We start from the raw sequence: 143,841 nt of genomic DNA on the forward strand, positions 1-143,841 counted from the left end.
AAGGTGTAAGCAAGGCTGTGTCCCTTCTAAAAACTCCAAGGGCTCACCTGTTCCCTAACCTTTTCTAACTAACAAAGGTTGACCACAACTCTGGTAGTGTGGCTTGTATGTCTTTCGGCCTTCAAATTCAACAACAGCGCATAAATGGTCTCCACACTGCATCACACTACTATTTTTCTTTATTGTGTGTGAATGTGTGTGTGTGTGTGTGTGTGTGTGTGTGTGTGTGTGTGTGTGCATGTGCACATGTCTTTACTTTTGTGCATGTGTGTGTGGAGGCCAGAGACTGATGCTGAGTATTTTCCACTATCACTCTCTACTTCGTCTTTTGAGACAAGGTCTCTCACTGGACCTGGTGTTCACCCTTTGGCTAGACTGGCTGACTCGTCAGCTCTGTGGATCCTCCTGTCTCTGCCACCTCAGCGGCAGAGTTACAGCCATGTGTGAGCACACCTTTCTTTTACATGCATTCTAGAGATCAGAACTCCGGTCCTCTTGCTGGTGCATCAAGTACTTTACCAACTGAGCCATCTCCCAGGCCCGTCTATGATTTCTATTCTGCTTTCTTCTTTGTTTATTAAGGGTTAATTCAACCCAGACCATCCAGGATAACCTCCCTATTTGAAGACTGGGATATTAATACCCGTAAGTAGATCTCTAACCTTAATTCTCCTTTACTGTGTCATCTCATACACCCCATGTGTAGTGGTGCCAGTTCTGGGGGGGAGCCATAATCGTCCCACCAACTAATACTGGTCCAACTGAATGTCCATTTGGAAAAACGAACCCTGGCCATTACCTTACCCCAGCCACAAAATTACTTTGAAATAGATCATATATTGAAATATAAAAGATGAAAGCATAAGACTTCTAAAAATCTTTATGGCCCAAAAGAAAGGTGAAGATGTCTCAGCACACAGAGGGCAACATCTAAAAAAGAAAAACATGGTAAAGAAGTCTATGTCCCTGTGAAAATCTTTGATCTTTTAAACATGCTATTTTTTTTTTTATGGAGAAGGCAAACCTTAGACTAGGGGAAAATACTCACATTCATATGTCTGATGAGTGCTTTGTATCTAGAACGTATAATGCCTCTAACTCGGTAACAGGAAGGCAAAAACCTTCATTAAAGAAGTAGGCAGATTTGAGCTTGAGCATAGCTCAGTGGGTAGGAGTGCTTACTGAGCAAGCGTTAGGACCTTAGTTCATATCCCCAAAACCTACTTCAAAAGCCAGGCGTGACCGTGAGCACCTGTAATCCCAGCGCTCTGATCAAATGGGGGAGACAGGAGGATTGCTGGGACTTGCTCGTCATCAGCCCAGCTTCAGGTTCAGGTTCAGTGAGAAAGCCGGTTTCAGGGGAACAAGGTAGAGGGTGATAGAGCAGGATGTCTGATACCTCCTCTGGCTTCGAGCATACATGGACAGGCAACCAAATACACCTGTGTACGTGCACCACACGCAGAGAGGGGGCATGTGTGTGTGAGAGAGGGAAGGGGGGAGGGAGGGAGAAAAACTGATGATTCTCCCAAGATGATACATGAATTTAAAAAAAAGACATGAAAGGATGTTTCAACACCAATACTCTCCAGAAAAATGAATATGAAATGGATGGAGATATCCACACCTAGCCAAATGGCTACAGTTAACAAGACTGACAACACCAAGTGCTAACAAGAATATGGAACAACTGAAAGACTCCTCGGTTCCCAGAATGGAGGAGCATAGAACGCTACAGCTGCTTGGAAGACAGTTTGGAGATTTCTTATAATGTTAAGCCTTTTTTTTTTTTAACCTGAAAAGCCAGCAATTCCGCTTGCAGGTGTTTACCTAAGAGATATGAACACATTTGTCCACACAAAAGCTGGTATTTAAATGTTCATAGCAGCTTCATGTGTATTAGCTGTTAACTCAAAACAACCCAGGCATCTGCTTTCAAGAAGATAGCAGTATATTTACATAATGGAATATGATGTAATAGTGAACATAAATGAATATTAAGCACATTAATGTAGATGAATCTCATAAATATACTATTGATTGAAATGACTACGTAGATCAAGTTCATAAACATCTCTATCATTTAAGTGTTCGTGCATGCAGGGAAACTGTCAAGAGCAAGATAATGGGTAACAGGGCGTGCACTACCATGGGGTTCTCTGGAAGAGTTAGGTAGGAATGAGCTTAGAGTGGGACATAGAGAGTCAGAAATACTGCCAACTCCCCATTTTCTACATGTGGGCATTAAGCCTGTATCATTTCTCTATCAATACAGTATTTGTATTTAAAGATTTGAAACCAGGCATTGGAGACCCCTCCACTTGACCTCTGAGACCCTGAGTCTCAGGAGCCTGAGCACAGAGGAAAACACAGACTTAGCCACTGCCTGCAAATGGAGACCCAGTGTACTGGAGACCTCAGTGGCTTTGTAGCTGGCTGGAACACCAGCCCTCTCTCTCCATCCTCCCTGGACACTGTTGACACCATCTGCCTCCTCCCCATGGAACACGTCTTCACGTTAGGACACCAGACTTCAGAACAGATCCTACATGAATTAAGCATGGCCACCATGGAGGAGTTTCTCTCTTCTAGAAACAGAAGCAGATAGGGAGTGCTGGATGCCAGCACCATTCATTGTCTTCTGGGCAGTAGGGACCCCCAGGGTTAAAGACACAGCTGGAGGAGGGGTAAGCCTTGGGGCTCCCTTCCTTAACCACAGCACTTTGGTGAACAGGGAGGGGTCATCAGCTTCTCTGGGATGATTTCTTCTGTGCCACCCATGCTCCTGGCAGCTCCTTTGCCAGGAGTGCATTAAAATGCATCTTCTTTCCTTCCCCAAAGAGCAGACAGTCTGCCATTAACACATCTACACAGAAGAGACCAGCTCTCTTCAGAAACTGTTCCTTATTCACTCATTAGCCCCAGCATTTATGAAGTGCTCACTAATTGCAGGTGCTGTTTTGGTGGGTATGACACAGAGGTATAAAACAGTCTAGGGATTTTTTGCATAAGAAGCTTTGAAAGGGAGGGAAAAAATATATTAACATGTAATTACCACCCATTAACTTTGGTACTGGCTGGGTTCTGTATGGAGGAGAGAGCTGCTGGGCTCATCAGGAGACAACATCTGAGATGGGCCTAGAAAGGGGCAAGACTTGGATGCTCTCAGCAGCTGGAGAAGGAACTGGGGTTCTCTGCTGAAGCAAAGAGGTTTGTGTGGCTGGAGCTTGCATCTGTGTGTGGAGCTGGTGCTTAGGAATAAGGGGATATACAGAGCCAGGTTTGGTGGCGCATGCTTATAATCCCAAGACTTGAGAGGCAGAGGCAGAAGGATCTGTGCAAGTTCGAGGCCAGTTTGCTCTATCTAGTTATTTCCTGCCTATCCAGAGCCACAGAGTGAGACCCTGTCTCAAAACGAAAACAACGCAAGAAGTTCAGAATTTAAATTCCTGGACCATCATGCTTAATCCGAATCCCTGAAGACATGAAGGTATTCAAAAGGAGTCCTTAAATTCTTACATGAAGTAAGTATTGAATTATAAATACCGAATTATAAGCCTATTTTTAAATGTAAATAAACATTGCTATGATTTCTTAAAATTCAGATGCATTTAAAAGCTGTGCTATTTTCCCAGCCTACAGTCACTACGCATAGGCTGCCATCATGGATTCAGGTTAGGGGAGGTGTCCAGACACACTGATAGGTTAAGCGAAGGGATGATAGGCCTCGGCTGAGGCAGTGAGGGAGACAAGGCAGGTTTGCAGTCGTATTTCTGATCTGGAAGGATCACATCAGCACCTAGGGGTCCATATGGGTTACAGAACGAAAGTCTCATTGGAGAAAGAGCGAGCAGTCGGGAGAGTCTGTGAGTGTTGGGAGACCAGGGACAAGCTGAGCTGACAGACAAGCGGTGCTAATGTGCAGAGAGTAGCCTGTCCAAGAGGCGCTGAAAATGGGGAGTTGAGAGGCCGGCCCAGGCGACTGCTCAGTTGGTTAAGTACAGGCATGGGACCTGAATCTGACCCTGTTTTTAAAGCCGAAAACAGTCTGGCATGGTGGTGTGCTTCTATAATCCCAGTTATGGGGAGGCAGAGCCATGAGGACCCCTGGGGCTAGTCAAACCTAGTCTGTGCACTGTCTTACACACACACACACACACACACACACACACACACACACACACACACACGAAGATTTGATGGAACTCTGTGAGCAGGCACAGGTGGAGATGAAGGAGACAGTGGGTCCAGGATGAGTCCAGGTCTCTTGGTCTCACAGTGACTGAGACCATTCACCAAGGTCACCTGCGTCCCCTCCTGTTGCCCTCACTGGTAGCCACCGCTCTGAGTTTACTTAATGTGTGATATTACCATCCCGGTTTAACAGAGGGGGAACGGAGTCCCGTGGAGACGAAACCACGTATCCAAGAGAGCACGCAGGGCGGATGGGGAAGCCGGAACTTAAGCCTGGCACTCTGCCAGCAAAGACCCCCTCTCTTTGGCCATGTCGCAACACCCCAGGACCAGCCACAGAGCCTGCCCAAACTACGCTGCACTGACTTGGTACTAGACAGAGCTCCCATGGAAAGAGAAAAGGGAGCCAGTCCAGGCCAGCGCAAGGAGAGGCCAGCAGAAGTGAGCTGTCTCAGCGAGGGGCGCGTGGTGGGGCTGAGGATCCTGGAGGGCAGGGCTGTGGTGGCTCCAGCCTGGTCAGGTAAGAGACTGAGGGACTACCCATGTCCGTGGGGGCTGAAGCAAAGGAGCTATGCTCCGAGGCCGGCGGGAAGCTCGCTGGGATTCAAGGCGGGGCATTTTACAAGAAAAGTCAGGTTTTCTGGGTCTTGTGAAATTGATTTTATTTTTGCGCCTTAAGTTTGTGCCAGGATGTTATTTCTCAGTTGAATTCCTTTGACTACTTCTGTCTTGAAATTACACTCTCATCTTCTTCCTGTAGCTGCACACGCATTCCCACTTGCAAACAGGGGCACCGCGCAGACAAGCCTTGTTTCCTGTAGGCTAAACATGCTGTCTGCTGTTGGCCATGACCCAGAAAAACGCACGCCTCTGACTCCAGCATCTCACACTAAGCCAGGACTTTTCCCTAACCAGTCAAGGCTGCCTGCCTCTTTTTATTTTTTTTACCTTCACTTGCTTCGGTAAGTCTTCACTCCCAAACCCAAACTTATTTTTTTTTCCTTTTTAACTGCAGAAACTCAGTGGTAGCAAAGACCAAGAGATTGAGGATCGTGCTCCTTCATTGCCTGCCCTGCTCTCGGTACCAGGTGCCCTCCGAACGTCACCGTTCCCTGCCAAGATGCTGCCCTACTGAAGGCTGCTTCGCTTAGGGGTTCCACCTTATAAAGCAGACTCCAGGGCAAGAAGCAGGGCAGTGGATGAGATGCACGTTTACTGAGACCCAACTCTGCACCCCTGAAAATACTGGGCATCTCCAATTTAATGCATTTCCTAGATGTCAAACTCCAGGCTACACAGGTTATACAACAGAGTGGCCTGGATTGCAAAGTATATTTGATTTTTGCAGACAAAGCCTCGCTATGTAGCCTAGGCTGACCTCAAACTCAAGATTTGCCTACCTCTGTCTCCAGAGTGAGTTCTGGATTAAAGGTGTGTGCCACCATGTTCTCAGGGAGTTTTGTGTCTGATTGGGAAGAAGCAAGGGGCGGGGGGGGGGGCGGACGACACTGACCATGTCTTCGGCCTCAAGCATTAGTCATCTGATCCTTGTAACTTTATCCTGATATTTATTCTTCAGACTTCAACTCAAAAGCCACAGCATCTGAGAGTCAGGAGAGCAAAATGGTTTTCTGCATGGCCTTGATGGTTAAATTGGGTTCAGATCCTTACTCTGCATCTGATTGGTCTCATCTGGGCTTGTGCATCAGCCAATCACTAGTCAGGGTGATGGACTGTGCTGCTTGATTTAGCCAACTCCCCATGCTGCCCCCTACAGGTCAGGAAGGAAATCGCATTCTTTTGGAGTTGGTACAGGAAAGGGTGAGTCATTGATCAGAGCAAATCACAGGCCTAGGCAGATGGATGGCTGTAGTCTCTGCCTGCAGTCCTAGCAATGGAGAGGTGGAGACAAGACAAGGGGATTCCACGGACTTCCCAGTCAGCCAGTCTAAGAGACCCAGTTTCAAATCAGTAATTGACGCAATCCTCCACTGTCAACCTCTGACATACACACGGACATATACACACGCCCTCCCAAAGGACACACACACACACACACACACACACACACACACACACACACTAAATAGGTAGAAAAACAAATAAGTGGGATTCAATTCGATCAAGCCAAGCAATGTTGGCCCAAGAAGGGAGCAGGCACACAGTAACAATGGGTGCTTGCTTCCCAATGATGTTATGTTTTCTAGACTTTGATTACAAATCTCCCCTCTGTCATTTTCGATTTGCCTGTGTACCAAGTGCACTATTATTTAATTAGCATGTTTCAGGGCCTCCTTTATGTACTTAGAACTTCATTTTTAAATACATTTGTTTCTAACACAGCTACAAATGAAAAGCCAATATTATTTGCCGTAAATGGGAGGGAATCTTAAATTTTTTTTAGCAATAAAACAAAACCATGTTATTAAATTCATTTCAGAGACAGTGGCCTGCTAAAAACAACCCCAAGACGGTGGCCTTGTTCTCTTTGTTAAAAAGAGAGATTATCAAGTCTTAGAGAGGTGTAAAGACATACTAACACCAACCGGAGCCTCTCTCCCTGATGTAATCAGAAGGCTTCGGGAAGAATTGAAAAGGAAATTACTTTCTCACTGTGTGATTTGATGTGATGTGGTGGCACATCCACGCAGCCTCGGGAAGTCACGTGCGTGCCACTCAAGAGGTGCTGGTGGTGCTCCCGGCTCAACACTCTCCAGGACATTGTATTTGAGCTTGGTCAGCAAAATGCAGGGCGACTGAGGACCAGTTGATTATTGGAGGGGATGAGGCACACAAACAGTTCGTTTCATCACTAGGCTACCCCCTCTTTGTCTCCTTCACCTTCAAAGTGAGTGGAAGCAGATGACAGCAGCTGTGTCTCTCCCATTCCCTCCTGCCCTCCCCATGGGACTATCTTTCCCCTTCAGAGATGCTGTGCTTCTTAGCCGGTGTCTGCAATCTTCCCGGAGACCCTTCCCTCTGCCCAACTAAAAACCTGAACTCCATCCTCGACTCCTCCATTTTACTCATCACTTTAAGCAGGACTATTTCCCTGGTACATTCAGTCTTTCCACTTCCCAAATGAGCTTTCTCCCTCTCCCTCTCCCTCTCCCTCTTTCCTCTCCTGTCCTCTCCTGTCCTCTCCTGTCCTCTCCTCTCCTCTCTCTCTCTCTATCTATCTATCTATCTATCTATCTATCTATCTATCTATCTATCTGTCCCTTTCTGCACAGTCCTCTCTATGACAGTCACGGAGGTTCACACTCCCATGATCTTCCTTCTGGACCACTTCAAACACTCTTAACATAGGTTCATTGTGTGCTCTAGTCTCTCAGTCCACTTCATCTTTCATGCTGAGTGATCCTGTCAGAATGTGTATTAGAAAATTCACTCCCTTGTATTAAGATGTCAGCGGTTCTTTGAGATTAGGATAAAAACCCTAGCAAGCCCTACCTTAGTCTCCCTTCTGACCCCACATCATCACCTGTCTGCTCCATCCCTGGCCAGGAGAGCGCCCTCTCCTGTCTTTTTCCCACACCCCTACTTCTACTGCCCATCCAACTGTTCCTTTGCATCCTTACACCTTCTCTGGCCCCCAATACAAAGCTTATCCATTCATGGGAAGACTTCCATAGATAAATATAGGTTTGTGCACTTACACCTGTGTGATCTCTCTCTCTCTCTCTCTCTCTCTCTCTCTCTCTCTCTCTCTCTCTCTCTCTCTCTCGTTGCTTAATGTCATTCTTCCCAATCCACACAAAGATCCTTGGGAGGAGAGGAAGGATCTGCCTTGTTCATTGGCATTTTCCCAACCATTAGCCCAGAACTGGCTCTCATTGATGTTTGTTTAAAATCACACACACAAAAATGTTTCCCGCAAAGCAAATCATGTCTTTAACGTTTAAACTGACTAAGGGGAAATTGTGCTAACTTAGAAAAGGAGAAACTGTAGGTTAAACATCAAATGTATTTGGTAGGGTTTGGTAGCAGAACAGTTTTAATTGTGTGGCTTAAATATATTTAGGGATAACTGATGTTTTGTGCTTGGTAGAAGTAAAAATCTCTTTGAGTTGGGAAATTTAAGAAAAACAGGAGAGTTCATTAAGAAATAGGGGGAGCACTTCAGCGGTGCTGAGCACTCACCTTCTTCCGCCCACAGGAGGGAGGGGAGCAGTGGGCATGTTTGAAGTCCAAAACAGGGGACTGTGAAAAGGCCACCAAATGACACCTCCCCGCTTGTCTTGCTCCTCCTGAGAATTCGGCCAGGCATGGGAAAAGCCACCTGCTAAGGGTGCGGGGACAAAACGGACCTATGCTTGGTCCACCCCAGAGAGGGACTAGGTAGGAAGACTTGAGATGTGACACTGGCACTGGGCAAATTGCTTGCATGGGACCCTGAGTCTGGATCCCCAGAACCCATGGGAAAGGCTGGCCGAAGTGGTGTGCTCACACCATCACAGTACTAAGTAGGGTGCTCACATCATCACAGTACTAAGTGGGGTGCTCACATCATCACAGTACTAAGTGGGGTGCTCACATCATCACAGTACTAAGAGAGGAAAGACAGAATCAGCAGGATCCACGGAAGTTTACCGGGCCCATTGCCCTCCATAGCAAAGTTCCAGACCCTTGAGAGACCCTGCCCTGAACAAAAAGTGGAGGAGACCTGAAAAAGGACACCAATGTATGGGCACGACATCATTTATCACTCATCACCTACAAGTGAGCAATCGTGCAACACACACACACACACACACACACACACACACACACACACACACATCACACAGAAATGACACTCGGGGAGACCTAATGAGAGAGCTGGTGTGCTTGAGAACTCTGTGAGCAGCGTTCCTCAATGTGTGTCTCCCCTTTGAGCATGTGGCAGCCATTGCTGACCACTCAGGGATTTCTCAGTGCATGCTTCCTCCTCTGTCCTGCCCAGCCCAGCTTCTTGAAGAGAACCCCTCTGTAGCAGGGTAAAGAAATCTTAGATTCCACCAGGTTTTAAAAGTCAAGTATTTCCAGGCAGTGGTGGTGCATGTACCTTTAATCCCAGCACTCGGGAGGCAGAAGCAGGTAGAGCTCTGTGAGTTCGAGGCCAGCCTGTCTACAGAGCAAGTTTCAAGACAGCCAGGGCTACACAGAGAAACCCTATCTTGAACTCTCCCCACCAAAAAAGTCAAGTATCGTCTTCCCATTACATTAATTAGGTCAAGAGAGCTGAGACGCTGACATGTGGACAGGACAAGCTCTCATGTGATTAGTATGAACACGCTCCATGTGCATAGTCAGAGCACAAATCCCACAAGTTCCCAGTGAGCTACCTCTTGGACAGTGGATCTGCTGGAGATCTACTGCAGAGTAGGTTTGACCATCAACACCAGACTCCAACTGGGTAAAGCAGCGGCACACTCATAAACTTGCAGAAGCTGATTGCTAAGATCTCTGCAATTTTCTCAAATGACTGTTGGGCAGTTTATTATCATTTTAAGCTCAATTATCTAAATCTACAAATAACTAAATTTTATTTAAAGCACAGATAGCTGACACTCCCAATCACCTGTAACTCAAGCCCCAGGAGATCTAACACCCTCTTCTGGTCTCTGTAGCAACTATACACATTTAATACACACACACACACACACACACACACACACACACACACACACACACCACAAATTAAAAATAATAACAACAATTAATACTTTTTAAACATACAGACAGTAAGTATCCAGAGCTCATCACATTATAATTAGCTTATTGCTGTCTGTGTTCTTGAGATTATTTACATCGACTGCACATGCATGGTGGAAATACTGCCCTGTGGCACTACCCCTCCATCTCTTCCCCACTGTGTTCAGAGACATCACGCTGGTGGTTTGAAATCAGCCATGGTGGGACTGTTTATACCATGGAAATCAGGAAGGGCTACAAATCAGGGCTTCAGTTATTGTTTTGTTGATTGTCTGGACTTAAAAAACGAACTGGTAAAATGTTAATAGTGCAGATTAACTGGAAAAGCCTGCCGTGTCTGTAAATGTTACACAGAGTGGCACACAAGGAGAGAACCTTCCTCTGGTGTTTGGAGTGTTATCTGGTTGGGCAAAGCAGCCGCTCACAGCGTCGATGAATGGAGGGAGTCCTGGCAAGGCTTCATTACTTCGCGTGTGCCCTACTCTTTAATGCAGAGAAAATATGAGCCACCAGTCAGGTCAGGGATGTGCCTGTTCCCTAGGTGTTTTAATAGGTTCGCTGTGGATACAAGGGTTCAGCAGAAATCAATGAAGGCGTTCTGTTAGCTACAGGGAATCCACAGTCAACTATGGCGTAGTGTGTATTTTTAGATTTGTTATCTGTATGCTATGTATCCCTTCAATTAGTGACATTTTAATGAACTTACGGACCTATATATTACATGTGTTTATATTTTTGAAATGTGGTTGTCAAACGCTGGCTAGCCCACCACTTGGGACCTCCCATACCAAAGCAGGGGACTGTCCCTAAGAGATGGCTGAAGGAAATAATGTCAGCTCGGGGAAGCTGTACTCCATGAAGCCCTAAGAGGACAGAGCAATGGCAATGTTTACCCAGCCATGGTCAGATAAGAGACACACTAGGCTTTGGAGTAATACGCATTAAAGGATTGTTTCTTCTGTTGTTGGAGAGAGCAAAGGCTTTAGTAGGTGTCTCCATATTTATATCACACAGTAGGTGTCTCCATGTTGATATCACACAGTGGTGTCTCCATGTTGATATCACACAGTAGGTGTCTCCATGTTGATATCACACAGTGGTGTCTCCATGTTGGTATCACACAGTAGTGTCTCTATGTTGGTATCACACAGTAGGTGTCTCCATGTTGGTATCATGCAGTGGGTGTCTCCATGTTGGTATCACACAGTGGTGTCTCCATGTTGGTATCATATAGTAGTGTCTCCATGTTTGTATCACACAGTAGTGTCTCCATGTTGGTATCATGCAGTGGGTGTCTCCATGTTGGTATCATGCAGTGGGTGTCTCCATGTTGATGTCACGGTTTCTTAACTTCACTCTCTGGTCTCCACAGTTGGAATTGGGAGGCACTCATTATGAGGTATAGGCTATTGAGCATTATCTCTGGTATTCCCCCGGTTAATGCCCATAGTACCTCCCTATTATGGCAACCCAAAATGTCTGAAGATATTGCCCCAGAGGGACAAATGGCTCCTGTTTAAAAAAAAATCACAGATCCAGATGGCATTTCAATTCTACTCAACCAAAAAGGCCATTTGTGTGGGAGGTACCATTCTGGACACTTAGATACTCAAATCAACAAAAAAAGCAGTGGCCTGCTCTTCCACATGCCTTTGGTCACCCTCTGACTTACTTCTTCCATCAGAGCATGAGCTGTGTGAGCATAAAGTGGTCTGAAGTCCATCAGGGGACATTCCTGACACTGAGGTCCCCATTAACTTTGCTGTACTGACTGGACCTGAGTCTTACACAGAGGCCCGGCATACTGCCCAACTTGGCTGTTGAGAGCCCTCCCTCTTACTTCCCAGTCCACTGCACCTAAGAGGCACTGAATGGTGCACCAGCCTCTTTGAGACCTTTCCTAGCACTGTTCTCCAGGCATGTTCATATTCTACTGATACATGACAAAGCACCCTCAGCTTAGCAACTCAGGGCACATTAATACAATTTCATTATTTATTCAGAGCAGTTCAGGCACCCTATGGGAGTTCTACACTCAGAGTCTCCCAGTCGGAATAGCTGACTTTATTCTCATAGGGAGCTTAGAGGCCATGCCCAAGCTCATGCAATTTGTTGGCAGAATTCTTCTCCTTGCTCTCAATGGGGATCATGCCCAGCACCAAGAGATCACTCTCCTGCCATTGCCACATGGTCAGCTCCGAGTTCCAAGCCAGTGATGGAGAATTTATCAAAGCCCTCACACTTTGAATCTTTCTTTGAACCTCTCTGTGGTTGTTTGAAAGAAAATGGCCCCCAAAGGGAGGGGCACTACTAGGAGGTGTGGCCTTGTTGGAGTAGGTGTGGTCTTGTTAGAGGAAGTGTGTCACTGTGGGGGTGGGCGTTGAGGTCTCAAATATGCTCAAACCACACTCAGTATTTCAGTTCACTTCCTGCTGCCTTTGGATCAAGATGTAAGGGCTCCAGCATCATGTCTGCCTGCATGCTGCCCCACTTCTCACCATGCTTCTTGCCATGATGATAATGGACTAAACCTCTGAGCTGTAAGTGAGTTACCACAATTAAATGTTTTCCTTTATAAGAGTTGCCATGGTCATGTTGTCTCTTCACAGTGATAGAAACTCTAAGACACTCTCTGTCCAAGAAAAGCCTTGTCCTTTTACAGGATTCCTGTCATTGAGTCTTATAATATATCATATAATACAGCCTAGTTATAGTAGTGATGTCTCATAATATCCATACATTCCTCTCCACAGAGAATAGAGGGTGTATGTTCCTGGAGAACTGCTTATTACACTTGGACTCTACTATCCCCATTCAACTTCACTGTCTGAGCTCTCTTGTATTTTACATTCAACTCAGATGTCCCAATTTAATAACAGTAGTAGTTTTCCTTCATTATTCCTGAAAGCCACACTCCATGCTTTACATATAGTATTATCTACTCTCCATAACAACCATATAGAGTTAATGTGACTGTTATTCTTTGCACATAAAGTTTCATCTACATAGCACTCTTCACCCAGGTCATCTCCATGCTCATTCTCTTGGTCCATTCTGATCTGCATTCAAATGTCACCTTCTTGGAGAAGCCCTTCCTGGTGACCTGTGAATGGTTAGTCTTGATTGTTAACTTGACCGAATACAGGATCATCGAGGGGTTAAACCTTCAAGCATGTCCGTGAAGCATTTGCAGAGAGGTTTCACTGGGGTAAGAGAAGCCATGTTGAATGTAGGTGACAACATTCCCTGGAAATGGGGTCTCAGTGCATCATTCATTCTCTCTGCTCCCTGATAGCATATAATGATTAATTGTGAGTGTTAACTCAATGGGATTTGGAATCACCATGGAAACAGGTCTCTGGGTCTGCCTATGAAGGCTTGTTTAGATTAGGTCATTGAAGTGGGAAGGCCCACCCTAAATGTGGGTAGCACCATTCAGTGGGTTACAGTCAAGGACTCATTCAAAAGAAGAAAAGGAACTGAGTGCACCCATTCATTTCTCTGCTTCCTGACTAAAGATGCAGTGTGGCCACCTGCTTCAAGTACCTGTAGCCGTGACTTCCCTGCCATGTTGGGTTGTACCTTGGAACTGTAAGCCAAAGTAAACTCATCCATCATCCTTCTTTCCTTCCTTCCTTCCTTTCTTCCTTCCTTCCTTCCTTCCTTTCTTCCTTCCTTCCTTCCCTCCATACCTCTGTCCCTCCCTCCCTCCTTCCTTCTTCATTTTTCCTTCCCTCCCTCCCTCCTTCCTTTCTTCCTTCTCTCCCTTCTTCCTCCCTCCTTCCTTCATCCTTCCTTCCTTCCCTTCTTCCTTCCTTCCTTCCTTCCTTCCTTCCTTCCTTCCTTCCTTCCTTTCTTCCTCTCATTGCTTTTGTGAGGATATTTTATACCAAAATCAAACCAAGAAAGTGATACATTTGGGGGTATACATGTGACCAGCCGCCTCTAGCTCCTGTTGCCATGCATTCCCCATCATGATGGAATCTACCCTCAAAATATAAGACCAAAATAAGCTCTTGCTTCCTTAAGTTGATTTTATTGGATATTTTATCACTGCATGAGCAAAATATCTAGGCTTCCTATCTCTGTTGGGAAAGCTGCTTTCATCCAGACATTATCTTCTCTGCCCCATGCAGCTCCTAGGACAACTTAAACAAATGGCGTAAAGTCAGTGCTTCCCCACAGAGATTTTGGAATTTTCCTCTTCATTGTGGAGAGACCTATGGAACTGTTCTCACAGCCTGCCCATGGAAACAGAGGGCACCAGTGGAAAGTCACAAGGCACCTAGCAGAAGAGCTGAATTTTTTTTAAGATTGGGGATGGACTGTACCCACAAGCCATGGTCTCAAATAAACCCTTCCTTCTCGAGTTGCTTTTATCCAGATATATCATCACTGCAATGAGAGAAGTAACTGAAACATGGCAATGTCTAAAATATAGCTCCTCAGAGAATGCTGACTAATAAATCCAGAGGGGATGATGGTAGAATGAAAGACTTCACTGCTGGTCAGCTGTCGTATTAGTAGTTGGTTCAGGTGAGGGTCTTCTTGCTGAGGATGATTGCTGAAACTAGTAAGATAAAGTTTGATGAGTAATTGGATAATCGTGTGGGCTCAGAGTATCTCCCCCATGAAATAGTCATTCACTGTGAAAGAAAAAAAGCGTAGTGCCTTTAAGCGGGAAAAGGATGGAAAACATCCTTTACTAAGTGATTCAAGCACTAGTGATGGGACAAAGCCACCAGGTACCTCCTGATGTGATGTACTAGGAAGGACAAGCCACAGCTTGCGGTTCTCCTGTCACATCAAATGTGCCCAAATGGAGAGGTCACTCTACAAAATAACTACCCTGGATTTCAAAAGATTTCATGGTTAAAGTATTTCATTGGGACAACTTAAAATTTTAATGAGATCTATGGAGTAGATAATAGTATTGATGTTAATATCCCTACTCAGGATGTCAGATCATTTTACTAGACTCTGTTAATTGTACAAATAATAGGTTTTGTGTGTGATTGACACCCACAATGTTTAAAGAACTCAAAATATTAAGCATTCAAGGAACAAATAACCTAATCAGTAAATGGGCAAATGAACTGAACAGTTTTCACATGAAGAAACACAAACGGCCAATACATACAGGAAAAAAAATGTTCAACATCTTTAGCCATCAGAGAAAAGCCAATCAACACTACATTGGGATTCTAGCTCACCCCAGTCAGAAGGGCTGTAATCAAAGAAACAAAACAACAACAAATGTTGGCAAAGAGGGGAGTGGGAAAAGCACTTACACGCTCCTGCTGGGAATGTGAACTAATGCAGCTGCTACGGAAATCAGTATGGAAAATCCTCACAACACTGAAAGCAGAATGACCACACGATCCAGCTATGGTGGTTTGAATGAGATGGATCCCATAAATACCAGGCACTTGAATACTTGGTCCCCACTTGGTGGCTGAAGAGAATTAGGAGGCATGGCCTTGTTGGAGGAAGTATGTCCCTAGGGGCAGAAGTTTCAAGAGATTCGCACCATTGCAAGTTAGCTCTCTCGGTTTCCTGTTTGTGGATCAAGATGTGAGCTCTCAGATTCCTGCTCCAGCTGCCATGCCTGTCTGCTGCCATGCTCCCCACTGTGATACTAACAGACTCCTGTTCCTCTGGAAACTTAAGCCCCAAATAAACCCTTCCCTCTATTAAGTTGCCTTGGTCATAGTGTTTTAAAAATCATAGCAAAAGAAATTAACTAATATACCAACTATACCATTCTTATGCACATACTCGAAGGGATCAAAGCCAGCAGACAACAGAGAAGCCTGCATGTCCGTGTTGACTGCAGCATTCTTCACAACAGCCATTATGGAATCAGCTCATCAGTGGGGGAATGGATGAAGAAAATTTGGTACCTATACAGAATATTATTTATCCATTAAGGGGAATGAAAGCATGTCATTTCCAGGAAAATGGATGGCACTGTGGATCATCATGTTAAATGAAATAAGCCAGACTCAGTGGAACAGATATCGCACTCCTCATATTAGAAACCCACAGTTTCCTGATTTTTGTAATTGGTCTGTCACTCTGCAAAAATAAAACAGCCTTTGCTCATGAAAGATACATACTAATGTATTTGAAGCTAAGGGACAGCCTATCCGGAACATGCATTCAAATGGCTCAGAGGGTGACAGTGTTAAAGGAAAATGACAGTGTGAACTCGGCAAGATGAAGAGTTAGAGAAACTGAGTAAAAGGTGTACGGCAATTCTCTCTTGCAGCTCTTCTGTATATTTGCAATTATTTCAAAATCGAGTTTATCAAGAGAAAAGAACAGATAATAAGCTGCCCCATCCCTTACTCCTTCCTCTGCTCCTCTCTGCAGCCTCTGCCATCACTGGGTACGTAACGTATCTAACTTCCCTGCCAGAACTTCCATAGAAAGTAGGCACTGACACTGTTTATTGCCCTTCCAATTCCTCCTCCCAGAATTCCCTCTTCCTCTGGGTATCTATAGGCTGCTCCCTCCCTCATGCCTTTCTGATGCTTACAGCAATGTTCATGTCTTCCTTGACTAGACTGCAAACTCCACGAGCCCAGTAACGTTGTTTACTGCTGGTTACTCTGCCTCTGCCACAGCACCTGGCAAATACTTCACACTCATTAAACACCTCCATTACCAAGAAGAGACTTGGGGAAAGCCGTAGGTGGTGGGACCAGGCATTGAATAAAAGCAAAATGACTCTAGAATCACAAACAACTTTGCTGCATTGGCTCTGCTTTTCCAAGAAGCTCCCCAGCTTACCTCTGCTCACAGGAGGATAGCTGATACAGATACCTCTTGACATGGCTCCCCATATCCTTCAAATCCTGGTACTGGTGTCTTTGGAAGACCTCCCCCGCTTTGAGTGTGAACTGGATCTTGTAATTTACCTCCAACAAATCAAATATGTCAAGAAAGACAGACTACCTCTTCCACAATTGGCCTAGTTATAAAAGACTGTGGCTTCCATCTTACTGGTAGATACTTTCTGGCACTTTCCAGGCCTTCTGTCTGCCTTACCACTGCCTGTGACATTCTCACTGGAGAGGTCCATGGGGCAAGGAATCAAGGGAGACCTCTAGCCAATGGTGTGCAAGGAACTAAATCTTGCCAACAAATATGTGAGTAGTCACTTTGGAGACAAGTCTTCCCCAGCGAAGCTCTCCCACCAGACTTCAGCCCCACCAGACACTTGGATTACAGCCCATGAGAGATCTCAAAGCAAAGGACCCAAGTAAGACAGGTCAGACTTTCTGGCTCACAGAAGGGGGACAATAAATGCTGTCATTTGAGGCCAGTGGGTCTTGGAGTGCATCTAAGAAACACATCTTCCCATGAAGTACGGATATCACCTGAGGGTAAAAGGTTGAAAAAAAAAAAAAGGTATTCTAAGCAAATGGACCCAAGAAGCAATCAGGCAGAGCTATTTTAATATCTGACTTCAAAGCAAAACTAATCAGAAGAGATATGGAAGAACACTACATGCTCATCAAAGGAAAACTCACTAAGAGGATATTGCAATTCTAAACATCTATGCACCAAATGCAAGGACACCCAAGTTCATAAAGGAAACATTCCTACAGCTAAAATCACATATTGGAACAATTTGCTGGAAAATAGTGGCTAGCTAATACTCCATTCGCCTGCATCTGCACTTCTCCGTAATAACCAAGCACTCTGGGTACATAACTGCCTGGTTTTGCCACTCTTCCTGTCACCCACACTGCAAACTCCCTGGGCACTGTGATTGTCTCACCACTTTCTCATAGCACAATTCCTGTCTGATCCTCAGAATTCAGGGAACACTTCCACACTGTTAGTGGCAGCTGCTGTGGAAACAAGTGTGGCTGTGCCATGAGCAATGGAAAGTTAACTAACCTGTGATACAGTTGTATCACTCCTGGGTACATACCCCAAAGCATTAAGGACAACAGAGAGGCTTTTATACCCAGGTTTGCTGTGGCATTGTTAACAATAGACAAGTGATGGAAACACAAGCCAATGGATAAAGAAAACGTAGACTACATACACTATATACTCGCCCACCAAGAAGAAGAAAAAAATCACATTTGTGGGAAAAGGGGAAAAACTGGAAATCATGTTAAGTGAAATAAGCTGGACTCTAAAAGACAAATATTGCACATAGAATTTTTTTAAAGGCATGAAAATAGAAAAGAGGTCATTAGAGAAGAAGAAAGGGGCAAATATGTTCAATTACCTTATATACATGAAAGAAAAGGCCTATTTTGTACAATTAAATATACACTAATAAAAAGAAAGTAATAAAAACATTGCAACATGTATTATGAGAGCATCCATATGAAATTCAAAACTTGATGATTTAAATATGGTGCCAGCTGTCTGATTCGCGATTCCCTCTGAGCAGTGAACAGAGTTAGTGTCTGGGGATACAAAAGGAGGGTTCTGGGGTCTGACACTTAGTTCCTATGCTGAGTAGTGCTGACATGAGTTCTTGGTTATAATGGTTATAATGGTTTATAATGGTTTATAATGGTTATAATGGTTTATAATGGTTTCACTAGTCTGAAACTTGTATTTTGGGGGGCTTTTTTCTATTTGCTTATAATACTTGATTATTAAGGCCTTTTAAATAAAACAACATTAGTGAGAAGTCCCTCATTAGAAGTAAATTTGGGGATCCAAGCATGGAACACAGTTCTTTGATTACAGCACTAGGAAGATCATGAGTTCAAGGTCAACATGAGCTACATAGAAAGATGCTGTCTTAAAATGACTATCTAAATAAGGGATGAGCTTATGCACTAACCTATGCATGTAGACAGTTATTTGGACCTAATAAAATTCTTAATTTTGCACATTTCTGGAGCAGAATCTGAATTGTGGGTACTTGGTCATGGCTTGGCTCCTTATGTGGTCTCAGCTGGATGGCCATCTGGCCCCCTGGACAATATTTCTATGTGTCTTCAGCATACAATTCTTTTTTTGGAAATTATTCTTGTGTGTGTGCTAGGGGGAGGGTTCACATACCATGGCATGTATTGGTGAAATTATTAAGGCCACTCCACATAGTTAAAAGGATATTTATTTAATGGCATAACTCACAAATTAAGGGATAGGTAGGTCGCAGGGTCTGGGGAAGGTGTATCACAATCCAACCGTGTTCTCTGGAGCTCTGCTTGGTCCACCTCCAACATTCAGGGTCCCGGCACAGAAAACGTGCTGGCCCATCCAGATCTCGGGTCTCCAGGCGCCTCTCCTGGCCCCGCCTTGTAGGCGTGACAGTTGCCAGAGTCTCAGTGGGGGTTGGAACTTCCAGATCCAAGCTGGAATGGCTACTCACTACAAGCATGTGTATGGAGATCAGAGGACAACTTTCAGAAGTCAGTTTTCTCCTTCCACCTTTCTGTACCCTCTGAGAATTGAACTCAGGTCATCAGGCTTGCATCACTGGGTGGCAAGTACCTTTATCCATCAAACTATCTTGCCAGGCCCCCATGCAATTTTTGAAAATAGTATTTCTAACATTAAACTACATGAGAGGACAGAATGACCTGTCCATTTACCTGTTCTAATTGATGTACTTTTAAACCTTTCAAGGAAAAATATTTCTCCTCCTTCTTCTTCACCACACAAAGAGGTAGCCATAAAATTCTGGCTTGGAGTAATCACACCCTGAATTGTTGGCTTCTTTTTGTGAGTTAAAAAAGTTCCTCCTAACATGTTCATTTTAATTTAAAAAATGCTATTTTAAATGGTAGGGAGCCTTTTAATTCTCCACTCTGGGTTATAAAAAAAATAATAGATAGGCAGAAATGTGTTATTAAAGCTATTTTTCTCAGCGTTCTGGTAATTTAATAAACTGCTGAAGCTCGGCCTTAAGACTTTATGATGCAGCAAGAAGAAGACTTGTGTGTTGATGAATAGCTTCTGATAGTCCCTCCCCCAAGCCCCAGTTCCTGGGATGCCATATCCTGAAGGACAGTGGGCTGCCACTGAAGAGTAAAGAAGGTACAGGAAAACATTGTGTAAATATGCTTTTGCCAAGGCATTTTACTCCAGGATCTCTCTCTCTCTCTCTCTCTCTCTCTCTCTCTCTCTCTCTCTCTCTCTCTCTCTCTGTGTGTGTGTGTGTGTGTGTGTGTTGTCTGTCTGTCTGTCTGTCTGTCTCTGTGTCTCTGTGTGTGTGTATCTGTCTGTCTCTGTGTGTGTGTGTGTGTCTGTATGTCTCTGTCTGTCTGTCTTCTCCCCCCCCCCCTCTCCTCTAAGGCTCAGCAGATAGGTTAGGGTAGCTCTCAGAAAACAAGTCTTGGGGTTGGCAACTTCTGAACATTTCACTAACCCCAGGAAGATTCCACACCAAGGTCATTGAGGGGCCCTTCCTGCTGCTTAGGCTACCATGACAAAAGGCTGTATGTTGGGTGACTTAAACAATAGCAATTTATTTCTCTTAGTTTTGAATGTTGGAAGGACCAAGACAAGATCATGATTGTCATCAAGGTTTGGTTCTAAGACCTCTGCCTGTGACTTGCAGGTGGACACTGTGGCACTGTCTTGCTCTCTTCTCATGTGATCTGTTCTTTAGAAATTGAGCAACCTCTCTAGTATCTCTTGTTGTTAAGAAACTAACACCATAGTACAGTTCCATTCTAAAGACCTCATCCAACCCTAGTTGCTCCCCAAAGTTCATCTCCAAATAGTCCATCTCATCCCAGTGGGATTCAGACTCCCACCTGTTCAGTTTGGGAGGGCATAAGCATTTGTCCTATAACAGAGAATGTACTGGGTATCAGATCTGATCCTTGGCTCCAAACCCTCTCCCAATGGTCCTGGAACTCTACAGACCATTTCTGCTCTACCTGCTACTTCCCACCTCCGCTATGTCCATATGGGGCACTGGATAGAGATCCAAAGCTGGAGGAGGAAGGGCAATTTCCCAAGCATCTTCAGTTCCTCCTCTGGTCAGCATCATCCGACAGTGGCATTTCCCCCAACAGCAGTTGCCATACCAGTTTGTAAAATTCCAGACACTTACAAAAACAGCCTCACTGTAGCTTCTTCCAACACCGATACCAGGAAGGAGGTTCCTCCTCCTCAGAGGTGAAGATCACCACCCACGAGAGACCTCCTTGAGTCCAGAGACACTAATCCCAAGTAGCCCTGCTCCCCAGATGTGGACGTGAATTCCAGCTCTCTGCAGCTTCTTAAGCCTTTTGAATTTTCGTAGTCCCACCCTCTTTTGTTGAGTGGCAGCCGCTTCCTACAGTCGATACTTTGGGAATTATTCTTGGAATTTTTTTTTCATGCCTTTTCAGGTTTTCAATACAAGGCTAACAAGTATTTGTGTTAAATACTTCTGTCTGTTGAAAGAGCTGAAGTCAATTGTCTCTTGCCTTGGCTCTGACTCATAGCTAGAACTTGGCCTCATTTGACAGAAGGATGCCGTCGTGGGATACAGGTGGACCTCTGGATCCCCCAGGACTTCTTCCCTTTTAAAGTAAAGCAAATGGCAAAAGTGTTTCATTTATGAGTTTGACCCCACTAACCCAGTTTTCTGCCTCTCACTTGGGTAAGGTCTGGGTAGTAGGTTGTAGCAAGAAAAATATCCCTGGTTGAAAAGGCTTTCTTCTTTCAGCCAGTTGGGTCTGTTAAGGCAAAAATATAATATTCTGTGTAACTAGCATCTAGCCCTATGTCTGGTGCAAGGGAGGTGTGTCATAAATGACTTGGATGGAACTCACCCCCAAAATGTCTACAAAGCAAGCAAGCAAATAGGAGGGTGGACAGACAGATGGGCGGGTAGATGTTATAGGAATGTATATTTATGCATGTGTGTATATTACCTGACCTCAAGAGCATTTACTAGTGATAAAAATAAATGTCATTACTTCGTTTTGTTAATATGCCCAAACTGGAAATGGCTATATGTGAAAGAAATTCAAAATAGAATTTTATTTTAGTTAGAGTTTGCAGTCTTCTCAGATGAGCAAAGCCCTGGTCACTCTGAGGCCAAAAGAGAGTAAAGAGCTCAGCCCAGCCCCCCCCCCATGCTCTGCCACCCTCACCCTGAGGTATCCCCAACCTCCAGAAATCATGCACACACTCCTGCTTGCTACCCAGCCAGCCAGCCAAAACCAGGTCACACGTGCTAAGCGGTGGTGAAGTGTCTGTCTGCAAGTGGGGTTCTGTGCCTAAGGTAAGTTGGAAATGCATCATCAGTACAAATAGCAAAGAACTGAGAAGTGAGGAGGCCCTAGCATCTGGAAACCTTGGAAGAGGACCTGACGTCCTGGTGGAGGAGCTCAAAGGCTGAGAGTCATCCTTCAGGCTTCAGGCAGCTCCCTTCCTTCCTATGTGAATGGTCTATTGCCAACCTCCTCCAAGCCTCCATCCTTGAACCCCGTGTCTTATCACAGTGGCCTAACACTGGCGAGTCACTTAGACATCTTAGTTCTCCAAAATATGAATAACAATGAAACAGATGATCTAAGTTATAACAGAGCTCATCCACTCAAGGTTGTGCTGCTGGAAACGGGAAAGCAGGTAAAACTACTGTCTTTGAGTGAGTCCCACCAAGTGACCCTGAGTAAGGTATTTGTCCTGTGTCTCTCTAAACTTTACTTCCTGCATGTGCAATAAACAGGAATCTCATGGGATCATCACGATGTTAGGTAACAAAGGCAATGCATGCAGTGTGTGAATGCCGCCATCGAAGGACTTGCCAGTAAGTGGCTGTTCTGATTTCAGGAAGAATTTCTGGAACCCATGAAAACATGCCACTCTTCTACTCTGTGGCAGAACTACACCTGAGCTATCGTTAGTTTTGAGATTTGAAAATAACTGCCTGGAGGAAAGGCCCTGGCCAAGGATGGGGAAGGATGTACGAGGCCGTATGAAGGTCTGGTGCAATGACCGGGTGTTCTGGTTTGGACACGAAGTGTCTTCCAAAAGGCTCGTGTATTGAAGAGTTGTCTGAGAGTCAGTTCTCTAAAGCCTTTGAGACCCTGTGTCCCCTTAAGGAATTCTTGGGAGAGAAATGTAGCTAAGGGAGGAGCTGACACAGATGCCCAACAACTTCCAAATACATCACACTCCCTGGTGCAGCTCACCTCTCTGGGGGCCCCAGAAATAGCCATGGGAAGAGGCATCCTGGGAACTTTTCCTGACTCAGGATTTGGAAGTCTGGGTGGGATTGCAAACAGATAGCACTATTTTGGGATGTTCTGGAAACTTTGAGATGTGGAAACCAGTTAGAAGTAGGTCACTGGGGGCAGTCCTTTGGGGTTCAATCGTCCCTAGCCCCTTCCTGACATGCTCTCTGATTTAAGGTCAACTATGAAGTGAACATTTCCCTCCATGATGGTATTCTCTACCTACAGTCACAGAGCAAATCACAAGTGACTGAATCTTCTGAACCAAAATATGTCCTCCCTTCTTGAAGTTGTCTTTGTCGGGCTCTTTGGTCACAGTGAAGAAAAGCTGACACAATGCCAGGAATGTTTTTAAAAGAGTAGATGTCACTTGTCTAAACACCTAAATGAAGTCAAGGGTCTATGTTCTCACTCATCCTGGGATATCCCTATAATAATTGCATCATCTTCTGGAATAACTACGGCTTAATGGCTGTGTTGAAAAAGTCAAAAGCTGAGGGGATGGCTGGGTAGGTAAAAGTGGTTGTTGAGCAAGTGCAAGGACCTGAGTTTGGATCCCCAAAATATCTGGACCTAGTTGTACATGCCTGTAAGTCTAGTGCTGGAGAAGGGGTGGAGAGAGGGGGCTCACTGGTGTTTGCTGGCCACCAGTGTCACATAAAAAAATGGAGAGTTCTAGGTTCAGTGAGAGACCCTGTCTCAAGGGAATAAAGTAGAGAGTGATTGAAAAAGTTTAATGTTCTCCTCTGGTCTCTGTGTGCACACAGATAGGCATGGGTACATACACACCTGTGTATACAAACACTCACACACACACACATACAGGGGAGAGGGATATAAATGAGGCAGGCACTGTGTTTGTCTTGCTTCCAGTGACTAAAAGGGAGGTCCCTGAATAGGTGATAGTTTCCTTGAATGTTATGCAGTTCTCTGAATCAGGGGAAGTTCTAAGAATGCCTCTTTCTATGATTACACATCTGTTTCTGGGGTCCTCTGGGAGGTGATCAGAGCCACAGAGAGCAATGTGTTGGAAAGATGTCGGGCACTGGTGCCAGGCCCTCCCTTAGCTAAGTTTTCACTCAAGAATTTCTTAAGGAAAACATGATCACAAAGACTTCCAAAAATTTTACTCTCAGTCTGTAATGGAGCCTCAGACACCGGGCCTTGATGGGTCAGAAGAAGCTCAGCACAATTAATTCAATGGGCATTTTTGACACCAACCTGTACTGAGGACCAAATTAGGGCATCTTCCACATGTGCTTTCTCTCTCTCTCTCTCTCTCTCTCTCTCTCTCTCTCTCTCTCTCTCTCTCTCTCTCTCTCTCTCAACATTTGTTTTCCCTAAGGCTTGAGGTAACACACACACACACACACACACACACACACACACACACACACGCGCGCGCACACGGTTTAAATATGGCAAATCTCATTGCTGAGACAGCAATCCCCATCCCCCCATCCTTTGCTAACCCATCTACTTCCCACAGGGGCCCTTCCACTCCCTTGGCTCTTTATCCTGGTGTTCATAGCCAGACTTCTAGATGGTTCTGTGAGTCTCTGGAAGTCTATATCTCAAGTATGACCTCCTGCAGTTCTTTCATGATAAGCAACTCTGCTCTCTTCACTTCCTACAACTGTCTTCCTGCTATAGTTATATCGCCATTTTTTTCCTTAAATCCATATTTGAGCTTTGTATCATTAAGGCCGCGTAGTATCATGCATTGGTGAGTTAACAACTGCTTTGTTTTTGTTGTTGTTATTTGAATTTTTAGCTAAATTTTCCCACTCATGTCATAAAACAACTGCCAATACAATTTTCCAGAGCCACCTCTGATAATTAATCTCCCATGTTCCTATTCTGCAGCCGCTCCCATGCCCCTGTTGACACACCTCCTTTCTAGAGGTTGCCAGGTTTCTTCTCCAATCCAGGCTGGTGGTGGCAGCTCCAGGAGGCACTCTCTGCCTTGCGGTTATTGAGCTAAGCCCTTCCTGTCTTCTCATTCTGGAAATCCCCCAAGCATCCTTCCTGTGCTGAATCTCTGGTTCCTCAATACCATCTCTTCTTCCTGGGTTGGTCCCCTTGTCTTAGAGGACCAATTTTCACCCACCCACCTCCACTTTCCTGGCAGAGATGCAGGGAGATGATAAACTTCTAGGTACTTTGCACGTCTGAAAGCATATTCATTTTTACCTTCATCAGTTAGCATCCAGGTTTGGAATCACAGATTGAAGACCATTTCCAGTCGATGTTATGACTATGCCAATGGATATTCCCGGCTCTGGTGTTACTATTGAGAAAACTCAGGGTGCTATCCAGTTCTTGAACACTGTTGCTCAAGGTCTTTCTGGGATTTTCAGCATCCTACCTTTATCCCTGCTTCTCTGAAATTTCCTAAAGTTATGCCTTGGTGTAAGTCTCTTCCACTCACCTCTTGAAGCAGTGGATTGGGCATTCCGTTGGGGACAGTGCCTCAGGACCCACCTCCCTGCTTTCACTGGAGCCTGAACTCCAGCTGCCTGAACACCCGGGGCCTGGACTCAGCCTCACTTGTCCTCTCTTCTGTCTCTTGGAGGTCACCCCGTTTTCTTGCTTATTTTCCTTTTCATGAGATTGATCTGATATTAACCTTTCAACTCCTTCACAGGAAAAAAAAATCTTGAATAACAAGGAAAAGGGGGGGAAAGACTCCAAGAATTATTTTTTCTTGTTTTTAGTCATTTAAAATATGCTCATAGAAAAAAATTATCCTTTCTAAATATAAGTAAATACAAATATTACTGATTTCTCTCATTGCCTTTAGAAATTTTTTATCTGTCTTTCTTCCTTTCACTTTTTCCAGAAACAGGGTTTTTCTGTATAGCTCTGGCTGTCTTAGAACTCACTCTGTAGACCAGGCTGGCCTCGAATTCAGAGATCCACCTGCCTCTGTCTCCCAAATGCTAGAATTAAAGGTGTGCACCACCACTGCCCAACTTTTTCTTTTTTTTCTTTTTTCTTTTAATTTTTTTTTATGTTTCCTATTGGGGAATATCTATTTCTAATAACTATCAGGTCCTAATGCTGATTAGGAGCTATTTACAAAAGGACATTCCGTATTGGTTGATTTCCAAAGGCCTCTGAGCAACTCTTTAGAGCCTTCAAACTCCTGCTTCTCTGTCACAGCCTGGTTGCGGCCTCGGGGTATGCATGTGTATTCCTCTTAATCCCAGTTTTCCATCTAGGCACTCAACTCCACAACCTTGATGCACAGCCTCTAAGTTTCCCCCGAGACAATGTCTCTGTCTTCCATACAACTGCCTGTGGAGTTTGTGAGGTCAGGACAGAAGCCGCTTACACTGCTGACCCCCTGCTTTCATCAGCTTCCAGTCCATGTTCCAGAGTGCTCAGCACGTGGAACCTCAAGTTCAGTACACTTTGGAACTCTGAGAGAAAGTGCAGCTTGCTTCTTGTCATAGATCCTTCCATCATTCCTGCATGATCTGTCCTTCCAAGACATTTCCCATTCCTCTGTCACACTTTGGCCTTATGGATAGGTTGGATGTGCTGGATACTTTTAAACTGTGGCCTTGACACAACCTACAATCACCTTGGAAGAGAGTCTTCATGAGAAGTTATCAACATCAAGTTGGTCTGTGGGGGACTGTCTTGGTTGTTGAGGTGGGAAGACCCAGACCACTGTGGGCAGTACCATTCCCTACACAGAGAGGGTTCTGACTATATAACTGAAGAAATCTAGAAGCAAGCAGGCAGTGGATACATTCATTTCTCTCTGATCTTGACTGTGCAGTGAGGCTTTAAGTTCCTGCCTTGACTGCCCTACAATGGACTATAACATGGAATTGAATACCAAACAAATTCTTCCTTCCCTAGGTTGTTTTTGGTCAGGGTGTTTTATCACAGCACAAATGAAACTGGGGCAGCAGGGTTATAACTTCCCCTGCTCTTATTAACTATGGAGCTTTTCCTTGTTATTTGGGAAAAAGTTTCAGGAGTAGGGCAGAAATGTCTTTATTACCCCATCTTATACCACAGTCTACACTGAGCAGACATTAAGTCTGTCTTGAGTCTATATCGTCTTTTAATCTGCACAACTCTTGCCATTACCCATAATTGGACTCAGGTCCAGAAGGGGTAAGTTCTCTGCCAATGTCAAAGTTGAGAAGTTTCTAAGAAACTGGATCTGATCAGGGATAAACCCATGTTCTATGTCTCTCTGTCTCTGTCTCTGCCTGTCTCTATCTCTGTCTCTCTCTCTCTCTGCCTCTCAACAGGCTGAGATAAAGGGAGGGTGGTTAACTATAGTCAAGCTATAAGTAACGCAGTCTTAGAGGTTGTGATAGTTACATTGTCAACTTGCCTTGGGAATAACTTTCGGGGCATGTCTTGAAAGAGTTTTCTAGATTAAGGGCACTGGAGAGGGGACCAACATTTCATGAGCCTGGTTTGCAGGCTGCATAAAAAGGAGGAAGCCGGCCGAGCACCAGCATTCATTGCTCTCGACTTCCTGACTGCAAATGCCATGGAACCCGTAGCCTCAGGCTCCTGCCATCAGGCCTTCCCCATTGTGATGAACTGCTTGAGCTGTGCGCAGAAATAAATCCTTCCTTCCTGACATTGTTCTGGTCTGATATTTGGTTTCAGAAACCAGGAAGGTAATTAATATGGGGGGGTGTGTGTGGAGCCTGTTAACCAAGCACAGCAAGAAAAAACAATATGAGAAGTGGAGGCCCAATGAGTAACAGGAACCTCCAATTTAGACCATGGAGAAAGATATCAGTTCTAAGGGAAACTGGAGAAGAAGTTACTTTTCCAGAATCCAAAGGAAAAGGTCAGTGAGTCTAGTGACATCATATTATGAGATCAAGAGAAATATTTCTTGTGGCTTAAGCCCATTCCAAGACACTGATGCCTTTCAGACAGGCAGAGGCCTGTCATTGCATGTAGGACTAGAGTATAGTGTCTAATGTTCTTCAGACCTGGCTCTCATTGTAGAGTTCAGCTCCCAGGTATCCAACACTGTTGATAAAAGAGCAATATGGAGGCAATAGTGGTGGTCCATCTATGTGCATGGACGAACAACCCCTGTTGAATTTCATCTTGATAACAAGCATTAAAAGGATAACTTATGGTTTCACTTCACAGACCAACTCTGGTTGGTAATAGCTGCTAGCAGCACCATCAGGAAAATGATTCTTCAGCTCTCAAGGGCATAAAATCCTACAGCTGATTAGTGATGCCTGCCCATGGATGTAGACCTACAGAACCAATTCACACTGTCTCCTATTTCCACAGTACATTCTCCATAGATGTTACCATGTCTCAGTGTTGTCCTTCAGGTCACTGGTCAGAGTTGGACAAGACAGAGTCAAAAACAGTATCATTAGGTACAGTGTTGAGAATGACCTCTAGGCTGACACCAGTGCATCATCACTGAATAGAGTTTGTCACATTTTAGATTGATTTTTGTTCCATTTATTTGATTATATGAGTGTGTGTGTGTGTGTGTGTGTGTGTGTTTATATGTGTGTATGTATGTGCACACATGCATGAAGATCAGAGGACAACTTCTAGGAGTCAGTTTTCTCCTTCTACTAACTGGGTCCCATGGATCGAACTCAGGTCATCAGGCTTGAAAACAAGTGCCTTGACTAGCTGAGCCATCTTATCAGCCCTTAAGATTCATTTTGAAATCATGTCCTATGCCAATACCATGTTCAAGAGAGACTTCCTATAAAACTTCTATCTGAGACAGGCCATAGGGGAGAGTATTCCTGTATTGACGGGGGAATGTCTTTCTGTATGCTGCAAATATGTGTTGCTCTGATTGGTTGATAAATAAAGCCGTTTGGCCTATGGCAAGGCAGCTTAGAGGCAGGTAGGAAATTCAGAGACAGGAAGAAGGTGGAGAGAGACACCAGTGAGCCACCCAAGGAGCAACATGTAATGGGACGCAAGCAAAGCCACAAAACATGTGGTGATCCATAGATTAATAGTTATGGGCTAATTTAAGATATGAGTTAGCTAGCAAAAGGCTTGAGCCACGGCCATGCATTTATAATACAAGCCTGTGTGTGTTTACTTGGGTCTGAGTGCCTGCAGACCAGGCTGTGGGACAAAGGAAAACTTTCAGCTACAGTGTATAATGCCCAGCTACAGTGTAGAAACGCGGAATTTGGGGTGTTGGGGAGTAACTGAATCACAGGAGAAAAGAGGTAAGTGCTCAAGATTTTGACCCCCGAGGTTCCACATGTAGATAGCAACCTTCCCAAGACCCCAGTCTGTGTCTGATGAAACGCAGAGACTGATGGGAGGAAAATGAGCAGCAAAGCTTTCATGAGTCATAGCAAAATAAATGAATGGGCACAGGCATGTTCAAGCAGCTCTTAGTTTTATCATAAAATATAAACGTTCTAAATTAAGTGTCTTACTTTCTATCTTACCAACAACAACAAAAACAAAAACCAGTCATGTTAGCTAAATACAGGCGCCTGTGTGGTCTTATGAAGAGGAGGGTGTGTCTGTGGTGTGTGCTACATGTGAGGGGGAGCTATGCAGGTGAGTGTTGGTCAGTAGATGAGTCTGGTCTTGCTGTTTTCTGTCGGCCACCTGGTTGGAACCTTGGCTTTCCAAACTTCACACCAAGCTGTTGCAGAATCCAGTATTCCAGAATCTTTAGCCCTGATCCAAGGGCAAAGAGAGGTGGGGAGAGAGAAAGAAGTCTAAAAGCGTATTCCATTCCCACTGGAGGAAAAATAGGGGCTGTTCATCAGGGGGCCGCTGGACGCCGAGTTGAACCTGGAAGAGAGGGGAGATGTATGTAGCAACAAAGTCTCCGCTGTTCTGGAGAGACTGGAAGAAAATAATCTATTGATTTTGTGGCTGTCAAAGGATGGGAAGCTGGAATGAGCTTGGAGGCTAAAAGCTTCAGTATTATACAAGGCTTTGGCTCTGGGCAAGTCAAACACAAATACAGTTAAAGGACAATAAAGAGCTGTATCCTTTACTATGTTGCTACAGGGAGCTACTGGGAGCACATAAGGATGATGTCTAGGGTCCATGCTGTCTCCATGAAGGGGCCACAAAGAATGAAGGTCCCTGGATCTGAGCACCTCACCGATAGGCCTGTGAGCACCTAGCTGCCTTAGAGGGGCAAATGCATTAGGAAAGCCCACAACTTCGCAGAGAACAGAGCCCGTCCCGGCATCTGATCCCAACCAGCACCAGCACAACTTCCCCTTCATAAAGCTTCCCCTCTCAGGCCCTTTACCTCAACACACCTCAGAGAAGCAACCCTGAGATACCACTGTGTGAGTGCCCGCCATGTTACTCGGCCCTCGGGGAAGAAAGAGCAGAGATGATGTGTGCCTCTGCTTCGAGGAGCAGAAGCCCACACACCTCCCTGATTTCTTTACTTAGCACACTTGTATGCATAATTCAAAACAGAGTTCAAAGGTCATCTCCTCCATGGAGCTTCCCCTGACCTCTTCAGATGGGACTTACTGCGATGGCCTCACCCATCTCCTATCATACTTCAAATGGAAATAGAGCTTAACACAAATTGCCTCAGAGCAAACGGCCAGATTTAGTCTAATCCAGGGATTCTCAGTCACTTTTCAGCCAGGCAGATGCATATTACAAAAGAGAGTCACCTTCAAGACATTCTCCCATAAAATGGAGAGACAACAAGTGTGAGCATTAGGGGAGGGAGGGGGCGATGGATGCACACCACGGTGAGTGTGTAACGGCTTCAGCTGCTTACAACATCTGCAGCTCCCTAGTTGCAACGGTCTGCGGACCAGCCACGGTTTTGGTACTGTTTCATTTCCTTTCCTCTGAAATAAGTTCTAGGACAGCAGTGATAGTACCTGGCTGCTCACTACTCCATGCTCAGCACCCAACCCAGGGCCTGCCAGCACATCCCTAATGGGCAAATTGCCTATGGAAAACACATATCTTTTCCTCTCTTCAAAACCATGCTGAAGGGCCTGAAGAGATGGCTCAGCAGTTAAGAGCATTCGGATGCTCTTCCAAAGGATCCAGGTTCCATTCTCAGCACCTACATGATGGCTCACAACCATCTATAACTCCAGTCCCAGGGGATCTGGCACCCTCTTCTTACCTTCTTGGGCACTGTACATACACGGTACACAGACATATATGCAGACAAAACACACACACCCATAAAGTGAAAAACAAAAGTATAGAAAAGCATTCTGGATTATAAATGATTGAAAGCAATGGTAGTATGGTGTGCCTGTTATCCTAGCACTTGGGAGGTGGATACAGGAAGATCATAAATGTGAGGCCCGTTCAGTCTCACTAGACCCTGCCTCACGGAAGCAAGGGCTGAGGTGTGTCTCAGTGGCAGAGTGTCTGCCTAGCATGTGGAAGACCCTGGCCTTAATCCCCAGCACTGGAAGAAAAGAAGTGATGTTATTAAGATGCCCTGGATTTTGATCTGACTTACAAAATAAAAGCTGAAACAGTTACAAAGACTGTCAGTAACAAATTAACCATGTTGTCCCTCATATCTGATCACTGCACCCCTCGTCCCTAGCTTCTCTGGGTAGATCACTTGTAATCAGATCAACGTCCAAGGGTCCAGACAGCATGAACACTGGAGGGCCAGGAGGAGAAGCAGTGTGTACTGACTAAAGCTACCAAAGGATGCTTCCTGCGGGAGAGGGAAGAGGGAGGGGAGGAGGGGGGAGGAGCTACATCAGCTCCTAGCAGTGGCTCCCAACCTTCCTAACGCTGCAACCCTTTAATACAGTTCCTCGTGTTGTGATGACCCCCAACCACAGAGGGACTGAGGGCTTTCCTCCTCCTCTTTTGAGAGCATGGGCTTCTTGCTCCCGTCTACCCCACTTCATCCCCTCTCACCTCTTGCTTCCATAAGATTATTTTCATTTCTACTTTGTAACTGTAATTTTGCTACTGTTATGAGTCATAATGTAAATATCTGTGTTTTCTGATGATCAACCCCCCAAAGGGGTCATGACCCACAGGTTGAGAACCACTGTCCTAGATTGTGGTACACATGCATCCTGATTTACTTAGGGCAGCTGATAGAATACTGTTTCCAGAGCAAGCATTGCTCATGCCCCAGTAAATGCTCCAGCTTATTGTTTTATTGCTTGGAGGACAATTGTATAGTTGTCATTCCTGATGGGGTGTGCAGATCAACTGGGCAGAGGGACTGAAGGTCTTTCCTCCTCCTCTTCTGAGAACGTGGGGCCCTTGCTCCTGTCTGTCTCACTTCATCCCCTCTCACCTCTTGCTTCCTCTGCTTCTGATGACCATACCTGTCTTCCAGACCAAACTCTCCACCAATGGCCATGCATGCATCCTCCCTTGCCTGATCCAGCCTCACCGGGTCTTCTTGTTCAATCCTCAGTTGCATAACTTCAACAGCTCTACTACCCAGAGTTCCCCACGTTGGCTCCCGTAGTACCCCGCTCTCCTTTCCCCGCTCCGATCCTGGGGCCCAAGTGCTCTTCTGAAGAATCACTTTCTACACATGACTTCCATTCTTTTCCTGACTCCCCCATGGTACACACACACACACACACACACACACACACACACACACACACACACACACACCTCACTGGAAGCTGCTTCCGAGATCTTTTCCTGTCCTCTCTTCCCCTTCCAGCCCCTCCACCTGCTGGAGGCTCCAGGGCTGGGTCCTTGGGTCTCCTCTATGCGTGTGCACTCTGTAGTGATTCCTCTTGTTCCAAGCTTTCATCTGTTATATTCTAATGATTCCTAAAATCATTGCCAGCCCCAACCTTGGCCCCAAGCTCCAGGCTCCTGTATCCACCTGTCTACCAATAGTTCTACTCATCTATCTGTGATGATTTGAATGAGAAATGCCTCCACCCATACTCTCAGGCATTTGAACACTCAGTCTCCAGTTGGTGGCACTGTTTGGGGAAGTTTAAAGAACCATCTTACTGAGGGGCGAGGCTTTGGGAGTGTAAGGCTCTCCTGACATCAGGTTTGCTCTCTGATTCCTGCTGTGGTTCAACATGTGAGCTCTCAGTTTCCCATTCCTGCCTCCATGCCTGCTGTTTGTTGCCATGCCTCCCTTCCAAAATGGACCTGTATTCCTCGGGGACCCTAAGTCCAAAGAGTCTCTTCCTTCTCTAAGTTGCTTCTGGCCATGATGTTTTCTCACACTGAGAGAAAGTAACTGACATTGACGAGCAAGTTCAGTGTCCAAGACTGAACCCTTTATAAACAGCCTTGCTCTAGTCATTGAGACCTAAGCATTGGCCACCATTACTCATCTAGTGCACAGAGCAGAAGCCTGGGACTTGTGCTCACCCCCAAACCTGTCTGCCCTCTTCACTCGCACTCATTCCATACACAACCATGGCCAAGTCCCACTGGTTCTGCCAAAAAAATGAACATCCTGGATTGGTTCACATGTCCGTTTCCTTACAGGAACCACCCTCCTCTACATCACCAGCATCTGTTTCATGGGCAGCATTGAAGACCCCAGCATTGACCCCTGTATCAGCCCTCACTCCCATTGCCCATTCTTCAAACCTTGGCCAACATGATCTGCTCTACACAGGAAATGAGAGCATGCTCTTCCACAGTTTAAAGATCTCCATGACATTCTGCTGTTCACAAAACACTTACCATGCTGACCAGTCCTGCATCTCTGATTTCTATTCCACCCACTCTGAGACTCCAGTCACTCAGGGGCCTTCGAATGTCTAATCCTTCTGGGTGGAGTGTTTGTCTCTCATACACATGCTTGACAATGGTTCAGGAAGCCTTCCTTGCCAGGAATGGTGGTTCATGACTTATTCCCAGCACACATAATGCATGTGAGAGACAGGATGAAGGCTATGAATTCAAAGCCAGCTCTAGGTAGCATAGTGAGACCTTGTTTAAGGAAGGAGGAGAAGGGGGAAGGAGGATGGGAAGAAGAAGAAAAAGAAGCAGAAGAACAGAAAAAGAAGCAGAAGCAAGAAGGAGGAGGAGGAGGAGGAGGGAGAAAAAGAAGAAGAAGAAGAAGAGGAGGAGGAGGAGGAGGAGGAGGAGGAGGAGGGGGGGGGCTGGAGAGATGGCTCAGAGGTTAAGAGCACCGACTGCTCTTCCAGAGGTCCTGAGTTCAATTCCCAGCACCCACATGGTGGCTCACAACCATCTGAAATGAGATCTGGCACCCTCTTCTGTGTTCATAATAAATAAATCAATAAATCAATAAATAAATCTTTAAAAAAAGAAGAAGAAGAAGAAGAAGAAGAAGAAGAAGAAGAAGAAGAAGAAGAAGAAGAAGAAGAAGAAGAAGAAGAAGAAAAGCCGAAGCCACCTCATCCTCTCATCCTTTGGGCCTCTGATGACACGTTTGTATCTTATCTCTGCCCTGCCTGCCCCCAGCCCCCGACTGTGAGACTGTGAGAGAAGAAAGTACTTTGTGTGTCTTGTTCTCTCCAGTTCACATTGCCTTGGACAGTGCCAGGCACAGGAATTGCTCTAACCAGTTTATTTTGTTTTGTTTGCGACAGGATCTCACCATGTAGCCCAGGCTGGCCTCAAACTCAGCATCTTCCCAATTCATTTCCTAAGCATTGGTATTACAGGCATGTGTTACAAGCCCAGAAATCAATAAGATTTAAATGTATGCATATGCATGTGTGTTTGTGTGTATGTGAGTGTGTATAAATGCATGTATATGCTGTATATGGAGAGTAGAAGTTAACTTTGGGAGTCTTTCTTCAGAAGCTATCTACCATGGTTTTTGAGATTCTCTTAATGGGACTGTAGATCACCCATCAGACTAAGCTAGCTAGCCAGTGAGCTCCAGGGATCCTCCTGTCTCTGCCTCCACAGCACTGGGATCACAAGTGTGTTGTGCCACCATGCCCAGATTCCTATGCAAATTCTGGGGATCAGCATCAGGTTGCAGAGTGAGCACCTACTGACTGAGCCATCTCTCAGCTCCCTCATTCATTTTTTGTTTGCTTGTTTGTTTTGACAAATGAACAAATCATCCTCTCTAGGGATAGAGGCTGGCGCCTGTTTCTGGCCCCATCCTCCTGGTTTCCCCAGCTCTTGAGGCATCGTCGTCCCCACTCACCGCCTCTCCTGACTCATTGCTCTTCTTTGTCTCCAGTGTCTCCCACTCTTCTCAGTCCGTGCCTACTTCTTGGACTGCCCATTCCTGTCCCTCTTCCCCTTGTCTCCCCAAAGACACATAGACATCAGGCCTCTGCCCTTTGTGCTGACAACTCCCCTGGCTCTCTGGACAGCCAGCATTCCCGTTTGTCCCTGTGAAGAGTCACGGGCGGTAACACTGGGGTGACTGCCAGCTGAAGGATGGTTCTGTGTCCCTCGGGAGCCCCATTCACTCTCACCTCCAGGAAAGTAATAGATAACCTCCTGTTGAGACTTCCAGACTATACCTCCTCTCCTGTTCTCTCTCCTAGGCCTGTGTGTTCCCTCTGATGTGCACAGGCCCTTATTAGATCCCCAGGCCTAGCAGCCAAAAGCCTTTAATAATCCATTCCCAACCTCCCTTTCCAATCCTATTTTCCACCTTTTCCAAGCACAAATCTAACACTTCAAACCATACACGCCTCCATTGCCAGGCCTCCAGTTTGCCTTGCCCCTTCTGGGCTTCAGGGACAGTTCAGCAGTAAGTCACTTGCCTAGACTTAGGTTCAATTCCTGGTACCTCAAAATCAAGAGCTCAAGGGCGCATTTCAATGATTGCTTTGCCCCTTCCCAGTGCAGGGCCTGACTCCCCCTGCCTAGATTGCCTCCTCCAGCCACTCACTCGGATCCCCCTCTGAGCCATCAGAGATCCCACCCCTGGCCTGGGGCCACTTCATTTTCACTTTACCAGGGCATGTGCCGTCCAGTCCTGGCAGTCCTCATTTGTTTCTTAATGTGTATGTACGTGTGTCTGCATCAGTTTATATATGTCCTATGTGTAGGGGTGCCTGGAGAGGCTAGAAGAGGGTATTCGATCCCCTGGAACTAGAGTTACAGGTGATTGGGAGCTGCCGATGGGTGAGTGCTGGGAACCAAACCTGGGTCCTCTGCACCAACAGTAAGCTGGGCCATGTCTCTAGCCCCCAGCCCTCTGCTTTTTGAAGGGAAGAAATACGCCTTATTATCTATGAGTTCCCTATAGACTACGTTCACATTAACTCCACGAATTAACACAGTACTCTCTAGTGTGCATGATGATAGTGGTGGAGGTTCAACGTGCCATGCTGTGTGCTCTACAAAATAAAAGGGAGGGGAGGAGGAGGGCAAGGAGGGGAGAAAGAGAGGAGGAAGTAGAGGAGAAAGGAAAGACATAAAAAGAAGTCATGGGTATCATATTCAAATACTACCATCGATCACCTCTTGAACATTCTCTGAGCACCCCAGGCAATTAAATGATCTGAGAGTTCCAACTGTTAAGAAATCTGCTTGTCTTTGTTTCTCACAGTTTCCCCCCAACAGATCTGACTATCAAAACCTCTTTGAAACATTGATCCTTTTCCACAAGATATTAGGGGAGATGCAAGATTCAAAGGGTGAGAGTCTGGGGTCATGCAGTGGGTCAGGTGGGAAAAAGGTATCTGCTGGACAGCGTGGGGGAGGGCAGGAATCAATGTCACCCTAGAGAGCGTGATCCTCACTTAGAACCTGAGTTTTTCCAAGTGGGACATGCATGACTCATGATTTGCCTAGGATTTTGAGGTCCACAGGGGTGGTATTGTGCCTCCTTCCTTGGGTCACCAATATTAGCTAAGCATTTGGTTTGTTGGACTGAGTAGCTACTTGTTAATTACGTTAAAACAAGCACAACTTTGTAACTCCACACCCTGCACAATCCAAGAGGAATTTTTTTTCTAACGGCCCAGTTTCTGTTGGGAGTTTGCAGCTGAGCCCCTCATACAAACCTAGGAAATACCAGACTTTTCTACTGATGGGGGGTGGGCGTTCAGTGGATAAGCTGTGGAAGACCCTTCACTTAGACCTGTCGGAAGTCTAGAGGGAGATTCTTGAAAGATTAGCCTGGCAAGGACTCCAGATGCATCAGGAAGTGGATAGGAGTCATGTACAGATTAGCTAAACACATTCTTTGCAAATCATCCAATGATAGTGAGAGGGCATCATGAGCCACTGGCGGCACCTGTGCAGTGTGAATAGAGAGCCCCTTGCTTCTGATTGGGCAGCTGCAGTTCTACAACTGGCCTGTAGGTGGCAGTCTGCAAAGTACCTTCAAAAGGCTCCTCCTAGATCCCAGCCCAGGCACACCTCCACAAGCATTCCCTCCAAGTCCTCAGAGACATTGGGCACAGGTACAAAGACATGCCCCACCCCCACCGCCACCACCATGGGACACATATACCAAGAAAGGCTTTATGAAGCCTACCCCATTCACCTGCCCTCTCTGACAGCCATCTAGATGCAGGTCAGCTCCCCATCCCCACCATGGCTAAGGACTCACCCATATCCCTGGGGGAAGAGGTATGGAGGCCCATCTCCTGCCATTGGGGTAGGATCTCGGGGGTTGGCAGGCAGCTTCTGAGGGGTCCTCTGAGGATATGGATAGTTGGGCTGGACAAAGGGGATGTAGCTCATCAGAGGGGTGTAGGAAGAGCGGAAAATTTGCTGTCCCATCTGCTGTGGGTTGTATGGTGTCACCTGCAGGGCAGAGAGAAGAAAGGGACATGATCAATATCCCCCAGCCCTAACCCTAACCCCAGCTGATACCTTATCAACCTGTGTGCCCCTTACCTGCCTTATGTATCTGAGCCTCAAACTCTTAATCTGTAAAATGGACAAGCACTATCTACTCTGTGTGGGGAGGGTCTAGCTGCTGTGATTCACATTACTGGATTCTACCTTCAGACCTCAATAGACTGTGAGCCCTAGACAACCTCACCCAGTGGAAACTCCTGCCAGGGAAGAACAGGTCTGTGCTGTGAGGATGGCTGCAGAACTGCCAGCTATGATTATCAAGCACTTGAAATCCAGCTGGGATGAATGAGGAGCTAAAGTCCGGATGTTATCGAATTGCGATTCCTGTAAATGGCCGCACATGGCTAGTGGCTACAGCACTGGATAATATATAAGAAAGCGCAAAAAGGAGGCAGGGCAACAAAATGCTGAGGGAAAGATGGGAATTCAGTAGGATTTCTGCCAATACCTGGACAAATGCCCACTGAGAACTGGGGCTCCCGCTTTCTTGCCCTCCACAAGCAAGGGCGCCACCAGGTTATTCATTGCTACTGCTCCAGCTCTGAGACAGCAGAGTGAATGCAGTAAGAGAGGTCAGGGAGGAGGCAGGAAGAAGGGGGAGCACTGAGCATCTGCTGACTTGATGGGGAGCACTCATCAGGAACAACAGGCCCCATTACTGACAGCCTATACACTGGAAGGCCTTTCCTCACATTGATTCTCCTGTGCGCTGAGGGGAGTTTCTGTCAGAGCTAGGAAAGTTTCTGGATTTCCACCACAGAAGCCACAATACTCAAGAGCCCCCTTTCTCCCTGCATATTCATGTCTAATATAAACCTACTTATGCCTTTAATCCCAGCACTTGAGAGGCAGAAGCAGGTAGATCTCTGACTTTGAGGCCAGCCTGGTCTCTACAGAGTGAGTTCCAGGACAGCCAGAGCTATGACACAGAGAAATCCTGTCTCAACAAACAAACAAACAAAACAAAACAAAACAAAACAAAACAAAACAAAAAACAAACAAACAAACAAAAACCTGAGCTAGTATGTGTGAAATGTATGAAACCCTTGGGCTGTGGGAGACCCTTCACCTAACCTCTGTCACTACATCTCTAAACCCTGTGAGACAAAGCCCTCTGACCTTATCCTGATTGTCAGTTTCATGGAATTTAGAATCGCCTAGGGTGTGCTGTGAGGGTGTTCCCGAGAAGTTTAACTGAGGCTAGAAGACCCACCCTAAATGTGGGCTGCTTCAGCCCTAGGGGTTGGGGTTTTAGAGCGAATAAAACGGGGAGAGAGAAGACCACTTGAACAGCAGCCTCCACCTCTCTTTGCTTCCTAACTGTGGCTGCAATGTAACCAAGAGCCTCATGTTCCTGAGGCCAGGTCTTCTCACCATGGTGGCCTCACCACTTCTCGAACTGGGCAGAGAAATAAAAACAAAACTTCCTGTAGTTGCTTTCTTCAGTTATTTTATCATGACAATGGGCAAAATAACTAACACAGGCCCCCGTTACTCCCATTTGACAGGTAAAGAAGCTGAGGCTCTGAGAAGTAAAATAACCAGTTTAGCAAGTGTCTCCAGTCCCAAATTGCAGCCAGAACTCCCAGGGAGAGCCCAGAGTTCAGTTCTGTTCCAGCTTTACTATGCTGTGCACTCTTTGAAAGCTGAGTCCCTCCCCCAAACTTTGCCATGCCACTCAAAGAGAGAATGCAGGGTCCAGTGACACTAAATGTGGGTACTGACATAGACAAGACATAAGAGGACAGACACCTCACAGGACACACTCTGTGAGGGACACAGAGTCCCTGGTCTCCACAATGAAAAAATGTTTGGTCCTGGTAGAGACTAGAATAAAAGGGGTGAGTCCCAGAGCTCACACCAGCCTTGTCCAGGGATATGCCCATGATTCCATGGGGATGATCAAAGCCATCACATGCAGCTTCTATGCACCTCTGGAAACCACCGCCAAATACACTCAACTCTAACAAAAGCATAGGACAGTGTGCCCAGAATGATGCACTTGTTCAGAAATGCTTATATAAGTATATGTCCCTAGAAGGATACGAAAGAAACCAATAAACAGCAGTGGCCTCCATCTTTAAAGTCCCTACCATGTTTACACAAATCCTTCAAATATATACACACTCATAATCGACTAAAAAGACTCTTTGAGCCAGGATGAGATGTTACTGTGTGTAGGTGGAGGTAATGTGACTAGGATTCCTGAGACAGGCTCTCTCATCGCAGTTAGGATGGGGAAGGCTCTTATTCCTGATGGAGCATCCTGCCCAAGGTAGTTTTTACCTATGGGCCCATCTCTACCCTCCAGAACACACCAGCTCAGAACACGCCAGCACAGAGAAGAGGTTTTCAGAAACAGGGTGGGACTCCCTGGCAAGGATCAAGGTAGAAGAATCTGGAATTGAGGAATGCAGATCGTCCATGGACGCATGTGTGAAGTGCAAGTCCACATGGGAATATGGAACACTTGCCTTCAGCCCCCTCTATATCCCCAGTCTAAATGATTTTGCTCATATCCCATCTCTGCCCCAAGACCCAGTACCTCTGAGCCTGCTTCCATGTCTGTCAATGAGTATGTGGGAGCATGTATGCCAGCTTAAGCAGCTTGGGAGCATGCAAATAAATACATGTATTTATCGTGTGTGTGTGTGTGTGTGTGTGTGTGTGTGTGTGTGTGTGTGTGTGTGTGTGTACGGGTACATACACCACAGTGCACGCGTGGAGGTCAGAGGACAACCTTGGGTGTCAGTCCTCACCTTTCACCTTGTTTTGAAGCAGTGTCTCTTGTTCACTGCTATAAACGCCAGACTAGCTGATCCATGAGCTTTTGGGGGTTCTCTTGTCTCCATCTCTTGTCTTGCCATAAGCACACTGGGATTACAGATGCATGCTACTGCATCTAGCTTTGCATGGGTTCTAGGGGTCCAAAGTCCATTCCTCATTCTTGGAAAGCAAGCACTTTAGCCACTGGGCTATCTCCCTGCCCACTATCTAGTTTCTCTGCTTCTCTCTACGTAGGTCTGTTGCTACCTCTGCTGCCTTACTGGAATACGTTCATGTATCTACCTACAAGAGGTGTCTGGCATGGTGGCCAAGAACACGAGGCTGCTTCCTAGTTAATATCTAAGAGGCAATTGTATCTGAAGTACCTCTGTAGTTCATACTGCCACATTCAGCAAATAAAACTACAGGACACCAGTTGAATCCAAACTGGACATAAACTGAGAATGTATTTTTAACATAAATATGTCTTGTGCAATATTTAAGATTTACTTATACTAAAACTGTATTCATTATTTATTTGAATTTCAAACCAAACTGAGTGTCTTGTGTGGGAACTAGCCGGCCCACATAGCATAAACATGACTCTTGCCTCACACACGCTGGGCAGAGCTGTAGGGTTTTGGTCATCTGAAAGTGTGTGGACATCACCATGCACAGAGCTGAGGCTTCTGGGGGCACTGTGAGTTTCCTCTTTATCTTTTATGTGCTTCTGTCATCTAATGGGAGAGAAGCAACAGCTCCTGCCTCTTCAGTTCAGACCCCAAAAGAGAAAGGAGAACAGACCTGATGCTGACCCACAACCCAGTCCAGTCAATCCAGAGATTCCCAAATAAGAACTAAAGACTCCTGGAAAGTCTCTGAGTCACTGAAGTACTCGTCACAGCAAACCCAAACCTATGTGTTAATTTTTTGGTCTAATCTCTATATGCCTCAGTTTCCCCATCAATAGCATGCACCATAAAGGTGGTTGAGAAGGTTAAACTAGTGCAGGAGAAGCCTTCGGGAAAGGCTTGGCATTATCATGCAGTCAAGACTCTTAAGTCTTGATGAGTGTGATGAGTCAGTCATGGTCCAGAAAGTAACGGTGATGACCACTAGGCAAGGATGAAGGAGCAGATCGCTTTCTGGTCCAAAGACCTTATGGAGCCAAGGCGTGGAAGGGGAGAACCTACTTACCTGTCTGGGGTAGCACCCCAGCGGGGGGTGCACGGGTTGCTGGTAGGGCATCCTTGTTGACCGCTGTGGGTACAGGCCCTAAGGAGAAAAAGAGAGGTTCCCGATGCTAGGCAAGAGTCCCCAGCCTGGGCGTGGAAGCTGCTCAGCATCTGACCCACAGGCCTAGATCTAGATCCTAGGTTGACTCCCTCCCATCCCCCAGCTGACTGACTCCACGAAGTTGCCTAGAGCTGACTGGACCTGGCTGGGGCCAACACAGCCCAGGCCACACGGGAAGCCCCTCTTCAACAGACTCCAAAGCCTGATTGGGTGTTCAGGAATGTTTAGGAGAGAGTGTCAAAGACGGACCGTCTCTCAGAGGCTGACCTGTGTCCCTGAGACAGCTGCTTCACCTCTCTGGGGGTATTTCCTTTATCTTCACAGGAGTGTGGGGCCAGGCCTGCAAAGCCTGTGGCAATGGTCTCATAGTCATTGTCACTATCTACATACACATGGGTGGAGACCGGAGGAGGACCGCCTGTGCCATTTCTCGGGTGTTGCCCACCTTGTTGGATTTTTTGTTTGTTTGTTTTCATTTTTGTTTTTAACATAAAGTTTCCTATTGGCCTGAGGCTTACCACATAGACTGTGTCATCCGACCCGTTAAGCCCCAAAGATCCCCGTCTCCACCTCCCCAGTACTAGGCTCACAACTGCGCCTCACCAGGCTCAGCTTTTTTACTGGAGCTTGGGTGGATGAAGCCCAGGTCCTCGAGCTTGCCGGGCAAGCACTTAACTGAAGGACTGAGCTGTCTCCTCGGCCATCACCCTTTTCTACCTTTTCCTAAGCCAATTTCTCACCTAAGATGTGAGGTGTCCTATACATCTGGGTACCAGCACTGTTAAATCCCATGTTCAAGTACATCTGCATGTGTAGGGGCCTGGGTCTCGCCAGCTGTGGTTCTGTGTACAGATGTGCAGCTATGGCCCCCTGCGTGCTCATTTGGGTTTCTGCGAGGGGGCCTCTGTGTATCTGTAGCTCATGGTGAGGGTAAGCAGGAGGATAAATAAAGGAATGCCAGCAAAGAGCTGAGAAAGCACCTGGGCACATAGTAAGGACTCTGTAAATGTTACGTCTGTCCATCATCCCCCACTGGCCCCTCCCTCTAGGATCTCTGGCAGCTTAGCCCAAGGGGATGGAAATTTTACTTACAGCTCTGACTAAGGGTGGGGCCTGGGATATCATGTGTTCATAGAGACACAAAACTCACACATCTAGCCGAAATGTTACAAAGGGTGGGCCAACCCATGACCCCTCCAACTGTCCACCCAGTCATTATCTACATCACAAGGGTGCCCCACCCTAGCCCTTTGGGTCCCCACATGGGGACCAGGAAAGCTATGAATGCAGCCTAACATAAAAATGGTAAGCTTACTTAAAACATTATCCTGAGATTGTTTTGCAACTCTTTTGTAATGATAGAATGATTCTAGGGCATGAACGTCTTATCACAATGTCATGTAAAGTAAACACGTTTGCTCCTGCAAACCCATGGGCCGTGGGTTGTGCACCCCTAGCTTTAATGTGTGGCTCTAGGCAACTCTTCTTCATCCAGTGTGGCCAGAGATGCTAAAAAGCTGGACACTCTGCACCCAACATAATGCTCAAAGCCCAATGCACCTCTCAGCCCAGGACATCTTTCCAGAGCATCCTTCATCCCAAAGTGCTGTCTGTGTTCTGGATTTGTGTCAATCACCAAAATGGTGATAGTGAGTGGACACCATGCTTCTGATGATGTCCTTTGCTCTTCATGAAGGGCTCCAGGATCTCTGATGGGGAGTTACCCCAGAAGCCTCTCAGATCTTCCTGTTCCAGCTTCCAAGTCTCTGAGAATCACACATCCCATCAGAGAGCCCTGCGGGTCCTCTGTCACTAAGCACAGACACTTGAGACCTTCCTTCCTGTTTTGGCCCCTCCCACTTCCACCATCCTTGCCTGAAGCCAGTCTATGAACCACCCCACCCACCCCTCGTGCCCTATTGCTTAAAGTTCTGTAACCGGTTCGGCCAACCAGCCCAGTCCCTACCACCCCATCCTGGTATGGACCTGGCCAGAGAAGTCCTGCCAAAGGAATGACCTTGCTCATTCCTGGCCTTCGCTGAGCCACAAGGCCTCTGGGCAGGTTGCTAAGGGACCTTCTGCTGCTGCTTCCTTTCTACTCCATTGACAAGCTTAACTGCCACCTCTCCCAGGACTGCAGACACCAGGCAGCCATCCACCACCACCACCTGTTCTGCACTAGGCCACACTGGGGCCAATGGAGGGCACAGAGCTGGCCAGCCCTGCCCCCTCCCTGTAAGAGATGTTGCCTCGTTCATTAGTATGGGAAAGACTGCCTGACTCTAGGGACCTTTGCAGTTGTTAGAATTTCAGCTTTGGAAAATCGTGAACGAGCAGGGGCGAATAAGCATTCACTCCTCTTCGCTTGAGGCCACGGCCTTTCCCCACATGGCTTCCCTTCTTCATCTGAAGATGCTCATGCTCCGTGTTAGGAACCTTGTCTTCCTATCCCTGAGTCTCTCTACCATGGCGCTCTGAGTAAATTGGATTTGGGGGCCTCATCTTTATTCCTTCGGCCCTGTGTGGAACTGACTGTGATAGACTCGTCCCCTGTTCTCTCTGCCCCCTCAAGGTCTACTGAACTCCCTGACCCCCTTTTCTTGGAGGGCCTTAACTGAATATTAATGCAATGAACATCTGTGTCACACTGGGGATTTTGAGAGTCCTTCCCCGTGCTTGGGCTCAATTAATCCTTATAACCAAATCGGTCTCTGTGGCTGCCGTAATTATGATAAGCCTGGCTCTCCTCCAGACAAACTGGGGAAGTTAAGGAACTTGCCCGAGGCCACACAGTGCAGATTCTGCAGAGCCCCCTCACCCATCTTCTGGTTTCCAGATTTGCCTTCTCGGCTGTATCAGGCTTCCCGACCAGTTCTCTCAAAGCAAGCACTAGGAGATTGTGAGACACTATGAGAAAGCAGAGATGCTGTCTTTGGCCACCATCTGGGAGGGTCAGCTCCTTCATGGCCAATTTCAGTTGGGCCCACTCACTGCCTGAATTGTCTCACAGAATCTAGTAGGTCCTCCCAGCCAGGCCAGGGCATCACTTTTTTGCAGAAGTGGATAAATGGATAGATAGATGGATAGATGGATGAATGGATGGATGGATGAGTGGATGGATGGATGGATGGATGGATGGATGGATGGATGGATGGATGGATGGATGAGTGGATGATGGATGAGTTGATGGATGGATGGATAGATGGATGGATGGATGAGTGGATGATGGATGGATGAGTGGATGGATGGATGGATGGATGGATGGATAGATGTATGTATGTATGTATGTATGGATGGATGGATGGATGGATGGGTAAAGATAAGTAGACAAATGGTAGATGAATGGATGGATAGGAATATGGATGAGTAGTCAAGTGGACAGAGAGATGGATACATAAAGCAGAAAGACCCAAATAAGCAGCAGTCAGAGAATGCTTCAGAATGAGCCTGGGGATCCAGCTGCCTAAGACACTAGACTGAGCTGAACTTCCAATGCATGTTACAGAAAAATCTATCTTTTGATGTACAAGAAAGTACCCTCTGCTTCTAGAAACTTGCCAACCAGAGGTGCTGACTCAGTTTCCCTCCTTCTGTAGGAAAGTCACAGTCAGCCATACAATATGAACACCTGTGTCTCTGAAGACACAGGACAGGCTTTATGCTCAGAAAAATATATCCAAACCTTATTCACTTGAGAAAGCCAAGTTGGTGGAGCATTGCAGTGCAGCCCGACACTGTGATCTTGGGGCATGTGTTCAGCAAGAGTGACTTCCCACCATAGAAAGCATGCAGTTGTGTTTGGTTTTGAGTGTATCCCCCTCATCTTTGATTTGCTCCCGAACTTGCACTGGACTCCAAGCCTCTTCATCACCTTTGAGTGCCCTCACCTAGTGCAATGCTCAGCCTGAAGTAAGCCCATAGCAGAGGTCTTTAAGATTACTTAAGAAACATGAATAAATAAATAAAAATGAGTCGGCCAATGAGTAGGTGAATAAATGAATGGGGATTAGGCAAGCCCCAAATTGCAAGGGGCTAAGAATGCCAGTGAAGGAAGCCATGAATTAATGACCCAGATGCTTCTCTCGAGACTGTGTGAAGAAGTTATTACTAATGTGAAGATGATGCCCTGTGATTTCCACTGGATGATCTCCACCTCATCCTGTGTGGGGTGGGGAAGTGCAGATTCATTCTTTCTGAAAAAGTTGAGAACAAAATAGAGACTGGTCCTTTGCTAAGCTCCTTTAAGATGGAGATGCAGGGGCATCAGCTCAGGGAGTCCTTAGAGTAGAGAGGCTCCCCGCTTACACTAAGCATACACTTCTTGCTCTGTGGTAAACAGAGAAACGGCACTGGCTCCGAGCAGAAGGAACATGGAGGAGGACAAGTGAAGTGTGACACAAATTTCTTCTCCATTTCTCCCTTCCAGACCTGGCTTCCTGGAGGAACTATGGGACATGACAGAGAAGAACCAGGAGTGGGAACTGAAGCTGGGGAAATCTTGGATGCTGAGCACCTCTCCTGAAACCACAGAGCGCTACCTAAGGGGACTGTTAAGTTATTGGATCGGACAAAGGCTTAAACTAGAGTGGACATTTATTTGATTCTTTCTTCCTTCTACCAAGTGGGCCATGGCTCTTAAGGGATATTAAGTTAAGTGGACAAAATGAAGAAACTACATTTTCCCTGCATAAATAAGCTCCGTGAGCAAAATTTCAAACCCTGCTAGAATTCTACCCTATCCCCTTGTATGGTACTTCTAACTCCCTTTCAGATGGGATCCCAAGAGCATGTGTACATGCATGGTATGCATGTGTGTGAGCACATAAGTGTGTGTGTGTGTGTGTGTGTGTACCAAGTGGTGAGTCATTGTGGTTACAAGGAAAATAGCAGCAGAGGTCCACAGGTGGACATTGTACACTCTTGTTCTCAGGTGACCTATGGTTAGGGATGGTGTTCAAGGGGAGCCCCAAGGCTCTTGGCACAGCAGGCTCCACTGGGGAGCCAGAGCCACCAACTTACCTGATACTGAGGGAAGGTAGAGTGGCTGGAGAACACGGGTGGAGGTGGACAGTTCAGATTGAGCCAGAGAGGCTGGTTCAGGGTGGTCGAGGTCAAGGCTGTGGTGAAACGTGGGGCAAAAACATTCCCAGCATACTTAATGTTGTTCTTGTCCGGCACTGTTGTCGGTGGGTTAACTGAAAGGCACAGCATGGGAAAGCAGCTCAGTGCCTGCAGCAGGGAGAGGCTGGATGCCTTCTGTGATATAACCACCCAGGATGCACGCTCTCAGGGTCACATCCTTTAAACTCCAATAGGGTCCTTCCAAGTCCAGGAGGTTTCTAACTCCAGGCAACCATCATTAGTGCACCGCTTGCTCATTTGGAAGGAATGGCTTCTCTCTCCATTACTCACTGGTAAATGAGGCTGGTGCGCAAGGTATGCAAGAAACCACATTGCAAAGGCTGTGTTTCACCTACTTGCAAAGCCGAATTCCAGCTTTATACAAACAAATGCAAAGCTGTTGCCAAGGGTTTCCCTCTAGTGATTAAAACCACCCCGGCCAGGGCTGGATACTGAGCAACACTAGAAACTTTGTGCAGGCTGTTGTCTCTATATAGCAGTGGCTTCCTAATATTTTAAAGATTAATTTTCATCTTCCTTTATGTGTATGTATATGTCCTGTGTGTAAAGAGGACAGGTGTCAGACCCCCTGAAGCTTGTGAGTCACCCAAAGTGGGTGCTGGGGACGGAACTCTGGTCCTTTGGAAGAGCAATAAGCACCCTTAACCACTGAGCCATCTCTCTAGCTCTCAGTGATTTCCTGAGCATTTAAAAGCACGAAATAGTTCAGTGTGGGCTAACTTAATACTGAGTTCTAAAGCATGAGGTTCGGTTTAACTGTTACTGTGCATGAATACTGGATTCTTCTTTTCTACAGAGACATCCATGGACTATGGAATCAGAAATAAGGCCCTCCATGGCATCCTTTTTTGTTAATTTGTTTGTGTTTGGAAAGGGTTTTGCCTTTATGACTGAAGCAGTTGTAGGAGAGAGCAAAGGAGAGGAAGCCAGGCCAGGCTGTGGATAATCTCAATGTGGAAATAATACAAAGCATGGATTTCTCTGTGGCCTGGGCAAACTGAGAAGCTGTAATATATCTCAGGTTGGGGCTATGGACCACATCAGTTGTTGTTTGTGCCTGTGGAATCTCTGAAAACCAATTATATTCCTCTAGCAACTGGATTCCCATAGGGGATGCTGGGAGAAAATCATTTCCTCCATTTTATGGAGTTAAAAATCCTGACGCCCATGGGAAAATAGTGACATGCCCACGGACAGAATGAGGTACCCCTGCCTGGATCTATGATAGTTTCTGGGTACCCACCCAGGGAAGGTTCACTTACATTTCAGATCCAGCCCATCCATATCCACTTTGCTTCGAAGCCTCAGCTGCCCACCAGGGTTCTTAGTGGCCCCAAAAATCTCGTAGAGCAGGTTCTTCTCAGCCGGCCACACAGGCTTCTTGGTTGGCAGAGTCACTGAGATGGTGCCCATTGCATCACTGTGACCCTCCTCACCACAGGTGTCCTTCCGGCTCTGGGGCCACTGGCTGAGAAAGAGGCTCTCTCGACCTTTGGTCAGCTCTTTGGTACCAGGGGTTCGTTCTACAGAAAGAGTAAACTGAGTCAAAGCCTCTGAGAAGCAAAACTTTTTGTGGATTGTTTTCTTGCAGCCCATAGCTCATACTGAGGTCCAGGCCATACGAAGGAATGTGTTTCAGTCAGGTGCATACCCAGGCTCATGCGGAAGTCTCCTCTGATTGCTGCCCGTTCCGACCTCCCTGTCTTATACAGTCATCTCTCCATCCACCTGTCTACTGATCCATCTGCCCATTAATCCATTCACCCACCTAACTCAGCCAGCCAGCCAGCCATCCTTATCCATCCATCTTTCCATTCACTCATCAGTCCATTCATCTGTTCATTGGTTTATCCAGCCAGCCACTTATTCTTTTATTCATCTATCTGTTCATCTACCTATCCATTCATTCATCCACTCATCTGTCTATGCACTCATCCATTCATCTATCTATCCACTCATCCATTCATCTATCCATTTGTTTATCCATTCACCTATCCATCTACCCATGTCTTTTTCTTTTTTTTTTCTTCTTAGACATGGCCTTACTGTGTAGCCCTGGTTGACCCACTATGTAGACCAGGGCCTTAAGGTCACAGGGACCTGCTTGTCTCTGTCTCCTGAGTGCTGAAATTAAAGGTGTGCACCACTATGGCTGGCCATTCATTTTCATTCTTCCTTTCCTCCCTCCCTTCTCTTTTTCTTTCTTCCCCCACTTTTCCCTCCCTCTCTTACGTCTTTCTTTCCATCTGTAGTGCCAGGCTAAGGATATGAGGTAGCTTGAATGTGGTCTGGCCATGAGGGAGCACCTGGCTTAGGGAAGGAAACACATATCCCTACAGAACACACAGTTGAGCCATGCTGCTTAGTCCCTTATCATGAACTTCACCTCTGCTGTGATTCCCACAGGTGATTCAGCTCTCCCATCAGCACCAGGCCTTGCCCTGAGTACTGGGGACAAAGTGATGAGTCAGAGCCAGGCTGCCCTGCAGGAGCTCACACAAAGAAGAGGGAGATGTGCCCAGAAATAGCTCCAGGACAAGGCAGATGGGCACCATGAGGTGACAAAGAGACAGAATGGGAGAAGACACTGGCTGGGATCTTGTCTGTCGGAGAGGATCCTTCAACCAAGAAAGAAAGGTTTAGTAAGACCCTCATTGGGGCTATCAGGAAGGTGTCACAGGCCTGAGCAACTACAGACAAACACCAAAAACATCACAGGGACAAAGTGAGTCATCATAAATGACTGGAATTACAGAAGGGACTCAATGGGTGTCAGACTCTGGTCTGACTGCACATGCACCAAGCATCCATCCCTTGCAGAAGGACATTCTGACACCTGATGACACCCGTGACATCTCCACAGAGCTCTCGCCCACATTTCCCTCAGCTTTGTCATGCTTTCTTCAAAAATGAAGTGTTTGTGTGTGGAGCAGTGAATGGAAAACAGTCTAAGAAAGAATTGCGTTCTTACTGAAAACACATGGAATTTCTTGTCATTATTCCCTAGACCATACACTGTAACCACCATTTACACAGCGTTTACACTGGATCAGGCACCATCAGTATCAATAGATGTTTACAGTATGCAGGAGGGAGTGGGTAGGTGGTATGCCATTGTGCATAAGACTCTTGAGCATCTATGGACTGGGTGTTTGAGGGGTTCCTGGGACCAAGGACTAGAGAGACAGCTTTATAAATGTGTATACACTTAAGTTATATTAGATGTTATATAATATGTATACATATACCCACATGTGTATACACGTAAGTTATATTATATATTATATAATTAATATACATACTCATATGTGTATACACATAAGTTATTATTGTATAATATATACACATACTCACATGTGTATAAACATGTTATACTATATATTATATAATGCATATACTCACATGTGGACATAATTATTATTAAGGCATTTCTCTGTTAAGAGCAGAAAGTGGGCTTTGCCCTCTGCCCTTCACTCCTTCCTCAGACTGGCTGTCTCTGAAAGCCTCTGCAGAGCTTGGCTAAGAAGCCCATGTGCAGGGGGATGGCTCTGAGCTGCTCTGGACAGGCTGCAGGCACCTGGGAGCTCTGGTACTAGCTGGCTCTGAGGCCCTGTGCTTCATTTGTTACCTATGGCAGTGGTCGTGATCCCACCATATCATGGACTCCCTAAAATCCAGCCCAGCAGCCTCGAGAGCCTCCGCATGGACCTGGACCTTACCTTCCTAGCAAAGGAAAGCATTGCTCTAGCCAGGGCCAATTTAGGAGACGGTGACAATTTTAGCAGAACATGTCCCCAGAGTCTCTTCCAGGAGTTCCTCTGGTTGCTGAGTTTAGCCCCCAGCTAGAATGCTGAAATAACATACCCACTAATAATAGTCATTTCCCCAGAGACTGGCATATTTGCAGCCTCTCGCACATCTACACTCAGTCCCTTGAACATCTGCAAGACCCCTGACATCTGGACATCTGGACTCTCTCTCTCTCTCTCTCTCTCTCTCTCTCTCTCTCTCTCTCTCTCTCACACACACACACACACACACACACACGCACACATACATGCCTATCTCACCCCCTGCCTCATAATTATATAGACACACACGACAAGCACACTCACCAATCTACACGCAGGCATTCCTCAGATGTGCTGCCCCTGTGCTTTCCCTGAGGAATGCACTCACCCTACGCAAAGCTCCCTCTGACACACCTTGCCCACAGGTTTGTGCAGGTTTCGGAGTGTGGGGAGGGGAAATGGACAAGACACTGCTAATCTGCAGCCCCTTCAGCAAGGAACATGAAGAGTACCTCTAGAAGGAGAGGGTGAGTATTTCCCTCCATGGGAGGGTAGGGGGGGAGGTCAAGCTCCTCCCACCCACGGCCATCATTCCAAAGCCCTGTGACTCCTCCAGGCCTGCTGGGCAGAGTCCAGCTCGTCATCTCAGCTCTGATTTCCTGGGGTCCCACAAGTGCTCCAGAATGTAGAATGCTCTGGAAAGTCACCTTGTTCTTGTTTCTCAAAGGAGTGGATCTGAGGCCTCCCATGCAGCCACTGTCAGTTAACCCTCACACTTCAGCCTGGGGGGGGGGGGTGACCTTTCTTTCGGTTGGCATGAATAGAATCTATTCTCCTAGTAACTGAGGACTTCGGGCAAATGGCTCTGCCATGGGAGCATACACAATGCAGAAACCCAGGGAGGAGTCTGGAGCACTGGGAGGGGGCTGAGTGTCCTGGGAAGACTGTGGAGTCCTCATTCAATTGTTGGAAATATACTTAGCTAAGCCTCTGGAGTCCCAGAGAACAAATCCCAGGACCAACAGTTTGAACCATGCCTGGATAACTCAAGCCCTAGAGAGAGTGGACCAGTCCTGATGACCAGGGTGGGTGCCTCCATCAGAGGTGAAGTATCCACAGCTGCCAATCAATTTTCTCTTCTAGCCTAGACCCCAGGCTGGGATCTTTCCTTATAAGGTAAATACTTCCTCCAGCATGCTCTGGGTACCTAGTAAAGTCAGAAATTACACCTCTTCCAGGGCCCAGAAAGACGCTAAGCTAGTGAAATGCCTGTCACAGCAGCCTGAGAGCATAGGTTTGGATTCCCAGTTTCTGTATAAAAGGCTGCATGTGGTGATGCCTGTCTGCAGTCCTGGTGCTGAGGAGGCAGTCAAGCTCTCTGGAACCCACTGGCCGGCCAGCTACTCTAGCTGAGTCAGTGGGCTATGTGTTAGGTGAGTAGAAGACCCTATCTCATGAAGTAAGATGGAGAGCCGCAGAAGTCACCTGACACCTCTGGCCTCCAGACATACACGTATGTATGCAACACACACACACACACACACACGCACACGCACACGCACACGCACACGCACACGCACACGCACACACACACACACACACACACACACACACACACCTAGAGACACTGTGTTGTTTTGCTTTGCATCAGGATGCACCATGGCCTTGATCAGCTTTCCTGATCCCCGAAAAGCCCTGTACTTCCTTGCTCCCCGGCCCACTCACCAATCCAATGGTGGCCCTCAAGAGTGGGGTCAGCTTCAGTCTTGGAGCAGATCTTGGCAAACACTGGGAGCTGCCTTTTCGGAGGACAGAACTCAGAGAGCTTGTCAGCGGGTGCGGAAGGAGGTGGTGGTGGCAGCAGCAGGAATGGACCCAGCCCCATGGGCTCCCGGGGTCCGGAGCCATTGAACATGCTATTCTGCAGGAAATCCTTAATGACCTTGGTCTCTTCCAGCACCATCTTGTTGTCGGGGGCCTTGGACATTTCGGTAGACTTCAGCGGGAACTGGGCCAGGAGCTTGCTGATCTCTGAATTAGAGGCACCCAGGTTGTGGCTCTTGTCTTTAGATCCCTTGACGCTCTTGATCTTGGCGGCATGCAGGATGCCTGTGACTGTAGACATGGCCGAATCACAGTCCTGTCTGCTACTGATGATGGGCATGGACAGCTTCTGCTCCTGAAGCTTGTCACCAGCCGTTATAGGGGATCCTGGGTATTCAGTGCTGTCTGTCCCCAGAGGAGGCACAAGAAAGCAAGAAGCTAGCTCTCGGGTCCCCTGGGAAGTGACAATAGGTGTTGCCAGCTCCCCGGAGCTCTCCTGAACCAAGATGAGATGTTCTTTGGTGAGACTCAAGAACTCCTGCTCCACCAGCAGGGAGATCTCATCCTTGCCACTGCTCAGCTCCAGAGCTCTGCAAAAGGTTCAAAGACACGGGGGACTTAGTACAGCAGGAGGCAGGCCTCGGGGAAGGTGGGTTCACAGCCTGTTGAAAACGTGTTTCCTAATGAGAAAAACCTGTTGCTTTCTCCAGAGGGAAAAATGGGCCAGGTGGACACAAAGCCAACATCACCCACTAGGCTATGGTGCTGAAGATGTCTGTCCCCTCCTCCTTAGGCCCCAAGACAACAAACAGCAGAGAGACGGTGCACTGGGGAAATTTGCCCAGCAACAAAGGGGCTGGCTATGACTAAGCTGTTCAATGAATAAAATCCAGAGCCTGAAGAAGTCTCCAGGAATATAATACAGCCAGTCCCCTCTTGGAGGATGGCGGAGTGTACAGTAAGGTTCACACCTGCCTCTGTCACTTTTAATCTGTGTGACCCTGAGCAAGTGGGTCAGCATCTCAGATACTCTGATATCCTAGTGTGATTCCCAGGAATATCACAGAGGGGTGTTTTAACAGTGCAGGCACCCTGTCACAAGGGTCATACACCTGTCAGCTCTTAATGTCTGCATAGCTCAGGCTCAGTCTGACCGGACCCTGAACCCTGCGTTCCACAGTGTGACCATCTGGATATCTGTATCTACCCTTGCTGTCGTGGTCTCTGACAGGGTCATGGCATCTGAACTGGAATATTATTGTGGATGACAGCAGCACTTGGTCGGACCTTGAACAGGTTCATAAGACTCTCCCTGTCGCCTGTCTCCTACCCCCCTGTCCCTGATGACCATTAATGATCTAGACTCCGTCAGCTTGATGGTGCTTGGTGAGCCGATGAAGTCCTAGCTCCTGGTTACTGGTTCTCCTCGGGTGAGGGAGAAAGTGATAAGCCTGCCCTCCCAACTACCCAGCAGCAACCTTGGTGAGGGGGCACCTTCCTCCACTGCATTCCCAGGGGAGCCAGGGTCCCCCAGTTTAGAAGTACCTACTATGCATACGTGAAAGGGTTTCTGGGAGGGGTAGGTAGCATTGCCTGTGCCTGGAACATCCTGGAAACTTGCTCAGCAGCCTCTCGTGGCACACAAAGAAGAAAGATGGTTAAGAGGCAGAGGGAAAACGTAGAAGGGATGCAGGAATGGGGCTCAGCTGCTGCAGCTTCACCGTGGGTAAACCAGAGTCACTTTGAATCTGTGTGACCCTGTCTGTCTGTCTGACAACCCACTACCCACTAAGAGGGCACAAGAATACCCAAAACAGTGTTCAGGGGGTGTCCCTGCTTTCCTGGTAGTGCTGTTGGCTTGTGAACACACACACACATGCTCTCTCTCTCTCTCTCTCTCTCTCTCTCTCTCTCTCTCTCTCTCTCTCTCTCACACACACACACACACACACACACACACACACACACACACACACACACCTCGATGCACACAGACGTGCACAGAAACAGGTGGCCTCACACTTCACTCAGAAGCAGGGGTGGGGGCAGAGCCTGCCTTTGACAGTCCACAGGGGAAGACCCACTTCCTACTCTCAATTTCTCTTTCCTTCACACTCTCCTCTCCCTCTCCCTGGCCCTCTCGAATACCCCCTTCCCTTTGCCTCCTTCCCATGTCTAGACTTAGGGCTATAAATAGGCCCTACTCTCACCGCGTGCCCCTGGAACAATCAGAGTAAAGAGGACGCCCCAAGTTTCCGTTCCTCCTCCTCCTCCTTTCAAGGAATCCGGTGAGTCTCAAGTCCTAGGAACCAGTCACTTGAAGGACCAGTTTTTGCTCTCCCTACCCCACCCCCACCACTGCCTTGCAAAGCCAAATGCCAATAGCTTTTATGAATTAGCCTCACCCCAAGGATGCTTACTTTTTTAACACTGTGAGCATGGCCTTGTGGGCACACTTAAACAACAAAGAAAAGCAGCCCTTGTCTCTCAGATCAGAGCTACATGCTAAATATGTATAGATCAGTTATGTCTGGGGTTTCCTTTAAAACTAACCCAGCTGAAGGAGGAAGAGAGGTGGGAAGAGGGCACAACAGACCAGTTCCTTCTTAGGCTGTACGTGCCAATCACAAGGAAGGCTGGAAGCAGAACCCTGGGGCCATCACTCTTGTCAGTCTGCTGGTGTCTGTATTTGGTTTCTGGGTTACACACACACACATACAGAGTCACCACTGAACCTTCAAAAGTGCCAAGTGGCAGGAAAGCAGCTGCTTTTGTCCCAGTGTCTCTCTCTCTCTCTCTCTCTCTCTCTCTCTCTCTGTGTGTGTGTGTGTGTGTATGTGTGTGTGTGTGTGTGTGTGTGTGTGTGTGTGTGTGTGTGTGTGTGTGTGTGTTTATATGTGGTAAATTAATGTGTGCTAGTATACGTGTTGAAGCCAGAGGTCAACTTCAGTTATCTTCCTCAGGGACATCACTCACAGGGTCTCTCACTGACCTCCAGTTCATCAACCAGTTGGCCAGTAAGCCCCAGCAGTCCTCCAGTCTCGATCTCCCTAGGGATGGGGTTACAAGTACATACCACCATGTCACCACTTTCGTGTGGGTTCTGAGAATTGAATTTCGGCTCCCACACTTCAAGGCGAGTACTTGAATGACTAAGTCATCCCTTAAGTCCTCCACAAAAACACCTTCTAAAAGACCTTGAGGTCTGTGTGTCAAAAGACCCCCATCGTGGTCCCTACTTGACATCCAACTGATACTCCCATCATTCCCAGCCTGGAAGGCAGGCGATGGGAAAGAACCAGTGGGTGCTGAGTGGGAATTCCTGTGCTGACCCTTAGCTCCTGTATAAGCCTTGTTTTCTTGCACCTGTCAAGTTAAGGCCATGCTCTCTTCTCAGGGTTAGACTGTGAAGAGATTGTAAAGTAGGTAAGTTAGGCAAGGGCTTAGTGCAAGCCTGGTACATAGCAAGCCAGACGATCCTGTTTTTTATCAGTGGTTGTATCTGTAAAAAAGGCACCCCAGCCCCCCTTTACACAGTCTGCCATCACCACCAAACTGCTGTGGGCACCAAGAACAATTTAATCCCAGGTCATTCAGCTCATTCCCCTCTGGATACTCTGCCAAGGCCGAAGGGGTTGTTAAAAAGTTAGAAGAAAACACTGTACCTAAAATAGAGTTGCCCACTCTGGCTTGTGAGCTCTCCAGGTACCTGCCACAAAGGCTACTCGAGGCATCATTGATTATGAATCTACCAAAAGCCACAAGGGAGGCCTGGTATCAGCATCCATGCCCACACTTGATCCTTCCACACCCCTGGACACCTGACAGCATCATTCCCACTTCACAGATAGAAATGGTTTCCCTTTGAAATACGGAGGACCTTGTCACCATGTTAGGGAGGAAGCTGATGTGGGGGAACACAGCTGGTCCACTTCCTGTACCCACTCCTCCAGTCTTAGCCAGCCTTCTTTCTGGAGTGTTCCCCCATCAAAGTCCCCCAGCTCCTGCCTGAGCTTTGTCCCCCGGTCTGAATGCAATCAGGATGTTGCCACTTTCATCCTGTAATGCTAACCCTTCGAGGAGCAGCATGGCGAATCTCCAGCCTGTCGTCTGTGGCATTAGCCGTCCCTGACAGCTACATGTCAGCTGCATGTCTGATGAGCATGTCCTCTGAGTCTTCCACCCGTTCACAGTTAGACGTGTCTAACTGGAGAAGAGTCCAGGACAAGGCCATGGGGACAGTGTCAAAGACCCTACTTCCAGCATGACAGTAATCCGGTATCAACATGTGGGGAAAATAAAGCAACCTGATAGCATCCAGTCTCCAAGCCTCCGTGAGAACCTTTATCAAACACCCTGCAGTGATCAAGATTCCTCACATACCTCAAAATCCTTAATCCCATGTCTTCCCAGCCTTCTCAGCCCCCTCTATCCCCAAGAAAATAAGATAGGCTCTTTCTTGTTTGTTTTAGAAAACTCCCTGGTCACAGAGCAGGGACATTCTCAGAACTCAGATCAAGCAATTCCCTTGCTTAAAACCACCTTGTGGATTCTCATTACTCACAGGATAAAATCCAAACCCCTTTATGATCCTGGGGACACTATGCAAATTGGCCCCATCTCCCATTCCTTCCACCACGTTGATCTTTTATCTGTTCCTTGGAATGCCAAGCTCATTCCTGTGACAAGGGGCTCTTGCATTTCCTGTAGAATGAATGATCTGTGCAACCCCCTGGATTGCTCCTTGCCTGGCTCCTCTGCAACATTCAGGCGTCCATTCAGGTGCCATAGTCTCCAAGTAGTCTTTTCTATCTGAATTTCATTTTTTTAAAGAATTTTTAAAAAAGATTTATGTATTTATTATGTGTACAGTGTTTTGCCTGCATGCGTGTCTGTACAACAGAAGAGGGCACCAGATCTCATTATAGATGGTTGTGAGCCACCACGTGGTGCTGAGAATTGAACTCAGGACCTCTGGAAGAGCATCCAGTGCTCTTAACCTCTGAGCCATCTCTCCAGCCCTCTGTCTGATTTTTAAAGAAATGTTCCACCCTCTCTTGGTAGTCATGCTCTATGGGAGTCTCCATCCGTCTGTTTCTTTCATGGCATCTGCCTCTATCTAGTGATTATTATTATTATTACTTTATTATTATTATTAATATTATTAAAAAGGTGATACTGCCCCATCATATGCACTCCATGAATGCAGGGACTCTATCTTGGTCATCACACCAGCCTTGGAGCCTAGAACAGCACCTGGCACAAAGCTCCAGCTAGGCAAGGATTTGTTGACTAAATGTATGAATGAACTCTCTTGTCTCTGTCCCCTGTTGTAATTTCTCTTCCCTTCTCCTGGCCAAGAATTGTGCCAGCTTCTTCTACTTGTTGCAACCTGCCTGGCTTTGCACTCAGTTCTGGTCTGGCTGGCATTCTCTTAGGTTAATTAGAATACCCCACCCCCACCCCCACCCCCCACCACCAACTCCTGCTCCTGCTTAGCCTGATCCCTGGTAGGCACAGGTGAAGGCCTTTCATCAGCTGCCCACACTCCCTGACTGGTATGGAGACTGGGAGGTGCAAACCCTCAGGGAGCCCACACTGACTCTCTGCAGTCAACTGGGGTTTCATGGGAGCATTTTCTAAGCACCACCTAACTTTGCTAAGTCCAAAGATAAGCATATTTCCTGGAATCCACCAGAAAATTGTGTGTGTGTGTGTGTGTGTGTGTGTGTGTGTGTGTGTGTGTGTGTGTGAGAGAGAGAGAGAGAGAGAGAGAGAGAGAGAGAGAGAGAGAGAGAGATGTTCTTTCAGTGCAGATCATCATCAGTGCCACAGGTCTACATTAGATGGTTTCCTTGATCACTTTCCTTTTTTTTTTTTTTTTTTTTGAGACAGGGTCTCTCACTGAACCTGGAGCTCATCAGTTTAGATAGACTAACTGTCCAATGAGCTTGGGGAATCTGCCTGCCCTGCCCCACCCCCCACCCCTAGGATTACAGATGGGCATTGCCATACCTAGCATTTATTTGTTTGAGTGCCAGCAATCTGAACTCAGGTCCTTCTTGCACAGAGCACTTTACCCATGGAACCATCTCACCAGCCCATAGAATTCCCCCTGAGTTTTGCTAGTCCTGCCACCCCTCTCCTGGTGTCCACTCTCTCCTTTGGGTTGATAAAGGCCTTAAAATCTACCAGGCTCTAGCTAGTGAATCCTTCCAGGAAGACAACCTAACTCCTGGGCTCCTGACAAAGGAATCAAGTCGGAAGCCATACCAAGGTTGCTAGCCTCTCAGCTTCACCAGCCTCTGAAAATGACAATTGTGTGCTTGCGGTTCCAGTACTGTGTTATTTCTGCATGTGCAATGTACAGAATTGTGTAAAAATAAAGGCTACTGACGGCCTGGCACCCCTTCCCAGTGTAATGACTAAGCAAGCATGTTGTTAGCTCCCCAGCAGCAGTTCTGTGTGCATGATAACACAGAGCAAACATGAAAACTGCTACTCGGCTGAGCCAAACAACAGAAAAATGCAAGCAGGAGATTGTTAGCGCCGAAGGAGGACAGCAAGACAAATATGTTCTTCCAGCCATGGCATCTTAGACCAATGACAAACACGTCACCTAGGCCAAGTGTCCCGGCCACATGATTGAAGCAAGTCGAAGGCGTTGGAGTCACACACAGACTCAGGCTTGAACTGTGGTTCATCTGCAGACTGACCTCTGACCTCACGGTTCTGTATCTACCTGGTGGGGTACAGCATGGTAGAACACTTAAGAGGTAAGTTCCTGGAGGGAGGCAGAAACTAGACTCCCCACCACTTCCCAGAGGCCAGATCTTTTAGCCTCATATCTAAGCCATGGGTCCTATTTATAAAAATCGACTAAGTGTTAGCATTTATTACAGACACCACTCTGAGCTTTCCCTACCACAGCCTCAGTGGGGTAGTGTGATGATCCTATGAAACATTTCTACTTTATCATGCTTTTATCAAACCCTTTATCAAATCCTTTGATAGCTGCTTCTCTTCAGGATTCAGTTAATAAGCAAAGACTTAAAATGTGCTTGGAGCTGAGTGGTGGTGGCACATGCCTTTAATCCCAGCACTTGGGAGGCAGAGGCAGGCGGATCTCCGAGTTTAAGGCCAGTCTGGTCTACAGAGTGAGTTCCAGGACAATCAGGACTACAGGAGAAACCCTGTGTTGAAAAAACCAAAACCGAAACAACAACAACAACAACAACAAAAAGCTAATTGAGAGCCAATCTCTAAGCCTAGCTTAAGTCACACATCCTGTGCTCCAGTACAGTCTGGTGATTCCATCTGACTCTAGTCCCCTCACACCTTCCCCAGTCTTCAGACCTGTCCTGGGTTGTGCATATATGTTCAGGCTTAGTCTGGTAGGTCTGCCTGTACTGTTCCCAACCTCCAGGCTTGGTCCCAGACACATATCCCAGCCTGATAAGTCTGCCTGAGACCAACATTTCCATACCATACCCAACTTCCAGGACTAGCCTGGGATACACATGTGTGTCCCAGCCCAACCTGGGGTGTCTTGGGAACCTTGCCCACCCACATTATCCCCAACCTTCAAGCCTAGTCTCAGACTCACAGTCACAACCAGTGAAAGAAAGAAATCCACATCCCCAGGTCTTATGACATACACAAACAATGTGAAAGGCCAAGACAGAACATCCCATGAAGTCCACCAGTCGCATATAAATGTTCTCTAATGAGAATTTCCTGGATGAACTCTAAAACACAGAACTTCCAAGAACAATCATAAACTTCATCAAGGAACTCAAATTTAAAGAGGAGAGAACAAACCAGCTCAGTGAATGTCATGAGAACAGCAGTACATGCCTGAATGAGGTCCAAGAAAACAAAAACATATGGCAGAGTGAAATATCTAAGACAACTCAAGACTTGAAAACTGAATTCAGTAGAAAAATATTGAAGAAAACTCAAGCTAAAATGAAGATGAAATAAAAAAATTAAAAAAAAAAAACACCTCAACAACCCAATTAGAAAACTCAGAGCTTGGCCTACAGAAGGCCACGGTGCGCATTTGTTGAAGAAATCAAACAATGAATGAACAGGTGCTGCCCCACAGACACAGCAACGGAGTCAGTGGTAAACCTGAAGCCCCCATTCTGAGGCTGAGGAATTTAAGTGATGTGGCACATGGACGAAAACATAATCCTCTTCAGTAAGTAGCTTGTCACAATCCTCTAAGTCCAAATTTATAATTCATTAAATGACAACTAAACAAGATTCTGGAGTTTGACTCTAGAGAGAATGATTGATTTCTGGCAAAAAAAAAAAAAAAAAAAAAAAAAAAAAAAAGAAAACAAAAAACATTTCTCCCTACTTTTTAAAATGTCTTCATTGTTCAACCAAGAACCCAAACCAAAATTCCAGGTTCTGCCTCCATGTCTCCGACTCGCTCAAAGTGCATAGGGAACCCCACCTGCTCACTCCTTACAAGTAGAATGGATCAAGTAGAAAACAAAATATCAAGATTTGAAGCTAAAGTAGAGGAATTAGACCACACAAGCAAAGAAGAAAGGAGGAGGAAGAGGGAAGAGAAGGACGAAAAAATAGAAGAAGTAGGCAGGAACTGTGGGACACCACAAAAAGACCCAAATATTCAAACTAGGTATAGATGAAGGAGAAGAATGCCAGACCTATTACCTAGACCATATCTTCAACAGGTCCATAAGAGAAAACATCTCCAAATTAAGGAAAGACACAGCCATTCAGATACAAGGAGCACACAGAATATCAAATAGTCAAGACCAGAAAAGAAACTGCCCATGGCATGCCATAGTTAAAACACTAAATATTCAAAACAATGTGTGGGTACAGAAAGATGCAAGAGAAAAAAACACACATCACATAGAAAGGAAAGCCCATTAAAAAAACATAACTCCTTAATGGAAACTTTAAAATCCAGAGGAGCCTGGAGTGATGTACTGCAAGTTCTGAAAGATCACAGATGCCAATCTAGACTACTGTACCCAAGGGCTCCAGGCAAGGAGAGGCCTCCCTGGAGAGATAGGGGCTCTTGCACCTAGCATGAATTTTCCCCAAGGGAGACCCATCCTAGCTAGGGTTGAAGACGGTGATGTTTCTGGCTTTTCTGCTTACATGGAATCAGAGGCCAACATTCTGTTCCCATGACACACATATCATACCATCCATGGTGGCCTCTGACCACTGGAAAGGGAATCAGGGCAGGGAGCTCATCAAAGTTGCCTATCTTCCTCCATCTTCTCCTGCTCAGGCCCAGTACTCACCGAATTACTGGGTCTCCTCTCCCCATACACTATACAGCCATGCCCACACATCAGTTATGCACACACTCATGCACCCATGCACATAGAGGTATGCCCCAGAGACATGTACAGGTGCACAACCATGTACACACACCGTAGTGAAGCCCATACACTACATGTATAACACAGGCATGTACAAATATATCACAACCATATACACAAACTGCAGCCATGCACATACATACATACATACATACATACACCAAAGCCATGTATACATACATGTATCCCAAAGCCACACACACACACACACACACACACACACACACACACATTCACGGTAACCTCTTGCTTACAAACCAAGGTTGAGTCCACCTCTCTGGCCACCAAGAGACCCAGACCACTTCTCTGTTTAGAGGTGGTGTCCAGTAGTCATCTAGGCAGCCTGTGTCCCCAAGGTACCTGGACCCCTGCTGAGCTGCCAGCTATTACTTTTCTGGTAGCGAGTCTGGGGTGTAAGGAGGGTCTTGAAAAAGCTTTGGTCTCCCAGCTCCCCCTCTCCCCACCAATCCTCCGCCCCTCTCCAGGCCTCAGCAGGATTAAGTGAGATGATGAATTCCAAAGCGCTTGGTAAATTGTAAGGAGCACTATGCAAATGTTAGCGCTTCTGACTGAGAGGCAGCAGGGTGAGCCAGAGTCGGACCTGGTGGCAGCCTCTGGAGTCCCGCAGACCAGGTTCATACATAGCCTGGGCCCCCGTGTCACCAGTGCTGCCCAAGGTGTAAAATCACTGAGACCTCATTTCTTCAGCTGCTAAGTGGGGACAGGATGGTGACACCATCCCGGTCAAAGGTAAGCAACACTATAAAATCGCTCTGCTCCCAGCGTGCCAAGCCTGTTTATCACATTTCTCAGCAAAAGTCTTCACACACCGAGGAGTCCATTTCCAAGAACGTCCCAGGAATGCACGGTGGACTCGGTAAATATCAGCCTCCTACTTGCCTGCCGTGCCTTTCTTTGAAACTCCTCCTTCTCATCCCGAGATTTCTCACCCTGTCAACCTGGGATTTCTCACCTTTGACCCCTAGAGTGCTCTGGAAGTGTCCAAGAGCGGTAGAACACTGGTGTCTATTGCAGGTTCCAGGGCATTGGGGTGTGGTCTCAAGTATAAACATTTTCAGTGGGGCTTCCTTCTCAGACACAGTCTGGATGCATGACTTTTCCTCTAGAGTCTTTACCGCAGTCCTGGGACTCTCAGTCATCAGCAAGTGGAAGTGAGACACGCCCCTCCACACCACACCCCTTCCTTGAGTCCTCCTGAGGGGAACAAGTGTTGAGAGGGGCCAAGGCCTGAGAGAGCCGGGTTTGGAGAATGAGGGACTCAGTGAGCTGGGGAATGAGACAGGAAATGCTGGGAATGAATATAGCAGTAAAGGAGCTTCGGCTGGGAGCTACCGAGTGATTCTTATTGTTCAAATTATCTTTAAAACTTTTCATTTGAATCTGTTTAATAAGGGAAGGCTTACCCCAAGGAAGAGGTATTTTTTTAATGTGACTTGGGAGCTGAATTGGAAAGAACGTTGCAACAAAGATATTAAAAAGGGGATTAAACCAAACCACTGGTGGCCCATCTCTGCAGGCTCCCACAACCTGCGACATAGCTCCTGAAACCATAAAATTAAATTACAAAGGGGGACACGGGAAGCGGGAAGCGGGGCGTTAATCATGATCCGTCTTCCTTCCCTGCTCATGGCTCCTGGTGTTAAGCAGGCACAGAAGGCTGTTGGGAAGGGTGTCTGCTGTCCAGTGAGCTCAGGTGCTGAAGGCCCCTCAGGATTCCTATCTTATCTCAGCTCCCTTCCAGCTGGCAAGGTTGCCTAACCTGACCTCCAGCATCATCCCAGTCACAAAATGAGAGTAATAGTGACCACCTACATGGAAAGGTTGCTCGGAGAAAGAAATAAGAGTACACTGACTTCTGAAGCCCTCGCACAGACAAGCTGCTCAAGAACACGCGAGCTCCCTTTTATGCAGCCTAAGGCAGAAGGACAAAACCTGCCGTGTCTTGGCTTGCAGGATATTCTCTCCCTACATGCCTCAATGCTCTCTCTGAAGGCTGTGACCCTTTGCTTGGATCCTAGCCACCTCTAGGCCTCACTCTTCTCAAGGTGGCATTTTAATAGCTCATCCATCATTCACTTCCTCCCTCATTCATACATACTGCATAATCATGAAGTGCCAGGAACTTGGCTGGACACTGAAGAGACAAAGATGAGTAAGACCTAACCCCTGTCCTTAAGGAACCCCACGGTGCGGTGCTGGAGGGGACCACTGCCACAAGGCAGTGTACAGCAGGCGCCAGGTGACCATCACCTCATCAGAACATCAAGACTCCCATACGAGGACGGAGCTGACAGGCATGCTTCTGGCCAACAGGCACTAAGAGCACTGGCTCTAATTTGGTTCTTCAATGCCATCACTGTTATAAAGACTGCACCACCCTGCCCCTGGTGCCAGGGACGCATTTGTCTTTTGTGGTAATCGCTTCTGCTTTCTCTTGTTAGATAATAGAAGTTACAAAGGTCTCTGGCTCCCGAGAATCTCTTTCCCTCGCTTGACTAGTTTCCTGCAGCTTGAGTCATGAGACGTCAAACCTCCTCTCCACCCTGCACTCTTGTGCTGTCATTTCATCTTTGCTAATATCAGCATTGATGGTGAAGGCGATGATGGTGGTGGTGAGGAGGAAGAGGAGGAATGGTAACCGTGGTGGCAACAATGACGGTGGCGTGATGATAATGCTGATAGTGATGATGTCGACAATAATTGGGATAATGGTGGTGATGATGGTGACAGTAGTGACAATGATGATGGTGGTGTGATTAGTGATGATGATGATGATGAGATGATGGTGGTGATTGTGCTGATGATAACAATGGTGATGATGGTAACAGCCACGGCAGTAATGATGATGACAATGATGGTGCTGATGCTGATAGTGGTGATGATATGATACTGGTAAGGATTGCGATGATGATGATGATGATGATGATGATGATGATGATGACAATGATGGCCATCATGATGGATGATGACAGTAACAGCCATGACAATCACAATGACGGCTATGGTAATGATGATGACAGTGGTTATGGCGGTGTTGTGATCATGGTGAGAGCAGTGATAATGATGCCAGTGAGGAACATGGAGCTTTTTATCTTATTCCAGGTGCCATTTGGCATCACATTCATTACTCCATCAACACAACCTTTGAGGGTAGTGACTACAGCCTTTCTCCATTTTTCAGATGAGGGCAAGGGGAGGAAGCTTAGGGATAGTATACTTTCCAGGTCCCCGGTTTAATCCCCAGTATCAGAGAGACAGGGTGAGGAGATAGAGAATGGTATCCTACCTCCCGTTTCTAAGACCAGGTTGGAATTCAACAGATAAACAGGAGAAGAGCATTCCTGATAGTTGAGTAGCCTGAGTAGAGGCAAGGCCATTGCATGCCTGCTGGTGCTCATCTTAGATTACAGAACACTGAAAGAGGACAGCAACATGTATGCCTAGAGATACTACACAGAGTTAGTACACAGACTCCTGACGGCCAAGCCAAAAGATCAGAGGCCAATGCGAGATGTTCAGGCAGGGCTGTTGACAAGCTTCAGGAGGATGAAGCTGGGGGGAAGGGTGGAGGACCTCTTTCAGGGAGAGGAAGCAAATGCATAAGAACAGCAGCGGCAGAAATGACAAAAATGAGGAAGTGGCCGGGCGGTGGTGGCACATGCCTTTAATCCCAGCCTCGGGAGGCAGAGGCAGGCGGATCTCTGTGAGTTCGAGGCCAGCCTGGGCTACAGAGTGAGTTCCAGGAAAGGCTCCAAAGCTACACAGAGAACCCTGTCTCGAAAAACCAAAAAAAAAAAAAAAAAAAAAAAAAAAAAAGGAAGCGATGACTCAAAGGCCAAGATGGAAGGAGCTGGAAGAGAAAGGCTGGGGCTCTGGAGCCTCTGGATCCCCAGTTCACGCAACTACTTAATAACAGAGGTAGAAAGAATTGCCCTGTTGGAAGAGTCGTTCAAACAAGGCAAGCTCCTTGGTTTCCCAGGTCTCTCTGGCTTGCCCTGTGTGAGAGACTGCTGTAAGCAAGGATCTCCTGGAACAAATGAGCTTCAGTGCAAAGCACCAGGCTGCCCTGCCCGGCTCATTCCCAGTTTTGTTTTGTTTGGATGTTGAATGTCACATGCTTAGTTCATGGGACAAGCAAGGGTGGGAGCGGCACAATGTCAGCATTGTGGGGGTGGACAGGCTCTGAGACCTGGAATAGGGGGGCTCAGGAGGGAGGCACACCTGTTTATGGATCCCAGCCTGAAGCCCACAGGGTCCCTGATGTCATCCTCCAACTACTGAGAGACCTGAGAATATGTGTTCCAGCAGCAGAGTGCCCAACTGCCTTCCCCAGACTCTCAAGGAGGTGTTGACTCCTGGAGGGGAAGAAAGCATGACTTTTCACTTTAGATAGCAAAGATGCCCAGAACTGCCTGGAATGGGAGGCATGTGTCAGGATGGGTCTCCATGTGTGGATCTTGTTAGTTTTACTCTCATCTCCAGGCTCCATGCTTTCAAGATAATAGTCAAAGACAATGTGTGTCTGAAGCGATTTCTCTAGCAAAGTAAATCCACTCAATTGCTTAATAACGATAGTAGAAAGAATTGCCCTGTTGGGAGAGTCATTCACACAAGGCAGTGAGTGCCTTGGCTTCTCAAGTCTTTCTGGCTTACCCTGTGTAGATTGGCTTGAGCCAGGGTCCCACTGGAACAAGTGGGAGTCAGCAGCGCAAAGCACCAGGCTGCTGGGCTCCTTCTGATTTTGCCTTTAGTTTTGCTTGCATTTTGAATGCTTAATACAGATTTCTTCCTGCAGACTTATCTTTCTGCTAGACTTTACAAGACACTCAGCAAAGCCTTTGACCTCTGCAAACCAGGTTCAACCCGATTTGACAAGCTCACGTACCCAGGGAGGGTCTGGAAGCAGTCAAGGAGGCTGATCACAGGATCACTTTCCCACTCCCTCTCTCTCTCACAGTACACTCCATCCTTAGGAAGCTCCCATCCTTCCCTAAACTTGCTGAATTCTTTCCACAAGCTCTGCTTCTCCATCCTCAAGACCAGGGACACATTTAATTTGGGAAGTCTTGACAGCGAAGCTACTGTTAATTATGACACTGTCTTCTACCATGGAACTGTACCCACATCATCGGCTGCAGTCACAGTGCAGGGGTGTCCAATCTATCTCAAAAGCCTTCTCTAAGTCTTAATCATGTGCTCCCTCATTAGCATGCTTATTGTCTTACATCACCCATTGTCCTTTACAAGACACTGAAGCTCCATAAAAGATGTCAGGGCCTGTCTCCTCTTTCTGTCACAAAATAATGTTTCACCAACACATTAGATTGGAAATAGTTAAGTGCACACTAAAAGTTTCCTGGATATTGCTGCTGTCTGATGAGTCTGGGTCCCACCCTATTCACTGGACTGGCAACTCTTCAAGGGAAGAGGTTTTTCCCTTCTTAGCCCTGTATCCCTGTGGCTCAGCACTTGGGCCTCATCTACAGAAGGAATCAAAACAGAAATGAAGAACAAGTACTGTTCTGTAGTCAGAGCAATGGAGTCAAGAGAAAACCCAAAGCCCCCATTCTGAGGCTGAGGAATTTTATTAGTGATGCTGTGGCGAATGAATGAATATGTAATCCTGGAATATGAGTCAGTAAGTGGCTTGCCACAATTCTCTAAGCCCAAATTTAAGACTAATTAAAAGATAACTGAGCAGGATTCTGGAGTTTAATTGACTCTAGACAGAACTATTGATTTCTTGCCAAAACCCATTTCTCCCCACTTCTTCCCCCCTCTTTCAATGACACCATTGTCCAACCCCAAGGTAAAAACCCTGCATTCCACCTCTTTGTCTCAGTGTGCTCAAGCCATCATCAGGGTCCCTGGATCCCTCATGCTGCACATGGAACTCTCTACCCCTTCCACCTGTGGTACAGTCACCGTGGTCCAAAGACTATTCCCCTGTGGGCCTCAACTGGTCTACTGCAGCATCTTCCCAGAGGCCTCTGACTTCTCTCACACACCCTAAGCCATCCCTGTGCAGAAACCGAAGGGATCTCTGAAGACCTCCCAGAGTATGCCACCTCATAATATGCACTAGACCTCAGCTCTATGTGGTGATACTTGGGGGTCTCTTCAGACCTCACCAGCCCGACTTGGGTGTCAACTGGCACTATGTCCCCATCTCTCAGGACCTTCCAGCCACACTCTCTTTCCCAGAGCTCATATCATCCTCTCAGGGTCCTTGCGCTTGCTGTATCTCCTGTCCCCCACCTAGATGCTTCCTCCAGGATTGTCAGACTACCAGCTGCTTACTGGCATCGGAGACTCAGCTCCTAGGCGTCTACATTCAGCCGAACGGGTCTCTTGCTGTTCCTTTGTTGGATGTTGCTTCCACTGCTGCACTTGTTGCTATCTGATATCATCTCACCTCTTTTATGTGCTTATCACTGGTCTCCCCCAATGAGAAGACCATCACATTTTGAAGTCATCATAGATCTTTTTTGGTTTAAATTTTACTTACTTTCTGTTATTTTATCTGACTCAAAAGATTTGTCCCCCATCACTTAGCCCTGCACTGGGCATACAGTAGCTACTTGATAAATATTGTTTGGTTGAGAAAAGGAACTCCTATGTGCCTAGAGAGCAAACACAGCATAAAAAGGAATGTGACTGGGGTGCCAATCATCACTAACAGGAATATATAATGCAGCAAGGGGGGATACCACCCACATATCTGCACTTGGTTCTGGGGACCCCATTGCCATGAGCACGAACAGGAAGCCAATATACGAGTCAGTTAAAGAGTAAAAGAAAACTAGGGGTATTCATCTTGCAAAGCCAAAAAGTCCTGGGAGGGGTCTGCTGCTATCTTTTACCATCTAAAGCATTACAGAGACAGGAGAGAGTAATTCAGGAGCCCCAAGGAAAGAATACCGATCACTTAGTTTGTTGGGAACAGATTTCAGCTCTAGGGAAGCGAAGCCCCTTTGAGAGGGTTGACAGCTTCAGACATGGCACTCCTCCATCTGAGGTGTGAACGACTGCTTGGCAAGGACATCACGGAAGTGACTCACTCAGGCAGCTCAGGATGGCCTCCAAGACCTCGAGTCAAGGTTTCTGATACATTTAGGGACAGGGTCAAGAAACTTATTTTGGGATCTAGAGAGATGGCTCGGTGGTGAAGAGCACCGGGTATTCTTCGAGAGGACCCAGCTTCCATCTCCAGTACCCACACGGCAGTTCACAACGGTCTGTAACTCCAGATTGAGGTGACCAATGCCCTCTTCTGGTCTCTTAGGGTACCAGGCACACATGTGGTGCACAGACACACACACAAATAATTTAAAAACTCTTAAAGTTTGTGAATAACAAGATTTAAGAACTTGCTTAGTTATCCTAAAAAGAGATACTACCAAGAACTTGGTTAGCCAATCTGAAAAAGAGACACCACCTAACCAAACTCTACAGATTGGGCAGGGAAAAGATTGATAGGTGGGTGTCTCGTGACCTGAACACCTGGTGTGCTCTCTAGTTTTAAAGTCTACCCATGATCACTCAGAACATGGGGTTCCCAGGTAATGTGACTGTGCAGAGATGCCTCATGTTCTAGGGGAAGATGACCGTGCTGGTCACAGCTGGGCCAAGATGGTCCAGTACTTCATTTCTGAAATTCTACCCTTTCTTAAGAGTAGAACCTCAGACCTCAGGCAAAGAAAGGAACTTCTTCAACCCTCAGCCTACTCCTCTGTGACAAAGTATTTTAACATCTGGGAGGCTGTGAGTTTGAGCTCATCCTGGGATGTATAATGGCTTCCAGGCCAGTTTGGGCTCATATTGAGATCCTGTCTCAAGATAACAAATAAATGAGCATAAATTTTATTTAAAAGTGTGTGGGGGGGGGGGGGGGTAGCAACTGAGACAAGAACGGCATAGTTTGATAATTATAGAGATTTAGAACTATAGACTCTCAATGCCCTAATTTATTTTAGGGGGTTTGCAAATTTGTATGGTGAAAACAAAATGAGTTTGAAAAGGTACCTACTCCTGCAAAAATTGCAAGGTTTAACAGAAATCATAACTCTTGTTCTATTAGAAGGGATTTATCCATCCTAATTCCTAGCAGGACCATTGAACAATTCTGAGTTGTCACCTCCAGGAACTCCTGCCATCACCCCCACTTGGAGATGAGGAAACCAAAGCTCAGATCCATCATAGAGTCACAGGTTCTGTAGCCGGCACAGGGCTGAACCTGGTAGTCTGACTCCAGCAGCATAGCTGCCTTTCATTTCAAGAAGCGTTCATTCACTGTGTTCCGCCTGGTGGACAGCCACACAATCGTGATGTGGTTTCTTCATCTAAGTCGGTGGTTCCTCAGGTCTCCTCTCACTCTCTGAACTCTTTCAAATGTAACCAGACTTAGAACTCCAGTTAGCAAAACCAATAAAAGCCAGAACAGCTCTGGCTGGGGGCCTGTGTGGGGCCCGGCAAACAGCCCACTTGACTCCAGGGTGGCCATCTGAAGGACCCTCAGGTCTTGGAGCACCACATGAGAACTCTAGATGAAAGCCAACAGTGGTAACCCTCCCACGCCCCAAGTTCGATGAATTACATATTAAGGCAGCCTTGTTTGTAAAATGCATCTTTCATTTCTTTGTTTCCCATCACATTCGACCCTCGTTATCAACTCTGAGTTGGACAAGGCAGGACACATCATCCTCAATTTGCAGATGAGGAAATCAAGGCCAAATGGAGTGAATCAGCCGGCCAAAGGTAGGCCAGTTCAATTTCCGGCCAAGTGTGGACTGGACGCAGAGTCTGTCTCCGTGAATTTGGTGTGACCTGGCAGAGAAGGGGCTATCTACTGGAAATTGATGCTGACCTTTGATCCAGAAAGTGGACAATCAGCTCCTTGGCCACTGAGAGAGCTGAGTACAGCCCCAAGGTTTCCTGTGCCAAGGCGCTGCCCCAGAGCAGATGGCAATGAACAGGACAGAGGAGCTCAGTGCCACTCAACAGACTAGCCACAGGATTCTGGCTATAGAAAGGCCATTTCCATCCGAGTCGGGTCCCGCTGAGCACAGGGCAGAGGAGGCAGAAGCAGCCAGCATGCCTCCTACCTTCATCTGCATCGAGCAAAGGAGCTTGCAAAGGAACTGCACGAGCACCGACCTGAGCATCTGCTCTGCTTAGCCTTCCCTCTCAGCTATTGCTTAGAGAGCCCTGAAACCTGAGGCAGCCGATAAATGTCTGAGTGGTTCCCCCAGCTCTGAACCGAGTTGGAGCATGTGTTGGGGGCAGACAACACTTAATTATCACTTAGTCTTTAATTAGCACTTAATTATTAACACTTAATCCATCTGTAAAATGGGGACACTAATACCTGTTTCATAGGGATGCTGGGAGGATTAATTAACGCTCACAGCCCACTTTGAAGATGCAGAGCCTTGAAAGAGTACTCAGCAGCGACATTAATCACTGCAGCGGATGCATTCCTTTTCCTAATGAGATCCCTTCTTCCTCTCTGCCCCTTCCTCGCCTTTCCAACATCCAGCCCCAACAATATCTCCTCAACTTTTCCCTAGTACAGAAACACTTAGCTCTGTGTTTCCCAGACATGGGATTTCCCATCCCGGAAACCGGCTATTTACAGCCATCTTCCCGCACTTTAATTTTCTATTATGTCCTCTGAATATGTCAATGCCTTCCCAGTAAATATTTTGATGTGCGCTCTTGCAGTAGCTCTGTGGATGCTGAATGGGACAGCTGCTTTCTGTATTAGGGGATTCCAGATGTGGTTTCCAAACCACCAGACTCATCTGTGCCAATGCCTGAACTTTTCCTGCGAGAGGGGAAAGATCATCCAGTTGCCTCTGGAGACAGTGATCTAATTCCTAATCTTGGTGAGAATGCTCTTGTAAGGACCCCAGATCTTCATCTTAGTTGCTTTTAGAATGAGAAATGTCTCCTTAGCTGGAAAGAAGCTGCCAGTAAAAGGTCTCTTCCCTCGCGCTGAAACTTCAGGACCTTGGCCAGCTCCCTCCTCCAAACTGCCCCTACTAAGGATTATGGGGAGGGAGAAAATGTATGTAGAGCTTAACACCGGGCCAGATCGTTCAACCCGAAGTCAGACTACAAACCCCCTCCCTTCATTCCTTGATAATCAACCAAACAGGGTACTACTCACTCATCTTGGAAGCTCACAGTCGCAGTCATTGGAGCGGAGAGTTTCTCCAGCGAGGTCCTGGGCTGCAGGGACTCCGGCAAGCCCTGAACTCTCTTCCAGATGTCATGGCAAATCTTGTCTAGGCTATCCTGGGGTGTGTCCTGGTGGATCCAGACATATCTGGGGAATGGCCCCAGGGCGGAGGGACGCTTGGCCACCAGGGCCGAGGATGGAGGGAGCCCATTTCCACTAGCCATCCTCTTTCTCTCTTTCCGGAAGCCCCTTTGTCCACCCAGGGCTGGGAGACAAAGGGACTGTCCACCACCGGCCCTCATTCACCAGAGAAGGAGCTGAGGACTGGGCCTGGGAAGTAGTCAGTTCTGGCTGGCTGTTGCTGCAGCCAAGGGGTGGGTTTCAGAGGCCTTTGGTTTGGGTAGGGATGAGGAGTAGGGGGCGACTTTCTTTTGGGGAGGGGGGGCTTATGTTGACTTGCTTTTATTTGCTCTTTCCTGACTTTTGCCCCCCTCCCCCTCTCCCTTAGAAGAAAATATTTAAAAGTCAACAAAAACCAGTAACTTAGTAACCGTGGAATGCCCCGGAACTCAGGAACCAAGCGCCTGGGCGGGCAGAATGACATCTGGGAACGGCTGGAGGGGAGGACTGGCTCTCCCCACAGAACCCGGCACTCCCCCGTTGCGACGTCCCTGTGACACCTTTCAGGGCCTGGGACTCAGCCCATTCTCGCCTGTCAAGCCACCAAGAGGGTTGAGTAAGGGCTGGGCACTGTATTAGACTGGGTGGGGGCAGGCCATGGGACTGTCACCTCCCACCTTCCGGCGCACACGGAGGGCTAACGGCCCCCGCCCACCGCAGGTCCTGGCTTTAGCTCTCCCGGCTGCCCCCTTTCGTCCCTCTCTCTCTGCTGCTGCTGCTCTGCCTCCCTAGAAAGAAATCTTCAATGCCGTGTTGTGCTGGCAGTCAGCCTAGCCCAGGTCCCCAGCGGACACCTGTGGCGCCTCTGCGCAGAGCGGCGACCCAGCACCGCAGGGGTCCCAACCCTTAAAACGGGCGCCGATTGGGCAGGGCGGGCCCGGGCGGGGGCCAGCAGATTTGCGTGCCGAGTAGCTCCCACACCCCTGCCGTCGAGAGCTGGGATTCTTTCTGTGGGTTCAAGCGCAACGGCTCGGCCGCTGGGTGCGCGGGGGCACGGGCCGGGCGTTCGTACCCAAGGATCTCAGGTGGAGTGGGGGAGGGGTGCAGCTGGGAAGACCCAGGAAGCCTCCCTTTTGAAGTAAGTCAAAGTGAAACAGTGTCTCTACCCCACCAGTGAATTACAAACTTCAGAGCCTGCGAGGGTTGGGGACTTGCCCCTTGGTCCTCTGGCTTTAAGCCTAACTGCCGAAGGCCAAGGGCTGAGCTCAAACCTTATCCTATTCAAGCTAAAGAGTTTAGGACTACTTTTTATTCGGCATACACGGTGGGAGGAAACTGAGTCTCCAAGTCCTAAAAGGTTGTGCCCAGAGTTCAAGAGGGAAGACTGGAATTCAAAAGCTCCGGACTCTAGACCTGATCTAGTGCCCTTGGCTCCCAAGCAGATCCCAGCGCTGGGACATGGAGGCAGGCAGAGGTGGAAAACAAACAAACAAACAAACAAACAAAAAAAAAAAAAACTCCGCTCACTCACTCTTTACTAGGGATCGATAGTCCCCACCCCCACGGTGGCTTCTCCTTACAAACGTGCACAGCACCTGGCCAGGCAGTCCCTGGTCTCCCCCCCCCCCCCACCTCCCACCCACAAAGCAGTGGTTACTCCTCCAAGGGTTCACCCTGGGAAGAACCAGCAGGAGTTGGAGGAAGAAAGAATGGAGGCAGATGGAGACAGCCTGGAGCAGCCAGTCTCAGTGAACTGACACTATACTCCTTAACTGTGTGATCTGAATCCTTCTTCCTTTTCCTCCACTACTCACGGACCTTTCAGTACCAGGTAAGCTGCTGGGCGCTGGAGAAGCAAGATGATGGAGAAAGCAAGATGATGGAGAAAGATCTGCTGACCTCCTTTTGCAGAACCATCTTCTGACCGAGGGAGGTGTATTATCAACTCAAAAAGCCAGAAGCAGTGACCCACAGATAGACCACAGAGCTGCTGCGAAGTAGCTGATTTTGAAAACTGAGTTTCTGAGCTGGGGCGTGGTGGCACACACCTGTAATCCCAGCATTTGGTAGGCTGAGGCAGGAGGATCTCAAGTTCCAGGCTAGCCTGAGCTACACAGTGAGCCAGTCCATCATATTTCTGGTACACAGTAGGTACTTAATAAATTCATGTCGGATAAATTAATGGCATACTGTATATATAAAGTGTCTGGCATACTGTAGGTGCCCACTACGTAGCTTTGCTCTTTACAGAGGGGCTGAATTCCTGGAAATGTTGACTCTGAGTTTTGCAAGCCGAGCTTCATTCCTTTCTGATTTTCATTATGAAATTGAAGATGTGCTCCTTTGGGGAAAATTCTGAGGACCTAGACTGAATAAAATTATAGTTAAGAATGTAGAAAACCTTTTAAGAGTGTATTTAAAGGAAAAGTGATCACTTCTGATGAAATATTAATAGTTCTGAAAATGTCACTCAGTGTTTGTGCCGCTTGGCATTTGGTTGGCTAACACCCATGCTCAGAGCAGTGCCAAGACCTTGCACTGCCCAGGCCACAGGATTCAGAAAGCCAGCCTGGCTCCACCCGCCCCAACCCCTGCATTCTATTCCCCTGCACAGGAAACCAGGCACAGAGGACTGAATCAGAAAGGACAGGAGAAAAAAAAAGGTAAAAGAAGCAGGAGTAGGGAACAAAGGCAGAGGTGGTTTCTTAGAGTACACAGGCTTCGGCGAGATGCTGAAAAATCCTTAAGTGCCGTCTTTAAAACTGCATAAAGCCACATCTGATATGAATGCCACCAGCCTCACAGAGTTATTGAAATTTTAATTGTATTTTAACATAAGTTTAAAATTTCAGTTCTTGAGCTGGAAAGAAAAGGGCTCTGTGGGTAAAGTACTTGCCCTGTAAGCATGAGGCTGCCCTGGCTTCAGGTCCCCGACGACGTCATAAAGAAGCGAGGCAGCAGTACCCTGTAACTCCGGCACTGGGGAGGTAGAGGCAGAAGGATCCCTGGGTGTCCTGGAGAGGTTAGTGTTAGCTCCACACAAGTTAGAGTCATCTGAGAGGAAGGAATCATTAAAAACCTGCCTCCATAAGCCTGGCCTGTAGGCAAGTCTGTGGGGCATTTTCTTAACTAATGGCTGATGTGGGAGGGTCCAGCACACTGTAGGTGGTACAACCCCTGTGCTGGAGGTCCTAGCATGTGTAAAAAACCAAGCTGAGCAAGCCAGGCAGAGTAAGTCAGTAGGCAACACTCCCCTGTGGCCTTCTGCCTCCAGATTCATACCTTGAATTCCTGCCCCAACTTCCTTTGCTGATAGACTGTGATATGGAACTCTAAACTGAAATGAATCCTTTTGTCCCCAAGTTTCTTTTAGTTATGGTGTTTTATCACAGCAATAGAAACCTTAGCTGAGACATTGGGGATGGCTGGCCAGCCAGTCTAGTGGAATCAGTGAACTCCAGGGTCAATGAAAGACCCTGTCTAAAAAAAATAAGAGAGTGGTAGACAATGCAACCCAGTGTATTGACCTTTTGGCATATATATATATCATATAAGCGCGCACGCACGCACGCGCGCGCGCGCGCACACACACACACACACACACCTATTTAAATAAAATAGAAAAATATTGTTCTTCACCTGCACTAGGCACATCTCAAGTGTCTAGGATTATCATGCTGGATAGCATAGAGAACATACCACAAGACATGGACTCTGGGGTAGACTACTTAGGTTTAAATTAAGATTTCATTGGGCTCTGAGTTGTCTGTCGTCACCAGAAACTGAGGGGAGCCCTATGTGCTTTGGCGTACCGATTTGTGAAGGCTACACTACATGCTTGGAATGTAGAAATTTACTTTCTAACAGTTCTAGAGGCTAGAAGTTCAAAATATAGGACTCGAATTTCGTCAGCAATGTTGTCTTCATTCAGAAGTGTGACGATCAATTTTATTGCCAACTTAACTTAATCTAGAACATGGGAAAGGAGTGACAGCGAGTCTTAGGGTGGTAGTTTGAATGTAATTGGCCCCCATAATCTCATAGGGAGTGGCACTATTAGGAGGTGTGGCTTTGTTGGAGTGACTATGGCCTTGTTAGAGGAAGTGTGTCACTGTGGGGGTGGGCTTTGAGGTTTCTTATGCTCAGGATACCTCCCAGTGTTTCAGTTGACTTCCTGTTGTCTGCAAGATGTAGAACTCTCAGCTACTTCTCCAGCACCATGTCTGCCTGCACGCCCAACATGATCCCTGCCATGATGATAATAGACTGAACCTCTGAAACTGTCAGCCACCACCTCAGTGAAATGTTTTCCTTTATAAGAGTTGCCATGGTAATGGTGTCTCTTCACAGCAATAGAAACCCTAAATGAGACAGACAATCGAGATAGATTATGTTGAGGTGAGATGATCTATCCACTGTGGGTGGCACCATTCCCTGTATCCTGAATTGAATAAGCGTGAAGAACATGAACTGAGCTTTAACATGCACCCATGAAGTTGCTGTTCTCCACTCTTGACTGTGGGTATAATGTGACTAGTGCTTCAGGTTTCTGCTGCCTTAGCACATACCCTCAGTGATGGACGATCACCTAGAATTGCGAGCAAAATACATCCTCTCTTTAGTTGCTTTTGTCAGGGTAGTTTATCACTGCAACTGTAAAGTAACTGAGACAGGATCTCTTTTCCCTAAAAGTAGTGGTGTCTTCTCCCTTGTCTGCACAGGTCCATGACCCTGTCTCAATCTCCTTTTCCTTTCTTTCTTTCTTTCTTTTTTTTTTTTAAGATTTATTTATTCATTGTGTATACAGAAGAGGATGCCAGATCACTAGGGGTTGGGGAGATAGTTCCATTGGTAAAGGGCTTGTCACAAAAGCACGAGGACTTGCCTTTGGTCCTCAGCACCCAAGGGAAAGGTGGAAATAGTGGTACTTGCACACAATCTCAGTGTTGGGAAAGCAGAGAGAAGCAGCTCTCTAGGGCTGGGTAGAATGGACCTGGTGCTAGATGCTCCGTTATGCAGGAATTGCTTAGCACATAGTAACTGCTAGAACAACACCTGGCACAGAAGGGGCCCATCAAAGCCCCGTACATTGGTTTGCTTTTTGATTACATTGAAATGTATGCTATTGGAAGCTCAGAGCTGTGGCTTCTGGGCTAAGTGAAGCGATAGAGAATTTTAACTGGGGAAGTCATCAAGTAAGCCTCACCAGGCTGTGATTACTTTTGCATTTGTGCGTGTGTGTGTGTGTGTGTGTGTGTGTGTGTGTGTGTGTGTGTGTGTTGCATGTGTGTAGGCATACCTCTCTCTCTTTCTCTCCCTCATGTGTGTGTGCTTGAGTACATGTATGTGCACATTCGTATGGAGGTCAGACATTGACTTCAGGTGTCTTCCTTGATTTCTCTCTATTTTGTTTACTGGGGCAGGGTCCCTCACCTAACCAAGAGCTCTTCATTTGGGCTAGATTAGCTGGCCAGCTTGCCTAGGGTAAATCTCCCTCAGCCTCCCAGATCCTGGTATTACAAGAGGGTTGCTACACCCACTTGGCTTTTGATGCGAATACTGGGTAGATGAACTCTTGCTCATGCTTGTGCAGCGAGCATTTTGTGTACATATCATCCCTACCTGACCCCCACCCCGCCACTGGCTGCATTTTTGAACACAAGCCATGGGCCCCCATAGTGTAAGGCACAGGGATTAAAGAAGTCCTGTACCCTAGACAGATCACCACTTCATGAAAGAGCAAAGCAACCCACAAATGCTTGGCACAGACTAAGCTAATCCCAGTGTCCAGGGAGTTATATCCCCTTAGCTCCCAAGAATGGTTGAGGCTGAAGATAGAGTACTGAAGACAGGCTTGGCTTCCAGTTGTTGTTATTGTTTTTCTTGAAGCCTGCCATTAATGATCACAGACACCATTTCATTTATGAATTATTTTTAACTTGGAAAAATTCTTAAATTCCCCGTTACTCTGAATATGACCCTGGGCAGCTTCTTTCGCCCTTGGTGCTTCAGTTGGCTTCTCTACAAAGCAGACCTAATAAAAACCCTGACCTCAGAGAGCTGTTTGGTGACAATTGAGACAATATGTGTGAAGAGCTCAGTAGCTTGGTGAATACACTGTCTCCAGTGAACGTTAGCTGTCATTAGAGAGGATTCTTGATTTCTTCCTCTTACCCACTCTTTTCCTACTTTCTTTGTGCTTTTCTTTCCCTTTTCAGAGAAACAATAACATGGTTGTGTGTAGTCCAAGGACAAGCCTGAACTTCTGACCCTGGCCGTACTTCCCAAGGCTATGCTGGGATTCCAGGCACACACTGCCACACCTTGTTCATAGGGGCTGGAAACAGAAAGCAAGGTCTTGTGAATGTTAGGCAGGCACTCTACCAAATGAACTCTTTCTCTCCAGGCCCAATCAGAAAAATCTCAGGGGAAGGCAGCATTCCTATGTGCCCTCCAGCCAAAGGCTACTTCTGCATCTGACAAACAGACTAGGTGGCAAAACTCAGAAAAGGGGGCGTGTCCTGGGCTCTTTTAAAGTCTCAATGGAGCATCTGGTACAACTCAAAGTACTTACCCTAGCATGCATAAAGAAAAAGAAAGCGAAGAGCCAGCTGTCAGGAAGCTGAGGCAGGAGGATCTCTTTAAGTGTGAATCCAACCTAAATGGCATAGTGAGTTCCAGGACAGCCAGAGACATATTTAAACCACGAGTGATTTATTTAATTTATGGTCAACTGTGATTTCTTCCCAATCTTGGTGCCTACTCAGGAAATCTTGTGCATCGAGAAAAACTCTAACCCATAAATCCTTATCAAATGTAATAAAAATTATTATGCCTACCAAATTCGACAGTTAATGAAGTTGCCATAATGTTACACTTTGCATTTGATTAAATATTTACTGATTTCCATGTTGCCATTTTCTTCTTTTTCTTGTGGGGCTAATAAAAATTTCCAGGCCTCAAATTCTTTTGCAAGTCCCTAAAAATATCTATAGACAACCCCACCCCATTCCCATTTCCTTCATATCTAAAGGGTCAAACTGCCCAGAGGTAGGACTGGCATATCCCAGGATCCCAAACTTCTTGAGGAGCAAAGTATCAGGAAAAAGAGGAAGTTGCTGTCATCCTGTCTCAGCAATGGAAGAAGGCTGTAGGCTAGCCAGCTGTTTCCAGGGCTCTGGAAAGGAGCATACAGTGTTCTGGAAGCAAGGCTGTGCCTCCTGTCATCTGTCTCCCGGCAACATCACCAGCAATCCCTCCCTCCTGGCAGTGTGGTGGGGGAGTGTTTGTCCTTTTGGCCCACAGGTGAGGAGGTAGGCAGGAGCTTGGAAGGTAGCAACTGAGGCACTTGAGTGAAAATGTCGGTCCTCCTATTCCCTTACTTGCTCTGTGCCTTTGGGATTGCCATTGCCTTCATATGCAAAGGGACTACAACAAGCAGGTAAGGGGATTTTGAATAGGGAAATGCAGACTGGGAGATATATATATATGTATATATATATATACACACACACACACACACACACACACACACACACACGCATATATACATGTATATACATATATATATATATATATATATATATATATATATATATATACACATAAATTAAATGCTGGAGCTCTTGTCTAGCATGAGTGAGGCCCTAGGCTCAATCCCCAATACTTTAAATAAATAAAATAAATAAATAAGCAAACAAATAAATAAATAGGGCAAGATGCATGTAAGATTCTCAGTATGAAGTCTGGCCCTCGGTACAAGAAAATCAATATTATTATCAGCAATTATTATGAGCAATCTTGTAAAAACGTCAGTTTATGAGATCTGGGGGAAAGAAGGGCCATGGTTTGGTGAACAAACAAACAAACAAATAAAATAAAAAAGGAAAGGACATGACTGTTCCTAGATATGGTAGAGGAGAGAGTTTATTATAGACGTGTCAGAGGCAAGGACATCTGGAAATGTCCAGAGTGAACATGACCCTGAGCCATGTGAGGAGGAAAGGGGAGAGAGGAGAACCAGGTGGAACAGCCCGGAGGCCCAGAGTAGACAAAAAGACCAGGAAACCAAAAATGCTTGGATTATATAGGGAAGGGCAGCCCAGCTCCTGGGCTGGAGAAGTTCAGGGTAGGTAGGGGGCAGGGTATGCCGGCCAGGAGGACCCTATGACAGGAAGGGACTGAAGGATGTTGGGAGAATCTGGCAGCTGTGTCCACTTTGTTATGTTAAATAGGCACCTCTGCCATTTGTCCCAGGGTTGAAACCTAACAGTCTGCAGAAGTGGCTTGCAAGGGTGGCTCAATAAGATGACAATAAAAGCCAGAATCAGGCCGGGCGGTGGTGGAGCACGCCTTTAATCCCAGCACTCGGGAGGCAGAGCCAGGCGGATCTCTGTGAGTTCGAGGCCAGCCTGGGCTACCAAGTGAGCTCCAGGAAAGGCGCAAAGCTACACAGAGAAACCCTGTCTTGAAAAACCAAAAAAAAAAAAAAAAAAAAAAAAAAAAAGCCAGAATCAGGCTGGTTCCCATTTTGGTCCCCCTGCTAGACCGTTATGCTAGCTAGCCACTTGGAGGTTTCTGGAGACATTCTATACAAGATCCCTGCTGAGTTGGTTAATTTATGTCTACCTGATACAAGCTAGGGTAATTCAGGAAGAGGAAATCTCAGGTGAGAAAACGTCCACACCAGATTGGTCTGTGAAGCATTTTCCTGATTGATGATTGATGTGGGACAGCCCAGCTCATTGTGGGTGGTGCCACCCCTGGGTTGCTGGTCCAGGGTGTTCCAAGAAAGGCTGAGCAAGCCATGGGGAGCTTGCCAGTCAGCAACACTCCTCCACGGCCCTCTGCATCAGCTCCCATCCTGCCTGAATTCCCTCAGTTCCCTCAGTTTTAAAGTGTGACCTGAAGTGTCAGATGAAATAAACCCTTTTCTTCCCAAGTAGTTCTTTCATGGTGTTTTATCATAGCACTAGAAACCCTAACTAAGCCACCAACTAGAAGCTTCATGGTTTACCCTGCCTTTCTTGACTTCTGCACTGGGACATTGGTCACTGTACTGATTCGAGGAGGCTTTCAGACTTACAAGCACAAAATTTGGCATTACAGAGTTAAAGCCCAAACTGACTCCATTGGAAGAAGGCTGGAAGAGTTGCTGCTTTCAGGCCCCTGAATTGGTCTGTCTGCACGGAGGTAATGAGGTAATAAAACTAGGTATCCCTACTTGTGAGCTAAAGCAGAAGTGGAAACAAGTCGAGAGGCAGTTTTTATTTCCCGACAGCAGAAAACACACATCTTCATCTGCAGAGACAAAGTGTTTCCTGGAAATAACCCCAAGCATGAATTTATCATGAGTCCTTGCATAAAGGACACTGAGTGACATAGTGGGCAATATATTCCATTCTGCTTTCCTAAAAGACAGCGATGCTGTTAAGGTGGTCAGTTTCTCATATCAGGGCTCTCCCAAGACAGAGAGTGTAACATTAAATCATAACTCAGGGAAGGCATTTCCTTAAGAAATGCAGTCAATGAAGTCCCGGAGACAGTAGTGAGTCCATTTCACAAATACTACTGAGAATCTTCTCAAGGATTTAGCCATCTGTCCATTCATTCATCTAGCCACTCACCTACCCATCCCCATATCTATCCAGCCCTGAATCCATCCACTCATCCAAGTTCACGGAATGTCCACTGACTTAGTTAACTGTCTGTTGCTGTGCTAAAACACCCAAGTAAAAGCAACTTAAAGGAGAAAGAGCTTATCCATGTTCAGGAAGAAGAGCCTGAAGGGGGAGTGGGTCAGACCTCTGGCAAGGATCCACTTCCTAAAGTTTCTACAGCTTTCTCAGTCAGACAAAGTGTTCCAGCATGTGAACCTATGTGAGACATTTCACAGACAGCCTGAGACCGAAGAATGAGTGTTCCAGCATGTGAACCTATGCGAGACATTTCACATTCAAGTTCCAAAATCCACCAAGGCACTGGAGGAAGAACGCTTGAGAACTCTCACATCTGTACTGTTTTGAAGGGCAAATAGGTGAAGGCCAGATGCGGGAGGGGGTGGGAAGCATTCCAGGTAGACACAGCAGCACACAGCAGGACCCTGAAGGAAGGCTCCCAGTAAGAATGTGAGGGCCTCGGTAGGCCTGGAGCAAGGAGGTCAAGATCAAGGAAACGCAAGCTCAGCTGCACAAAGACAGACAATGAAGACAAGACCCTTGTGGGGAGCGCCTGGCAGGAGCTTGGATTTCACCCTGCAGGCTCACAGAAAGTCCGGGGAGGGCAGTGAAATTATGAAGTCAGTATTTTAAAAGATAACATGGTAGAGTGGGATTGGTGAGGGCATGGGCAGAGGCGGGTGCCTGTGGCTTACTTAGTGGTTGGAAGTAAACAGAAGGACAGATAATGGGGTCTCAGTCAGGATCTGGTATTAAGGGGGCTGAATTTAGAAGACTAATTGCTGCGGGCCGCAGGAATATATCATAAGAACTCAGCTGGTTATGGCAAAGTCACTACCTGGAGGAATCAGGGAATTCCTCCAGAGGAAGCCAAATCCCAAGGAGTTTTTGGTGTTACTTGGCTTGTTATATATCAGCTGTCTTCTGTTATGAAAATCATGTGTGCCTTCATAGTTTTCCCAATTGACTTTTCCCTAAGAAGGGCTAACAATGTGGACTGATCACTCTCTAGACATACACATTCCAGGCATTTGGAGAACAGCCTCAGGAAAGGCTTTCTCTGGAATCAGATTATCTCCCTTGGCCACTTTCAAGGACTACAGGAAACACCACCCAGGTGGGCGCCCATTGTTAGTCCCAGGTGGACTAACAATGATAACAGCCCACATGCAAGTCTCCTGACTTACAGTAAATTCCACAAGGAGACACCGCCTAGGAGAGGTGGACTTTAAGTAATAGCTTTACACAATTTAGCTCGGACCCTCCCTTTATATACCGAGACTTCCAGGGCACAGGGGAAGAAGAGAGAAGAGAATGGAAGAACTAGATGGGTAAGAACTTGAGAGGAACGAACTGAGATGGGGAAGAACTAGATTGAAGGACTAGAAGAGAGGACTAGAGGGACGAGATGGAAGATGAGGAAGAGCCAGATGGGGAAGAACAAGATGAGGAAGAGCCAGATGAGAGAGAAGGAGACGGGAGAGGAGCTGATAGGAGAAAGAACTAGATAGATGAGAACCTAGAAGGGACAGAACTAGATGAAGGAATTAAGATAGAACATAGAGGGGATTGCAGACAAGTGTAGAGAGAAATCAGGCTAAAGATGACCTAAATATGAGAGCAGAATATAATAACTGTCACAGAATAATAAAGTATATGGACTAAGGAGTTTCGTGTACATAGATTTATTTCTTCCCATTAAAGATTAATTATCAGCTGGTTGTAGATTCTTCCCGGACCCTGGGAGGGGACTATCGAGGGGCTGCACCCCCATAGTCCTCGATAACTAATGATTATATGGACATGGGGGACCAGGGTGACTATACAGGTGTCAGGTTCTGGAGTCTATGTGGGTATGGACAATGTTCGCTGAACAGGAGGACTGAACAGAAATTAGAAATGAGTTCTGTTCTGAAAAGGCTGGAAGGAAAAGCCTCCTGGGTCATTTCAGAGGAAAGAATTCCAGGCACTGGGAACTCAAGGGACGAGATGAAGTTTTTGCCACCAGGAGCTTCCGGTCAGCCTGGGGGGACAGCAAATGAGAAAACTGGCCAGCAGAGAGCCTGGAGTGGCACAGACAGAGGCCTGTGGTGCCCCATGCCCTTTCTTGGTGCCACAGCCTGGTGCAGCAGCTTCTTATTATCTTACCTCCATGCACTAGCCGCTCTGGGATTTCTTTCTAGAAAATGCTACTTCCCACCTACCTTCCTGTCTCTTGACCGAGCATGGAGGCGCTCTTGTTTCCATCGCATCCCATCACCTAGCACAGTTAACTAGGCTTCGTTGTTTAGCTCTTCTTAGTACACCATCAACCAGGTAAGGGCAGGAGCCTTGGGAGGCGTCTCGTTCTTTCCGAGCGTTTCTTTGAACTCTAGCACAGAGCATACAAGGGAATACTTGTAGCATGAATGAACGAGTGAGTGAGTGAGGGGTTCATGAACGTGGCTGCCTAGGAAAACACAAAGAAAACAAAGCTATGCCAGGGTGTGACTAGCTGCTATAACAGCCCCCAGTCACTCAATGGCTTAGTACTGTTCAAGAATATTAGACACAGAATGGTCCGGGACGGGTATTTCTGGTGGGCAGGCGACTTTCCTTCCCACGGTGACTTAGAGACCCAGGCTTCATTTTCTCTGTGGTTTAGCCATCCCCAAAGGTTCTAAATCTAGTCCACTCTTGCTTATATCCCTTTGGCTAAGACCTGTCTCACACTTGGCAGCCAACTGCAAAGGTGGCTGGGAGATGTAGTCCCGACTGAGCATTCACTTCTCACTGACAGCTCAGCACTACACTGTTGACGTTTGGGTGGTACCATTCTTTGGGGGATGGAAGGAGCCTCTCCAGGAATCACAGGATAGTTAGCAGTAACCTTGGCCTCCGTCTCCTAGACACCAGTAGTACCTGTCAGTGAGACAACGAAAAATGCCTGCACACACGGTCAGATGTCCCCTGGAGGGAAAAATGATCCGCCATTAAGGATCTCTGTTTTGAAAAAGGGAAGGAGGTATTAGTGATGTCCAGCTAGTAGCCTGTGACTAAAGCACCATCCCACCCAACAGGGGGGCAGAGTGGGGAAGACTTACAAAGGGCTGCCTGGGGGAGGTGGCACTTGAGCTGGGTGGTACTCAGGAGAGGAAGTGACGTTGCAGGCAAGGGAAGTGAAGTGTGAAAGGTAAATGGCTATTAAGGGGAGCTTTAAGGAGCTATGATAAGCCTGGGCAGCCCCTTTTCTATGGATTATGACTTGGCACACACACACAGGGAAAAAAACTGAGGTGTCTTGTCCCCTGTGTTAGCCCTGTTCACATCTAGAGATTTTCCTGGAAGAATTCAAGAATGTGGTGGCCCCGACAGTAACACTGGAGGGAACAGCTTGGACTCTGGTCCTGCTCACGTCTCCCTCTGTGTTCTGGAGCTCAGTGTGGCCCCTCCTGGGCTGTTCATCCACGATTGTGTCGCCCATCATGCTAGCTCCAGAGCGCCAGCCTCACCCTTGAGAAATCCTCAGTCCTGTCTAATCATACTCAGGACTAGAACCCCACTCTCAGGCGGACCCCATCCTTCCTTCCCAGGCCAGCCCTGGCTCCAAAGACCCTCTGAAGGCTCACGCCTCATCCCTCAGCACCCACAGCCCAGCCTAGCCCTCACATGGCTGGAGCAGCCAAATGTGCTCCCTCTCTGCACAGTTCTCCTCTCCCCTTTTCCGTCCTCTCTCTCCCAGCTTCAGAAGGCTCTTTGATTTTCTTCTTGGGTCAGAAGGAAAGTTTCAGGGCACCCAGACTACAGTTCTTAGTTGAATCAGCCTGAGTTCTCCAAAGCATCAGGCTTTGTTTTCTTTCTAAAACAAACTACGATCTTATCTGGATATTAGGCTTATCTTGGCAAGTCACTACACTGCACTGGCTTTTTTTTTTTTTCTTTCTTTCTTTCTTCCTGCAATGTGATATTATGAAGAGACCTTGACCCAAGGCTGCTTATCTGGGGGAAGGAAAGGGGTGGCTCTGGGGCTGACAGCCACACTCTCCCAGGCCTGAGGGATGAGGGCCTGGAACGTCTCGATTCCTACTCCTCAGCCTCTCGGACAGGATCAAGCGACCTAGCCCGCTCCGTCTCTTCGGTCCTGCCTTTGCCCATATTCCTCGGGCCATTGCAGTCGCCCCCTGAGCGGTCACTTCTCCTCTGTTCCTCCCCTTCCTTTTCATTCTTCGCAGAGAGGTCAGACAGAGCACACAAAGTGCTGTGCCACTTGGCTCCATGGGCTAGAAAGGGAAATATACCTCTTGAAACGAGCACTGCAGCCACCTTCCATCGTAAGTCTTACTACCTACAATCCCCTGTGATGCCCACAGCCTAGCAAATACCCATCTCTCACACTCCTTTACCCACCTCCAAGCTGGGGCTCAAACTCGGGGCTTCATGCCAGCCAGCCAGCCAGCCAGCCAGCCAGCCACTCTACCACTGAACTGTACCTTCAGCCCTAACAGACACCCCCTTAGATCGGTGTTCTGATTGTCATCTGTCTGCTCCTCCTCCACCCGAAAAGCCCTTCCCACATGTTAGGTTGTGCTCCCACTTCCCAAAAGACATAACTCGATGTCGCCTCCCCCGTTTTTTAGTCTGTGACTTTATTCGGAGATAGTTTTTAGAGAGGCAATTAAGTCAAAATGAGATTGTTAGGGTGGGATCTTAACCCGAAATGATTGATTTCCTCTAAAAGGAGGAACTCTGGATGCAGGTGTGTAGAGAGGGGAGTGCCTGGGGAGATGCAAGAAGTCCCTTATGTCTACCAGCCAAGGAAAGAGGCCTCAGGAGGGGCCAAGCTCAGGGACGCCTGGAGCCTCCATAGCTGTGAGGAAATCGTTGTTGCTTAAGCCACGCAATCTGCAGTTATTTCAGCCCTAGCAAGAAGATATAGCTCTTTCCTATTGCACAGGATAAAGTCCAAATCCTCACCAGCCCTGAGGAGATCTGCATGATCTGCCTCCCGGCCTGAGTCCCCTCCATCTCTGCATCTCTGGACCATCTTTCCTGCTCACCTCAATCCAGCCTTACCCTCTGTCACTTGGAGCCTTCCCACAAGGAAGGTCTTGCCTGATCCCTTGGTACAGAACCCCCTTTGCGACTTGCTTAATTTTAGATCTGTTTTCATGGTCACATCACAGAGGGCTTCCCAGGTGATGCCTGTGAAATTCACCCCATAGTCTTACACCTTTCCTTCATCAGCACCCTTCGATAGGAACCTTAGGCATGCTTGCTTACTTAATGGCTTCATCAGGTTGAGAAGTGTCCACTATCCTGTGTATTTCTTTTCTAACACATTGTGTAAATGGATCTTCATCCTCTTCAAGTCCTTATCCTGGCATCATGGTCCAGCCCTGATCCTCCTGGCCTCCTTAAATTAGCCTTCTTGATACACCAAGTCCAAAGCCACCGTAGTGTTCTGATGAGGATCTGTGTAGCATGCTTCTTCTTCATCTGTGGTGATTATAGCTGTCTGGCTGGATCAGTTACCTGTGGGTTTCCACCTCTGCTTCCTCCCAAACCCGGACCACACACTGAGCATCTCCACAGGGCTCACAGCACAGCCTAGCACGGGGCCCCTGAACACAGGAGGCGCTGGGTAAATTTGTGTGGACCCAAATAGATCAGAGTAAGCCCCAGAGGTGGAGGATATGAGTAAGTGGGTCGTTTACAGGGATTAAAACTGTGCCCCTGCCTTCCACAAGCCCCAGGAAGAGTGGAGAGCCAGTCATTTTCCCAGAGGAATTCAGGGTGAACTTCATCTGTTAGTTCCAGTCAGCCGGCTTCTTGGGTAGGAGAAAGTCCACTGGCTTTGAGCCCCACAATTATGGAACAGGCCAGCTGTAGGCTGCAGGGGCCTGGCCATCACTGCATGCCTCTCCCTGGAAAAGAACCCTGCTCACAAGAGCAAGGGGAAGGGCCAAGAGTCTACCCTAGGCAAGGTCCAGGAAGCAGGAAAACCTCCCCTAAGGCCACACAGCACCATACCCTCCCTCCCTCCGCAGGGCTGGTGGGAAGGCTCAGCCAGCCTAGGCTAGCTGAGCTCTTTGGGGGGCTGGGTCTGGACAATGGGAAGCGAATAACCCCCTCCTCGCTGCCCCAGGCACATAAAGCCGGCCTTTCACTGGGGCTTTCTGGCCGCTTCAGTTGGTTCTTGGCACTCATCTAGGCCGTGTCGGTAGGGGCCAGGGAAGCAAGTGTGATGGGGGTGGGGAATGGGGCCCGCGATTCAGAGAATTCTCCGTGCCCACTCCGGGGGCCACCGGGCTGGCTCCCCAGCTGTGAGATGAGCTCATGCAGGGAAACCGGAACCATCAGGGGTGGGGTGGGGGAGGGAGAAAGACTCATATACCAAGCGCTCTGAGAAAGCGTGGCTCTGCGGAGCAAGTTTTTGGTGGGAATAAGAAACTAGCGTCCACTCCTCCTGCCTGTCCCCCTCCTCTCCAATCCTAGCCCTAATCCCGAAGCCTTCCCGCATGCCTTTCCCGGAACATTCCCAGGCTCGCCCACAGCTGGCCAACTTGGGTTTCACCAACCCCCTCAACCCAAGTCGCCAACCCTGAAGTCCCTCCCTTGGCCCTTCCCAGGAAATGTCCCGGCCTCGCCGCCTGCCATCAGTGGTCCTTGTCTCCTGAGCCTCCAGGATGCCAGAGCGCTGGCTTAGCCAAATCACCCGGTTGCCAGACTCCCTAAACGCAAGATCTGCCTCTCTGGGTGCTTCTGGCAGAGGGGGTGGGGTGTACACAGGCAGGTGCTTCTACGCTGCGCGCGCCAGGCGGGGCCTCCTCCCCCAGCCTTGCCGCTCGTGGTCCTCTCCGGTCTCCCCCACCTCCCTAAGCGTCTCTTCGCCCTAGGCAGGAGTTTGGCGTTGACGACGAAGGAGCCATCGTGACTGGCAGAGCAGCCTAGGGTAGACCAGACTGAGACTGCTGCCGAGGCCGGGTGGGGGATGGGGAGGGGACCTACGTTGAGCCCTTGAGGTCTGAAGGCAGCCGCTACCGGCCTGGGGAAGATAAGGGCTCACTTCCTTGGGAGAAGCTCATCTGGTTTGGGGCCCTGGCTGGGAAGATGTGGGGGACAAGCAGGGCCCATTCGTAATTTGAGGATAAATTGTACAAGTAAGTCTTAACACAGTCCTTCCGCCAACCTCACACCCCCGCCCCAACCGAGTACACATACCTGCGATTTTGTCTTAGGCTAGGGGTAGGACTGTCCTGGACCTAGTGAAAGAGACCCTTCACCCCGTTTCACTCACTCTTCAGTTCTTAACCCTGCCTCCTCCGGTGTCCACTCACCCATCTCCTGGGGTGAGCTATTGCGAATTGAGCCCCCGAGTGTCCTCCCCAGCCCTGAGACTGCAAGTTCAAAGCCAGCCCCCCAAATTATCTCTTAAGAGCCACGACTCGGGGAACTGCGATCTTCTTTGGCTACCTTGCCCCAGACAGCATTCCCATTTTCAAACGCGTGTGTGTGTGCTGAGTGTGTGTCTCTATGCTTGTGTATGTGTGTCTACGGGAGGGGGTGTATTAATGATCTTATAAATGAAAGCTGGAGGACTGAACTTAAAAGAAACTGGTCAATTGTAAAACAAATGGGAATAAACAACCCTTTAGATGTAATTTGTGGTTTATGTGGAGGTGCAGGTGGCGCTGAATTACCCGCCCCCCCCATTTTTTTCCTTAGCTGCGCCTCCACCCCCAGCATTTGGAGCGGCGGAGAAGCGGCTCCGGAGTGATTAATCCGGGGATAATTCACCCCCCCCCGCCCCCCGGCGCGAACCCCGCGAAGCGGGATTGGAGCGAGTCATTTCCGAGAGCACAGCGCGCCTCTCCCCGGCCGGGCGGACACTTGGTTCATTCCAGCCGCAGAAGCTCAGGGCTCCCGCGTACCGGGATTTTTTTTTTTTTTTTTTTTTTCTCCCGGAGCAGGAAGGAAAAAAAAAAAAAAAAGCTTCAGAGCTCTCCTGACCTCCTTTCTCCTCGGCGGCGAGCGGAGCCTCTCCCTCGGGCTGCCGGCCGCGCCATGCCGCGCTCGCGGGCACCGGAGCAGGGATGTTGCGGCTGCACGGCAGGGAGGGCTCGCGGCGAAATCGGGATTTGGGCGCTTGTGCCGGGCACCGGGAGTCGCTGGGGCCGCCCGCCGCCGCCACCACCGCCGCCGCCGCCGCCGCCGCCACCGCCACTACTGCTGCTGCTGGGCTGGGGGCTGCTCAGTGCCTCGGCTGCCGCGGGTGAGTCCGGCCGCGCCGCGCGCCCCACCCGAGCCCACCCAATCTCGACGCGGTCCCCGTCCCTTCCCCCACCCCGGCTTGGCTTCCTCCTCCCGATTACCCACCCTGCTTCTCATCTTCGCCTCTGTCTGCCTAGATCCTCCACTCCATCTTCGACCACGTCCTCACCTCTACCCTCATGGACGTCCCCAACCCCAGCCGCAACTTGGCCGGATCCGGCTGGTGTTTGGGGCCTGGGAGACAGACATCCCCTCCCCGGGTTGCGGGGCACCTGGATTGTGGCTTCAGTTCTTCCAGCCTCCCAGCCCCCCAAGGTGCCAGGCTTTTCCGGTATAAACTTTCCCGGAGCCCTACTCCCCCATCCGCTCCCCCATTATGCCTGGCACGCCCGTCCCGGGGGTTGGAGAGGCTCGGTGCGCCCCCTCCGCGTCTGCAGGGTCTGTCTTTCCCTGCCCCCGCCCATTTTCTCGACCAAAGCCCTTGCCCCCGCCCAAGCAGCCCAGAGACTGCGGTCACCACCCCCCTCCTTACACGCCCTCCGCCCCCTCGGTGCTCGGGCTTGGGGCGGGATGCAGGTAGGCGCGCGCCTAGGTCGGGGGTCCGATGCAATCTTTCTTGAAGGGCTTATGTGGGGGGCTAGAGGGGGCTGAACCACTGGAGGTGGAGGTGGGGGGTCGTGCCAGGGAGGGAGGGAGGGAGGGAGGGGAATGTCGCCGCCAGGGTCCGCGCCGACACATCCCCCTTGCTCGGTTCCCACTCCGCGCCAAAGTGCCCTTTCCCGCGCCCTGCTGCAGCCGAACGCCTGGGCTGCGGCAACCGTGGCGCGGGTGGCAGGACCCGGTCTCGTTTAGCCAGTTGGGACAGACTTGAAGGGTGAGGAGAGCCCCGGGACTTTAGGATGGATGTCTGGTTGTCTCTTATAGTTCGTGGCGGGGGAGGCACGTGGACTTTTTAGTGAACCCAGTCACACTAGAGGTTACTGGTTTCAACTGGTCCTCTCCTACTTTTCCCACGGCACCTTCCGAAGCTTAGCAACAACGTAGAAAGTTCCTGGTGCCTGTGAGGGGACCGGTCCAAACAGGGATGCCTGGGGTTGCATTTTCAGTTCACTGGATGCTGACACCCGCTGGGGAAGAAAACCCCAAGCACCTGATGCCCGGGCCTGGAGCCGGGACCCTCCACCATAGAGTAGCACTTGCTTGTTTGCTTGGTATTTTAAAACCACAGGTTGAGCCTCTCGAGCCTTGGCCTGGGCTATCCCCAAACCCTGCCGCTTCTTGGTAAGTGCGCCTCTCCCATGGTTGTCCAGTGAGTAAAGTGGTTAAAAACTCTCAGGCCCTCTCTGGCCTCCAGTATCTCGTGTCTTCAGACCTTGTCATCCATTCCGTAGTCACTCAGTGTTGGGGTTCCCTACCAGGGAGGGCTCCCCAAGACAGTCAGTCCTGTCTGTCTATCCCTTCTTGACCGGACTTTCTCAGTTCACCGAAGGAGTCATAGCCACTGACACCCAGAGAGGGGCGCCCGTGGTGCGCGTGCCTCTCAGCTTTGGCCTCTCACACACCCACACCCACCAGTAGGCTGCTCACACCAGTGCTTCTAGTCCCCAAGAAGACTTCTCGTGGGCTGTGGGCTCGGTTGGTACTTGCTGTAGGACCCACTGGATAGTTATCCGGGCTTAGGATCCTCTCTGCCTTGGCTAACTGGAACTCGTTGGGGGATTGCCGACTATGTTTTTCATGCTAGGTCTGTCCCTGCCCCCTTGAGCATGCCATGCCCCTGGGGAGAGAAAAAGGCCGACTCACCCGGGCCTGCACAGTGTTCAGGATTGCTGGAAGGCTGCCTTGTTGAGATCCATTTGTCGTTGTCTCTTGGGTAGGTACATAAGTCGGAGTGTGTGTGTGTGTGTGTGTGTGTGTGTGTGTGTGTGTGTGTGTGTGTAGGAGGGGCAGTTGCTCTCTGGCAGGCCCAGCTCTGGCTCGCTTCTTTTGGAAGCTCTCCTGTGCATTTCCACATACTGTCTGGCCTTGCAGTCAGCAGACATTTGGAAATGGAGTTAGTGACAGGTCTGCAGGATGTGATGTGTGAGGCATTGGGGAAGGAAAGGCATTCCTTTTGTGATCTCTTCACACTGTTGACTTTTAAAGATCCCTTGGGCACTGAGGACCTCCCTTGACTAGGGGGGCTAAAAGAATAAATATGAAAATTTGGTGTGTGTGTGTGTGTGTGTGTGTGTGTGTGTGTGTGTGTGTTTTCCTTGTCCATGCCTGTTTCCTTCCACTTCATCCTTCCTGGCCTGTCTCCCATCAGACCCCTGCCCCCACCTGTCTTAGACCCCAGCTTCCCCAGAGGCCTCTCCTTAGTTACCTGCCCCTTCTACTCTCTGCCAGTTACTCTCCCTCTTTGAAACCTGCTGATCCTTGGCCTGTAAGCAAGTGTGTCTTCCACATAAAACGCATCATAAAACACTTGGCCTTCCTGACCTCTTTTAACTACCTTCCCATCCCCCCTAAGCTCTCCTCAAAGGGGATATTCATTCACGTTCCCTGCTCCCAGACACGCCGGTGCAGCCTGGCACTGAAACATTCTAGAAGAGACCGTTTGTGATCATCCTCACAGCCAACCCCATTGCACTTCCTCTGCCTACTCGCCGTGGCCTTGGCCACTCTGAGCCACTTCTTTTGAAGTCTCTCTCTTTCAGGCTTTTGGGATTTTATACTTCATTGCCTCCCAGTCTCTAACACTGACACTCAGCTTCCTCCCTGAAGTGTGGGGTCCTGGAGCAATCACTTGGCTCACTCTGTCCTCATTCTGGTGAGCGCATCCCTGCTCAGTCCTCTAACACTATTCAGAAGCTTCCAGACAGATCTGTCCTATCAGACGTCTCCGGATGTATGTCTGTTGGCTTCCTAGTTCATAGATAAGCTCAGTCCATTCAGCCTGCACAGCCACTTGCCCTCTGGGCACCCTACCTTGGGGCTTCCCTCCTCAGGTAATCGCACTCCTCTTTCCCCTCCAATACTACCCAGTTGCCCAGCCCAGAGTCTTAGGTGGACCCTCATCTCCTTCTGCATCATTGGCCATTGAGGCCTGCGATCTGACCCCCTCAGCTCTTCTAATAGCTGCTTTTCTCTGGGTTGAGAAACTACATTTTGAAAAGGCCCGGGATGGACCTTCGTCCTCAAGGAGTCATTACAAATAGAACAGATATTAAGCCGTGCATGCAAAGAGTTCTGATTTTCTTCTAGGTCTTCACCTTTAGGGTTTAAAAAAAATACATTTTAGTTGCTGTCTTTTGCATTGCTTGTTACTTAAGGACTGACTTTTAGTCTGCCTCTTGCACCGGACGGACCCAGTGTTCTATTATGGTACCCAATAAATGTAAACATGTTTGTCTGCCTCAGCTACTAAGCCGTGAGCTTTCTGGGTGCAGAGACAGTGCTGTATTTCTCTTGGTAGCCCTAGCGCCCAGCTACGGGTGGCCTGCTCAGCACAGAGCTGCTGTCTGATGGGCAGCCGGTCCACCAGCAGAGGCTTTTCGTCTTCTTTTCCTCGGATACTTTTCCAGGGATGGATGAAGCAAAACTGAGTTTCAGGGACTAAGGAAGCCAGCTGGTTTGCAGAGGTAGCGCAGTGACAGACACCAAGTTCAGTTGCTCTACAACTAAATGTGACCGGTTGATAAACCTGTGTCCTAGATTCTAGAAGCAATGCAACAGGTCTCACCTCCCCTAACCCCCAACAGCATTAAACTGCTTGGTCACCAAGATGGGTTTGGGCTTGGAATCTCATTTACAGTTGGTTTGTGGGCTTAGGGCTAATAAAATAAAATAAACTAGGCCCACGACAGTACATCAGGCAATGTTGGCCCTGTCTGGGCTTGGTGACTTGTACACCTTGCATCAAAGGGACTGGAAAACTAGTATACAGGCTCTGATACACTGATGGGCTCTGTCGGTCCAGAAGACTCCAGCAGGTGGCCTTGGCAGCAGAGCTTCCTGTGCCTGGCTTGCCCACGTCATGTCACTGTCACTGACCAGCGGGAGTCAGGAGATTCACACGCTCCTGTTGGAGACCACACCGATCTTCAGAGCTCTCTAAGGACCCAGGGTCCCCACTTCCAAAGGGAGAAGTCCTTCTGGCGTTATGGATCAGATTCTAAAAGATAAGGACAGTTGACCTGGGCTGTATACCTGCCTTGGGATGGTACCGCTTAAAGGGGAAGGTGGGTCCGAGCAGCGAAGTGGGGGACCAAGGAGCCAGCCCAGGGAGGCCGTGTGCCTTTAACATGTGTTCTTCAAGCTAGGGTTCTCAGAAAGTTGTCTGGACAGCCAAGGGAGTGACACCTGTAGCTATTGAGAGCTCACTGCCAACGTCTCAAGCTCTGGCGTGTATTAATTAACTCAGTTTGCACAGCAGTGGTCTGGGCATAGTTTGGACCCAGGTCTACCGGGCCTGAGATCCGTTACACATTCCTCCAGATGTGTAACTCAGGGGACCCAGGAGGTATCAGCCACTTGGAATCCTTCTACCCTGGATCCCAAACTTTTAGTCATCAAAAAAGCAATGGTTCCTCCATTTTCAGTGCAGATGTCTCAGGGATGACTGTGAAGTCACTTCGAGGTTAAGCCTTGGCCACCTGTCTAGGTAGCACCCCCTATGTCGCAGGACCTTTGTCTTCCTCCCCACGACTCCTTGAGCTTCAGTCAGCTTCTTGCCTGGACTGTGAAGTTTCCAGGGTAACAAAGCCCTCATTTGCACCGTCTTCTCCCCTATGGCGTGGCTCCTAAACTGCTGTGGGTTCCCCTCTCCAACTGTAATGAAGCATTCTTCAGGGAGAGTGCTGGGTGGTCACCACCAGGAGCCATATCAGAGAAATAAATGTGTCTGGCTTGAGCCAGGGGTATAAAGGCAACTCATTTGGTCAAGTCCAATACACAGAAAGCCTTTGTGTCTGTTCCTGAGCTATCAGCATCTAAGGCCTGGGTGGGGCAGGAGCACTTGACTCATGACTCTCCTTGTTGGGGAGAGTTTTCCCACTAAAAACCCCATTTTACTTTCCACCTATCTGTTGCTATATCATTGGAAAATTTGAAACTGAACTGATCTCTAAGGGAATGTCAGCCCTCTAAGTAATCATCATCATGAGGTTGTGTGTGTGTGTGTGTGTGTGTGTGTGTGTGTGTGTGTATGTGTGATGCTAAAAATAGCATAGGTAAATTATTGAGAGTGCCAAGTAACTCTTAGAAGTTTAGTTGAGACTTTCTAGGGCTCACATTGCTGCACCAAGAGCCTTTTTCCCAGCCAATGTCTCCTTCAGACTCCCGTAAGTGCACCTATAATCCAGAAACTTCAAAACGGGCATGGAGTCCATCTTCTAGGTTTTCAGATAGAGAAACCGAGTAAGTTCCATTATTAAGTAGCTACATCTCTTTATTGATTGAAAGCAAGCAAGTGTGACGGTTGTAACTTTGAAAGGAGAAAGCGGAGACGGGAATTTAGACCATTGGTGGAGTCTATTATCAGAGGACACGCGGGCATTTTGTGTGGCATGATTGATGGCTTTCTGAGATGAGCCGCCGGTGTGGTAGGGTTGACGCAGGCGCCCGGAGGTTTGTCTTTCCGGTGCTGCCTGTCTCCTTGCCCTTCCCCCACCCCAGCCCGAGTCCCACTGCCAGTCATGCAGCACCACTGGAGGGTGGAGGTCAAAGCTCAGAGGTTTGCAGGATTGGGGAGGAGTGGGTGTGTCTGATCCCTTTCGTCGGGCGATGAAGAGGTGGAAACGGAATGGTTTATTTTCCCCATTAAACTGTCCCCAGCATAAAACAGCCACCTCCACAATAACATCCTGGCTCCCTGGGGACCTGTGTGGTCTTGCCCCCAGGTCTCTGTCATCTGTACAATCCTAGAAGGTTGGCTCACAGCGCAGTGACCAGGAGAAAGGCATTGTGCAGCCCAGGAGTCAGCAAGCTCGTCTAGCGTCCATCTGGCCTCTCACAACCTGTGTGGCCTTGAGATAATGAGGATAATTTCCTTTCTTTAACTGGTCTCTCTGTTTCCTTACCTGCCAATTGGGAGCAGCAGTAAGACCCACCCCGTCTATGCCAGGATGGACTTAGAAGCTCTTAGAATCCACAAAATAGAAGGAAGCCAGAGTTGTTACACTGGAACCTAGAGGTTTACCAGTGTGAGCTCTGTCCAGTGGTCAGGCGCCCGCGCCTCTGCCCACAGTCTGCCTGGCTGTGCCTTGGGGTATTCAGGGCAGTGGGGGAGGATGGACCTCAGCTTCCCATCCCTTGCCCACCTTTCCCTGCTATGAAGCCAGCACAGCTGCTCCTTGTACCTGGGAAAGAAGCAAGAAGCCCCCCCCCCCCTCCCGCCCCCATAGCTCACCAGACCTGTGTGCAGCTCCCAAAGCCCTGAGCCCTAGCAGCAGTGCTGTGAACCTAGGAGAGGGGAGACCTTCACAGACACACCCATTCAGAGGATAGGATCTGAACTGAGGTCTCTAACCCCTCCTGATAGATTTGGTCTTGAAATAGGCATGATCCCTAGAGAATCTGGAGGGGTGTTTCTAAATGACATCGACCTATACAATTCCAGATTCCTAATGATTTACTCAACACCGTGTTTTGAAGATACCACTGGTCACCTTTAATCCCAGCATTTAGGGAGGCAGAGACAGGCAGATCTTTGTAAGTTTGAGGCCAGCCTGGTCTACAAAGTGAGTTCTAAGACAGTCAGGGTTGTTACACAGAGAACCCTGTCTAAAGAAAGAAAGAAAAAGAAAGAAAGAAAGGAAGGAAGGAAGGAAGGAAGGAAGGAAGGAAGGAAGGAAGGAAGAAAGGAAGAAAGGAAGAAAGGAAGAAAGGAAGAAAGGAAGAAAGGAAGAAAGAAAAAGAAGGTCCCTCTGGGCTTCTTCTGTGTGTCTAGCCTGGGACTTGGGTTTCTGAGACAGTGTTACATTAGGAATTATTTACCTGTTATATTTTCTGCACCCGTTCCTCCACTCTTAACTTCTTTGACCTCATGACAATTCACAAAGTGCTGAGGAACCTCCTTGCACCTTCCATATCTCCTACAGGTTTTCTTGGGACTCTCCTTGATGATAACTCTGTCATTATCAATGGGAGCCTGGGGTATCCAACAGCAGGCTAATTTTCTATATTTTTTCCCATGATGTTTTGTAGCTGATGAATTGCCAGGACCTGGTTCTACTTTGAGTACCCAGAGTTTCTGCTTTCCCACATCCTCTTCAATACTTACATTACTTACTTTTCTGATTCTGCCCTTGGTGTGAGCTTGAAGTGACTTGTCACTGTTTTAATAACTGTTGCATTGCCTGATTACTAGTCAGTTTGAAAGAGTCTACTATGGGGGTTGGGGATTTAGCTCAGTGGTAGAGTGCTTGCCTAGCAAGCACAAGGCCCTGGGTTTGATCCTCAGCAAACCCAAGTGCTTGCCATCTCTTGGGTTTTTCTTTTTGTGACCTGCTCATGCATATTTCTTGTGTATTTTAAAAGTGTATTTTAGAATTAGTTTTGGCAAAGCTGGGAACTGAACTCTAGTATTCTGGGCAAGCACTTTCTCACTGAGCTGCGTTTCCAGCCCCTGCCCGCTTTGTGCTTGACTTTGAAACAGGACCTAAGTTGCCCAGACAGGTCTTGAATCTGTGATCCTCCTGTCTCAGCCTCCCAAGGAGTTGGGATTATAGACCTATACCATGAGACCTAGCCGAATTGCTAAATTGGATTCTGTCTCTCAAGATTTATTTACTTGTTTTTGCTTTATGTGGACGGGTGTTTTGCCTATATGTATGTCTGTGCACATGTGTGCCTGGTGCCTGTGGAGGACAGAAGAGGGTGTTGGATCCTCTGGAACTGGAGTAACAGACAGTTGCGAGCTACCAGGTGGGTGCTGGTAATCAAACCTGTGTCCTCTGGAAGAGCATCCAATGCTCTTAACCACTGAGCCATCTCTCCAGCTCCTAAATTAAAATTTGAGGAGTTAATTTGCATTTTGTATATTTTGAAGATATTCTGTCTTGTTTGCTGCATCTTTCTTTGGAAAGAGGCATTTCACTCTGACTCAGTCTGATACATCACTTTTTTTTTTTTCAGATTTTTGAAGCAGTGTGTCATATGTCCCAACCTGGCCTTGAACTTGCTACATAAGATGACTTTGAACTTCTAACTCTCTGTCTTGACCTCCCAAGTTCTGGGATGACAGGCATATACTCCCATGCCTGGTTTACAGGCTGGGAATTGGGCACAGGACTTCTTGCATGCTAATGAGCATTATACCAGCTGAGTTACATCCTCATCTTCAGGCACATTTTAAGGAAGGCAGGATCTGAGAAACCCGAGTGTGTTGCTGAGCGTGGGGACAAGGCAGGTTCCCAGTCCCACCCGACCCCTTGTTTTACGGAGTCTGAGATCCTTTTTGTCCATTCTGCACTTCCAGGTTCTCCAAGAGTTCCCCCCTTCTGGCTCAAGGCATTTGTTTCCTGCAGACCCCAGTTAAAGTACACATGAATTAATCTGCGGGCGCTTCACTTAGAGGATATGAGGAAATAGAGATCTCTTGCAGGCATATACTGAAGGCCTGCACTATCCCGGACCCTTAGAGGGGCAGTGGTAATCTTGTACAGGTTCACAGCATCATTTTTCACTGTGAAATGGGGCAGCAACCTAAATGTATGTGGACAGATAAGGGACAAGTAAGTGCCATGAGGGTAGCACAAATACAGCTTTTTAAAATGATGTTCAGCTGTGCCTTGTGTTCGTTAATTTTCTCTTTGATATGGTTAAATATCCAACAAAAGCAAATTAAGGCTTAAGGAAAGGCTGAGAGTAGGGTGGTCCGGGGAACACAGGTGCTGTTGGGGGAGCCTGGAGGATCGTAGAGAAAAGTGAGCTGGGAGAAGCTCAGAGGACCTTGTTCCTCCCATGTCTCTGCCCTGTGCCCCAGCCTCGTGGGTCTGAAGGAGCTGTCAGAAGCCCATAAAAGCCACTCCACGGATCCTGGCTCCTGTGTCACTGTGCTGCCTCTACATGAGTGTGGCACAATTTTCGTCACTAGAGAAAAAGGACAGCAGAGCCCCCGCCTGCTGGGGCTGGGTTAGCAGGGCGTTTCACGGTTCCCACTTGTGGGGAGATTGCATATTCACCTTCATCCGAGCGAGCCGTGGGTACCATTCAGTTTGGTTTCTGCCTTGCTCTTTCCTTATCTTCCTCCCTTTCCTTTTGGGTACCCCCTACTTCCTAGTCCTTCACTTCCCTGGACATCAAGACCCTCAATCTCTGTGGAGGTCATCATCCTCTCTATGCAAACCTCACCCTTCCTCAGAGACTCTTCCTGAACTTGACGTCATTGCCTCCACCCAGGACCTCTTCCTTGGCCTCTCCTCAAGTCTCTCTTCAGCTCAAACAGCTCTGACAGCTAGCAGGGTTTTAAGACCTTTGCTTGCTCCATCTGCTTATGACCCAAGGGCTAGCACACTAGAACATTAACTGAGAACCAAGTGCAGTGGCCCTGAGCTGGGGACACAGACACAGATGCCATTTCAAACCAAGTTCACCCCCTGAAGGACGGCTGTAAGGTACCTAGGGCCCGGGGAGCTCTAAGCAAAGCGAGGAAGGGGGTGGGCTACCCTGGGTTGCCTTTGCCTTGCAGATTCTTCAGGCATGAGCAGGTGACTACTAGTTGGTGCCAAGAATACGGAGTTGTATGTTTGAGTAGCGGCTGTTTTGGGGGTTGTGACATTGCATTCCTCCCTCTGCACTGTGACTGTTTGTCCAAAGCTGTTCTTTACAGAACTCTCATGCCGTGGGCTGCACATTTCTCCCTTACACCTTACAGCACCCCCAAGAGATGGGTCTTTTTATAGTCGGGTAAACCGAGGTTTAAGAAGTATCGGTTACTTGTTCAAGTCCATCCAGGCACGGGGGAGGGTGGGGAGGGGGGGGGAGAGTCTGGACTTGAGATTTTAATTCGAAAGCCCATAGGCTCAGCCAGTCCTCAGCTTCCAGTTAAGCCATAAAGTCCCAACCTGTCTCTCTCACCTTCTGAGTGAGTATTTAGGAGTGAGCCAGATCCCTGCATTTTTTCATGCATTTCCCCTGACCTACCTTCTGTCTGTGTCTGTTCAGGAGCCACTTGGCTATCCAGCTCCCCTAGGAGTGAAAGTGAAGTTTACTGAAGATTAACTTCTACCCTTTCACACAGGGTCACATCACTGTGACCCTGACCTGGAAGGGACCTAGGAAGGTCCTCATCGTCTTTGCCTTTCCATCCACATTAATTCTCCCTACTTCCTGCCCCTCTGTCTCCTCTTTCTTGTCAGCCCCAGCACTCACTGTTCCTGAGGCTACTGTACCCTGGAGGTGATTATCAGAGTGACAGCTTGTGTTAGTGACATGTGCAGTGCCCCCACCCCGCCCCCAGGAGACTGGGCAAGCTTAGCATTCCTGAACTACTCACATAAGCCCTGGGGTGTGGAAACTCCTCAGTCACCGAGTGCCCCCAGCCAGGACACTCTGGAAGCCTGATTCACAGCTTCCCTTGTGTGCAAATGCCCACTATTCTAGCTCTAATGCTTGTTGAAAAGCAGACAAACGTACCTACGCGTTGTTTTCCTCAGGTCTGCTGGTGGGAGGCAGCATGGGAGGCTGTAAGGAAGCTCCAGAGTCGGGCAGCCAAGCCCCATCTTCAAGTCTCCCCTTCATCCTGGAAGGGGCAGGACCTACTTTGTGGGAGAAAGTCACCAGAGGAGAGGGGCCCTAGCTCAGAACGGGGCATTTAGAACTCTCCCAGAGTAAAAGCAGAGGTTTATCAGGGAAACTGAGGTAAATGGTCAGTTATGCAAGTGAAGTGCCAAGACTGGAAATCTACAGACAATAGGAGGCTCAGGGATATCACCTGTCAGTCTGTCTATCCACATCCATCTGTCTATCCACCCACCCACCCATCTGCTCACCCACCTTTCTACCCGTCCATCCATCCACCATCCATCCATCCATCCATCCATCCATCCATCCATCCATCCATTCACCATCCATCCATCCATCATCCATCCATCCATCATCCATCCATCATCCATCCATCCATCATCCATCCACCTATCCACTTGCCTATGACTGTACTAACCCATCTATCCATTTATCCATCCATTTATCCATCCATCCGTCCATCCATCTATCCATCCTTCCTTCCATCCATCAATCCATCCATCCACCCATACACTCACCCATCCTTTTACTCACCCATCTGTTCATCCATCCATCCATCCATCTGCTCACCTATCCTACTAACCCATCTGTTTATCCATCCCCCATCCCCCCATCCCCCACCCCCTCATCCCCCCATCCCCCCATCCATCCATCCATCCATCCATCCATCCATCCATCCTTCCATCTATCCATTCATCCACCCACTCACCCACATACCCATTCATTTATTCAGTCATTCAGGGAGTGAGGGAGAGACTAGTGAGTCTGGAGGATAGACACTGGAGAGACAGTAGACTGGCTGGCAACGTGCCCCAAGGCACTAGGAAGTTTCTTAGAAATTCAGCTCCCTAGGTTCCACTCTGCCTATGGAATTGGAATCGGCATTTTAGCAAAATCCATAGGTAATTTACACCCCCTCAAGGATCTGAGAGCACCAGGTGTTACATTCTCTGAGCACAAACTTTTGACTGAAAGTCAGCAGTGGGTGAAGCTTGGCTCTGGTTTATCCTGGGCCTCAGTTGCACTGGTAAAATGGGTCGAGATTGTGTCTTCACTGTCATGCTTGTGAATATCCATGCTTGCAAAGCGACTGGCAGATGTTCTTGTTCACTGAATAAGAGCTTTGGACCTTTAGTTCACACCATTGTTCCCAGTATCCGGGACATTGTCTGTAGCTTGGGAGATGCTCAGCAAGTATTTAGTGAATGAATGAATAACAGCTCATCAGGTGGTTGTTGAATCCAACTGGACACCCTGGAGGCTGCTTTCCAGAGCAAGTGTGGTTTTTTTCTTGCTGTTTTCTCTGTGACGGCTATTCCATGGTGAAGGATTGTCCAGAGGCAGGGCAAGCAAGCAGGGCATGCATTAGATGTGGCATGAGGAGACTTGCTCTTGTTAAGAGTATGTACCAGGAAGATTTGTCTATTACTGAAGTGTTGAGCTGAAAGCCCCTGTTACAATGAAATACTAAGGTAGATGTTAGCCTCAGCCGGAATGAACTGATGGCTTAGAAAAGAAAAAGATCAGATATTGGGAGATTTATTAAGGCAACTCCATGTAGTTAAAAAGGTTTATTTGGGGGCAACCTACAGCCAGTAAAGGGGTTGGTTACAGGATCCGGGAGAAGCAGAGTACAGTCCAATAGTATTCTCTGGAGAACTCTGCTCCATCTATCATCCAGCATCCAGGATCACAAGGAACCAAGAGACCCAGCCCATCCAGATCTCGGGTCTTAAGGGCTCCCGTCTTGGCCTCATCCCACGGGCAGGTCACAGGTAGCCGTGGCAGTTTCCAGAAGCCTCACCAGGGGCAGTACTTCCAGGTCAAAGCTGGAACAACTACCCACCTCTCTGCCTCCCTTTCCTCTTGCTCCAGCCCTCAGCAGCACCTCCCATTTGTCTTGCTCCTGGCTCTTGTCCCTTCTGGATACAAGGCTTCAATCACATCTCTAGGGCATTTCCATGTCACCTCTACCTTTTCTTAACATCCCATCTCTTGCTTCCTGGAAAAGTAGACATTCAAGGACGTGTGTGTGTGTGTGTGTGTGTGTGTGTGTGTGTGTGTGTGTGTACCTTGCCACTGAATGTGGGCACCAGGGGGCTGAAGATCCTGTGCTCTGTGCTACCCAGCCCCCCCCCACCCCCCCCCCCCCCCCACCCCGTCCCTCCCATCCCCACCCTTGCGCTCCAGCCCCTCTGTTTCCTTAGCCCCAGCGGCATACTTGATTTGAATCTTAAAAATACACTAACACCCTTCCCTGACTCTGCATCCGCCTCTGGCTCTCACCCCGTCTCTCTCCCTCTTAGCCCAGCCTGCCTTCCTGCAAGAGCGTCTGCCAAGTCCTTTCTCACTGCCTGTCATCTGTCTTTCACCCTCCTCAGCCCAGGGGAAGTGCTCTAGCCTAGGGCACCATGTGACTTCCTATTTACCAACTCCAGGCAGCTCTCTTGACTTCTGGACCATCACTAGTCTGGCTGCCGCAAGCCTCTTGACCTTCCCACTGTCTTTCCGCCGCTGGCTTCTCCGCCTTGGTCTGGAGCTCATCCTCACCACCCCTTCCCACTTACACTTTTCTCAGTGTTGCCTACCCTTCGCCTGGCTCTGCTTGTGTTCCCCGTTTCTTAGGCTCATGGGGCTTTCACTGCCTCATGGGAATGCTGGTGATGGTCTCCCTATTAAGTCTCTGCAGGAGAATGGTGACTGCTTCAGACCCACATAGCAACTGATGGTCTGCGTTCAAAAGCCGCAAGGGGAGTTCTTCCTGTTTGCGGTCCCTTCTGTGCCTGCCCCATGTCCCCCAATGTTTTAACGTTCTACATTCGTTTTTTGCCCCATCTTAATGACAGCCACAGATCTTCCTGAGCCAGGAACCCAGAAGTGGCCTTTGAGTCCCTCTCTCGTGTGCCCCTTCGCTAGTCAAGCTTCTGGGGATTTGCCTTCCTGGTTATCCTCCAGCCTGCACCCGTGTCTCTGTTTCTGCCGTGGCTCAGAACTCACACGTTTTTTTGTCCCGGACCGTGGGACCCCACTGTCTTGCCCATGCCTCTACCATGCTGTTGTCCCTCTTGGCTCTCTTGACCTGCTTCAGTTGGTGGACTATGAGTCAGCAGGGCAACACCAGGGCTGGCTTTCCTCTCCAAGTTGGAGGAGTTGGGGCAAGATCAGGATCGGGGAGAAGCTGATGTCTCTGAGGAAGCAGCGAAGAGTGGAGAAGCTGGTGAGATAAAAGTGGGTAAGAGTGGCCGTGGAAGATGTGTGAGGTGGCAGGCCACTGGAACCCTCTCCCACCTGCAGTTCCAAATACCAAGCGACAGGGAAACTGACGTAATGAAGCCAATCCATTTCCTGGTAGCTAGGTGAAGGGGATACCCTCCAAACCCAGGCCAGCGGGCCTCCTGTTGGAGAACACAGTTCCTCCTGAGGTAGATAGGTTCTTCTTCTCCTTCCATTGGGAACCCAAACCGTAACATCTGTTGCACTGGGCTGAGGGTTGAGTCTCCAGCTCAAACCCAGCACGCCCTTCCTAGGTGGCTCTCAACACGAACACACTGACCTTGCCCCATTTGCCACGTGCAGAAGAGCCCAGCCATCCGTCATGTGGACAGAAGAAAGCAGCTCCCTCTCCTCATGGCGACACTGGCATGGTCACCTAGGCAGGGGTGATATGACTCGGCTGTGTCATAGCTACAGATATCGAGGTTCCCCCACCCCCACCCCCCTCCCTGCTTCACCGGAGGTCCACTGGTCTCCAGGAATCTGTTTCCTCTTCCTTCTCATCACTGGGCTCACATGCAGCTTTTCACAGGGGTGCTGGGGACTCAAACTTGGGTCTTCACATTTGCAAGGCAGACACTTGACTCACTTAGCCATCTCCCCAGCCCCAGGCTGCATTTCCTAAGAGGTCCCTGGATTCTCTTCCCACGCCCATGTCTGTGTTTTCAAGTCTTCTGGCTCATACTGGTTCTATCCCTCAATCCCAGCCACCTTGGGACAGTGCTGTGGTGACGTCTGCCAAGAGCCAGGGGCCAGGTTCAGTAGAGTGCTCAGAGGGTCCTAGTTCACTGAGGCTGCGTGAGGGCAGAACTGCATCTGGGTGAGGAATGAGGCTTTTCTTGTCCCCTTGTGTGTTATGCCTGACACTAAGTCTTCCCTTTCTTCACTTTGGTGGTTCTGTTCTTTGGCCCCAAGAAACTTCTTGGGGTCTCATTCTTACTCCTTTTGCTTAAGATTGAGGCTCCCCAATTCATACTCCCCAATGTACCTCATTTCAGTCCCCTCTTTCAAAGCCACAGGCGGTCTTGCCAAAGGGGTGAGAGTCTGTCCAGCAGTCGAGCAGAGGGAACTGGGGAAATGGCATCTTTAACGGTCAAACCTGTGGGTCCCCAGTGGGCCACAGTGCAGTCCCACCAATCCGAATCGACAAAGAGCCGCGTGACCTCACTGATCGGGAGTTGGTCCAGCCTGGAGTAGACACTTGGCACGTACTTGGCCTGTGCATTTTGATCATGGATAAATGCACTTTTTGTTAGGGCCTTGAAACATTGAAAATAGCTCCCAAACTCTCACCATTGCCTCTAAAGACCCGTAGGGGTCTGGGAACCGTGGGCAGGGGACACAGATATTGTCTAAGTCCCCACTACACCCTCCTCCTCCAACGGGCCTGTTTCCCTCTTCAGTTTGGAACCAAGAAGAGTGGGAAACGCAATCGGAGTCAAATGGAGGGATTAAAATGCTAGTTTTACTTTAATCTTATTGGAGAATGTAGTAGCCTTTGATATGTGGCCAAATTAGCTTCTTAATACACTGTTCTTGAATCAGAAGGATGTAAGTACCCATTGTCCTACAGAAGTGATGACCTCAGGCTCTCTCACAGCGTCCGGCTGAAGGACAAGGGTCAAGAGTAGAGGCAGGTGGGACACTAGCTCAGTGAGCCAAATTCTTGTCCCCAAATACTTCTGTTTCAGGCCAGGCAGAAAGAGATGCCAGAGACAGGCCAGGAGGAGGCATACACTGTTGGTACACTGCCTGCTGGGACTTGGAGTATGAATCCTCCCCGCCCCCATCCAGACGAGATTTAAATCATCACGCTTGCTCACCTATCTTTGCAGGTGGAACTGCTCCCTAATGGGTCAGTACCACCAGCAGCTGAACCAGGCTGGGGCAGGTAAGCCCTAATTCACCTGCTGGGGAGGAAGGCAGGACCCCCACCCACCCACCCACCTTGGACTCGGCTGTAGATGCCTCTCTCTTGGAGGCTCCTGGAAGGCCTTATCCAGACTGAGAGGAGGTGGTGAGCAAGACATTGATCACCTGGCTCACTAATCTTTGTGACATGTTTGAGTAAGAAAATAAATCGATCACCTTTCTTTTTCTCTTCGTTGACCCTGGGAGGAGTACATGGAGAAGGAAGGTCCTTCAGCAGGAGAATCGGGAGGGTCTGGGGCCGCCATTGAACACACGATGCTGCTGGAGTGAGCCAGGCTTGATTTGCCGCAGTGAACAACTCCACGTTGGACCAGGGCTGGGACCCTGCCAGTTGCTCTGTAGGTGAAGGGACAGGATGGAGTGGGAAAACGGGTGCAGGGCAGGAGGAGCTGGCTGAGGAGGGCAGAGGAATGTGAAAGCGGGAGGCCTAGCATGGCAGGACCCTTTTCTTCCTTCCAGCATCCCCCTTTTCTCCTTCCCTTTGTGCCTTTTTCTTTTTACATCTCTAGCCACCCATGTCCTCATTGAATCAGGTTGTACCGTACGCTCACTGAGGCAGGCACTGTTCTAGGGTATCACTGAGGGTGTTCATGGCATCTGCCACCCCACCCTGCCCTTTAAGCTTTCATTCGTTCCAATACATCACCTCTAGGGTGATCAGATAATTAAACAGATAATTTAAATGCTTTGTGATTAGCATGGAAAGAGAGACTGGCTGGGTCGGGGAGGGGTTATGGGAGTAGAGTGGAAGGAAGGGGAGGGATCCTGGCTGGGGATCAGAAGGGACTCCCTGAGGGCGACCATGTTTACTGAGACCCGGAGTTAGTCTGGACAAGGCTGAGAAAAGAGAAAGCGCCCCCCACCCCGGGCTACTGCTGTTGCTAATGACATGAGAAGCAGTTGCCATGGGAGGAATGTTCACCGGGACCCATGGGCCCCTGCCCAGTTCTGACTCTGATGGTGTCGGGTGTACCGCTGTGCCCAGGCACTATGCTAGGTGGTTAGTACACAAGGCCAGATTTCCAGACCTCAGTGAGGGAAGTGGTGGAAATAGTTCCATTTTATAGACTTAGAAACTGAGGTCGGGAGGAATGGAATAGCTCCCACCAAAGTCCCATAGCAGGAAACGAAGAGAGGAAACTGGAACAGTTGCTTCCACCCAGGTGGAGCCTCTTAATGTGGAGCCTTTCCGCAGCTTTTCCCACTACAGAATTCCGCCAAGGAGCCCCAGGGAGAGTCCAGCACAGGCACAGGTTATATAGTTTCTATCATAATAGCAATACTGTTTCCTTCGTGCGCAGTTTTCCATGTGAGCCTCTTTACCAACTACTGGAAGTCTCAGAACGTCTGCAAGGCAGATGGCGTTATTAGCTCCCTTTGGCAGATGGGCAAACTGAGGTTCAGTGAAGTTCAGTTGCCGTACAAGGCGGGCCAGTGTTGGGGAGGCATACAGAACAGTATGACTCCAAATTCTGCTGACCAGAGTTGGTGACAGGCCTGGCGAATGTTGATTCCACTGGGTGGGTGAAGTGCTTGCGGATGAGCTTTGAGTGTCCGTCTCCAAAGGAGCCAGGGTCTGTCTGAAAGGAGGCTGAAGCGGCCAAGGAGCCACTTCTGGGCCTCAGTTCCATGGACAGGCTGCCTCACTCAACTGTACAGTTCTCTGTCTCTTGATGTGTGTATCATTTTCTCATGGCCACCAGATGAGCACAATGAGCTATTTGGACACTGAGGGAGAGACCATAGGGGCAGGATGACCCATCTCTTCCCTGAAGGCCAGGGCAGTCAATGTGTGCATGTGGTGGCAGGCGGGGCTCAGAGAAGTTGCTCAGGGACTTTGTGACTCGCCCGCTTGCCCAGCATCCTCTCCGCAGGTTGCAGAGATGACGGTGTGTAGTCCCTGCCTTGTTGAACTCATGCTCCTGGCAAGGAGATACGGAAACAGTCACTGCACAGTGCGGGGCCCTGGGAACCAGGCAGCCCCCTCCACACCTCTTTCCCATCAAATCCTCTTTGCCCATCTACGCCCCAGCCCCTTCACGCCACCCCTTGGAACCCGAGTCGTTTTCTTTTGTGTGGATCCCCAGAGGAGGACATCTTTGGTGGCTCTCCTCTCTTCACCATTTCTCCTCCGGTCCAGTGGTTGGAAAACTTCAAACCATGCAGGGGAATGCCCCTTCCTCTCCCCAGACCTAACCTCTACCTCAGTATGGCTCTGGCTTGTGCTGCTAGGGCCTTCTTTGCCATTGTTCAAACTCCACAGGCGTATTGTCAAATAATGGGGCTCCCCATGCCCTGGGAGCCTCAGTCTCAGCCCGTCCCTTTCATCCTCCAGTGGATGTCACTTGCTTCATCTGCAGCAGCACACTCTTTATGTCCTCTGTCTGAGAGCTTTCAGAGTCTTGTGCACAGCCAGCGGATTACAGGGCCATTCCTTTCCCACCTCTCGTTGGTCTCCTTCACCCTGTCTCTCACCACCAAGGAGTTGGTCTCCTTCTCTCGGGTATGCTCCATGCCGGGAAAGATGTCTTTCACATCGTGGGGGCCTTATGAATAGTTATGGGATATTGACAGTAGTAACCATTCAAGGAAGCCCACTCAAGGGAGGAGACACCTGTGTGGGTGTGGGAGCATTGCCTACTGCTTTTGGGGGGTGTGAAAGGGGGGGGATAGAGGGGCAGCAGGTTCTGAGGGGAGATCTGGGAAAGAGCCTCTCGTAGTCTGTCTTTCCCAGAAATAGACGAGTCCCCATGGTTGGAACGTACCTGGGTGAGCTGGGGCTGCGAGCCGGAAGTGAGGTTGGTGGTGGACAGGTGGACGAGCCGTAGCCTCATAGGGAAGTGACTCTGGACACAGCCCTTTCCCAAAGCCTTGTGAGTCACTCTTGGCGGTGGCTGATAAATCATCATGAAGGGTGTCGGGACAGTGTGAGACGTCAGAAGCATAGGATCTTGGGAGGGACAGAGCTCATAGCCCGGCCCTGACATAAAGGAGCCTGCCATTTCCTCAGACCTCCATTCCCCTCCCCTAATCCCTCGTCTACAAAGTCTTTGCTCTGAAGCTGGAGAGACAGTGTGCACAAAGCACTTAGCTAGGCCTGGCTTGGTCCTAAGTCATGGTTGCCAAGGTGACAGGGCCTTCTGAATTCTGTGGGATCAGTGATACTGAGAGGAAACTTGTTCCTTAAGCCCTGGATGTGGCAGCAGGTGGTCTTGGCCTCCATTTGGGAGGGGCCCTGTGTTTGCTCAGGGAGCCAGCAGTCAGCTATCGCCTTCCCACAGGCCCCTGGAGGGCCACGCTCCCTCCTGCCCAACTCAGGACCTTTGCACGCACTGATCCCGCTCTCTGGAGGATTAGCCATGACTTCATTAGCCATGACTGAGGTTTCAGATCCTCCCGGACTCCCCAGTCTCGATCGTCCTTACAGGCTGTGTCCCTTGTCTTCAGAGGGCTTACCTCAGCCGATCATACACCAGAATCGTTTATCTATCACTCTCATCTTCCGTTATGGAAATGCCAACTTCAGGAGGGCGAGCTTCAGCGGGCTTTGCGTATCGTCCCGTCTCTGGGCCACAGAGAGTGCCCAGTAAATAGCAGGCCCTCAGCTAATACAAATACTGACTCAGGCTGGAGTGACAGCTTAGTTGCTAAAGTGCTTGGCTTGCAAGCACAAGGGCCTGAGTTTGAGCCCCTAGAACACACATTTAAAAAAAAAATCAGGACATGGCGGTATGTATTCGTAATTCCAGCACTGGGGAGGGAAAGGCAGGTACAGGCCGGTCACTCGAGTTCTCTGGCCAGCCCAGCCTGTTTGGCAAGCTCCAGTTCTTGCGTTCTTGTCTCAAAAAACAAGGTGGATGGTGACAGAGGGATGACAGCTGAGTTTTTCCTCTGGCCTCCACACACATGTGTACACATACATGTATGTACACACACACACATGTGTACACATACGTGTATGTACACACATACACACACGTGTGCACACACACATGTGTACACATACGTGTATGTACGTACACACACACACACACACACACACACACACACACACACACACCTTAAGAAGGACATGACGTACATACCTTGCCTTCCACCGTCCCTTTCAAACAAGAAAGGCAAAGGGAGCCACTTCAGCTGAGACACTCCCAGCTTTAGAAGGGTCCCGGTTCCTCACAAACAAAGACAGCAGTGACTACCCTGTGCTTTGTGCTCCAGTCAAAGCACCCTGTTCACAGTACTGCACTCAATGGGAACATCACTGTTGAACGAGGAAAGCAAGATCCTGAGACATGCACGTGCTCTGTACGATCCAGTGTAGAAAGATCAGCGGGGACTGGAGATGGCCCCGTGGTTAGGAGCGTGTACTGCTCTTGCAGAGGATTTGGGTTCACACACACACACACACACACACACACACACACCTCAACACCCCAATTAAAATAGAAATGCCTCTTAGAAAAAGATAACACCAAACCCCTACTGCAGATGTGAGCACATATATGGGATCTGCAAGCTTATGTTTGTGAATGATTTATGAGCAAGAATAAAACATTGAAAGATGCAAAGTAGAATTTAAATCAGGCACCTAGGACTGTGTGTTGGCTTAGTGGATGGTGTGGATAGAGGCGATGGGGAGTGAGGGAGGCAAAACCGAGTGGGAAAAGGGGGAAAAGCAAAGGTAACAATGGAACTCCAGTATTCACGAGAAGGCTGTGCACATGCTCTCAGGCAGGACGATCTGTGAGTGAGCGTGGAGAAGGAAAGGGATTGCGCCAGGAGAAAGGGACTCTCCGGCAAGGGTGCAGGGTGACAGGCACTTTTCTAACCCTCCGTCGGAGTGTAAATCGTTGCAAACTTTCTGGAAAGGCACCTAGCCATGCATTATCAGCAGCCTATAAAATATTCATCTGTTTGGACTCAGTATTCCATTTCAAAGAGTTACCCTGCAGAAATAGCTGTCGGTGCTGTCAGCCGTTTATGTATATGATGCATCTTGTTCTTCAGAACGGACGAGAAGAGCAGAAACTCAGTAGCTAACTAGAAGAGGAAGGTTAAACAGGCAGCAGCCTCAAAAAGAGAAACGAGGTGTCTCGACTGTCCTGGACACGCGGGCATTCACATTGTCTCCATTCTGCAGGTGGGGAAACTGAGGCTCAGTCTGGATGTCACTGTTAGACTTATGATACAGGGAGGCCAGCTGCTTAACCCAAGTCCCGGTGGAGACCTCGCGGCACCATGGTGCAAGGTGTATACACTTGGGACCTGTGCCGTGTGTGGAGGGATCTCCTGAAAGATCGACGGTGATACCCACCCCCAGCTTTTTAAAAAACAGATTATAGAAAGGAAGCCCTTTGGCGACAGAGTTCTTCCTTAGTCCTTTGACTGCTGACTCACACGGTCATGTTTTAGTAGCCAGTGAATGAGATGGGAAACGGGATACTCTAATTTCTTCTCCTTGGGGTAGCTTGGAAATTGTTCTCTTAATGGCAGCTGGTTGGGGTGGAAAGAACTAAAGTTTTGGAGTCAGATCTGGATTGGAATTCTGGAACACTCTCAGCTGCTGTGTGATTATGAATGGGTTACTTAACCTCTCTGAGTCGCTCTGCCCAGGTCAGAGAATTGCAGATACAAAAACGGAAAGGCCCTGGTATCCACCCTGCCTCCGCTGCATGCGGGTCTTTGCTGTGCGGCGGGTTGCTTGTCTTCCCAGCTGGAAGGCACAAGTTTTGGTTGAAGTTTTGCTGAAGGTCATTGTATTGTCAGTGGTATTAGGCTGGATAGTAATAGGTCAGACAAACCAGGGTGAAACTGGGCCAGGGACACAGGGATCACAGCCAGGACATCCCAGGCTAGGGCTCAAAGCTGGGGTGAGAGTGAAGGAGAGGAAGGGGAACATGGTTAGTTGCATGGTTAGGGCCCTGGAGTTTACAGGCTAGTGTTAAGCCGGCTGTCCTCTTCTGTTGGTACCCTAAAGTCTCACCTAATCAGAGAACAGTGGGAAAGCTTGGGCGGGGAAGGAAGAAGAGGATGTGGAGCTTAGGTAATGAGTTGCCGCTAAGAAAGTTCCTATGTTAAAAAGAACCTAGAGGCACTTGGGGAAGCGGTAGCATTTCACTCACTCCTTTTCTTGTAAAGTTGTTGACTTGAGTGGCTCCAGTGGCATAATCGGGTGCAGGCTTTGGGCTGGAATGGGAAGATGTGATTGCTAAATGAGTGGCTGGATGGACAGTAAGTGATGGGAAGGAAAGACAGACAGGTAGATGAAATGGAGAACTAGGTAGGACTGGCTTGACTGGACAGATGAGTAGCTGGATGGACTATGATGAGGAGTGATAGATGAATGGATGAAGGGCTAGGGTGAAGAGAGTGGCTGACTGATGAGCCGGTGACATGGAGGGATAGAGGGGAAGGGAAGGCAGGATGGAATGGATGGGTAGATGGAAGAGTGAGTGGAGGGGTACATTGACAGATGGAAGGATTGGCTGAGATTATAGAGAAGATACAGCTAAGTGGAAAAAAATTAATGGGGTGGACAATGAGTACGTCCATGTGATTGGTTGACTTGAGGGTGATTGGGTAGATGAACGGAACAAAGGAAGGAATCCTGGATGGGCAGATGGAAAGATGGTTGTACAGCGGATAGATCAAGGTTTTCATCATTTATCCCTTAAGCAAACCCATGTAGGACTGGCTAGCCCAAAGCGGCAAGTCAGGGTCAACTGGAGAGTCACGTATACCCGCTCCTTGGAGGGAACATCTGTGGCTCAGTGCCTGTTCTCTGAATCCCTCTCTTTTTTTTTTTAACCAGTTCTCATGTTTTTAATGGACTCTCTTGGCACATGATGCAGGAACACTGACATAGACCGTGTTACCAGGCCATGTCTGTGCTAACTCGGGCACACAGCCTTTACTGGGTCTGACACACATACATGCTGGGTCTGTCCACACTCAGCATGTTATCAGTAGTGGATACCACCTGCCTGGACACTGCCTGGATCCACGTGAGACTCAGTGGCTAACAGCCCTGTGTCAGTTAGCTTCTACTGCTATGACCAAGCACCCGAGATAAGCAAGTGGAAAGGAAGAAAGGTTTATCCGAGCTCATGGCTTCAAAGGTTCACTTCCTGGTTTCTGGCCCCATTGGGGATGGTCTCTGGTGAGTCAGAGCATCACGGTGGGGTGAGTGTGCTGGAGCAGAAGTTCCCATCTTTTATTTTTCATGTGTATGTGCATGTGCTGTGCATGCCTGTGTGTGTGTGTGTGGCTGGGTTGGTGCACATGTGTGTGTAGATGTGTGTGATGTGCATATGTCTGTGGAGGTCCAGGGTTGGTGTTCTATGTCTTCCTGGATCACTGTTCACCTTATATATTGAGTCAGAGTCAATTGAACCCGGAGCTCGCTGTTGGCTAGTCTGGCTCTGTAGCTTGCCCTGCGGAGTCTCTGCCTCCCGGGAGCTGGGATTACAGGCAGGACGCCACACCATTTAGCCTTTAAGTGAGATCTAGGGATCTAAATTCGGGTCCTGTTGCTTGTGTGGCAAGTGCATTACAGGCCAAGCTGTTTCCCTGGCTCCTCCCCACATCTTTTTGAGACAAATCTCATGTAACCCAGGCTGACCTCAGACTCATGATATACCTGAGAATGACCTTGAACTTCTGATCCTGCCGCCGCCTCATCCTTCTGAGTGGAAGGATCACAGAGTGGTGTATGTGGTGGCAAGGATGGAACCCGGTACTTCATGCATGCTAGACAAGCGCTCCACCAACTGAGACACATCTCTGGCAATGAAGGAGAGATGTTCATATTATGGTAGCCAGGAGGGAGGGAGGGAGGGATATCTATCTATCTATCTATCTATCTATCTATCTATCTATCTATCTATCTATCTATCTATAGATGCAGATACTCCAACATCTCTTCAAAGGAAACTCTCTGTGATCTACTACCTTCAACTAGCCCACTTCCAGAACTTTCCAATAGCCCGTGAACCTATGAATTTATCAAGGGGTTAACCCATTGATGAGGTCAGAGCCCTCAAGAACCAGTCACCCCTCTAAAGCCCCATCCTCAGTGCTGCTTCAAGGGGGTCCAACCTTGAACACTGGAGCTTTTGAGGCTTTTTAAGATGCAAACCATAATACATCTGTACACACTTACCCGGGCAGGATGGCCCAACCCAGGTATGGGGGCAGTTTTTCTTTGGGAAACAGATAACATGAGTTGAAAGCAGCAGATACAGTAAAGCCGTGGCTGACACTGAAGTACAGTTCTCCAGGCTCTCAAGAAGCGCCCAGAGAGTCTTGGGTTGTAGTTAGCCCTCAATGACCCAGTTTCCTTCCCCTCCCAGCCATGGATCTATCACTTCCTCGCTCTTTCCCCTTCCCATAAGTTTAATTAGCTATAACTACTTCTCAATTACTATAAAAGTGATCCATGCTCAAGGCAAAAATCCAGACAGCATAGAAGAACAGATGGTTACAAAAAAAAAAAAAATTACCCCTGCCCCTAGCTCTGATTATTAAAAGTGTTCCCTGAAATATTCCAGAAAATTTAAAATGTATAAGAAAATAGAATCATAAAACAGACCTTCCATTTTACAAAAGAGAGTCATTGGGGAATATTAAGACCACTCTGTAAGGTTCAAGTTTTTTCTTTATTTTGTTTTCACTCAGTTTCTTATGCATATTTCTGGGGAGGCATATACAAGCAGAGCTCCCCTCTTTTAGTGGCTGCACAATATTCATAAATTGCCATCAATTAGTCAATCAGCTCTATATTATTTAGGCCGTTTCTAGTTTCTGGCTACCCCAAACAACACAACAAAAGAATTGAGTATGTGCGTGTGATTTTAACAGGAGCAAGCCCTGCCTGTAGGATGGATAAGCTACCTCAAAGGGTGTACGCCTTTATGCTGATAATAAGGCTAGACAGCAGGGGTTTAGATGAGGGTTCTTAATGCTTTTCCACTCAGGGTCTAATAGTTCGTGGCTCTGTAGGCTGGGTGCTGGGTATGTCTGCCGGATTGTGGGTTCTGGATGTAGCCAGAGGATATGCCTGTTTTAAGTTCCCGGTGAGTTCTGAGCAGCATTGGGGGTCCCACTCCCTGTGTCCCCTAGGAACCTTTGAGGAACGTCCCAAACTGACGCATACCAGACAGGAATCTCACTGTGTTATTTTAATTATAACAGAAACCAAACAGTGTGTGTGTGTGTGTGTGTGTGTGTGTGTGTGTGTGTGTGTGTGTATGATATGTGTGTTCCTATTTGTGTATACACTGAAGTCAGAGGTCAACATCAACGTCAGGTGTGTTCATTCCTCTGTCACTTTCCACCTTGTTCTTCAGACAGGGTGTCTCACTGAGCCTGAAGTTTGCTGATTTGTCTAGACTGGTTGGCCAGCAAGCCTTGGGTATCCTCCTGTCTCCACCTGCCAGCTCTGTGGTTACAGACATACATCACCGTGTCCTGCTTTTCACAGAGGTGCTGGGAATCAAACTCGGGTCCTCTTGCTTGTGTGGCCAGCACTTTGCTCTCCTAGCCATCTCCCAAGTGCCTGGCTATCTTTCCATGAATTTATTTTTCAGTCATCTGTATTTCTTGATGGGTTCTTGATCATTTTCTGTAGCATTAATCATGCTTTCCTTGTTGATTTGTGAGAACTCTTTGCATATGAGTGGCACACACTGTTTATCTGTACTAGTTTGGCAGATACTTTCCCCCATTTGCATGTAGCCACTGTGATATCTTTATATATATACATATATACATATACATATATATACACACATATATATGTATATATATATGGAAACTCTGCATTTATACTACAGTATTTGCCAATATTTTATCCTTCTGAGTTTGTGTCATACTCACAGAAAAGTTTTTCTTAAGATGATGTAAAAGTTAACAATAAGTGAACCTTGATGCTTTTTTTTTTTCATTATTTCTAAACTGAAACAGAACAGCAAATGTTACTATGGTGATAGAGTAATTGCTTAATAAAAAATGAAAATGTGAAGTTTTCCGGCTTCTGAATTAACCCGAAGGGCTCTCTGCAGCCTTTTCATCCCTTGGGCCTGTGAGAGAGAAAAGACACCCCCATGTGATGCTCCCCTCCTCCTCAGGCTATAGCTGTGATAAGTTGAGATGAAAAAGAAAAAAGTTTGATGTGTGAGGGCAAAGTGTGTCAAAGTGAGGAGGCCGCTTTCAGGCAAGCAGATGTTTCTAGAGAGGTGGAGACACAGAGACACACAGATGCAGCCAGCTTGAGGCAGCAGGGGGAAACAGACTCCCCCCGCCCCCTCTCCTAAGGCCTGGCTGAGGAACTGCTCAGGTCTGTCTCCTTGCACTCTGTCCCCTGACCTGACCCTTTGACTGAGCATCAAGGACTGCTACTGGAAAGGAGGTACAGACACAGAAAACCGGGAAACAGCCCACAGTGGTGGGCTGACCAAAGAAATGCTCCCATCACGGAATTACAATGCTTGCTTTCGGTTGCTTAGACAATGTCACCTGCAGAGTCCTGTGCTCAGGGCAGGGACAGAGTAAGCCAGAGACCTCTGGAGGAAGAAGGGCTGACAATCTGTGAGTAGCTAAGAAGGAAAACAAACAGATCTTTAAAAGCAAGAGGGATATTTCTAGAAGGTTCTAACTATACAAGGACAGGCACAATGTCCTTTGAATCCTTCTGTCCTAAGACCTGCCACAGGGCCAGGGCACTTAACCAGTGTGGGAGCCGAGCACAGTGGGTGTTTTACACCTGGAATCCCAGCCACCAGGACTGAGGAAGAGGATCGGAATTTCCCAGCCAGCCTGGGCTACAGGGGAGTCTGAAGAGTGTTAAAACTGAATGGGTTAGAATTCACCTTGAGTGAGTGCTCCCTGAGGAACACATCCAGCAGGACTTACACAGGAGAAGAGGCTTCCATAGAAACTGGTTCACATGGCTCTGCAGTCTGGCAAGTCCTCCACTGTACCATCCAGGAGCTCGGTCCCAGAGAAAGTGCTGATGTAATTCAGCCGTACGGGTGGGCGTGGGGACCCTGGGCCGAGTCCAGACAGAGCTCTGACGGATATGCCCGTCTTGTGCCTTTTTGGATGACACCTGCCCATACAAGTGAGGTGGGGGACGGATCTCCCTCACTTGGTGTATACACTAGCTTTTTCCAGAAGCACCTTCACACATACCAGCAGTAATGCCTTTCCTGCTCTCTGGTGTATCCGTTAGCCCAGGCACGTTGACACTTAAGATGAACCCATCACAGGAGCTGAGAGGAGGGATTGGATCACTATGCTTTGGAGAACACTGAGGTGGGGATATTGGAGGCATAAATGGGAAGAAGCGTGGCCGAGGAAAGTGGGAAGGCACGCAGTTGGTCTCTGGGAGTAACACCCATTGCTTGCTAAGGCCTGGGGGTGAACCCTGCGATATCCTACAACTGTGGGCGAGGTAGGGCTTTGTGGGAAAAGGGGAAAGCTGACAGGCGTGCTTGGCTGTCAGGACAGGTCTGTATGGTGCTTGCTTCTTGACTCAGCGATGGAGCAGGGGGACCACGGGCTCTGCTGCTGTTCAGCTTCAGTCTGCCTTCCAGACCAGGATCCTTTGCGCCACAGCTTTCCCTCCCTCCAGGGCAAAGCTGTGTCGCAGCCCGCGCTTGCTCTCAAGTCCTGGGTAGGAGATGCTGACTTCTGCTCTAAACCGGGAGGTGTGTACTATAGTCGTACACACGCAGATGCGGGGGAGAGAATGTTCTGGAGAGGTGGCCTTTGAGGACATGCTGGTGTGGGTTGGTTGTGGAATGTCCCCCACAGGCTCTGGTGTTTGAGTACCTGGTGCGCATCTTGGTGGTGCTGGTTTGGGAAGTTGTGGAACTTTTAGAAGGCGGATCTTTGCTTGGAGGAGGTGGGTCATTGGGGACAGGCTGGGTCCTGAGGTTTTGTAGCTATACCCCACTTCCTGTCTTCTCTCTGTTTCCTGTTCCATCAAGATGTGAGGAGCTGGGGAACCCAGCCACATACTCCAGCTTTCCTGAGGCTGCATGCTGCCATGTCTTCCCCTCCATGGTGGACTGTATCCCTCACACTGTGAGCTGAGAAAAACCCTTCTCCCTTCAAGTCACTTAAAAAATAATAATTTAGTTAACTATTTTATGTTCATTGGTGTGAAGGTGGCAGATCCCCTGGAACTGGAATTACAGAGAGTTGTGAGCTGCCATGTGGGTGCTGGGAATTGAACCCTGGGTCCTCTGGAAGAGCAGCCAGTGCTCTGAACCACTGAGCCATCTCTCCAGCCCCTCAGGTTGCTTCTTGAAAGGTATTTGGTTGTAGCCACAGAAGAGATAACTAATGCCATCGTGACACTTGGGAAGTGGATTCTGTTGTTTGGAACCACAAGAGGGGCGCCTGAGAGGGGACCCCACAGTGGTGGGAGGGACGGCAGTCAGGCTGGGGCAGGAGAGTCTTTCAAACTTGTCCCCTGACTGGTCCATCTGCTTCCCCCAGTCTCAGCTCAAGTTCAGTCTTCACAGCCCTGGCAGCAAAGTCCTAAAACACGCACACCTGACTCAGTCATGCCCGCCTCTGAGTACGCCCATCCCTCTGGGTTGCATCCCTGTGTCCCACTTTATGATCTTACCACTACCCTGTACACAGCAAGCTTGTGCCCACCTCCAATTATTATTATTATTATCATCATCATCATCATCATCATCATCATCATCATTGCCGGGAATGTGTTCCCTCTTCATCTTCACATAGCTCACTCTTACACAGCCTGCCTGTCTTTCCTCAGGTCTGACACCCTGAAAGGTGGCCACTGTAGAGGAGGTGTGTTCCTGTTGCCCTCTTCTTACCTGTCGTCACACGGCGATCATGTGACTTGGTGATTGTTCTCTTCCTGTTATCTGCCTTCCTTACTAGAAGAACAAACCCTGCGTGGGGCATGAGGACAAGGATTCTGAACCCTGTTGCCTATGGCAGTCTTGACGCACAGTTAGCGCCACATCAATATTTATCAGTTGTATGCATGAGAGGATTCAGAGTGGGTGGTACTGAGAGAATGAACAATGATGAGTGTTTATCTCGCTCCCTAGGGCCGGAGCTTCCTACCCACAATCTTATTTAATCATCTCAGTGTGTCTGTAAGGGAGGTTCTAGTCGAGGCTCAGAGAGGGTGAACTGGTGCCCAGGGTCACACAGCCAGCAAGTATCTGAGAGTAGCTGTGATCTCTGATGAGTCTGACTCCATAGGCCAAGCTGGATCCTCCCTGCTGTGCTGCATCGGGCACCAGGAGGCTGTGCTTGGTGCGTGCGTGCGTGCATGTGTGTGTGTGTGTGTGTGTGTGTGTGTGTGTACCTGGAGTATGTGCATGTCTGCAAAGTGAGGGGGTACATCAGGCTAAAACATAGATGGCACAGGGCCCTAAGTCCCCATACTTGTACTGTAGCCTGTCCTTGTAAGCACACATATGCAGATATGCTTCTGTATAGGACACATGCTCACACACGCGCCAGTTTGCTGGCGAGATACGCTCCCACTTATAAACAAACATAGTACTGGGTAGAGGGATACCCAGAGTTTTGCAGATTCCTCCAGAAGGCAGCTGGGGTCCAGGATAAGAGTACTTGGTGTGTGACCAGGTACTAAAGAGTTGTGTGTGCAAGATAGATGCCTCCCTGCCCATCCTCCGTGTGTGCATGTGTGTGCATAGACAGCACACATGCTTATGTGCAAACATGAATTCTGCATGCCAGCACTTGGGCACTGAGACCATCTTGTCAATCTGGGGGCATGGTCCAAGGAACAATTAGGCCTTGACTTTGAACACACACACACAAACACACACACACACACACACACACACACACACACACACACACACCCCGCCCTGCCATTCCAACTCCTCTCTGATAAGCTAGTACAGTTCAGGGCTGCCCCTGGCCCCCAGTTAGACCATACTCTTGGTTCTGTGCCGGATGGGGTGCAGAATGAACTGGATGGGGAAAGAGAAGCCATGTCTTCCTGCCCCCAACACCTCTCAGCCCAGGGCTGCTCCTTCCCGTCTCTAGGCAGCTTTCAGAAGACTAGGATGTGAGTCTGTGCTTGGCAACCACGCCTGGCAACAGGCAGGGATTGTGGAGGCTGGCAGCAGGTGGAGCCTGCAGGGCCTGTGTTGCTTGGGAAGGCTGTGGCCTGGCACACTGAGGTCAGCAGGCAGATTATACCCCTGAGCTCCTGGCTTCTTTGGACACCCAGGACTTTGCTTTTCATTGGAGCAATAGTTCTTGATAACCTGAGAACCTGGAGCCCATGCTGTGATTTCTGAGGGAAGAGGGAAGTTGTTCATCCCCTCAAGCTTAACTAAGAGGCCCCGTAATGGGCACAGTCCCCTGGAAGGTGCTTCTCTGAAATTCCTGCCTAAGTTACCACAGGAGCCAAGCCTCAGGGTCCACACTTCCCACTTCCAGGATTCCAAAGATCCTTAGAAGTTTCTGGGTAAGCAGTGCCAGCTGCTGAGCTCTGCCCAGTCTGGCGAAGTAGAGAAACCCTCAGATTAGGAATATCAAGCTCAGAGCCCAGAGAGGAGGTTGGGGATGACACCGTGACTTACATGGGTGGTGGTGGTGGTGGTGGTGGTGGTGGTGGTGGTGGTGGTAGTGGTTCACGCATGTGGAATCTGTGGAATTGGGCAGCGGTGTAGCTGAGTGCTGAGCAGGTGGGAGGAGATGCCACTTCCCACAAGGGAGGCATGAACTAAGAACCACAGCCAGCGGCAAACTAAGGTCATCACCGGCTTTAATTTGTGGCAGTGGAAGCCCAGGGTGGAGAAGGTACCAGAAGAGGGTGGGGTGATGAATGGGCAGTACCCTACTGTTCAGGGCTCTGCCAGAGCTGTGGGCTGAACCTCTTCCCAGGCCTCTTCGGGGAGTTCCTCCCAGTCCCTCCCCTTCATTAGCCAGGAGCATCTCTGCCATTTATATCCACTGACTGACTGAGGGGGTGGCTCTGCCCTAACTTTTGGGGCTGCACTCTGTGCTCTCTGGCCTGTAGCAGTCCCACAGATGGATTTTGTCTGGCCCCCTGGAATGTGGATCCTGCTGCCACTGTGGCTCCACACACCCTAACCTAAGCACTGTTTAACCATCTATCTGCCATCCTTCCTGTCGGCTGCTTGTCTCCAAACTAAGGTAGAGAGGGTAGAGAGATGGCTCAGAGCCCTGACTGCTCTTCCGGAGGACCCGGGTTTGATTCCCAGCACCCATGTGGAGGTTCACAACCATACAGGACTTCAGTCTCAGAACCCAACACTCTTTTCTGGCTTCCAAACACACCAGGCATGCATGGGATGCACAGATATATATGAGGTTAAAACACCCACACACATAAAATAAAGACAAAATAAATCTTTAAGAAAATATGTGCATTGGAGGTGGAGAGTGACTGAGGAACACACCCTGGTGTTGAACTCTGACCTCTCTATATATACATGTATACATCCTTTCATAGAAGTATACACACATTCAAAAAAAGAAAGAAAGGAAGGAAGGAAGGAAGGAAGAAAAGAGAGAGAGAGAGAGAGAGAGAGAGAGAGAGAGAGAAAGAGAGAGAGAGAGAGAAAGAAAGAAAGAAACATTTAGTTTTATCACTTTCTGCCCCTCCTAGGGGCCACCCACATCTACTGCCTCTAGGTGTGAATTTTTTCTAGAACACTCACTCGCCCCTATCCTCTCTCCTCTGTCTCTTCTCTCACCTTGACCCCCTCAGGTTATTTTTCTTGTCCATGGCCTCTTTCAGTTTAAAGCAGGGGCACAATAAAAAGGCACGTGTACCTCTTTCTTCCGGACCTTCAAGTGTGCCCTTCCCCCGAGAGTCAAGCCGCTCACTGTACATGTCCTGTCCTTTTCCTCCTAAGTAACTCCTGCACCCGGGCTCTGAACAGCAGCCGGCACTGACAGGCCTCTGTCACGGGCCCTCGTGGGAGCGCTGACTTCTCTCCTGTCTGCCCCTGTCATTCCGCTGTGGCCTCGTGCTGCTCCTGATTTGGTTGCTGGGCACGTCCGACTCTCTGCTGTGTCCCTGACACTTGTACCGTTTGGGTGTCGCCCCCTGGCTCCCTCGCTCTCTTCCTGTCTCTTTTCCAGTCTGCCTTTGTGTTTCTCTGTCTATCATCTCATCATCTCCTTTGAAGCCTGTCGTTTTTCCTGAGTTCCTCATTTTCTCGGTCGTCTATTCTACCTGCGTCCTTGTCTCCGCATCCCCTTGCCTGTCCATCCCTCCCTTCATTTGTGTATCCTTCCGACTGTCCTGGCCAGAGTCTCCCGTCTTCTGCCTCACTCCCAGGACAACACAATCATTCTGTGATTTCCCTCCCTGTGGTGGCACATAAGATCCCTGTACCCTCCCCCCGCCTCCCTGTAGTCTCATATCCAGCTGCCGCCACGAGGAAGTCAGTACTCTGGACTCTTAGAAACCCCACCGGGTGTAAATGTTGCAGCAAAATGGGAACTCAGCACCCTCTGGATCTCTGGGATGACACTCGGTGATTGGACAGTGGCTTCATGCTGGGCACCCCAACTCTGAATGCCTTAGCAGCAGCACCCTCAACAGACTCAGCCCTACAGCATCTCAGAATCTCTGCCAGACAAGGGTCCTGGTTTCTACCTTGCCCAGCTAAGCAAAGGTGTTTCTGGGCTCATTCAGCAGCAGGAAGCAGACTGTGTGAGCTGAGCCAGGAACTGTGGGACAGAGCCTAGATTTACCATCTAGGCAGTGAACTGGGGAATACTGGGGATGGAGAGTGGAGGGTAAGTGGCTGGTTCTGGGTCCCTTGGGGCATGCCTGAAATTAGGGCTCCAGTGGCAGTAGGTTAAGTGGAGGTGGTGGAAACACCAGCTGAGGAATCCAGATGAGTGGGCTTCAAGGGAGGGCACCTGGAGCTGGTCTGGACCACGGCTCAGGTGGAATGGGTTTTTGTCTACAGTGTTTTTGTCCTTTATGTCTACAGTGATGCCTGCTGGATTTTAGATTCATTTAAGGAGGCCAGGGTCCTTGTTCCTTGAGCATCACTGGGTGGGGGTTCTTCAGGGGGCCCCCAATGGGCTGTGACGACCTCCCTAAGAGCCTCTCCTGGGGTCTGGACAGGTGTAGTGTAAGTGGCTGTTGTGGGCAAAATGTTGTGGCCCCACCAAGGAAAATGCCCTCCAGTGGCCATGGATCTGGGGGCAGAGTGTCTGGTTGGCTCTGTGGAGGTGTGAAAGCATCAGGCCCTGCAGCACCTCAGGTTAGTGTAATTACATCCCTCCTGCTGACAGTTCCCACCATGCTCTCAATTGGATGTGACATTCTTATTAAATAACTTCACCAGTAACTAGTAATAATAACATAGTCCTTACTTCCTGACCTAAATTGCTCGATGCTATTTTGGTAAGCAATAGCAATGCTGCAGGGCTTCGGCAGGAAGGCCTGCCAGACTGCCTTGGACACATGCACACATGCACACACGCACACACGCATACATATGCACATCTCCAGCCACACATATACACATATGCACGCACTCCCCTAAGCTCAGCTATTTACGCACATGTGCATGCACATATCCCCAGTGGCATGCATGCATCCACACATGCAGGGATATGACTGAGGCCGGCCAGAAGAGTGCATTGCCTGAGCACACTATGTGTGCACCCCAGAGCACACACCTGAGCCCAGCACCTGCCTTCCACATCACGGATCCCTGAATCCCAGATGGTTAGCAGGGTTCTCTGGCAAGTTCAGTCTTCCTAGTCTGGCTGTTGCACCCCGCTTATCCTGGGTCACTTATTCTACCCGTTCCAGTTTCTGTTCATTTATGTCTGCCTTCCCCCATTCTGGTAGTTTCCTTCCCTATTTTTTTTTCTGCCAGTGAAATTGTATTCATCTTCCAAAGACCAGTGCAGATGTTCCCTCTTGCCAAGAAGCCATCTCTGATTCTGCCATAGCCTTACATTCTGGGTTATCTCTTGCTTTATTGAATTTCACTCTGCTCTATATTCCCTCCCCTTCCCCCCCATCGTGTGTGTGTGTGTGTGTGTGTGTGTGTGTGTGTGTGTGTGTGTGTATACTATGTGTGCACTTGGAGGCCAGGTGAAGACATTGGACATCTTGCTCTGTCTCTCTCTGCCTTACCCCCTTGAGACAGGTTTGTTTCCACCCAGGTGTTATGTGACCACTTGGAGCAAGTGGCAGCCAATGAACCCCAGAGATTCTCTTGTCTCTACCCCCCACCGGTGTTGGGTTTATAGATGCTCACAAGGCCACACCTTTTTAAAAGATTATATTTGATTATTTAAAATTTTGCATAGGGGTGTATCTGTATGTGGGTATATGCACCTGAGTACAGGTGCCCACAGAGGTGATGGATCCCCTATGGCTGGAGTTACAGGCAGTTGTGAGCTGTCTGCTGTGGGGTATTGGGAACTGAACTTAGGTCCTCTGGAAGAGCAGCAAGTGCTCGTAACCATGGAACCATCTCTCCATCCTCCACACTCACCTTTGCAGCAAGTGCTCATACCCACTGCAACAGTACTCCATCCCCTCTATTCAGTTTCCTGAGTTGAATATGAAGTGGTCAAGGGCAGAGACTAGATCTTAATAATTTCTAATAAGGAGTCCACTGATCCCACCGCGAGGCCACCAGAATGTTTACTGAGTAGAAGTGGACATAAGATCATGGTGAGGGGGCGTGGCTAACCACTGAGACTTCGTGATTGGTGGTAAGTTTTTTTTCCCCCTCCCACAGAAAGGAAGTGCTTGCAAGTCTCCCAGTTTGCCTTGTATTTTTATTTTCCATCTTGACAAAAAAGAAAAAAAGAGTGAGCTGTTCACTCTCTCAGAACAAATAGAACTGTGACTCTGGTTTCACAATTTACGGGTCTGGTTTTGTCTGCTTTTGACAGTTCTGTCGTGTTCCTGACAGTCACAATTTGGTTTCTCTCTGGGACCTCGGGATGATAAGTTGGGATGCCAACCTTGCATTGATCCATTGCGGGGAGTGCACAGCCTCATCCCGTCTCTCCCCAGGCTGTGCTCAGGAATTGGGAGTTCTGAGCAAGCAAGGAGAACAGATGGGGGAGAAAGTAAGACAACCTGGGTGTGCCAGTGAGTATGGGCCAGCCCCATGCGACCCAGGTGATTACCCTGGGTATGAGATGGCCCTCTTGGAGTTTGCTAGACACCTTCTCCACATCCAGTCAGCTTCCCAGAGGACAAGTGCAAACAGGTCTTTCTGGGTCCTCTACCTTCCCCACCTTCCTCAGTGCATTTAGCCTGTATCACGTTTCCATCCTGTCCAGCTGGTGTGGTCTCCTGAGCAGAGGGAGCCCGGCTGATTTCTCTCTGGATCTTCACAGTACAGGCCTGACCTACCAGAAGTGTTTATGGATAAATAGACTGTATAATGAATAAATTGTGGAAGGATGACGGATGGATGGATGAATGGATGGATGGATGGATGGATGGATGGATGCAAAGAGGATAGATGGATGAGGGTAGATGATGGATGGTGGAGGGATGGAGGGTTAAATGGATGCATGGATGAATGGAAGACAGATGTATGGATGAGTGCTGGATAGATGGATGAATGTCGGATGGGCAAATGAATAGATGGTATTTCCTTCTAGAGCTTATAGCTTCTCTCCCCTGAACTGATCACAGGATCTCAGTTCTGTATTGGACTTGCCCTCCAGGTCTAAGTTAGCTGCAAGACTCTGGAAGTTTAGTTTACTGGTTTCTGTGTATAAAAACCCAAGAACACGTCTTGAGCCTGCCCAGGCTGTTCTAAATAAAAAATGTACAAGAGGCTATTCAAGGCGATGATTAAACTCATGAGACCTGGACCCAACTTCCTGAGTCCACCCCCTTTTTATTGCTTCCTAGCTGCATGCTGAGCTCTGTGCCTGAGTTTTGCTCATCTGTGGGGATAAGTCTAGTACTTTGCTCACAGGACACGTGCAACAGGGTGTCTTGGCTGAGATGCAGACGTGAAGGCATTGAGGAACCAGGCCACATTGCTCTCCAATGAGCTGACCCTTACCTTTCAGGTAATGGAACCTACCCCTGATTTCCATGGTGCTGAAGGACTTCATGAGGAAGAATTTGAATCTTAAGCCTAGATAGGATATATGTGAAGTCATCTACTGAGTTGGGGGAAGGCTATATGAAAGTTAAAAACACTGGGTGTGAACAAAAGCTTCAGGAAAATGAAGGGAGCAGACAGCGAGAGCCCAAACTCAAGGGCCGAGAGAAGGCAGGCGTTTAACTGCTGCAAGCCATCCTATCCTCTGTGTCCCACAAACGCCAGGGCCTTCTGAAAGAGAGGGCAGCTTGGAAAAGGTGAAAGAAATGGCCCCATCCTTCAATTGTAAAAACATTGGGCTGGGCACGTTCCTATGGAGTGCTGACCTGAGCGTTGTGGATGCCCATCAGTCCCCTCCAACTATTTATCACATCACACCCCTCTTCTTCCAGGATTGTGACTGTCATGAACATCTCTAGACATTGCCAAATGTTCCCCCAGTTGTTCTTCTGGACTGGAAGAGGATGCTAGCTCTCTACCAGCTGGGAAGGAACGTGTGAAGCGGAAGTCAGGAAGTAGGGGGAAAATGCACCAATGTTCCTTGTCATTGTCTAGAACATTAACACTTGCATATCTGAGATCTAGATGGGCCTATGTTAGCATGTGGCTTTCAGCACCATAGTGAAGTGAGGACCCTGTTGAGAATGGACACAGTGATTGGACAAGGACTCAAGAGCCCAACCATATGATCTTACAAGTGAATATGCACCCCCCGCTCCCCACCCCGAACTCCTGCAGGGACGATTGTCAACTTTAGCCACACCAAAGGTAGGGTCCTGCTGGTGGGTGTCTAATGTAATTTGGTCTGGGCTAGGGAGCCTAGACACTAATTTCACAAATTCCCAGGTCCATATAGTTGCAAGTCAACCAGTTTAAGCCAGAATTTGTGAGGCCAAGGATGGGATGGATGGTCTAGTGTAGGCAAGCACCTGCTTTTTATGCCCAGCATTGTAAAAAGCAAACAAAACTTCAATCAAGGGTGAGTGTATGTGGGAGCAATGTCAGCTTTCAGCCCCTTCCGCCCCAACCCAGACCTTCTGCACACTTTGGGGGTCATCATATTCATTAAGTTGAAGTACACTGGCTAGATCCAAGAAGAGGGGTGTGCTGGGGTTGATGTCAGCCTTCTTCCAGAAGAGCGGTGACATCAGCCTGACACAGTCTTGTTTCTTCTGCCAAACCAGGAGGGACGAGGTACAGGGACAGTGTCAGAGATGTGTCTGCCTGGTCCTTGGGCTTTGGAAGGTGGTCCGGCTGCCTCCACCAGCTGGTGAAAAGACATCTCCTCCTTCTAGTCTGCTAGTGTATGTCTCCTCCTTTCCCCTTTACCGAGAAGGTTGAAGAATGAGGAAAGAAGACCCAGGCTCCTCCCCATCTCCATACTTCCTAGTCTAGTCATCAGGGATTCCAGGCATACAGATGCCACACACTCTCACAGGCACTGAGGATCCAAAGATATATACACACACATATTTACATGTATACTATATAAATACACACACATATATAGATATAGATATAGATATAGATATAGATAGATAGATAGATAGATAGATAGATAGATAGATAGATGATAGATGGATGGATGGATGGATGGATAGATAGATGAGGGGGTTAAAGAAGGAAGGAAGGAAGGAAGGAAGGAAGGAAGGAAGGAAGGAAGGAAGGAAGGAAGGAAGGGTATACGTTCTGTCCTCTGTCCTCAGGGAGTCTGGGTATTTACAAGCAGCATAACTAAATAAACAATATTGCATTGAGTGGTAAGAACTGCAGTGTGGAAAAGAAGCCGAGGATAGTGCCTGGGAAGACCTCTCAGAACATATGGATGGGGAGTGGCGAGTCCCCTCCCCCTTAATTGGTAGAGAAATTAAAATTACCAACCAAGATTATCATCCTGTCCCACTCAGCAGATTTCTTTCTTATTAATCTCACTTCAATTCCCAATTACGGTAGTTAAAAAAAGGTAACATAAAATTGACTGTCATAACTATCAAGGGTACGGTATAGCAGTGCTAACCTGTGAACACTTGCTTGTGTGACAGATCTCTAGGACATTTGTGTGTGTGTGGGGGGGGGGTTGTATACCTGCTAGTGTGTATGTGTGCGCGCGCGTGTGCGCGCGTGTGCATGCATGCATGCATGCTTACATGCATGTGTGTGTACATGTGGCTGTGGAGATCAGAGGTTGACTTTGGTACCTTTCCTTGGTCATTTCTCTCCTTTCTGTTTTGTTTTGTTTTTTTCCCCTCAAGACAGTCTCTCACTGAAACTGAAGCTCAGCAGTTCACAAGTTTGAGGGACACTCCTGCTCCCCACCCCCACCCCCATCAGCCCAGCACTAGGGTTGCGGGTACATTCCATTGTGCTCTGCTTTTCACGAGGATTCTCAGGATCCAAACTCAGGTTTTCACTTGTACAGCAGGCATTGTACCAACTTAATCCCAGCCCCCACCCCATCCCCTGCAGAATATCTTCATCTTGTAAAAGTGAAATAGACCCATGCTAGCTTTTGTCAGCCTAGGACAAGTTAGACAGACACAGGAAGAGGTGATCTCAACTGAGGAATTGCCTCCATCGGATTGGCCTGTTAGCACGACTGTGGGGCATTTGCCTGATTGCTAACTAATGCAGGAGGGCCCAGCCTACTGTGAGTGGTGCCATCCCCGGGCAGGTAGGTCTGGGGATGAGAAGCTGGGGCAGCTAGCTTCAGGTAAGAAGCTAGCTGAGAAGGCTCTGGGAAGCAAGCCAGCAAGCAGACTTCATCCATGGTTCCTGCTTCACTTCCTGCCTCCACGTTCCTGCCTGGAGCTCCCGCACTGGCGTCCCCTAATGGTGGACTAGACTTCTTGTTAAGAAAGTCTTCTCCTCCCTCAAGTTGCTTATAGTCCGTGTTTTATCACAGCAGCCGAAGCCAGTCTAGGACAACCAGACAACAATCTTTGGCACAGCAGCTATTTCCACCTTCCCCATCCATGGCAACTGCCACTGTATTTTCTGTTTCAGAGCCAACTTTGGGTACTTCGTATAAGGAGAATCAGCAGAATTGTCTTTCTGTGACTGGTTTATTGTACTTATTATAGTATCTTCAAGGTCTGTCTCTGTTGGGATGAACAAAAGAATTTCCTTCCTTTTTAAAGACCAAATGATATGCTGTTGTATGTGTCCACCACAGTGTCTTTCTCCGTGTGCTCATCGGGGAGCATTCCTGCAGCTTTCATCCATTGCTGTCATAAGGAACACGGCAGTCATTGCTGTCAGGCACATTTCTCTGAGACCCAATTTCCAATTCTCTCATAGGCATAACTAGAAGTAGGATTCCAGAATCAAATAACAATTTTATTAAAAATTAAGGAACTTCCATACTCGATTTTTCAAAAATAGCAACTGCATCATCTTAATGTCAATCAGTGAGTGAATGTTCCCATTTCCCCGCTTCCTCAGCAGCCCCTGTATCCCGTTTTTATGGATAATGGCCATCGGCCTAGTTACTTTTCTATTGCTGAAACACCACGATCAAGGCAACTCACAGAAGAAAGAGTTTATTTGGGGCTTGCAGATTTAGAGGGTGAATCCACGACATTCATGATGGACGCATGGCAGCGGACAGGGAGGCATGGTGCTGGAGCAGTAGCTGAGAGCTGACATCTTGACTCACAAGCAGGAGACAGGGAGAACTAACTAGGAATGGGATGGGCTTTTTGGAACCCCAGTATCCACCCCGAGTAACACACCTCTTCCAGCAAAGCCACACCTGAGAGAGAGAGAGAGAGAGAGAGAGAGAGAGAGAGAGAGAGAGAGAGAGAAAGAGAGAGAGAGAGAGAGAGAGAGAGGAGAGAGACAACATGTGCATGTACACCGTGTGTGAAGGTGTCTGTCCTCAGAGGCCAGGAGAAGGCATTGGATCCCCTGAGCAGGAGTTACAGGTGCTCATGAGCCCCATGACGTAGATGCTGGGAACTCAACTCAGCTTCTCTGCAAGAGCAGAAAGTTCTCTTAACCCCCGAACCATCTCTCCACCCCCAAGGAGTTCTTTACACATTCTGGATAGTTTACCCCTTGTGAAACATGGTCTGTAGGCATTTTCTCCTGCCCATAAGATGCCACCTCATCTTACTGGTTCTTTTCTTTGCTGTGCAGACGTTTCTGCATCTGAAGTGGCCCTGTCTATCTGTGTTGCTTTTGTTGTCCATGCTCTGGTTTCTGCCCGAGACATGATTACAAGATACAGTGTCCAATGGATACATTTCCCTGATGGCTCTTGTAGGAGTTCATAGTTTCAGGTTTACCTGCCAAGTTTTAAGTCTTCTTTGAGTTAATTTCTGTCTGTGGTATCAGGTTAGGCTCCATCTAAGGCAGCGGTTCTCAACCTGGGGGTTGCCCAGGGCCATTGGAAAACAAGATATTTACGTTACAATTCATAACTAGCAAAATTACAGTTATGAGGTAGCAACAAAAATAATTTTATGAGCTGGGCAGTGGTGGCGCATGCCTTTAATCTCAGCACTCAGGAGGCAGAGGCAGGTGGATCTCTGTGAATTTGAGGTCAGCCTGGTCTACAGAGTGAGAAACAGGACAGGCACCAAAAGTACACAAGAAACCCTGTCTCGAAAAACCAAAATAATAATAATAATAATAATAATAATAATAATAATAATAATGATAATAATAATTGTATGGTTGGGGGTCACCACAACATGAGGAACTGTATTAAGGGGTCGCAGCATTAGGAAGGTTGAGAACCACTGATCTAAGGTCTTTAAGGTCTTTTGTATGCAAATGCCCAGCTTTTTACAACGTTGTTTGTTGATTCTGTTTTCTTTTCCCTCTAATGGAATGTTGGGAGCCTTGTCAGAGGCCGTCATCAGAGCATGTATGCTAAGGTCTGTTTCTGGGATTCCGTTCTTTTTACTAGTCCATATGCTTTCCGTTTAGGGTCATGTGGTTTTGATCATGGCGATCCCACTGGTGGGTCTTCCCTTGTTGTAGGAGTGTATATTAATTGTACGAAGTAAGTGGTTCCGCTATGGCATTTCTAGTACATACATGTCAGGTGCTTTGATCATACTTATTCTGTCCATGTCCATGGCTCCTTTTATATATATATATATATATACACACACACACACACACACGCATCTGTGTGTGGGTTTGTCCATGTGAGTGCGTGAGCCCACAAAGACCGAAAGAGGTTGTCGGATCCCCAGGAGCTACAGGCAGCCATGAGCCCCCTGACGTGGGTGCTGGGAACTGAACTTGGAGCCTCTGCAAGAGCAGTGTATGTCCTTCACCTCTGAGCAGCCTCTCGGGTGTCTGTGTGACTTTCTAACTCCCCCTGTTACTCCCTTCCTCATCCCTAACAGTCCCCTTTTATGTCCCTAGTGCGCTGGGTAGTTTTTGTCCACTTGACACAAAGCAGAGATACCTGAGAAGAGGGAACCTCAGTTGGTGGCATTGCCTCCATCAGACTGGCCAGTGGCATGCCTCTGGGGCATTGTCTTGATTCCTGATTGATGTGCGAGGGTTCACCGCACAGCGCACAGTGCCACTCATGGACTGATGGTCCAGGGATGTAAAAGAAAGCATGCCGAAGACGCCATGAGGAGTAAGCCAGTGAACCCCATTCCTCCATGGCCTCTGCTTAGTCCTGCCTCCTAGTCTCTTCTTAAGCTTCCACCTGGTTCCCCTTGGTGATTGACTCTAATCCTAACCTTTTAAGATGCAATGAACCCTTTCCTCACCAAGTTACTTTTAGTCATGGTGTTTATCAGAACAAGAGAAAGCAACCTAGGACATGCCACCTTTTGTCCCAACATTGGAGCAGACATGGAAAACCTGTCTTTGTAGGACTGGCTTATCTCACTTAACACGATCATTTCCAGATCCACCCATTTTCCATTTGTTTTTTACACTTGATCTTAGCCAAATTTTTCCATTTGTTTTTTAATGGCTGAGCAGGATGTGTTCTTTACCCATTCATTTGCTGATGGGCAGCTAGGCTGGTTCCACATTTTGGCTCTTGTGAATAGTGCAGGTGCTTTTGAATCTTTTGAGTATGTACCTAGAAGTGGCATGTATGGATGATAGAAAAAAATTTATTTAATTTTTATGAAGAATTTTCATACAGATTTCCACAATAGCTCGTATTCCCACTGGTAGAGAATACACCTAATAGTCTCACTCACTCACTCTCTGCTCCCTCCTTCCTTCCCTCCCTCCCTCCCTCCTTACCTACCTTCCCCTCCCTCTCTAATCCTTAGTAGCATTTGTTGTTTTCTTCCCTCCCTCCCTCCCTCCCTCTTTTTTTTTTTTTTTGTTTGTTTTTTGAGACAGGATTTCTCTGTGTAGCCCTGACTGTCCTGGATCTCGCTCTGTAGACCAGGCTGGCCTAGAACTCAGAGAGAACCGCCTGCCTTTGCCTCCCAAGTGCTGGGATTAAAGGTGTCACCTGTGTTGTTTTCTCCATAGCTATCCTTACTAGGGTAAGATACAAGCCTGAAGGCAGTTTTTCCATTTTCAAAACTGTTTTGGCAATTCAGGGTTCTTGAAATTCTACACTAGTGTCAGGATCCCCCTCCCCCTTTTTCTGTTTCTGAAAATATGCCACTGGGGTTTTCATGCAGTTTGTACTGAGTCTGTTGATTGCTCTGGGAAATATGAATGTTTTAACATTGCGTCTTCCAACCCAGGAGTTTAGGAGTCCTTCCGTTGATTTGTGTTTCTGTTACTTTTTTCAATATTTTGTAGTTTCGTTTTTCATGTCCCTTAGCATCTTAGTTAAGTTTAATCTTTAATTATGTTATTCTTTTTGATGCCATTGTAAATGAGACTATTTTCTCAGTTCTCTCCTAAAATTGTTCACTGCTTGTACATAGAAACAAAGTTGACATTTGTGTTTCAATGATTCTATATCCAGCAACCTTGCTTAATTAGTTTATATTTCTAACATGTTTTTGTGTGTGTGCGTGCAATGTAATTACATTATGTAATATTCATTATATATATGTATATGTATATGTATATGATCGTTTCAGCAAACAGAAACAATACTCTTCTAACTCTTTTTTGTTTTAGATGCGTTGTGCTTATTCTCTTTGTCTTCTGGCTAGATCTTCCAATATTTTTATTGAATAGACATAATGAGAAAGGGCATACTTACCTTGCTGTGGAATTTTGAGGACAAACTTTTAGTTTTCCATTATTAAATGTGATGTTGGCTTTTTATATGTGACCTTTATTATATTGACTAACAAATCATATTGAGATTGATTTTTGTCTGTTGAACTGTCTTTGCATTCCTGGGATAAATTCTATCTGGCCATGGTGTCTAAGCCTATTAATGTATCACTGAATTTGATTGGCTAGTATTTGGTTGAGAACTTTTTCCGTCAGTATTTATCATGGATATTAGCCCCTAGTTATCCTATAGTTCATCTGACTTTTGCTAACTTGATAATGTTGGCTGCATCAAATGATTTTGGAAGTACTCCATCCACTTCACATTTTTTTTTTGAGGGGGAAGAGTTTGAAAAGGATTAGCACTAATTCTTATTTAAATGTTTGGTAGAATTCTCCAGTGAAGCCATCTGGTCCTAGGCTTTTCATTTTGGGGAGGGTTTTGATTCCTGATTCAGTCTACTTACTGGTTTTGTCTGCTCATATTTTAATCTCTATGATTCAGTCTCAGTTGTATAGTGTGTTTCTGGAAATTTATCTATTTTTTCTAGGTTAGCCTTTTTTTTTCAAGTAGTCCTCTATTTTTTATTTACGTGATATCAATTGTATTTTTTTTTTTTTGGTTTTGATTTTTCAAGACAGGGTTTCTCTGTGTAGCTTTGGATCCTGTCCAGGAACTCACTCTGTAGCCCAGGTTGGCCTCGAACTCACAGAGATCCTCCTGCCTCTGCCTCCCAGGTGCTGAGATTAAAGGCCTGCACCACCACTGCCTGGCAATTGTATTTTTTTTAACTTCTGATTTTTGAGTGCTTCTCAGATGGTCTGGCTAAGTAAGCATCAGTAAATTTTGTTGGACTTTTAAAAAGCAACTTCTTAGTGTTATTGATTTATTCTCTTGCTTTTCTATATCCTATTTTTTCCTTTTAGTTTCTGCTCTGATCTTTGCTATTTTTTTTTCTTCTAATTTGGGGTTTAGCTTGTTCTGGTACTTGAGGTGTAAAAGCATGTTTGTAAATGGTTGCTTTGGGATGTTTGTGAGGCGACTGCTGTCGGCCTCCTTTTCTCTAGTTCTGTAAAGTTTTGATATGTTATCTTTTCATTTCATTTTAGATGCTTTTAAGTTCCTTCATGATTTCCACTTGAAGCCATTTCATTTGAGGGCTATAATGTTTAATTTCCACATACTTGTGAATCTTCCACTGTGCCTTCTGCTATCAATTTCTAGCTTCATTCCATTGCAGTTGGAAAGGATAATTGGTATGGTTTTGCCTTTTTAAAAAATGAAGTTAATTTATTTGTGTGTGTGTGTGTGTGTGTGTGTGTGTGTGCATGTGTGTGTTTGTGTGTGTTCATGTGTGTGTGTTTGTGTGTGCATGTGTGTGTCGAAGCACACATGTGGAGATCAGAGGGTAACTTGAGGCAGTCATTTCTCTCCTTCTACCATGTAGATCTTGAGGCTAAGAGTGGATGGTGACTGTTAGACTTTTAGTAGCCCCTTGTTTCCACTGAGCCATCTTTCTGGCCATTCTTAAACTTCTTCAGGCTGGGTTTTGTTTGTTTGTTTGTTTTGTGTGTGGCCTAACATATAATCTAGTCTGGAAAATATTCCATATTTTCTATGTTGGTTGTAGCATCCTTCGTGCGTCTAAAGATCCCATGGTCTATCTGAGATGCAGGTTCTCTTTGGCTCTATTGATCTTCCGTGTCTTTGATCTATCTATTATTGGAGGTGAGATACTGAGACCTCTTGTATTGTGAAAGTGTCTGTTGTCCCTTGAACTCTGCGTTTGTTCCTCATACTTAGTTGCTCTGCTGTTTGATGCATATATGTTTATGATTACAAGGGTCATTACAGGCTGGCCCTCATTTCATCGTTTCTTCCTTGTTTCTGAGGACAGTTTTTGACTCTGTGTTTTGTCCACAGTATGTTTGGCCACCCTGCTTGCTTGTGTTCACCATCTCAAAAGAATATCCTGTTTTTGCTTTTAGACTATGTGTGCCTTTGTATCTGAACTGAATCCCTTGTGGAGAGCGTAAGGGTGGAGCTTGTTTTCAAATCCACTTATCTATTCAATATATTCTGGTGGCTGAGTTAATCCATTGCCGCAGGAAGCAGTCGTCAGCAGGGAAGTCTTCTTCTCATTTTGCCAATTGTCTTCTGTCTGTCTTACAGTGCTTCTCACCCTCTTCCCCTCTCTTGCTGCCCTGCCCTTCTACCTTCCTTTCTGTTGCCGCGAAGAAACACCCTGACCAAAAGCAACTCAAGGGAAAAAGGGGTCTTATTTGTCTTATGCTTCCAGATCACAGTCCATCTTTGAGGGCGGCTAGGGTAAAACTCAAGTGGAAACTGTAGGTGACTGTTGCTTGCTGTCTTGCTCACTGACTCCTGCATGGCTAGCTTTCTTACGGAGCCCAGGATCACACGCCCAGGGGATGCTGCTGCTCCCCATAGGCTGGGCCCTCCTACATCCATTAAGGCAATCAAGGCAATCCCCCACAGACATGCTCACAGCCCAGTCAGATCTGGGCAATCTCTCAATCAAGACGCTCTTCTCAGACTCTAGGCTGTGTCAGCTTGACAGTTAAAGCTAAGTAGGACATTTCCTTTGTGTTTTATTGATTTTCTGTTCTGTTATGACAGGATTTGATTTGTTTATTATTTCCTTTTGTGTATCTTCTGTAGGTGTTTTCTTGATGGTTAAAATGGATACTAAATCAAGCATTTCGCTAACAACCATCTGTTTTAAACCGTCAACCAGTAGACGTCAATCACATAGCAGAACCCTACTCCTTTACATCCCCCCACGCATCTTGTTGATGTCACAAGTTACACCTCCTTAGATTTTTGCATCAATTATCATAGTTTTAGAGTTATCTCCTTTTTATGCTTTCATTTTTTTTAAATGCTATTTAGGAAGGCAGTGATCTGTGTTCCAGTATTACAGGCTCCCCCCGCGCCCCATGCTCTATTGTCTATATATTTATGTTTACTAGGGAGCTGCATGTTTTTGTACACTTTCATGTTGCTGTCTACCATGTCCTTTCATTTCAACTTGAAGGACTCTCTTTAGCAGTTCTTTTAAGGGAGATCTAGTGGTAATGAAGCGCCTCAGCTCTTGTCTTGTCGGGGAAGGTCTTTGTTTCTCCTTCATTGTGGAAGGATGGGTGTTTGCCAGATGATGTGTTCTTGGTTGGCAGTCTGTTGCTTTCAGCACTTTGAACAATCACCCCCTTCCCCTTGGGCCTGCCATGTTTTTGCCGAGAAATCTGCTGATAATCTTAAGAGACCTCCCCCGGGCGTGATGAGTCACTTTTCTCACACTTTCAAGCTTCTCTCCTTGTCTTTGACTTCTGATTGTTGTGAGTCTTGGTGTGGAGTCCCCTTTGGACTTAAGCTGGAATCCTTAAAAACGCTTCCTGAATTTAGACATTGATTTCTTTCTTTAGCGTCTGGACGTTTCCAGCAACTATTCTTTCAAATATACTCTCCGCTCCCTTTTCTGAGATCAGCCCACTGGATGGCTTCCTTTAAGTCTCGTGGGCTTGATGATTTGCTTTTCTTTATTCTTTTGTTCTGCTTCTCTTCCGACTCAATAATTTCACAGGGCTTGTCTTTGAATTCATGCATTCTTTGGCTTAAGTTGGTTGTTGGAACTCTTCAATGAAATTGTATTCGTTTTAGAGTTACTTTTATTTATGTGTCTTTGTGTGTGTCTCTCTCTATAAGGGTGCATGCATGCATCCAACAGTGCCCTTAGAGGACAGAAGAGGACATCATATCCCCTGGAGATGGAGTAATAGGCAGTTGTGTGCAGGGGGGCAAACGGAGGTCCTTAGCAGGTGTGCTCCTAACTACAGAGCCATCTTTCTAGCCCTCCAGTGAAATTTTAAAATCATTATGAAATTCTTCAGCTCCACAATGTCTGTTGGTTCATTTTCTATCAATTCATCTTTCCCACTTTGCTGTTGCAATGTTTTTCTGACTCCATTAGTTTTTTTTTTTTTTTTTTAATTGTGTGGTCTTAGGGCTCATGGGCCTCTTCAAGATGGTCATTTTTGAATTCTCTAGTAACTCATAAGTGCATTGTTTTTTAAATGTTGGCTTCTGGCTCCTTTACCTGGGCCATATTATTTTGTTACCCCCTAGTGTTGAAGTAACAGTAATGTGCCACCATGTTTGGGCCTAGCCACCTTTAAATGTCATGCCCTCCGTGCACCCTTTCCTACTGTCCCTCGGTAGTGGCCACCAGATCAAGGTCTTCCAGCCTAAGGGGGTTGAAAGCATGCTCCTACTCTGTTCACCCATGTGCAGTCTGGAGAACATCCATGCTGCTGGTCCAGGTGCACTTTGGGCACTCTGGAGATGATCCTGTTTTTACAGGGATACTGTGTCTCTGGGGTTTTTGCAGGGGTGAGAGGCTGTGGCTCCCAGCTCTGGCACCCCCATTGGCCCCCACGCTTCTGACTGTTTCCATCACTCATGACTAGACTCATGCTTCCTTTGGGATTGGCGTAAGTGGAGGATACCTTTCAATTCTTTACAAGTCAGGTGAGACGTGTTTCCAGGAAACTGAGGAACAGAATATATTGCCCAGTAAAGTTAAGAATTCCGAGGCTGGAAGTGAATGAGGAGCAGAGCTTCACTGAGAGCATCAGGGATGAGGCCGGGTCCCACTTACTCAACAGGTGTCGCTCAGCTGTGACCACTGTCTGGGAGGGTCAGACTGTCTGGCGAGGAAATCTTAGTGGGGTTGCACTGAGCTGCCATAGTCCCACGCTCTTTAAGTCCATGAAATTTTCACATCAAATCCTCAGCATGGGAACTATGTGGATTCTAGAAGCTCCTATTAGTTGGTGCTCTCTACAATGTTCCCTGTTGGGAGGCAAACATATTCATTCATTTATGCAGCAAATACTTTTGATTTTTCCAAAGGTGAGACTCTCTGCCTCAATCTCTGCCTTGATGGCATTACTTCAGTATGCCCACAAGAAAAGGAGACCAGCATTAGAGACATTTTTGGAGCTCTTGAAAGATTCTGGGTACCTTATCCTTAGAACCAGAGCAGGCCACTTGCTGGGAATCTTTTGCAAAGTGTACAGGGATAGTACTCTGTGCTGGAGTGGGGAGGATGCTGGGACATCCGGTGTGTCATCTGGAGTTGGGGCTGACCAGGATGAGTGAGGTCCTGAGTAAACAAAGACCACAAGGGTCAGAACTGGATGTCTAGGGAAATGGCTATGGGAATGATGGTGGAAGGCTGGGGTCACTGGGGCCACAGAAGCAGGTTCTGGGCCGGACACCTGTTTATGCCCAGCCTCAAGTGTTGTTCACTGTGGTTAACTCGTATGTGGGGAAAGGGCAGTGATGGAACCATTAGGATTTTTTCTACAGAGATGTTTAACACATGTTTCTTCACTGTTCTCTGGCAACATTGTAGATTATCTGTTACCCATTCAGAAATACTTTTCCCTCTGTTCACTCAAGCTCTGTCTGTCTCTGTCTCATCTGTGTGTGTGTGTATGTATGTGTGTGTGTGTGTGTGTGTGTGTGTGTGTGTGAGAGAGAGAGAGAGAGAGAGAGAGAGAGAGAGAGAGAGAGAGAGAGAGAGAGAATGCAAAAAAAAATGCCTTAAAAATAAATTTTCTCCCAGGCTAATACGTACCATCTTGTCCTCCCTCTGGGGACAGGGAGAGGGGGGCAAAGCTGTCATGGGGTCATCTTGTCATGTCCTGCTAAGGGGAAGCCTTCTTAGCTTCCAGTTCTCCATGATACACGTGGGATAGGACCAGCCCTGCTATCCTCCTCTCTCTCCCTCTGCCCCCCCCCATCCTCCCCTCTGTCATGCCTCTGCAGTATAGAATCAATATGCTAAGGTCTCTTTCTCAAGTCAGATAAAGCCCTGTTTGGTCCCCAGTTTTGCCAGCTTTTACTGTATTGTGGGCGTGGCTGGGTTGTTTGCCCTAACCATTTGGTAACCAGGGCTCAGAGTGGCCAATGCGGGTAAGAAGCTCACATGGTGTTTGACAGCGGGTGGTGACATTCCCTTTGACCTTCTGCTCACTGACATTCGAATCCCACGCTGCACCTTTATGACCACAGTGGCAAAAGAGGCAGCCCGCACTCCTGGACACCAGGAGCTCAGTATGGTGGACCGGTCTCTTGGAAAGCAGTGGGCAGACTGTACTCTGAACTCACTCTGTCCAACTATGATTGCACTGAGTGCTGGTCTCTGGCTCTTCTTTCCCCAAATGCTGTCAGATAGAACCGTGGCGACCGCTTGGGCTCTCTGAGCCTGTCGTGATTTGGGTTCACATGAATTTGATTTTTGTAAGTACACTAGATTGTAGTCTCTTTCTTCATTCATTCAACAACTCTTTCCCGAAGGCTTACTGTGTGATAAGCACTATTCTATGTGATTGGGATGCATCAGTGAATGAAACAAAGAATGTTCTAGCAGGAGAAACCAAACAATAAACACAGTATGAAAGTAAGTGACATGGAGTGCTATAGAGAGATACGTGTAACCAAAGAAAGAGCGTATAGGACAGGTCAGGGCATCCAAGGAGCCAGGGGCAGGGGCAAGCGGTGAGTTGCTCTTTTATAGAGGGTTGTCAGTAGACCTCATGCGGGAGGCAATGCTGAGCAAAGATTTAAAGGAAGAAAACAAGTTTGTCTTCTCTAGAGGAAGAAGGAGGGGAAATCAGGTTCCAAGGCCCCAGGAAAAAGCATGGCCCCTTGTTGGAGGAGCAGGGGGATACAGATGTGGAGGCTGGGGAGGTGTGAGCAAGAGCAGGAAGCTCCAGGAGCACAGAGGCTGTCTGTCCTGTGCCTAGCTTGGGACAGAAGCAAACAAGCTCTGAATGATAAATCTCTATTAGCATCCAGGCTGGTCTGAGCTGAGCCAGGCCAGGACTGGCCCCTCGCTAATTAGCTTGGGCTTTCCCTTTGGATGGGAGCAATTTTCAGATCACCAGCAGATCTCATGTACAATTCAAATGTGCATTAGGGGCAGGAAAACACAAAGACCTTTTCGTTTGCATGCAAAAAGAGCAACACATCTGCTGAAGATTGGGAAAACCGGGGTGAAAGGGTCCCTGAGAGCCTTCATTTAAAGAAGTCTGGGCTGGGCTGGCCTTACAGCTGTTGTGAATGTCTCCATCAGTGGACCTTTTTGAAGTGTCCAAATGAATAAGGGGTTGAGGTTGCTACAGAGAAAGGCAAGGCTGTGTCTATCAGGTCGTATGCTGTGGTCCTCAGACCTCCGCTGTCAGATTGTAGTTTCTCTATTCTCAACTCCAGGGAGCTGGTTTCCCACTTGTCCTCAGCAGGCATGCTTCCAGAGTCAAAGTAGCTTTCTCTCTCCCCTTTTCTTACTCTTTCTCTTCCCTCTCCTTCGGTCATCATCCCGCTAACTTTCTGTCATTTCCCACCCTGGGAAATGTTGCCCAGGTATCCCCCATCCATCCATCCATCCATCCATCCATGATGGAGTAGTGCTCAGGAGAAACACCCACACGCTAGGACTTCAGTGCTTCAGCACCATGGACAGGGCTCCAGACAGTCATTGTCTTCTACCTGGGTCAGAATCCTAGGGGTGTTTATGTGAAGGTGATTTTGAGAACCCCGTGTTATGGACAGAACTGGGACTTTGAGTGGTCCAACCATGCCCCTTGCTAGTAAATAGAGTTAAAGGCCTAGGTTTTTAGATCATTTCTGTTATACCATGAAAGGATTTTAACCATTTGTTTTGTTTGTTTGTTTGTTTTCAAGATAGGATTTCTCTATGTAACAGTCCTAGCTGTCCTGGAACTCGCTTTGTAGTCCAGGCTGGCCTCAAACTCACAGAGATCCGCCTGCCTCTGCCTTCCCAGTGCTGGGACTGAAGGCGTGGGCCACCACCCCTGGCTTCGCCATTTGTTTAAATCAACAACTTTTTATTTTATTTGTTTAGTGTTTGTGTGTTCACTTGCATGCACTCATGAGCACATATGTGCCATTGTATGTTTGGGGGAGTCAGAGGGCAACTTGTAGGACTCAATTCTCTCCTTCCAACATGTAGGTCCCAGGGATTTTGAACTCAGCCTGTCAGGCTCGGGTCCAAGTGTCTTTACCCACTGGCCTGATTCTCATGCAGGCAAAGGGCTGACTGGTCTACTTCTCTTTGTACTGAGGCCACTTCCACTATGAAAAGATCAGGCCGATTAGTGTCCATGGTTTTTCATGGATAAAGCGGCAAATGGAGATCCAAAATAAGTCGATGAAGGCACAGGTGATGACCGCAGAGTAATCTGTTCATTCAGCAGATACAAATCGAGCGCCGTGAAGCGCACAGCCCGGCTGGGGATGTGGTTGTGAACCCACTGTGGTTTCACACTTTCGTCACTTGGTTTCTGTTTGCCAAATTACTGTTGCTATTTTCTTATTTTCCTCCTGGGAAGTCCCATGCGTACGGCTTCCTCTGTGTGGTTTCCCCTGGGATGCTCTGTGAGAACTTGCTGTTGTGGGCTCATGCCCCAAATGACAGGCAGTTGGCAGAAGCCTGGGGGTTGTGTCTGACATGATTGATAGCTGAGGAAAGAGGTCCTTAAGCCAAGGGTGTGCTGAGAGTGCTCCAGGAAGAGGTTAAGCTTCTATATCATCCAAAATAAGTGTCTGTCTCACTTCTTCCTTCCTTCCGTCTGTCCATCCATCCATCCATCCATCCATCCATCCATCTATCCATCCATCCATTCATGAATGATGGAGTAATAGGTAAGGAGGTAGAATTTTGCCTCAGATTGCTTAAGGTTGATTTCTGCTTCTATAACTCCTTAGCTACCAATCTTGGGAAAGTCACCCAGTCTTTCTGGATTTCAGTTTTCTTATCTGTGAAATGGGAATTATAATAATAGTGCCCATTTAATGCAGTTATGAGGATGTATGAAATGGATTGCTATATGTAAAATGCATAACACAACAACAGCACTTGGCACAGGAAAAAAAAAAAAAAGAAAACCACAGAATGACCTCTGACTAGACTCTAAATTCCAAGAGCGCAGAGGTCATGCCCAGGTCATACATCGAGTACCTAACACTATTCTTCAGATGAGGAAATGGGATGAATTAAGCCTAGGGTGTTGGTTGTCCTGCTTGGCCTTTCTCCCCTGGGCCAAAACCACAGCTCAAGGATCTTTTCAGATTTGGACAACTCAGTGATAGTTCCCTGCTTTGATTATGAAAGATCCATTAAGGAGCAGTCCCAGACTGGCAAAGATACCTGTTCCCCAGACACTCTTGGTCCTTGGGTTAGTGCAGCCAGGGACATGGCATAACCCAGTCAGCGAGAGTCTGCCACCAGCAGAGAAGAGATGCCCATGCTGTCTGGAATCCAGGATTCCCCAGCAGAGAACAGCTCCTGGCTGGTGGCAGCTGATGAACATGAAAACAAGCCGCATCTGGACAGCCAGGCGGGGAAAATCGTATTTAGTCCACAGCGGTGGCTTCCATGTTCAATGTGTCCAAGAGAATCTGAGAGCCTGGAGGTAGAATTAGGAAGCTGAGTGGCTTGGGATTATTCCCACAGAGCAATTGGTTGTGGTCCAGGGCTGGGCTTGCTGCCTCGTCCCTCCTGGCGTGCATTGTCTCCTGCCTTTGTTGGCCTCGTCCTCTGGTTGAAAGAAAGAAGGACCCCTGGTTGGTTTCTGTGTCCCTGAAGCACCATGACTGGGCTCAGCTCTTTCTAGTAAATCCTAAGCCTGACCTGTGGCGCAGAACACAGAATTGTGGCTTTGGGGGCTTGTCCTCCCCAGGCAGTGACTGAAGTCCTTGGAGGCAGCCAAGGGGGAAGGGGCAGTGGGGTGGGACAGCCTGAGCTTTGCCTTTGCTGGTCTGGGTTTGAATCCCAGTTCTTGTACAGCTACCGGTTTGACCCCAAAGTCTTCCCACGCCCCTCTTTCCTCGACATATGTTAACAGTGCAAAATAACGGTTTCGTTGTAACACTGTCACATGTGTGTGTTGTACACTTTAGTCACACTCAGCCCCCACTCCATTCCACTTACATGTCCTTCCTTCTGCTTCTCCCTCCTTGTCCCCTTTGTCTTCTCAAATAGTCTCCCTGTCACTTTCTTACTTTCATGGCTTTTTTAAGGTTTGTGTGTGTGTGTGTGTGTGTGTGTGTGTGTGTGTGTGTGTGTGTGTGTGTGATGTGTTGTTAAGGATATCGAGGAGTACATGTATGGAAGGGGATGAATCTGCTTGTATTTGCACAGGTGGAGGTCAGAGGTCAACATCAGACATGTTCTTCTATCACTCACTCTGCCCGTTAGTTTTTTTGAGACAGGGTCTCTCCCTGAACCCAGAGCTTGCTGGTTTATCTACATAGAGTCCCTGGGAGTCACCTGTCTTCCTCCAG

The 143,841-nt window shown here is 47.9% G+C and overlaps 2 protein-coding genes and 1 long non-coding RNA gene across 9 annotated transcripts in view; 2 read left to right on the forward strand and 1 right to left on the reverse strand.

Moving 5' to 3' along the window:
- Positions 1-29,428: 29,428 nt before the first annotated feature.
- On the reverse strand, positions 29,429-79,200 carry C2H1orf94 (chromosome 2 C1orf94 homolog). Of its 2 annotated transcripts, none has more exons than XM_006987441.4 (7): positions 72,167-79,200; positions 52,502-53,190; positions 48,248-48,508; positions 46,863-47,038; positions 41,745-41,822; positions 37,528-37,724; positions 29,429-29,852 (listed from the first exon to the last, which is right to left on the reverse strand). In XM_006987441.4, exons 1-7 carry the CDS (start codon positions 72,478-72,480, stop codon positions 29,777-29,779), a joined length of 1,791 nt encoding a protein of 596 aa, XP_006987503.3. In that variant the 5' UTR covers positions 72,481-79,200; the 3' UTR covers positions 29,429-29,776. The 2 variants fall into 2 exon arrangements, with proteins under 2 accessions (XP_006987503.3, XP_076421209.1); XM_076565094.1 differs by lacking the exon at positions 29,429-29,852 and adding an exon at positions 35,787-36,307.
- Positions 43,052-49,962, forward strand: LOC121827368 (uncharacterized). 2 transcript variants are annotated; one of them, XR_006069634.2, is made up of 3 exons: positions 43,052-43,148; positions 46,270-46,543; positions 49,392-49,962. It is a non-coding gene; the product is annotated as an uncharacterized LOC121827368 (long non-coding RNA). The 2 variants fall into 2 exon arrangements; XR_013049334.1 differs by lacking the exon at positions 49,392-49,962 and having other exon boundaries at positions 46,270-46,560.
- A 10,735-nt stretch (positions 79,201-89,935) lies between the features above and the next one.
- Csmd2 (CUB and Sushi multiple domains 2) overlaps positions 89,936-143,841 on the forward strand; it is a 576,074-nt gene continuing 522,168 nt past the window's right edge. For all 5 annotated transcript variants that reach the window (XM_042271897.2, XM_042271900.2, XM_042271904.2 and 2 more), the window contains exon 1: positions 89,936-90,226. In XM_042271897.2, coding sequence (XP_042127831.1) covers positions 90,019-90,226 — 208 coding nt within the window. In that variant the 5' untranslated portion in view covers positions 89,936-90,018. The remainder of the gene's footprint in view (positions 90,227-143,841) is intronic.

Source organism: Peromyscus maniculatus, chromosome 2 (assembly GCF_049852395.1).
Source record: "Peromyscus maniculatus bairdii isolate BWxNUB_F1_BW_parent chromosome 2, HU_Pman_BW_mat_3.1, whole genome shotgun sequence".
NCBI lineage: Eukaryota > Metazoa > Chordata > Mammalia > Rodentia > Cricetidae > Peromyscus > Peromyscus maniculatus.

Coding starts and splice junctions, on each gene's coding strand:
- C2H1orf94 (XM_006987441.4), bottom strand. CDS start 72,480: ATGAGGGCCGGTGGTGGACAGTCCCTTTGTCTCCCAGCCCTGGGTGGA. Junction 53,191..72,166: donor ACTGTGAGCTTCCAAGATGA/GTGAGTAGTACC, acceptor AACCTTTTGCAG/AGCTCTGGAGCTGAGCAGTG. Junction 48,509..52,501: donor TGAGGGCCACCATTGGATTG/GTGAGTGGGCCG, acceptor CTCTTTCTGTAG/AACGAACCCCTGGTACCAAA.